Consider the following 133,672-nt stretch of genomic DNA (forward strand, 5'->3'; position numbering starts at 1 on the left):
CGTTCAAGGGATTCAAACCGCTAAGGAGTGAATGAACGATTAAAAGAGATGCTAGTCGTCATAAAGATTCGAATCCCAAGAAGATATTAGAATCACAAGTAAGGATTCGAATGCAAAGAGTGAGTAAAAGAGTTATTAGTCGCCACATAGAGTGGAATCTCAAATTGGGATTCGAATCAAAGTGGGCACGAACAATAAAGTATCAGCTGACTTCTTACGTTGTTTTCAAGATTGTTTGCTAGCTTAAAGACAGAGAGGCCGAGATCTTCTTGGGTCATTTTCCTCGAAGAACATATAATGCTACAAAGAACAACAAATTTTAGGAAAGGAAAAATGTAGGCCAAAAATATATCCATCAGTTTTAAATACTTACAAGCATAAACAATGCGCCCAGCAAGGTAGCCTTCACCCTGACATCGAGATCCCTCGGGAAAGTGATGCTGAATTCTTCCTTATCGTCATACTTTTTAGTTAACTTACCAATCTCCGTGCCGTCCATTCCGAAGATCTGCGGCGAGATTATATTCCGTATTTAGTGCGGTGCTGCAGAACGTACTGCGATCCCAACATCACTCACATAAAATATGGGACCATTCAGATTACAGGTGCCAAATGGGGTGGTGTGGCGGACCATCAGTACCGTCTGACCGTGCTGGTTCTTAATGTTAAACTCGGGATGAAACAGAGTCTTCCTCTGCTCGATAGTGCCGATCACCGTACCGGACGTTAATAATACCTCAAACTTCTGCAATTCACATGTGCAACAGCCCATGGAATCGCGTTGGAAGAGCAGCACTTCGTTCTGGGAGCTGTCCTGTACTCTGATATCGAGTTGACGAAAATTTTCTTCCCAACACCGAGTACATGAATCGAAGTTTTCCTCAGCATAGTAAACTAGATGGCCAAGTGTGTTCCTGATCTTGTACTTGTTTATGGACACGCCAAAACTGCCCTCCTCGAGTGTCACAACAAGCCTGTTTTCTCTGTACAGGTTTTCCAAGCCGGGAGGACAGTGAGGTATGGTTTGTGAAATAGGCACACGACCAGCTGTAGTTAGACGACGAGAAACTACCATTAGAATTACATATTGACAACAAAACAAATCTCTTTGCTGAATTAGTTTCTGACGGCCTCGCTTAAAGCCTGCGTTGTGGAAACGCTACTTAATACAATCACGTGCACATCTGTAGGGAAACTGAACAACTAAACCGAAATACTATAAAGCGCAAAGCGGTTGCGCAAAGCTGTGACCAGGGGTTTAGTATACCAATTCCATAGGTTCCATCGTGTAGTAATAAAAAGTAAGATTCAGTCTTTGGAATTTTGAACATCGTTATCACATAATCTGTATATTATTATTTGTATAAAATTATATAAATATAATTTGTATAAAAATCTGCCATATGAAAAAAAAATACTATTACTCAAGCGCGATAGGAAAAAATCCAAGAAAAAAAGCAATCACCAGGGGTTATCATGAAATCGTCGTTTCGTTTTAGCGGTCGCTAAAGGTGCTCATTTGTTCATTTTAGTCGCTAAAAGTTCATTATAATGAACAAATGAGCACCCTTAGCGACGAATGAGCGCCTTTAGCGACCGCTAAAACGAAACGACGATTTCATGATAACCCCTACCGTGCAATAAAAATATAACGCATGTACTTGAAATAAAAACACTACGGAGCTAAAATTCCACAAACAGGTTTTTTGAAAAGATGAGCTTTCAACGACTAACGGTTTCCTACAAGGATCACATTTTTAACACTGGCTCGAATTGCATATTTTATATTAAAGTGTTGAATGGAAGTGTGAAGGCCTAAGGCCCTTATCGAGCAAACATAATATCAATCCAAATTATGCACCATATCCGAGTTTTTCCTTAGAAACTGTTTACCAATTTTATATTGTTCTATTCTGGGATACTTTCGCATCCTTTTATTTATATTTTTGTGTGCAGAGATACAACATTCTGTTGTTGAATCGAACGCTTTGCACGTATTGACCATTTTGAATCGAAAAGGTGTTCCTGCACAAATGGAGACGGTATCTGTGCTATAACAAATGCACAGCATAGTAAACTGTGTGTGGTAACACGGTACGGCACATCAAAAAGTGTTACTTGAACCAACACTACTCTTCTTTCGTTCTTTTCAATTTAGGGACGAATGTCGCCCTTACGGCGCAAAGTCTTTCTAATAAATAAAAAAAAGAAAGAAAAATCTTCCGTTTTTCTCGCTTCATTCGTTCCGTGGAAGACTATATGAGCTGTAAATGCACGAATGTGACGAACTAATTTCAAAATAAAAAAGATGGTTTAGAATAAAATCGCCATCCAACTTAAACATTTACAAGGTGAATTTCAACATACCCATTTTTAGACTTCAAATGGTTATGGCATGCATCACGGTTTAGGTTTCTATTATGCTAAACAATTCACGGAACTGTTCCAATTGCCTTTTTACAACCATTCTCGGTTAGTAACGTCGTTCATGCGCTGCCTCATCTTTAGCACGCTAGAAGTTCTTCTTTAGCACCGATTGGCTCGTCTTGTTCGTTGACGAGTATGGTAACGCAACCAAGGATCGTATGCTTTTTCCACTATTGTTTTGTTGCTAAATCTTGCTACATTAGTCGTTGGTATTATAGCTAAACTTCTGGGTTCTAAGGGCGGTACTGAACGGAGGCGGCTGTTTAAACAAATCAACTGTGTTAACTGCTGAAAACAGCCGGCAACTATTGTAAATAATACTTTCTGAGATGCATGTCCCTACCCGGTTGCATTTGCGTGCCCGGCTGCGTCGTGATCGGCAAACTCATACCGTCCATCTGTAGAAAGCATCCAGGAATGATGAGTTTTTACTAAGACAAGAGATAATTTTTGCTTAAGAAAGGGGAAAAGCAGCTTACCACGGGTTCGGCCGATGGCGGAACCGGTAAGGTCGGTTGCGTCAATGGATCCACTTCGATCGAAGGATCTTGGTGAATGCCTTCTGGTGAGAGCTGCTTTTCGTCGAGGGCCATTTCTTTGGGGCTAGTCGACATGCTTGTAGCTTCCTTCCTGATCTGAAAGGACATGAGCAAAGAAAAGATGCGATGATAAATTTACACCAATTCAAATTAATTTGACTTCGTGAGACCGTACTAAACATATGCCAAACGGTATACAGTATATTATAGTCCGCAGCAAAAACTTAGTAACGCAAACAACATTTTATGCAAATTCTTTGCAATTCACCAGATTTGGCCAGGGACGAACAAGGGGAATATGTACATATGTAGTATCTCACAAACAAATCATATCTCTTATCCGGATGGATATTTCGACATGAAACATCCCGCAGAAGTCAAAAACACAACTATCAACACTAAAAAATAACAATCCATCAATTCCTTTAACGCGCGCAGTTTAACCCCTTACTTTTTAGACACAACGCCTTCGATCAAACCCAATTTCGATTCAATCTGATTAAAACAAACTGAAAGAGCCATAAAAAAAAAAGAAATTTTCGAAGACGAGGTACAAGGACGCTGAAAATGCTCCGATAATCGCAATGAGTCGGGCAGTTAATAGGTTCAGTAATGTAGTTGATTTTAACCGAGCCTCTGTTACTGTCAAAGACTCTTTAATACAATTTTGGCTTAATAACTAAGGTTATCTGTGTTTTAATCGATGGTTTGAATTGTACAGTGACCGGCAGGAAAAAGTGCCCACTTCGAATTTTGTTGATTTTCGCTCAATATTTTTTTCTCAATCCAACTAAATATTCTGCAAGTATTTTTCGTATATTGATTTACATATTTCATATAAGATCCACTAATGAGTAAGCGAAAACAAACATATTTTGATTTTGAGAAAAAAATAATAAAAAAAGTATCTAATAAAGTATAAGTAAAAAGTGACAAGAAAAAGTGCCCACTTTGAAATTTCGAGTTTTGCATAAAGTGAAGAGGCCCGAGTGGCCAAGGCTGAATGGCTTCTACCAATTTCCTTAAACTTTACTGATAGATACGTAGCGGACTTCCAAACGGCGGGAAACGGACGTTTAATCAAACGCAACAACGATCGGTTCTAGATCTCCCTGGCTCTTCCAGGTCAAAACTGCGGCTTTTATTACAATATTTTGATTCCTTATATACTATTTGGCTAACCCCGCTGGCCCGCTACCTTCCTTCCATTTCCCGCTTATCAGTGCTTATCAAACGTTCCCGAATTCGCCCAATCCGCCACCGCAGCGCTTCCCACGCTTCGAAAGGAAACGAGCTGACGCGGCATTCCTCGATTTGATTTCCATTGCTTATCAGAGCTTATCCAAAACGTTCCCGAATTCGCCCAATCCGCCACCGCAGCGTTTCCCACGCTTCGAAAGGAACGAGCTGACGCGGCATTCCTTGATTTGATTTCCATCGCTTATCAGTGCTTATCAAAACATGTTTCGACAGGAATCAACCTGTCCGGTCAAACTCCCAGTCGTAGCGATGCATTCCTCGATGTAACCCGAAACCCGGGTTCCGGACATTGGGTGCGTACATGCGCGTGTTGATGCATCGCGGAATCATGCGGCGGCCACGCAGGTTGGTGTTCGCGATCTTCAGTGTTCAGTGCGCACACGCTTGTAATCCGAACTCCGCGGCGTATTGGCATGTGCGACCTTCTGCGTTTGCTGACGCGTGGTCCGGCTTCCGTGATGACGATTCTGCCTTACGCACGCGGTTTGCTAGCTGCGTGCTGGTGGGGACACTTGCTGATTCCCAGGGTTGTGCTGACACGGTGTTTTGTGTTTTGGGTTTCGTCTGCCGATGTTTGTGCGGCGCGGGTGGGATTGGCGGTTGCACGGGTTCGGGGTTCGGGGTATTACGATGTACGTTGCGTTTCCCATATTGGTTGAACTGATCCGCGGGCACGGGAATAGCTGGTGTTTGTAGGGTTCGGGCGGGAAGGACTGGAGGCGGCAAGGTGGTGGACCAGCTGGGTCGCTTCAAAAGTTTTGCATTGAGGGCTAACCAATTTATTGCGTTTTAATATTTTTTAGGTTTGTTAGCACTATTTCTGACATTTATACACGTATGATTACGTTTTTATTTTATTCATGTTTGGTTGTAAATATACAATTTGTTTATATTAGGTTTAGGTATCTCATTAATTTGAGTGTTACGAGAAATTAAATAGCATAAAATATTTTTTATGGCACTTATCTACATTAAAGTAACTTATTCAAAGCATAAAATCCACAACACAGCGGTAGGAAAATTCATAGTTACATTTTAAACGCACCGATCGGTGGAGGATCGCCCTCGTAGAGGAGACAAGCGCAAAACAGATGCGCGCATGGACGCTAAAATAATTCGTGAGGTCAAGAAAAATTCAAAAGTAACTGTCAGGGAGATCATGGAAATACTTCAGCCATCAGTTTTTGAAAGAATTATCCGTCGCCGGCTTGTTGCATACGAGTTAAAGAGCAGATTTGATAGGAGGCACCCTTATATCAACAAGCCCAATAAGGCCAAGCGTCTTAAGCTCGCTGAGGAACATGCTGCTATGCCTCTAGAGTACTGGAAAACGGTTCTGTGGTCTAACGAATCAAAATTTGAACGTTTTAATCGAATATGGCATGAACGTATACAGTGCAGATCGAAGGAGGCAATGCTGCAGGTTCGCCACATCCAGGGCACAATATGCCATGAAGGAGGCAATATGGTGGTCTGGGGTTGTTTTTCGTCCAGTGGAGTTGGGAGCCTTGGGAACATTAACGGTGTTAAGACTGCAGATTACAACATAAACATAAACATCCTGTAACAAAATCTGGAGATTTCACTGATTCTGACGGGCCTTGAAGAGAAGTTAGTTCTCCCGGCGGGGGCAAGTTCGACGCAGCCCGGCGGGGCCAAGTTCGACGTCTTGTCGGACAAAACTGTTGAAATGGCCGCCTCAGAGCCCGGAAATTAATAATTTGTGGGCAATTCTCGATGCCAGGGTGGACAAAACTGATGTATCGAATAAAAACGACAATTTTGAAGCTCTAATGCGCGCTTGAGAAAAATAAAATCCCCAAAAATAAAAACCCTAGTAGAAAGTATGCCAAAACGCCTTCGGCAGGTTCTAAAAGCTAAAAGAGAACACATAAAATATCATAATGCATTTATTATTTCTTATTTTTATGCATAATAATGAATAACTGAAGTGGGCACTTTTTCTTGTCACTGTTTTTTAGATACTTTTTTTTTATTATTTTTTTCGCAAAATCAAAATATGTTTGTTTTCGCTTACTCATTAGTGGATCTTATATGAAATATGTAAATCAATATACGAAAAATACGTGCAGAATATTTAGTTGGATTGAGAAAAAAATATTGAGCGAAAATAAACAAAATTCGAAGTGGGCACTTTTTCCTGCCGGTCACTGTAAATTAAGGCTTAGTAATAATAATAATAATAATAATAATAATAATAATAATAATAATAATAATAATAATAATAATAATAATAATAATAATAATAATAATAATAATAATAATAATAATAATAATAATAATAATAATAATAATAATAATAATAATAATAATAATAATAATAATAATAATAACACTAATCATAATAAAGAAGTCCCATGCGATCACCTACCTGTTGCAAATATTTCTCCAAATATTTTACCAATTATTTGCAAGAATTCAAATACAAAATAGGCTGAGTGAGGGTATTTTGGCCCACGTATGTAATTTTGGCCCACTTAGAAAGTAGATCAATTATTTCAATGATTTCAAATAAAAATGCCCCCTAACATTTTTTTTAGTGTTGAGGTCAATTTATTCTTGTTTAATACCAAATCTGGAGGCGATTGCATCAATATTTTTCGAGAAAATCGCTTAAAACTACGAAGCTGTCTCTTTTTCAAAAAAACATGCCGTAGGCAGATAGTTCGCCCACCTTGAGATATAAGCAACCACTGCGTAGAAAATTCTGAAGTAATGTTTTTCTAAAGCTTTGAGTGTTTTTAGGAATTCTCAAAACATTACTTGAATTTTTAGAGCACGAGAAATAATTTTAATTTCGATGCAAAAGTGGGCCAAAATAGATGCAAGGAAATCTGGTTTCGATTGAAACGAAATTTGTATGCATTCTGACACTGACAGCTGGCTGTCAGAAATTGTCTAAACGAAAATCCGATGATCTTGGAAAAAAATGGAAATTAAAATATCGAATTAAACATTTTATCTTACTTATTTAACAAAAGTAAAAGTAAATAGCAGATTGTAAATTATTATAAAGATTATTAAAACCATAAAACACATAAAAAAGTCATTTTTCATGTGGGCCAAAACTGGTACACAGGTGGGCCAAAATAGAAGCAAAGCGGGCCAAAATAGCGACAAAAAGCGTGTTCGGAAATCGGTAATTTTTCAGTGAAAATATCAAATAAACTCTAAAATATGAATTTTAATGCATACTTAGATAGTTACTCTACATTATCATACCCAGTTTATCGAAATATGATCGGTACAATTTATGCAACGATTTATTTTGTGGTGACCCTTCCCTAAGTGGGCCAAAATGGGTACTTTTACCCTACAGAGATCTTTAAAGTTGGCCTGAAAAGTGTAGCTTGTGAAATTCGGCAAAAATCCACTAAAAAATAACTTATCCACTGATAACACGTGTAATGACCACCGGAAACCAAACTCCCTTCCTCTGACAGCTATTACTAGCGCTCTTGGTGAATGAAAATTCCCTGATTAAACCACTGACCAAACTTAGGACTGGATACACTGCCTTTCTCAACCGAGGTCTAACACACAACTAAAACGGCCGAAACCAGCTTGCTTTTCCTAACTCATCTAGAAGAGCTGGCGTCAAGCAGTCGCGGCGCGAAAAACGCCTATAAAACCATTTCCACTCCACAATTACCTCCTAGCCAACGTTAGACAAACTCACACAAACGTAATCCGTGCACTACCACCAATCCATGGACCAGGCACCCAACACTTGAACACGCGGTTTTTGGATACTAAATCGGGTACAACACGCGTGTTGTTCGTGAACTTGCATAATTCGTTTTACTACTCAATTTTCCGTACCCCGCGCATAATTTCCAGCGTCTACCTTCTTTCTCTTTTTATGCCTATTTTTGGCTACTCACACCTCACGCACTATGAAGTGACGTCTCTTAGCATTTGTTTACTGCGAAAATTTGCTATCATTCTCGACAAAAGAAAAAAAACCTTTGGTTGATTCGAAATGTATCAAAGCTATCCAGTTTTATTAAAACGATAAATTTGAATTTTGATTGTTCCACAATAGCTAAGAAAACTAGCAATATTAGTCGACGTGTTGCAAATTATTTGAAGTCTCATAAGCCATTTACGGGCATGCCTGCAGGAGCATTAATTTATGCGTCGTGCGACAAATCGCGTACATTAACATACAAAAGAAGAGCGTACATTTAGCGTCTATTAGAAGAGATACAAACGCCTTATTGTACGCTCTCGTAACGTTTCGACCTGGCGGTTGCCTACATGTAGGCGCTAAATTTAAACGGTTTTTTCGGTTTAAATATTGCAAATTCCAATTTACTGTTTAATTTTCGGTTTTATTAATTTTTTTTTGTTCATTTCATTACAACATCCATGTTTTTTCAAATTATGTCATCAAATGAACGGCATTTGTCCTGAACGTATTTACGTTGCTCTCATGATGGTTCTAGGTTGTGAAGTCTGTAAAAAAAATACCCTATTATTGCAAACGTTTCAAATATTTAAATGCATACTTACATTGTTTGTTAATTCAACTGCTGTTAATAAGCAAGCTGGTGGTTTCATCCATCTTTTAGTTGCTTCCCCTTAGCAGGTGCTGTCAGTGAAGATTATTTATTTACATTTATAAAACATGTGGAGAGCGGCAGAAATATTTGATTAGTGAAAAAATAAAAATTCCACTATTCATAAAATGCAACTTACACAAAAAGGAATGAAGGCTTGCGCTGTTTAATACACACAACGCATGTAGTCTATATACAACCAGCCGCATGTTCTACCGGAAGCCGGACGCCTGCGGCAACTTGTGCAGTAAGGAAATTTTCGATCCGGAAATTTCAGAGCCTCTCACACCACCTGAAGATCAATCAATGGGCATGAGAAAAGAAAGATAAAATTGGACAGCAATATGACCTCTACCATATATACCTGAGTTTCGCCGAACATTAAGTTTTTCCCGGGCAGCGACACGATTCCGTTCGGTATACGGGTGATGGTCAGCTAATACGGGTGATGGGGTGATCCTCACAATTTGATTCTTCTTCCAATTTACGTCACACTTACTTGTTTCCAACGCGCAAACACTGTCCGCGTCACTGGTCGAAACAGCGATAACTGGAACAGCAGGGTAACGGTGCTACCTTCTTTGATAAGCTCATCAAACCTGCAATAAGACTTTTATGGGTTTTATTGATTTCGCAGCATACCAACATCAAACTGCATCTAACTTACCAACTGCCTCCTTACTGCTGCCTCAGGATGTAAGAGTGGAGCCGTAATGCACAATGCAGTTTTAATTTGACTGAAATGTAAACAACTACATTCACCTTTAATTCTCGTGCAAGTTTACCATTCGATTTATATTTTCCGTGTAGAGAAATACCTTTACCGTCTTCATTTTTACACTATACATTCACTTTTCACGATGATTCTGCTGTAAAAGCAAAAATATTCTTTCGAATTGAGTCTTCTAAGCGCTGCGCACAAGTTTGTTTTGGTTCGAAGACGTCAAACAACAACAAGACCCAAGAAGAGTTAATACGGAGGTTACCTCATATAGCATCTGATTGAATTTGAATGTGGTACTGAACTTGAGTTTTGCCTACTGAGATGAGACGAAATCAATTTTTCACCATCACAACCAACAACAATTCGTAAGCAGACGACAATGAGTGCATAAAAATACGTTAAATGTTTTCTTTTTCAATCAACGCTTTTTGTTCTAGATGAACCAACCTCCTTTTCATGTGTGTGTATCGCGGAGCACACTAGCGCCCCTTTTGATTGTTCCTGTGCGACGCGGATGGTTTGAGAACCTTTGGGGTTATAGCCGTTATGCTGTGGTGTTATGTTGCCCATCGCATCGATTAACGAATCGTTACTATGGCTATCGTACGATCGCATTATTTAACGTAGCTGGGGATCGTACGATCGCATCATTTAACGTAGCTGGGGTGGGGCAGGCATGACCAAGAGGTCGTTACGCCAAGAAGAAGAAGAAGAAGGTATGATTTGCGATATATATATTGACAATTAATAACCGATCATCAAAGGCACTTAGTTTTATTCCGCTTTCTATTTGAAGGCACTCTCGTGGTTTCTTGCCAAACTATGGAGCGTTATTATAACCACGTGTTTGCAACATCATGGAACACCACGTGGTTTCGTTTACTGTTATAATTTATTCGTTTTCTAGTCGAGCTTCGCTTATGCACCTTTTTAAGATACCTTTTATTCAATAGAAAATGTTTGTGTTACACTTTGGTACCATAAATTCAGTATACATTTCATTTCATCAATCGCTGCATAATTGTTTGAAACGACGTGGACGATAGGCTCTGATAACAATTTTTTTGCTTTTTTCCAGTGTTGTTTACCATTTTTATGGGACAGCGTCGTGAAAAGTGACAGGTATCGTCGACAAATCGCGATACCCTCACTTAGTGGTAGGGATTTTCTGTTATCCTTTCTAAAACTATTATTAATAATTCTTACCTACTACCATGCCCATATCGGGTGGCATTTGCATGTATGACTGACTCGAGATTCTACCATTCGTCTGTCGAAAAACTCCAAGAATTTCCTCAGAGCGATAAGAAAAGTATTATCCCTTTAGCCTTGTGCTGTCGTCCGTGCCATTATCTTCGTCTGTTGACCCGGCGACTTGTTGTTAGAGCAAAATCACTCAGCTTTTACACCGATTGCTTCGTCTTGTTCGTAACTGGATAGTAACACTGAAATTTGTTTGATTAAACCGTTTTGCGTAATTTTCATAAAACAGATGATATTCTATTTTTTATTTTGCCATGCATATATTTCTACACATCACATCAAATTGACAGTACATTGGAAATACATGACGATTAAATCGGTCAGTACATTATGGCACAAATTCAGTTCGTTGATATTCAGTGTGTGCGTTTCGCATGATAAGACTTATCCTAAACGGTAAATTTTTTCTTAAGCTTAACAAAATATGAATAAGAGTTCTTAAATTCTATATCGGGCTCTCGCTTTTTACGAGAACATTACAATTTTATATTCGGATCTGGTCATCTAGTATAATGATCAATATGCGTAGAAACTCCCCATGTTGTATGGCACGAACTTGTCTGCTAGCTTACATGCAGAGAGGCCGGATTTGTCTCGGTTTGCCATGTTCCACCTCGGAGAGCATATAATGCTACAAAGAACACCAAATTGGAAAGGAAAAAAGTGAACTAAAACTCTTTCTATCGGTTAGGAATACTTACTAGCCAAAATAATGCACCCAGCAAAGTAGCCTTCACCATGACATCCAGATCCATCGGGAAGGTGATGCTGAAGCTATGGCATGCGTCATACTTTTTGGATAACTTACCAATCTCCGTGCCATCCATTCCGAAGATCTGTGGCGAGATTATATCCCATATTTAGTGTGGTGCTACAGAACCGACTGCGGTCCCAACATCACTTACATGAAATATGACATCCCCAGTCAGCTTACAGGTGCCAAATGGGGTGGTGTGGCGGACCATCAGTACCGTCTGACCGTGCTGGTTCTTAATGTTAAACTCGGGATGAAACAGAGTCTTCCTCTGCTCGATAGTGCCGATCACCGTACCGGACGTTAATAATACCTCAACCTTATGCAAGTCACACGTGCAGCAACAATTGCTGCAGTCGGAATCACGTTGGATGAGCAGCACTTCGTTCTGGAAGATGTCCTGTACTCTGATATCGAGTTGACGACCAGGTCCGCACCAATACCGAGCACATGAACTGGATTTTTCCTCCGCGCAGTAAACTACACCGCCGAGTGAGCTCTTGATCATATATTTGTTTACGACCATGTCGGAACGTCTCTTCTCGATGGTTTCAAGGTTTACAACAAGCTTACCAGCTCCATATAGGTTTTCCAAGCCTGAAGGACAGTGGGGTATGGATCCAGCTGTAATTAGAAGACGAAAATCTTCCTTTAGAATAACAGCTTTTCATCGAAACAAATCTCTTTGCTGAATTAGTTGAATTTCAGCATACCCATATTTGGGTTTAAAAATTATAGTTTGGGTTTCTATTATGCTACACAGTTCACTATTGTTTGTAGCTAAATCGTGCTAAATTAAGCATCGACATAGCCGAACTTCTGGACATTCAGGGCGGTACTGAACGGAGGAGCAAACAAATCAACTGTGTTTATCTGTTGAAAACAACCGACAACTATTGTATATAATACTTTCTGAGTTATATTTCCCTACCCAGTTGCGTTTGCGTGCCCGGCTGCGTAGTGATCGGCAAACTCATACCGTCCGTCTGTAGAAAGAATCCAGGAATGATGAGTTTTTACTAAGACAAGAGGTTATTTTTTTAGAGAAAGGGGAAAAGCAGCTTACCACGGGCGCCGATTGCGGAACCGGAGAGGTCGGTTGCGCCAGTGGATCCCCTTCGATCGAAGGATCTTGGTGAATGCCTCCTGGTGGGAGCTTGTTTTCTTCGAGGCTTACTTCTTTGGGGCTCGTCGACATGCTGGTAGCTTCCTAACGTTAACTGATCTGAAAGGGCATGATCAAAGAGAAGACGCGATGATAATTTGACACCAATCAGTCGGCGGTCGATGCTTAAAGGTGGAGTGTTTGTGAATAACAGTAATGAAACAATAAAAAACAATTATGTGAAGTGAAACAAGGGCAAAGGATCAATTGGTTGATCATACCTTGTCAAATGTGCTTTAAAATAAAGCAAAGCTTCTTACTTCTTATAGAAAATCAGAATAACGCAACACAACTTCTTACAAATCAAGTTATTACTATTCAACGATTAACAAAGAACAAACCGAAGAAAACGATGTGTTATTTGGGTTGAAAACATAACTGAATTTATGCATTTTAAAAAAATCGTTACTTCCATCAACATTTGCGGGTAGATATTCAAGCCTGATTTAACAAGATTGTGTCTGAATACCAATTGAGGGTCAACTCCACGGTTAATGGAGTTATTTACAGTACTTTTGACCATAGTCAACTCGTTCTGACAGTCAAACGCTGTATCTTTTAGTGGCATGTGTTGTTTACGATGCATGTTTGCCGCCTTGCACATTCAAACGGCGATGTGCTGCACTTCGGTGGATCGGGTTGCAATTACGGGTGGTGTTCGATGGTGAATTATCCTACATTGCATTCCGTTCGTCTTACACTAATCCCTTCAACTATCAACATATGTGTACTTTAAACGTTGGATAATACTTTCAAGAAAGTAAGTGAGAAAAGTGTTGCTGATAAACCAAAAAATCAGTAGCCAGAGTGGTTTAGTAATGATAAAACGAGGACGGTGTTGAAATTTGATACAAACCCGTTATCGTGGCTTTCATTCAGAAAAAATAATAATATTTATTAAATTTTGTTAGAATTGGAAATATTACAGAAACATTCGCGGATCTGACGTCCTGTAAAATATCGTACGAAAAAGCACTGACACCAGCCATACATGCGTATTGCGCATGTGTGTTGCATGTATTTCAACGACTGTCATTTTCAGGAGAAGTGTTTAATTTTATTTCATAGCAGTGAAATATTGCATCCATCTTCTAGCAACGTTTTAGGGGTAAAGTTCCAATTTCGGCCCACTTACAGGAGGCTCCCCACGAAAGAAATCGTTGCACTCATTGTATCGCCCATATAACGATAAACTTGGTATGGTAATGTAGAGTAGCTATCTAAGCATGCACTAGAATGCATTCTAAAGTGCTAAAATGATGTTTCCACTGAAAAATTAGCAATTCCCGAACACGCTTTTTGTCGCTTTTTTGGCCCGCTTTGTTTCTATTTTGGCCCATCTGTGTACCAGTTTTGACCCACTTAAAAAGAGCTCATTTTATGTTTTTAATTGATTTAAATGTTTTCTAGTTTTTTTTAGAAGCAGCTTTTTATTTTACCATTTTTAAATAGGTGACGAATAGGTGTTTTCAATAAATTTGGTATTTAACTAGAATAAATCGATATTACCACTATAAAAAAGGTTGGGCGGATTTTAATTTGCAATCAGTGTGATAATTGATCTGATTTCTAGTGGCCAACATGACATGCATGGGCCAAAAGTCCTGCACTACCCCTACATGTTAATTCCACGACAACAAGTTACGTTGAAAGTGGTCCGATACTCGCTATGAGTCGTGATGTTTATAGTATTAATAATTTTATTGGTTTTAACCGTGCCACTGTTATTGTAAAAGACTTGCTAATACAATGTTGGCGTAATATCTAAGCCGGCAATTCATTTGGCCGATACAACTGGTGAATTGTAGATACTAATAACAATAATAATAAACTAGCCCCATGCGATCACCTACCTGTTGCCCTGAATATTTTATCTATTGTTATTTGCAAGAATCTCGATACGAATACGAACAACAGATTGTATCTTTAAAGTTGACCTGAATAGAGAAGCTTGGGAAATCTTTCAAAAATCCACTAAGAGTGGAACTTATCCACCAGTCAACGAAAAACGAAACTCACATGCTCCTACAGCGGTTAATAGCACTCTTGCTGAATGAAAATTCCCTGATTAAACACTGACCAAACGTAGGACTGGACATACTACCTTTCCCAACTGACATCAAAGGCACAACTGAAACGGCCGAACTAGCGCTTTTCCTAAACCCCTGGTCACAGCTTTGCGCAACCGCATGCGGTTGCGTTTTTTCCCATGGGAGAGATAGGAGCTGTCATGGGCTGTCACCGCAGACGCAAGACCTTGCGGTTTCTGTACTAAAAAATCAAACGAGTTTGATTCTTGCCGCAGACTTTTGCGTTTTGATAAGTCAACAGTAAATTCAATGTTTGCTCTGACCACTTTGATTTCCATCACTCCATTTCTGCCTTCCGCTCTTTCCTTGCAGCACATGCACTTCCCTCCTAGAAGTTTTCCTTCCTTTATCCCCTCACCTCATTCACGCTCTGGCTGACTAGACATATCGAACCTGGCACCTTCCTGGCCACCTCCAATCTGCCTACGTCAATGTAGTTAAGTTTTATTATACTTTTGTTAATCTTAAGCGGCATTTGCATAGCCCTAGAGGCAAGCAATAAGTTGAACAAATAAACAAATAAACAAACAAATATTGTTCCTAGTAGACTTTAATGAGATTGTATGCTCATATAAGTGGTATATTCAAACAATAAAGTATTATTTTTGGCGAAAAGCTGTGCTCGTTTGACAGATCAAAAACGCAACCGCATGCGGTTGCGGAAAGCTGTGACCACAGGTTAACTCTCTGGTAGATGGCGTCAGGCCAGCACACAAACCCAATCGGGACTGTGAACACACTACCACCAATCAATGGACCTGGCAACCCAAGCACAGCACCCAAGATCCATTAAAAGATAGGTCGGGTCAAAGCTATTTTTTGGTCCGCCATTGTTGTGACAGTTAGATTCAAGTAGTATAAAGATGATCTTCGCAAAAATCTCTTAACACGTTGAATGCCAAGTGTTTAATACACTGCGTCCCAAAATGATAGCCTCACCCAGGTTTTTTCATTCATATGGTATTTTAATCTAAAAGAAATGTGTTTTAGTTCTAATTTATTAGAAAAATATTTTTTTATAACATTTTGGTCAAAAATTTAAAAAATTGAGTGTTCAACAATGATAGCCTAACTTCAAAAATCATACAAATTAACAAAGCAAACTTTTTCCTAGCCACGTCACCAGTTGCCAAAAGAAATTTATATGTTCTTTTCTTTTAATTTGTAATTTAATTTGAACATTCGAAGCGAAAAATAACTATAGGAACGAGAAAAAAGTCAAATTGATACTTATCGCTTCAATGGCAAGTCGAATCGTGAGATTGGTGTGCTAATACACCTTTTACCACTGTTTAGCGCGATGGCCAAGGCGTTTAGTGACACCGTCCAAAACATTACTACGATCGCCGTTTAGCAACTCCATCCAAAGCATTAAGAAGATGACAGACCCTTCTAAGATAATGGGAGCACCCTTTGCGCGTTGCCCGCACCTATTAGACCGTTCGCCGCACCTTTTAGCGGCAGTTATTTTTCCGAGCCTTTTGTGAGCGCTTTTGTTCAAAGAGTCGATTGTAGAGGTGGATGCTTCATTTCGTGGTTTGAATTTTCCGTTACGTATCAATATTTTCGAATATTTTTTGTTTAGCTGGAAAGTTCTTTAAAATGTCTTGGGAAATTCTTTCTGAAAATTGTAAATGAAAATATTAATTTCCATAAAGAGCTTTAATATTTATTTTCATAAAGATCGCCTTTTCAAAAACATTCTTATTTACATTTGTACATTGTGTTTGGTGCATATTTACTCCCTAATTGCTTCCTTTCTGAGGCTTTTTGTGTTATATGACCACATATTGCACACATAGCCTGCTCAATCAGATGGAGTAATTAACGAAGCTGCTCCTGCGATGGCGTTCATCAGCTCCGCTTCGTTCTGAGGATTGGACCGTCGAGTAATTTGCTTCCACTGACAAATTCTCAATCGGGTTGAGGAATGGCGAGTACGGACGAAGGAATAACAGCTCATGTCCGCCTTGCTCTACGGCATTCTGCACGGCTTCACCCTTGTGGAATCTTACGTTGTCCATAATGATCACACTGTGGTTCACGTTGTGACTGCTCAGCTTTTCGTTCAGCTCTTCGATGAATTCGAGAAACAATTCTCGATTGAAGGCTCTTGTTTTCGAAAGTCTAACTCGCCTAATTTGGGTGTAAATACAGCGTCTCTTTAGGAAAAAGTGTCATTCAATTGCAGTATTCCATTGATGATGAAGCAAATTACTCGACGGTTCAATCCACAGAACGAAGCGGAGCTGATGATGGCGCAGGGGCAGCTTCGTTAATTACTCCATCTGATTGTGCAGACTATATGTGCAATATGTGGTCATATATCACAAAACGCCTCAGAAAGGAAGCAATTAGGGAGTAAATATGCACCAAACCCAATGTACAAATGTAAATAAGAATGTTTTTGAAAAGGCGACCTTTATGAAAATAAATATTAAAGCTCATTATGGAAATTAATATTTTCATTTACAATTTTCAGAAAGAATTTCCCAAGACATTTTAAAGAACTTTCCAGCTAAACAAAAAATATTCGAAAATATTGATACGTAACGGAAAATTCAAACCACAAAATGAAGCGTCCACCTCTACAATCGACTCTTTGAACAAAAGCGCTCACAAAAGGCTCGGAAAAATGACTGCCGCTAAAAGGTGCGGCGAACGGTCTAATAGGTGCGGTCAACGCGCAAAGGGTGCTCCCATTATCTTAGAAGGGACTGTCATCTTCTTAATGCTTTGGATGGAGTTGCTAAACGGCGCTCGCGCTGTCTTAATAGCTCCGGCGATCGTAGTAATGTTTTGGACGGTGTCACTAAACGCCTTGGCCATCTCGCTAAACAGTGGTAAAAGGTGTAAATAGATCCACAAATGTCATTAACGATTTTGTAAAAGATCCCAGCTTTTATGGGCTTTAGAAGTCTCCTAGTCGTCTTCAAAAACTTTCCTCGCGTGATAAATGGAGAATTTTTTAAGTTGCTTTCAATTCTGCCAAAAGTTGCGCAGGACAAAAAACGATTTGTATATAATATTGTAAGAGAGTCCATGAAGAAAATTTCTGCCCTCAAACTACACCAAAAAGTCGCTAGATTGTAGTTGCTACAGAACATATGACATGGAAGAATGTGTGGACAAACGTTAGTTGTCCGTTTGCAGTCTTGTTCAGATTTTAAATTATTATTTTATGTTAGGTGGATTATATTGATGAAAAAAAGTTCAATATTACACCTTTTACCACTGTTTAGCGCGATGGCCAAGGCCTGTAGTGACACCGTCCAAAACATTAATACGATCGCCGGAGCTATTAAGACAGCGCGAGCGCCGTTTAGCGACTCCGTCCAAACCGTAACGAAGATGGCAGACCCTTCTAAGATAATGGGAGCACCCTTTGCGCGTTGCCCGCACCTATTAGACCGTTCGCCGCACCTTTTAGCGGCAGTCATTTTTCCGAGCCTTTTGTGAGCGCTTTTGTTCAAAGAGTCGATTGTAGAGGTGGACGCTTCATTTTGTGGTTTGAATTTTCCGTTACGTATCAATATTTTCGAATATTTTTTGTTTAGCTGGAAAGTTCTTTAAAATGTCTCGGAAAATTTTTTCTATAAATTGGAAATGAAAATATTAATTTCCATAAAGAGCTTTAATATTTATTTTCATAAAGGGCGCCTTTTCAAAAACATTCTTATTTACATTTGTATTGTGTTTGGTGCATATTTACTCCACAATTGCTTCCTTTCTGATTCTTTTTGTGATATATGACCACATATTGCACATATAGCCTGCACAATCAGATGGAGTAATTAACGAAGCTGCTCCTGCGATGGCGTTCATCAGCTCCGCTTCGTTCTGTGGATTGGACCGTCGAGTAATTTGCTTCCACTGACTGAACAAATTCTCAATCGGGTTGAGGAATGGCGGGTACGGAGAAAGGAATAACAGCTCATGTCCGCCTTGCTCTACGGCATTCTGCACGGCTTCACTCTTGTGAAATCTTACGTTGTCCATAATGCTCACACTGTGGTTCACGTTGTGGCTGCTCAGCTTTTCGTTCAGTTCTTCGATGAATTCGAGAAACAATTCTCGATTGAAGGCTCTTGTTTTCATCGAGTAATGAATGATACTATTACGGTTCATAGCGCAGGCTATCGAGATGTTTCTTGATCTCAAGTGAGGCACTACTTTCCTTTAGGAAAAAGTGTCATTCAAGTGAGTATTCGATTGATGTTGAAGCAAATTACTCGACGGTCCAATCCACAGAACGAAGCGGAGCTGATGAACGCCATCGCAGGAGCAGCTTCGTTAATTACTCCATCTGATTGTGCAGGCTATATGTGCAATATGTGGTCATATATCACAAAATGCCTCAGAAAGGAAGCAATTGTGGAGTAAATATGCACCAAACACAATACAAATGTAAATAAGAATGTTTTTGAAACGACGCCCTTTATGAAAATAAATATTAAAGCTCATTATGGAAATTAATATTTTCATTTCCAATTTATAGAAAAAATTTCCCGAGACATTTTAAAGAACTTTCCAGCTAAACAAAAAATATTCGAAAATATTGATACGTAACGGAAAATTCAAACCACAAAATGAAGCGTCCACCTCTACAATCGACTCTTTGAACAAAAGCGCTCACAAAAGGCTCGGAAAAATGACTGCCGCTAAAAGGTGCGGCGAACGGTCTAATAGGTGCGGGCAACGCGCAAAGGGTGCTCCCATTATCTTAGAAGGGTCTGCCATCTTCGTTACGGTTTGGACGGAGTCGCTAAACGGCGCTCGCGCTGTCTTAATAGCTCCGGCGATCGTATTAATGTTTTGGACGGTGTCACTATAGGCCTTGGCCATCGCGCTAAACAGTGGTAAAAGGTGTAACACGTTGACTGCCAAGCGTTTTTAGCACCCTTTTTTAGAACAATTTTTTTAAATAAAATTTGCTTAAAACATTTATTAAACCAACGATTTTTGAAGGCTAAGCAAAAACTTAGCTTCTCAAAGAATTGACATAAAATATTACTATAATTTTTATGTTGCAGTTTCGTTTATTTATGGATAAAAAACTTGTTAGAACTTTTTAGAACTATCACCCACTTTTGGGTGATCCCACGCATTTTTTAGTACAGTATTTTTAATTAATTTTTTTTTATAATATTTGTTAATGTAAACCGATTGTTTTCGAAGGCCAAGCAAAAACTTAGCTTCCCAAATAACTTATTTTTAATATAACTATGATTCTTGTTGCTGCACCAACGATGTGCTCAACGGAAAAGACTCAAAAACAAAATAAAAACGGCCAGTTTGAACCCGAACGGAACTGCACCATAAAACCCAAGAACCTTATAGCGCTGCCCCCTTGAGTCGAACCACAACATAGGAAAAAACCCACCATAAACTGTAACATCTCAGTACCCGGTATGATCGTTGGTCCAAATAAAACCTTTCGAAAAGGACACGACGTACCGGAAACGAGATGCCTAGAATAATAGATAACAAACGCATAGGACAATTTCGCATCAGTTTAGGGTAGATCAGAAACAATAATTATCGATCGGCGCCACGAAACGAACCCGACATGTAAATTCTCGTTACCTCTCGCGATCCGGAACCCAAATAAACAAGAAAGCAGGCAAAGGGCACGGCGCGCCGGTAACAGAATGTTTTAGGCGATACAACGCATAAAAAAGTGGGTAGAATATTCAGGGAAAAACCGATCGGTAAAAAACCCAAAAAAGGATCACCGATCCTTTTCACCACGCACATACATTTAAGTAATCCGAACTTTGTACATACACAAATACCATGAAGAAATTCTGGTATATAAACAGAAACAAATCATAGAATAAATCAGTGTTAAGTTGAAACTCAGACGATTCACTTCGTAGGTTATTTTGACCGCTACACTCGCTGGTATTCTGCCACTGAAAGAAAGTTCGAAACGATCAACTCTCCCCATCTGTTGCATAGGCCTCCGTCATAAGCTTGAGGCAACTAGCTTGATGGTAATAGAGAGTCAGAGACTTCGACAATTTTGTCCCGGCAGATATCAGTAATCCTTCCCCCTACTTTTCTTTAAAAACCGTTACCACGCGGGATAGCAAGCTAGGAGGTCTACCTTCGCGGGGCCTGTTTGCTAGAACGCGCCGTAACATTGGTGGCTCCAGAGAGGATCATTCACGAAATTTTCCTCAAAACGATTAGATTCTTGCTTGGGTAACCCGGACCAAGAAGAATAACATCAGCAAAAAACTCCGTCGAACATAAAAAGAGTGAAGCTAAGGCATCGGGAAAAAACCCAGTAGCTTGACTACGCCGTTACAAAAGCCACTCAAGTAAAATGTCGGTAGACCCCAAGATGGCACGACGATCAACGAAGTATTTTGTGGATAATAAGAACGGGAATTGTCGGCTTTGCGACAAACCCGATTCAACCAATACGCACATGGTCCAGTGCGACGAGTGCGACCGTTGGTTTCATTTGACTTGCGCAAAGTTAACGAAGTTGCCTACAGCAGAAGAAGAATTTATGTGCATCAAGTGCAACGCCGACCGAGCCAAAGCGGTACCCTTACCACAAGATGAAGCAGGACCGTCCAAAGAAACTAAACCTAAACCCGCTGAACCGCCAATTACCACAATAGCCGACCTGGTAGCAGCATTGAACGTTGGTAATACGGTCACCACCAACCACTTGCTTCGAATGTCGCTCAACGACCTGCCCCATTTCGATGGCAATCCGAGAGATTGGCCGGCATTTGACAAGGCCTTCAAGGAAACCATAGAGGCAGCTGGATTCAACGACTTAGAAAATATGAATCGACTACAGAAATGCCTGAAAGGGGACGCCCTGAGAAACGTCAAGGCTCTTTTCTTCGATCCGGGGAATGTCAACATCATAATCGAACGCTTAAGAACTCTCTTTGGTAGATCAGAGCAAGTCTATCAAGAACTCTTAAGAGAAGTTCAAAGGAAGGCGGATCCGAACCGGATACCAGACTTGAGCCTCGCACTGGAGAATCTAGTGGCCAACATACAAACACTTAACAAACCATCCTACCTTAGCGACCACCGGCTCATCAACGAGCTGGCCAGCAAATTGCCACAAGACAAGCAGCTCCAGTGGCTTAGAAGGACGGACGAACTAGAAACACAGGGAGAGATGCCGACACTACTACACTTTAGCGCCTGGCTGGCAAACATCGCAAGTAACCTTCGTCGACTACCCAAGGCAGTCGAAAAAAGACCATTGAATTTGCACGAATCAACAAAGCCAGAAAGGAAAGCATGTACAAAACAAGAACGCAGCATTAAACAGAAAAAGGAACGAAAAACATGCTCAAACTGCAACGGTGGTCACAACATTCTAAATTGTGACCAATTTAAATGCAAGACACCTTCAGAAAGATATGAAATAATAAAAAGAGAGAAACTCTGCTCAGGCTGTCTCCGATCCAACGGGCACGACGAAGAAACCTGTTGGTACGCCAGGGAATGCGGCATCAACGGATGTACCGAGAAACATCACCGTATGATACACCTCACGACCGTGCAGAATGTACCAACAAACTACCACGACATCAGCCAGAGTCCAACAAACGTATACGTTGGCGTTCATGTTGAAGTAGAACCAGAGCTTCAGAGAAAACAACCTACGTTCAAAAGGCGAGAAAGTGAAAAGTCAGAGAAGACCGCTATGCCTCAAGAAATCATTATGAGTAAAAACTTCAGAAAAAGGGAAGCATGCAACGCAACAGCAGAACGTCTCCAAGAGAATCAAACTAAGGACGACCCACGTATTAATGAAAAGAAAAAGAAACAAAAAGATTATGAAAGTCATGCAACACGATTCGAGGACTTCATCAAAACATCTGTCTCGAGATTCAAAATGGATAGTGCCGAAATGTTAGATGCAATGGACAAGTTCTTGCTCACTTATCGAACTACGCCGAATCGACCACATGAATTCTCATCGGTAGCAGACAACCAGATAAAGAGCATACAGCATTCACCGCAGGCTATCCCATCAAGTATAGCATCTAGCAGAGCTTCAGTATGTACAACTAGGCACAATGTTCAGCGAAAAGACTTTTCGACTGCGCAACTCAACAATCTGCACTGCGCAGCCCAACTGAAGGATGAACCCGCCAACGCCACAAGACAACCAAGCAGTGGAGACAAATGCAAGACGACCATCAAATGTCTTGATGAACCATCCAGCAACGTATCAATTATCAAAACACACGTCGCTCCGGGTGGACAAGTACAATCGGTGGAGGTTAAAACAGCCAGCACCACCCTCAAAAGCCCAGCCGTCGAAGTAGCAGTTGTGGATTTAGAACAAAAAGAGCACATACTTCTACACTCTATACCTACCCCGACACCTCTGTGTGAAGAATCGTCAGCCAAGAAGAAAGTAGAACGAATCGCACCATGCAACTGGGCCCAAAAATTGCTCCTGACACTACTAGTACTCAGCGTCGGGATCACGGCAGCCGTCAACATCAAGCCGGCGAACGAAGGCGGAATCCTGTTTAATCATCTAGGCAGCTGTTTAGTTCAACGAGGAATTATACAAAGACGCATCCCTTTGGACATCTCGCCCAGAATCGACATAGGCCACATACACCAACTCCGCTTCGATCTGCGATCAGTGTACTCAAAATTCGCCAGCAAGAACCAACTACCGGACGACACACTGAAGGAGGCCGTCGCGATGGTAAGTGTACAAAGCAGAGCTGCAGAAAGAGAAATACGCTTTACATCGCGAGTAAAAAGAGTCGGAGGCATCCTAGGGTTTCTAAAAGATTTGTTGGTAGGTGGAAATGACGTGGAAAAAGAAATTGATGAAATGCAATCGGCAGAAGAAATCAAATACAAAAGAATATTAAGCACTATCACAACGGTGAATGAAAAATCTAAAGAATTAGAACAGAAATTCAAAGACAAAAGCGATAATTTGTTATCAAACATAATGCAAGCTAATTCAGAACAACAAGATATCTCCACAAAGTTACACATTGTAGAGTTAATCTTGCTAGCTCATCAAGTAATCGATAATATTTCTGAAAAATACAGGATGCTTAGAACCAGTCCAATTCAAGAAGAAGAACTAAAAAGACTATACAACCAAATAGAGAAAGAATTACCAGAAACCGTTCGGATAATTCGAACACATCCTTCATTCTCCATTGAAGAAAGAGAGCAATCACTGGCTATCATATTAAAGACAATTTTGGTGGAAACGATTCCCTTCGAGGTATTCCAAGCCTATCCCGTTCCAGACAGGGCAAGCAATTCGATCATAGAGATAGAAAAAACGAAAATAGCAGTGAATGATAATTGGGATCATTTCTATCCAACCCACCTAAGCGAATTGAATCAAACTCATTTCATTGTAAACCATCCAATAATTGAAAGGCGTATAGATTGCCTAGCAGAAAAATTACTTTCCGTAAACGAGTCAACGCAGTGTACAACAAAAAAGTTAGAAACACCATATGCGAAATTAATTCATATGAAAGAGGCCAACTCCGTGCTTTACTACACGGACAACATTGAAAGCATTAGATTACATTGCGGTAATACGAATATAACACTTGACAACTATGCAGCAACTGTGGAATTGGATGATAATTGCATAATAGAAACCACTAATGAGACTGTAAAAGCCGATATGTCATTCAAGAAAACAACAAAAACCTACTTTAAGAAGCATAAAGAAATTCAAGAACCGGAAGTTGTCGAAAACACGGAAACAAAAGCCGTAATTGAAAACACGGAAATAAGTTTCACGATGCTCCACGTCACCGTGATCGGAATAATTGCAATAATCCTAGTTATAGTTAGCATCACGATAATAATGTACACGCAAAGAAAATGTACCGTTAGAAAAATAGAAGCGATTGAAGCAAAACAAGAAGAAAATGCAGAAACAGAAATGACCGAGTTCATTAACAAACCTCGATTCGGGCCAAAACTTAGAGGTAATTCACCGAGTTGAATTACGAGGGGGAGAATGTTGCTGCACCAACGAGGTGCTCAACGGAAAAGACTCAAAAACAAAATAAAAACGGCCAGTTTGAACCCGAACGGAACTGCACCATAAAACCCAAGAACCTTATAGCGCTGCCCCCTTGAGTCGAACCACAACATAGGAAAAAACCCACCATAAACTGTAACATCTCAGTACCCGGTATGATCGTTGGTCCAAATAAAACCTTTCGAAAAGGACACGACGTACCGGAAACGAGATGCCTAGAATAATAGATAACAAACGCATAGGACAATTTCGCATCAGTTTAGGGTAGATCAGAAACAATAATTATCGATCGGCGCCACGAAACGAACCCGACATGTAAATTCTCGTTACCTCTCGCGATCCGGAACCCAAATAAACAAGAAAGCAGGCAAAGGGCACGGCGCGCCGGTAACAGAATGTTTTAGGCGATACAACGCATAAAAAAGTGGGTAGAATATTCAGGGAAAAACCGATCGGTAAAAAACCCAAAAAAGGATCACCGATCCTTTTCACCACGCACATACATTTAAGTAATCCGAACTTTGTACATACACAAATACCATGAAGAAATTCTGGTATATAAACAGAAACAAATCATAGAATAAATCAGTGTTAAGTTGAAACTCAGACGATTCACTTCGTAGGTTATTTTGACCGCTACACTCGCTGGTATTCTGCCACTGAAAGAAAGTTCGAAACGATCAACTCTCCCCATCTGTTGCATAGGCCTCCGTCATAAGCTTGAGGCAACTAGCTTGATGGTAATAGAGAGTCAGAGACTTCGACAATTTTGTCCCGGCAGATATCAGTAATCCTTCCCCCTACTTTTCTTTAAAAACCGTTACCACGCGGGATAGCAAGCTAGGAGGTCTACCTTCGCGGGGCCTGTTTGCTAGAACGCGCCGTAACAATTCTTATGTTGCATTTTCGTTTATTTATGGGTGGAAAACTTTTTAGAACCAGTTACTGCTCTTACCCATATTTGGGTGACGCGGTACGGAACGTGTTAATTAAAATGTGTTTATAATATTTGTTGAATCGATTGTTTTCAAAGGGCAAGCAAAAACTTAGCTTCCCAAATAACTTATTTTTAATTGAACTATAATTTTTATGTTGCATTTGCATTTATTTATGGGTCAAAAACTATTTAGAACTAGTTACTGCTGTCACCCATATTTGGGTGACGCGGTACGGAACGTGCTAATGGACCGGATGGTTACATCCATTACTGGCGAGATTTGAGACGTTAGCACGATTTTTCTCTAGCTGCAATTTTGAAGGTGATTCCGTCATGATTTGGGCTGCGTTCAGTGGTCTTAGTAGAAGTGAATTGGCGGTTATACCAACACGTAAGTCAAGACAACGCCAGTGCATACATCGTGAGTCAGCATTATGCATGTCAGCATTCGTCGATCATCGCGACGCGGCCTCCGGATCATCGCGACGCGAACCACCACATTATGCTGCGTTGCAGCTTCCCATAGCGACGCGGACCACCCGCATTATGCAGAGTCGCAGTTTTGACAACAAGCAATGATACAGACCGTGAACCGATCACCAGTTGACCTGTGGTCACAGCTTTGCGCAACCCCATGCGTTTTTGATCTGTCAAACGAGCACAGCTTTTTGCCAAAAATAATACTTTAATGTTTGAATATACCTCTTGCCTGAATTACTCGACGGTCCAATCCACAGAACGAAGCGGAGCTGATGAACGCCATCGCAGGAGCAGCTTCGTTAATTACTCCATCTGATTGCCCAGGCTATATGTGCAATATGTGGTCATATATCACAAAATGCATCAGAAAGGAAGCAATTAGGGAGTAAATATGCACCAAACACAATGTACAAATGTAAATAAGAATGTTTTTGAAAAGGCGATCTTTATGAAAATAAATATTAAAGCTCTTTATGGAAATTAATATTTTCATTTACAATTTTCAGAAAGAATTTCCCAAGACATTTTAAAGAACTTTCCAGCTAAACAAAAAATATTCGAAAATATTGATACGTAACGGAAAATTCAAACCACGAAATGAAGCATCCACCTCTACAATCGACTCTTTGAACAAAAGCGCTCACAAAAGGCTCGGAAAAATGACTGCCGCTAAAAGGTGCGGCGAACGGTCTAATAGGTGCGGTCAACGCGCAAAGGGTGCTCCCATTATCTTAGAAGGGTCTGTCATCTTCTTAATGCTTTGGCTGGAGTCGCTAAACGACGCTTGCGTTATCTTAATCCGGCGATCGTATTAATGTTTTGGACGGTGTCACTAAACGCTTTGGCCATCGCGCTAAACAGTGGTAAAAGGTGTAAAACGCTCAAGAAGAACCTGTGATAGCTATCCTAGGGTGCAGTGTAGTTTTACTTTCATACTCTCATATTTTCAATTCACATGGTAATTATGTCGCGACACTTTTGTTATGAGTTTTGTGATGAATAGTGCAGTAGTAGTTGTTGTGAACTCCTTATCGGTGTATGCTTGCTCTCCACTTTCTTTTTTGGAAATTGCTACTGCCTCCTGGCACTAAATGACTGCTGAAACTTCTTTGTTGCATGGAATGAAGAGCATCAGTTGGAAACAACTTACGCTTTAGTTTACAACCAGAAAGGGCGAGGTCTCGTCTTGCCATATTTCCTCTCAAAATGCAAATAATGCTAAAAAATCGGAAATAAAAGGATATGAGTCATGGGAGTCGAACAATTTATCAACCTTTCAAAAAAACTTACTAGCAAAAATAATGAACCCAGTAAGGTAGCCTTAACTCTGACATCTAGATCCGTTGGGAAGGTGATGCTGAAGTATTTCTCTCCAACACACTTCTTGGTCAATTTACCGATCTCAGTGCCATCCATTCCAAACACCTGCGGCGTAATTATAGCTCGATTTTAGTTCGTCGCTCTAGAGCCCACTTAAATGCCAACTTCACTTACGAAATATATTACATCCGCAGTCAAAGAAAAGCGGCCAAACGGGGTTGTGTTGCGGACGGTCAGCACCGTCTGGCCATACTGATCCATTATGTTAAACTCGACATTCCAGAGCGTCTGCTTCTGCTGGATGGTGCCGATCATAGCACCGGACTGTAATGATACATCCACCTTCTGCAAGCTACGTGGGAAGCAGTAACATGCGCAGCATTTAAAATCGCGCTGGAAGTGTAGCACCTCATTGTGGAAGTTGTCCAGAACCTTGATGTCGAATGCCCGGAGGGGACCATGTAGCTGTCGAATAGTAACTTTGGCCTGTTCCTCCGCATAGTACACTAAGTTTCCGAGTGTGTTCTTTATGTTGTACTTGTTCATAAGCTCGTTGGGACTGATCCTCGTCAGCGGTGTTTCAAGGTGCACGACCAACCCAGCAGCTCCATACAGGTTTTCCAAACCTGGAGGACAATGGGGTATGACTTGTGGCACAGTCATTAATCCAGCTGCAAATAGAAGATGATAAATCGGTAGTACACCATATTTATACAAAAACAAACATATTCTACCTAAAGACTTTTCCCCTCACATCAGATCTTTTCAACTCGAGCTTCTGTCCCTAAAGTTTATCAAATTTGCCATCACTGTTGTATCTTCATTTTCTCTGCGAAATTGATATCTTATCGGTCGAATATTATTATTGTATAGTCAAACACTTTGTTAAGGAGCTACTTTTTAATTTCTGCAACAAGAGTAACCACAACATATAAAGTCCACAACTTGAAATATATTTTTGTTCCTAATCTAATCCGTGATTTATTTTTGCAATCCCTTTATTTTCTCGACAAAACTTGGAGAGGATAAAAAACCCATGTTATGTTTTACCGATTATTTAAGTCATCATTATGAATTGAAATTATTTCATGATGAACTGAAATGATATTATGTTGCGTTTATAAGCATTTGTTTCTATAATGACAGTAACCTATTCATTGACAAATGTTCACTGTACCAATACTACTAAAATCTCACGGTTCTGTAGTGGTAAATAATATGTGAATAATAATAAAGAACTGTTTTATTCAACAGTAAGTTCAGAATTAAAAACTTGGAGTGCATTTATACGAATTTCTCGCACTGCATGTGGAAATTATTGCTATTGACTTGTGAGAAATATTGTTAATCATACTTAGAAACTAGCTTGTCCATACCCGGTTGCATCTCCGTGCTTGGTTGTGTCGTAATCGGCGGACTCATTCCGATCGGCTTTAGAACGAATGCAGGAAAGAATTCATTATTTTAGAATTTTACTTGATTAAAGAAAACAGCTTACCGATGGCTGAAGTACCACATTCGGTTGCAATAGTGGATTGTTCGGTTCCTGTTCGACCGACGAATCTTGCTGATTGCCTACCGGTTGAGACGGATTTTCTTCGTGAACTATTTCATTCGGGCTAACCGACATGTTGGAAGATGTTCAATATCCTCTGATCTGAAGTTATACGAACAAAAGGTAAATGCGTAAGATAACACTATTCTGCCGTTGGTTTTCTTTGGCTTATTAGAGTACGGCTCATACAGTAATATCTCCAGAACACAATATGTTTTGTTTTTCTGCTACAAGGTATGAAAAATGAAAAGAAGCAGGTAAAAGAGTAAATCAGGCCCCGGCCGCCATGTTTTCCATCGTGGCTACACCTCTTGTGGACGTTTAAACTGAATGTATGCAATAGGTGGTACATAAATTCGTTAATTTCGATCAACGAGTATTTAAACTGTTGTGTGTACCGTTAATTTAGGCTGCCCAATTAACCTAGGGGTGCGGTATGCGGGGGCCCACGGGCCCCTCTTATTTCACAAATTTATAACAAACTCCCTTTTTTGGTAGACCTAGGTACGGGCGGGCGCGGCGCCATTTCAAACTCATTTCTTCAGTCCAACTCATTGGTTTATGATGTCCATCATGCTCAGTTTAACCGATTAATTCAAATCATTACAGCTTCTAACGGAAATTCAACGATTCAAATATTCAAACTGAATTGATGTGCCACCTATTGCATTACTTTCAGGCGCAACCGTGGAAAAAAAAAGTTGTCGATGTTAGGATGTGATGGGGAGGACGGGGGGTGGGGGGTAGCTTCATTTGGGATTTTACCGAAAATTCTTGTTCGCATGTCACTGATGATGCAGACATGCAAGGCATGCATGTTAGGTAGCCCAGAAGCACACGAGCCAACACTACTTATAGCTCATCCAAAGGTAATCGTTGACTCGAACGCAAATGCGAGACGATTGCAATTCACTTTTATTTTTCGTGTAGAGAGTTTAGACAAAATAATGCGCATAATTTTGCTCGGGTTCTTATTTCATTTGGAATGCCAATACGCCGTCACGATATTGAGTGGCTATTTCATGACGATCTTGATGCAAAGAGTTTAACACATTCAAGTGCAGGATAATATATGCCAAATCGCAAGTATCAGTGATTCATCTTACAGTTTGCTAAAACCCGTTCGTTCAGTTGCTTGCTAGTATGAAATAACCATCTACACCATTACATTCATAACCACTACACAACTATGACTCTTGGTGTGATGCAACGGAAACATACAGAGCTCTATTCCACATTGATTTGTTTTTAAAACTCGACTGCTACACCAGCCCTTTTCCGTTGCCGAACTGCCTCCAAATATCACATATCGGCACTACGCATTAGGATTACCTTCAAATTGTATTTCAATAATATCAAGTGAGGCTGCAACAAACAATAAATTGTTTTTCTTAAATCGTTAATTGGACGACACGATCATTTGGTTCATAAAAACACGTTGTACCACCGAACTTTTTGATTAACTGATGGTATCCATTACTTGCTTATTTTCTTGGCAAACGCAACCGTTTGTTGGATCCGAACAACCGAGTATATCTTCCAAATCAAGCAGTAAGCTTGCAATGCGCTGAACAAAGTCCGTCAAAACTCACTTCCCTTTTGGATGCAGCCCGTGACTCCTAAAATGAACCACCAATCCAAACTCTACGCCACAGACGCCCCACAGGTACACTGTACGCACTCTTGGTGAATGAAAATTCCCTGATGTTCGGACTGAGAAAAATCAAAACTGTATTTACCTACGTTACCGCGGACGTCAATGGCACAACTAAAACGGCGCAAAACTTGCCAGCTTATCGCGGCTCAATGGGTTGGCGACGTCCGGTAAGATCGTGACCGGGAGAACAGCACAAGTGCATCTTATCTTATTTAGAAATACAGTAGACTTTCGATTGTCCGCGATCATTCCAGAATTGTTTATTACATTTTTTCCGTCTATCACAAACTTATTCAATGACTCGGTTACGAAAAAAATTATACACAGAAAAAAGAAATTCGATCAACTGTGCCGGGTGTAAAATAGTTCATTTACATAATGTGGAAAATTGAGTTTTTTGTTTAAATAAACAAAAAAATAATTTCCTTTTCAAATATTAATTTGAACCAATTGGTGAATGGTTGTCCCATTTGATTGATTATCCACAAATTTGGCTTACCTTTGGTAACTGCGATACTCATTGCCGCGAATGGTCGGGAGTCTACTGTACAAACAATAGTGCAAGTGTATGCTTTCTGATCTTTACGATGTGTGTATATGCACGCCATTCGCGGTTCCTAGAAATGTTGGTACATTCAGATTGAGATTGTGAGACCATTCACAAATGATCAACCAGTTGGAATCGTAAGCTGTTTACACGCATACTTACGATACACACCGTGACGATCCACGCGAGCACGATCGTAATAAGTTTCAGTTTATTCAGCATATTAAATTTGCGCGATGCAGTTTTATGTCTATGTGTGTCCCTGCATGTGCATGAAGAAACAACCGATGCTGTATGAAAAATTATTCAATTATCTAGAACAGGGGTCGGCATACATTGCCTAAAAAGGGCCAGATGATTAAAAGGAAACTGAAATCGCGTGCCAGAGGCCTTAAACACTGACTTAATGCTTTCAAAGTAGTACCCTTTTTAATAGAGTATCATCTTTCTAAAAAGTACAGTTACTTAAAAAATGGTATAACGGGAGGGTTCTCGTTGAACAATGTTAATCTTCGTTTTTGGCAAGAAATAAGCGTGACATCGTGAACAAATCCGATAAATGTGTTTTTTTGTATGTATGTTGTCTAATTTTCTTATGGCCCGGATGAAATCAGTTGGCAGGCCGGATTTAGCCCGCGGGCCATACTTTGCTTCCTAAAAAAATAAATAAATATTACTTAGTTTAATACTTAACTAATAATACTCACCCAATACCATGTCCGTTTGTATGCACGGCTGAGTCGTGATCGGCAAGGTTTGGTAATGCACAGGAAAAGTCCATCAAACATCCCTTCACTTTCGATGGGTGCTTATTTTCTAACAGTGACACCCACAATTGTTACGAATAAGCCAAAATAATACTATTTACACTAAATACTAAAAATACTAACCAAAATCAGGACTGAATTCCTTTGCGCAACTGCCGGATATCAAAGGCACAACTAAAATAGCCCACAACTCACCGCGTATCGCGTCTCAAGGGGTTTTGATGATTATGATTTGCGTATAAACGTCACCCATCGATCTTATAGGGTGCCTAGGAAAATTCTTAGTGCACCAGCTTAAAATTATCAATATGGTCATAATGCTGCTGTTGAAAAAACAAAAAAGTAGCTGACATTTCCACGTGTTATACACACTGACTGCACGATCATGTAAGTTTCTACTGGTACTGTAAACGGATCCTGTTCATTGAATACCTGTAATCAAAGACGAATTTTGAATCGTAAATCATGTGTATGAATTAAATTGAACATCTTGTTCAGTCATAGCTGGCACAAATGATGCAAATAAACACGAAATACGAAACTTTACCATATGAAAGACCTTAATGATGAATGAGTTTTAATAGTTTAATTGATAATACGACAGGAAAAGTAACAAGTGAAGTCAATATGAAACTTATCTGTCAAAAATATGTACCTCTGTTTGCTTAAAAACATATTCAATGTTTATTTTCATATATTTTCAAACAGTACATCAATTTATCAGTATAATGGCATGACCATGATATTCAAATTAGTGGCATATTTAAGAGTAAATGGATATTCGATTTGAGTTTTTCCCATTACACTTGAAGACGCCTTCAAGTTCGGGCGTTACCGGGCAAGTTAGAAATAAAACCAAATACTAAAAAATTATCATGGCATCTACAACACCCTAAAAGATCATGTGGCTGGTTCTAAACCATCATAGTGGCTTAGGATAGGTAAAACTGCAGGAGATTAAGGTTTTAAAAGTAATGCACAATTAATAATCATAATGTAAATGTATGTTGCTGCACTTTCGATTTGAGCCACTTGTGTGTCCAGACAGTTTGTTTCCGATGGTCTCTTTGCGATGCTTTATTAATTGGAAAAATTCGTATGTGCTGCTTCTTAAGCTATCCTTAAACTTTTCTGATAGCTTACAGACATAGTGGGCGGGGTCTTTGCTTTTTATCGTACATCTCGAAGAACATGTAATGCTTTAATGGCAGAAACATAAGTATGTAAGAACTGTGGGTTAAACATTTCTCCTCCGATCGGTACCACTTACCAGCAAAAACAATGTTCCCAGCAAGGTAGCCTTAACCGTGACGTCCAGATCCATGGGGAAGGTGATGCTGAAGTATTTCTCTCCGACAAACTTCTTGGTCAACTTACCAATCTCTGTGCCATCCATGGAGAAAACCTGCAGATAAATTAGAGTCAGTTTTTAGTGCGATGCTCAACAACGCAATTAGATCCCAAGTTGACTTACATAAAATATGACATCCGCACTTTCGGAACAGCGGCCAAATGGGGTACAGTTTCGAACGACCAGCACCGTCTGTCCGTGTTGATCTTTAATGTCGAACACGGGATGCCATAGAGTCCACTTTTGCTCGATGGTGCCGAGCACCGTCCCGGAAGGTAATAATATCTCCACCTTCTGCAGGCAGCACGGGAAGCAGCAACATGGGCAACATACGAAATTGCGTCGGAAGTGCAGCACATTGTTCTGGCAGCTATCCGTCACCTTTATGTCGAATGCGCGAGTGGGTCCCTGGCAACACCGAGTACATCGACTGGCTTTCTCCTCCGCGCAGTAGACTACGTTGCCGAGTGTGTTCCAGATCTTGTACTTGTTCACTAACTCGGTGGAACTGACAAACTCCGGCGGTATTTCGAGGTTCATGACCAGCCTAGCTGCACCATACAGGTTTTCCAAGCCGGGTGGACAGTGGGGAATGGCTGTCGGTGTAGGCATCACACCAGCTAAATGTAGAAAACAAGAAGAAAATCATAAATTGGTTCTTAAAAATAAAACAAAAAGGATTTCTTCACGAATTGGACCTTCTTGAATTACTTCAACTTCTGTCCCATATCCCTATGAAGAGTGCTATTCAAATTATGCATTTCTACGATATGGCTTTTTGATAAACAATTAAATTATTGATGGTTGAGATAAAATCAAGATCCCTGAGCATCAGTGGTTTCGACACCATGAAAAAGTAGAACGCGAAAAATCAAATCTGAGGCAAACTTGTTAAGTTCGCTTTGTGACCCCCTAACTTACGACATAATGTGGAATTCACTTCACTTCACTTAGAAATTTTATCCGAATTTAGCTGGTTAGATTCATCTATATATTCTTGTTTTTTGGGTACAGAGATGGCACAAACAGGTCAATGAGAGTTATTCTTGGCTGCAGTCGGTATATTTATTTGCTGGTGATGCCGAATATCGGGCATTGTCAGTGGTCTCACCGGGTGGTTTACTAGACTATGGTTTTTGTCTATGTGAAATACTAACTGATTGTTTTAAGTAATTAGTCAATAGCTTGATAATATTGTTTTGGTTTTGAGATTTGTATTAGTTGTAAAATAAACTATGATAAATAAGGTTAATTGATTTCAGACTTGCGCACATAAATTGGATCTTCGAAACTGGATCATGAGACTGATTAAAAGAGAATGATAGTTGATTTCATATGGCATGCAACCTGTTTTCTGTGTCTTTACTGGCCGGTCTACTAGCGTTATCGCAAATTTGACCTTATTTTTCATGGCTTTCAATTATAAACACGAGAAAAGCCATGACTATTTTTTCATCACTCTCAATTCTACCTACGACCTAAAAATATATTCATGAATGCCAATCAATCGAAAAGGTTTGTTTGTTTTTTCACTACGGCTATGCACGCAATGTAAAATTGTTGTCTCATAAGGCAACAATTGATTGATTAATTATCAAAAGTATTATATACGTTACACGTTACACATCAAGTACGTTAACTAGTTGAGACCAAGTCACGAATATTGATAGATACTGGTTTGAGAAAAATATTATTTGTAATACTTACTATTTTGCATGTCCACCCCCGGTTGCATCCGAATGCCCGGTTGCGTCGTGATCGGTGGACTCATTTTTTATTCGGATAAGAAAAACAATTCTCCGAGATGGTGCACTGTTGTAGTAGTGGATATCTTGCCCGACAAAAAAATCTTGCTTATTGCCTCCCAGGTGTTTGCTTTTCTTCGGGGCTAGCCAACAAGGAGGTAGAATTTCTTATTTGGTTTCAGAACTGGTTGAAGAAAACGCTTTTGAAGTTGTAAGAATCGTAAAACCGGTTTACCGTTACTCTATTTCACGCAAAAGGATGTATTTCAGATTTAGCCACCTAAGAACCTCGGTACGCACCAATTCCATGTGGATGATAGGCAATGCACCGCGTAAAGCAAGCCGAAACGTTGAATATGAGGTACTCAAAGGTACTCAGTAGAAAAATAAGTGTACTTTTATCTGCTCTTATCTATTCTTATCTGCCCATATCAGCTTCTCCTGCCGAATTGGCTCAACCATACGCTTTGCTTGATACATAATGCAGCTCGAATAAAAGAATGTTGAACATCGTACAAATTTCAGGTTCGGTTCTAATGATAAATGGCTACACTTTCGGGAACACCCACAATGTCCTCTGGAAAATTAAACTTCCAATACCGGACGGGTAAAGTTAGCACTAAACACACGCTCGAAGAAGTTACAAACAAAAACTGAGGCTAGATTCGCTTGCTTGATGTGATCGGCGGACGTCGAAAAATCAACTAAAATAGCAAAAATGCTAGCTGTTATCCTTACCCTACCAAACGAGGCACCTGATAGCCACGAGGCTAACCAACCTCATGTACCTTCTTCCTCCACATAAAAAAATCTTCATACACACACGTACAAATTCCCCTTTTTGTAAGTACATCGTCTCATGAAGTGTAAATGGCAGTACTTCAATAAAAATTCAAACCGAAGTTACCTACTTACCCCGTTGAAATTTTATTCACTTATGCCAATTAAAAACCATCAATCAAAAACAATTAAATAAAAATGGAAAGTCACTTGTATCTGTAAAAATATATAATAATTGTTCCGGAACGATAGTAAGCCCCCAATAACCATTTATGTCTTCAAATTTGTGTCTTGCTTATTTTTTACCGGGTACGTCTGTAATTGCATCAGCAACAAAATACCACTATACACATTGAAATTTAAACATTACCGGCAAAATGGAGACTACGTACAATTTACGCACGATTCCGACAGACATCCACGGAACAACTGAAACGGTCTAAACAAGCCGGCTAATTACGTTGGAAGTTGGTAGATCCATCGCAAAACAACTTTTGCTACGTTAATATTGTACACAATGGATTATTCCTCCGGGTTAAGCTGCCGACGATGAACAGCATTCGCAAAATGTTAACTTGAGTGTGCGATACTCATTTTTCCGGTAGTGCTGTTCGTTCGATTTATTCGCTACGGACAAACCCTTATTACAATTTTATTTTTTTTTTTTTTCATATTAACTAAGTCGTTAATGCGCTTTATCCTCAGTAGTTTACTCTTCGAATTATTTGCGTCGGATTTTTTATTAAAAATATAGCGTTTTCAACACCGCGTTGTCCAATGTTTCTGTAGTCTTTGTTATATTTACCTTGGCACAATCGATGGTGCTGTACGATAGTATACTTTTAGGAGACTGAATGCTTACAACATTTCACTTGTCCGTAAAAATTATTGCACATTTAAAATTCATGTCCCATCAATCTCCGTTTTATGCAAACACGTGGCGGAGTGATTTTTAAAGATACTAAATGGTTCAAAAGCAAAACGAAAAAAAAACTGAAAGTTAATATTATGAAATATATATTTCTCTTTATTCGTTTTCAAGCAGATGAAATACAATTTTGTTTTTTAACGTGATTTATATATTTTCAAAAAATACGGCAGCTTAGCGATACAATGTTTTCTGCGTGACATTGAAATCGGTCAATATTTTGTGGCGTATTTCCGGTAGGTAGATAACCGTTCTTCTTCTTTCTTATTAAATCATTTTGGCAGTTTCCAGATTTTTGTTCCATTGTAAATATTTCTTGCAAATTTCAATTTCTATTTGTTTATCACTATAGTTTATCTGTAAAATTTTGAATTAAAACCAAGTTCGAAGCTTTTCGTATGGCAACCTAAACATTGATTGAGTATTCCACGTCTTCTCCGCTCACTTACGCTAACAAAAATAGATGTGTATGCATCTTTGAAATAGATCGAGTGAATGGTTTTTAACCATCATAGACGTACATCTTAACTAATAGTGCACAAGGTTAGCGTTTCAAAAGTAATTATAAATCAAAATATGCCCTCAGAGTAAACAAAGTTTGAATATAGTTTCATGCACTTTAAATCCGAATTTCTCGACCTCCTAAACATCAATAGTAGCTAGTAGAAGCACTTGTAAACTTGTCCAAAGCTGAAACATTCGTCATAGTTTAAATTCACAATTTGTAAATTTGTTGCGGCACTTGTATCCTGAGTAGTAAATGCAACTCCGTTTCGTCACTTGTTTGTCCTGACAATTCACTTCCGCGACGTTTGACGATCCCTTATTAATTGGAGAAACTTTAAGATTCTGAACTGGTCATCGAGTATGATAATCGACATATATAGAAACTCCCATGTGGTATGGTATGAACGACAAAGCATCAGCTGATAGCGTCTTCTCAAGCTGCTCTCAAGCGTGTCCGTCTGCTTACAGAAGGCCACGGCGGGGCAATTTCTTCTTATCGTTGCTCTCGAAGAACATGTAATCCTGTAAAGAGCCAAACGACAGGGTTTGGAGTTAAGGCGGGTCAACTTTTTACCAGCCGATGAGACTTACAATTAAAAACAGCGCGCCCAACATGGTAGCCTTCACTCTGACGTCCAGATCCATCGGGAAGTTGATACCGAAGTTGTCCGCATCGGTAAAGTGTTCCTGCACGAATCCGGTCCACTGCTTGGTCACTTTACCGACCTCCGTGCCATCCTTGGAGAGCACCTGGGGGGAACATGGAAGTCGGAGTAGTTAGTGTGACGCTCTACCACCGACTGCGGATCAAATGTTCACTTACAACAAATTTGACATCCCCACACAGGGAACACTGGCAGCACGGACCGCGAATGATCAGCACCGTCTGACCGTGCTGATCCTTAATGTTGAACTCCGGGCGCAGCAGAGTCCACTTCTGCTCGACCGTACCGATGACCGTACCGGGCGGCGCCGATACCTCCAGCTTCTGCAGGCAGCACGGGAAGCAGCAGGACTGACAGCGGAGATCGCGCCGGAAGTGCAGCACCTCGTTCTGGAAGTTATCCAGCACCTTAATGTCGAAGGCGCGGGCCGTACCACAGCACATCCGGTTGCAGCAGCCGGTGTCCTCCAAGGCCCAGTACACCTTCTGGCCGAGTGTGTTCTTGATCTCGTACTTGTTCGCCGTCTCGAAGCCGGTGAACGCCTCCAGCAGCTCCACCTGCTGGTGCACGAGCAGCTGATCAACAGCAGTCAGGTATTCCAAGCCGGGCGGACAGTTGGGTATGCCTTGCGGAATAGGCATCCATCCAGCTGCAAGCGGAAAACGATAAACCATTAGGCGAACCATTCCCAAGCACCGACTTTCAGCTTAAAAACAAATCTTATTCTACACCACACAGCCACAGAGTGCCGGACCTTTTCTCCTCGTCCGTGATTAATTTCTCGAAGTTCTTTCCCCTATCCTCGGGTGCCTCCAGGACACATTCCCTCGATCCATCCGGCGAGCGCTTCCCGAAACGCACTCTTCGAAGGTACCGTCCACAGGTGGCCATTTTCTTCTCCAGCACGTGCCACACTACGATCGCCATCCGTCGGGCGACATAATCCTTTCGCTTCCCCGGTCGCTGCTGTCGGGTATTACCCGAGCACTCTTCCTCGTCCCTCACACACAACTGATCAACCGAAACGCAGCTGACGAAATATTGCTGGGCACATTTCTTCCCCGATCCCGGAGCCATCCTGCGCGGGCGAGTTTCACGCGTCCACTGACTGTCTTCAGCGGCCGACCGGGCGGGTTTGTATTCGCCGTTGGATGGAATCTATCAATTATTATCGGAAGTTTCACATTTAAAACACCCCTCGAAACAGCGCACGTACACCTTATCTTGGTACACCAGCAAAAGTGGTCCCGCGTGTGGAACGGACGAGATGGCCTGTCTTGCGAGTCGTTGAGGGATTGTGTGTTATCATTGCCGATTTTTTCCCCCACACGGCCGTATCGAGTGCATTGAGAAACAATACAAGCCATTTGACGGACGATTGTGCACGGTAGCTTGGTGTTTTAGATGTTTCGATCCCGGATTAGTTGTATAATGGTTGGCAAATGATTTTATAATTTGCGAAAGTACAGCTACTTTTTAAATTATCGTAAGAAAACATTTACAACCACATATGTAAATGATTTGTTACGAAATGAGACCATTTAATAGAATAAAAAGAACTGTTACATTTCTTTTGTATTCTCTTTTGTGTAAAGTACTAACTCTTAACTAAGCAATAAAAGTGAATCGATATGAAGTTGCCCTTCAAAAAAATGCATTTGAGGAGAAACCATAAGCTACTCGATAAATCCTTCGAATAGGAGCTGGCTCAGTTGAAATTTTAATCTACCTCATGTTATAAAAAGATCACCATAGAGTTTAAAACTAAAAGTAGAGTAATGGAGTTGTATAGAAACGCTCATTCATGATAAACAATAATGAATATATGAAGATTCAATAAATGGAACAAATATACTAAGGTTTATGAAGCAATGAATTCAACATTTTACATACTAATGTAGTTCAAAAACCGACGTATTTTTATTTGCACCTAATTCTATTCCTATTTCTATTTAGGACATGTCAAATGTAATATTGTTTGATACAAACAAAAGACGAAAGGGTATCAAACAATTTAGGAAAAATTTAAAACACAAAGATTAGAGGCTTTGTAGGATGAGAACTGACTAAGGATTTGAAAAATAATTCTAACATCACTAAACAGTGGTGAAGAGCGTAACCGCAGCATAAACGTCGGTTGAGCAGCTAGCAATGATTTAGAACCGTTCTTCAAATCATCAATATATGTCGTGGATTAGTCTATGAAATAAATTTAAAAAAAAGTTATAAAGAAAATTTTTTCGACAAAACGAGTTTAAACTACAAGGGTAGTGTATAAACAAGGATGATGTTATACACATGTCACTATGGTATTTGAGTAAAATTTATGAATACTTTTTAATTAATCTGCTTAACCATTAGCTTTATCTTTTTAGAAAAGAACGATACTTACTGACTTGCTGCTGGCCAAGCACCGGTTGCATGACCATGCCGGGCTGCATCACCATGCCCGGTTGCATCTGCATCTGCATGCCCGGCTGCATCTGCATCTGCACTCCCGGCTGCATCATGATCGGAGGACTCATACCGTTCGTCTGCGGCACCGCCATGTATCCGGGCGGTGCTGGAGGTCCTGCGTTCTGTAAAAGCAATCCACGCGAAAGGAGTTTCAACTGGTGTAAGAGGAAAATGCGCGCTACACCCTTACCGCTGGTGCCGATGGATACCCCGGTGAACCCGGTGGCAGCAGCGGATTGTTCGCATCCTGTCCGACCGACGGATACAGCTGATTACCGCCCGCTTGCTGTTGCTTCTCTTCGAGGGGGATTTTTTCCGGAGTAGCCGACATGCTGCTGGATTTTTAATGTCCGCCGATGAACTGAAATGGGGCGAATAAAGAGAGAATGGCGCAAATTAACACTAATCTGCCATTGACCGATGCACTACGGTGTGGTATTTTGAAACACTGGTGAAGAAACATTTCCAAACAAAGATTGCAATGGGAAGCGACACCGTACACCCGATACTGCAATCAATGTTTTCCTTTTGGATGATTTGTAGGTTTTGTCTGTCTTTTGTGATAGGTTTTTATTGTGCAACAATAGTACTACGATCACATATCAATGTTGTGACTATTTAGCAATTGCAGCGGCAGCCCAGGCTTACGAGAGGAATTATTTCTCCAGCTCACTTCAGCTTAGTCGCGTTAATCGTCGCACGTGTCTCAAGTTTGCTCAATGATTCAGCAGATGATACTAACGACCGGCCGGTGAACGTTAGTAGCTTCACGTGCTGTTGATTATACAATCGAGCCGATTAAGTTGAATATGCGTAATCGTGGAGACTCTTCACACGACACGTTGTTGAAGTGCATTCACAACGGAATGTTCTTATCGTTTAGTTTTTAAGGGCATAGAAAAATAATAAAATACAGGTATGTAAATTTAACAATATAATCCAATCCATTCATAAGTTTGTTGGCTTCTTCACAAATGTCATTAGTAAAATGAACAATCAATATTTATTAACTGTTTATTTTGTATTCAAATGGTACCCGATGATTCGCGTTTGATTTATTCATTTTATATTTTATAGACAAACAATTTCTGATTATCATAAGATAACGACGCGATCTGTCAGTGTCTTGTCAAACACACACAAGAAGTAACCAAGAACTCAGACCGCGTCGTCATGTATCCGCGAAGACCCTTGACGGATCGCTAGCGCCGTTTTAAACGTCGATGAAGTTCTCGAAGCGGCTGGAACTCTTTTTCCTTTTTCCCATATAAGGTTTACATGCAATTTTTTTTATAAAATGTTATATTTGGGTAAAATAAAATATTTAAAAAAAATGTGCATGTAAACCTTATACCAGAAAATTATTTGGAAAATGTTGGATACCACAATGCCCAGAACGTCCAATCGATTTGATCACTACAACTTTTCCCCCACCGGTTGAATGATCACCTCATGCACCTGCACGTGCGAGGGAGTGCCCAGAGCGTACAGGATCGCCCCAACAACGTCCTCCGGCTCAAGCATGGGGAATTCATTGACTGGGAACCCATCCGGGATCATCTCCGTCCGAACGATACCCGGGCTGATGCTCTGCAAGGATGCGGAAAACATATAGTACTGCTTTTGCTTTAATATCCCAGCCTCCGTTCCGCTATGCCAAGACATACCGTGACCTTCACCTTGCTGCTGTCATGCCGCAGCTCGTTGCGCAGCGTTTCCGTTATCGCCGTCACGGCGTACTTGGACGCACCGTATACGTTGAGGTTCGGCAGATCGATGTACTTGTGGCCGGCGATGCTGTTCACGTTCACGATGTGGCCCGCAACCGAGCGAGCCTTCATCGAGCGGTGCGCCTCGCGGGTGCACAGGACCAACCCCAGCACGTTGGTGTCCAGCACGGTGCGCAGCTCGGCCGTATTGCCGGGTGTCAGCAGAGTGACCGTCGGTTTCGACACGCCGGCATTGTTGATCAGCACATCGACACCGCCGAACTGGCGCGTCACGAACTCGAACGCACCAAGAATCGATCGCTCGTCCGTTACGTCGCACGGGTGCGCGTGAATCCGGTGGCCCACTTCCGCCGGTAGACCGGTTCGGAGTGCTTCGATGCGTTCCGCGCGTCTCGCCAGTCCCACCGTGATTAGGCCGGCACGGGCCAACGCCTGCACTGTGGCCGCACCAATGCCCGAGCTTGCGCCGGTAACAATAGCAACTTTTCCAACCCAACGCTCCATCTTGGACGGACGTTACACAGACTTTAACGCCACTTCGCACAAATCGAAGGGTTTTTATATGTAAACGAAGCAATACATATATATCTAGCAACTATCAAGTGCTCGTCAAACAGGGAACATGACGGACGAAGGTCCAGCGATGGGAAAACAACGCAGTAAACTTGGCCTTGAAAAACATTCCCTAGTCATTAAACATTAGCTCACATTAGCTTTAGCACTAGAATACATTACTCGAGCTTTTTTGCTCTACACCGACCTAGCAGAGTGATTGAGAGGTGCATCAACAGTTAACTAATATTGTTGTGAAAGCAACGGCCCGTTCGGGCGGTTCAAAAGAAACCGGTTGGAGCTATCAGGAAAAGGCTTAAGAGTTGTGGTGAGATGCTGCGTCCGTTAGCTGGTCAAGGATATACTCTAGGACCTAGAAAGGAAATAAAAGGGACTCCAGCCATCAAGAAAACACGTGTAAATTTTTTAACACTCGAGTCACTTGAATCGGAGAATAAAAAAGGACAAGTGTTTAGAAAGTAGAAAGTAGAAAAGGACAAGTGTTTAGAGAATAGAAAGAAACTCGAAACGAAAACTGTTGCAGGACGCAACAAATATACTAAAAAGTAGCCGTTCAAGACGTCGAAAAAATTTTTAAAAGTGCGGTCAAAAATACCGCTAAAAAGCATTCGGAACTGGTCAAGTTAATTCGTAGAAATTGTTTTCTTTTAAAAAACCTTTGATTTTAAGAAAAGCCTTGTTTTTGGGGAAATATTTAGTCTTTTTCGAAATATTGAAAACGAAAATTTCGATCAAAATGACCGCTATTTGGATTCTGGTGTTAAGTAAAAAAAGCCAGTTGAAAATGATTGCTCAATTACGTTTTATTAAAACCAGCTTTCTAATAGAGCGTTGATGATTTTGTTCGGATGGCCACGATCAACGATACCGAATGGCAATGGCTATCTTTTCTAAGTTATTCTTAATTATGTGGCCAGTTGAATCAACCTTCTGGTCGAAAAACTGAAATAATTAAGGCAATTTGCCTTCTTCTGCTTCTGTCGTATTTTGAAGTCCCGCAGTACGGTCCGTGACCAGCCTTCCAATCAAATGTTTAACCTTTCTCCATGGATGACAGAATACTAAAATATCCACATCAGTTGAATTCGTCGAACACTAGGTATCTCACAACATCCAACATGTTTGCTCCAGAATAATGGCTGTGCAAACAAACCGTCAAACATAGGCCCTTTACGGTTTTGGCCATAACAAATTCACTTTTAATAAAACAAATGATTGCTTATTTTATTTCATACTTGGTCAATAAACATAATAGCTAAACCCAACTCCCTTACAAGTATCCAAGCGTTTAAACAAGCATCTCGATTTAAAACGGATAACGATTTATTACATCTTTGAAACTGTACTGTATCACAACATTTGAAATTCAAACTTGATGCTACTTTTGGAGGAGTATGGTTTTGTTCTTCTTCCTTTCCATTAAAAAATAATGCTGTTATATGTTTCGTCTCTTGTTTGGTGTAGTAAATATTATTCCACCAATTTGAAAGGTATTGAGGGTCTCAGTGATCATATTTAGGATGATCTTTTAATTATTTCAATGTTGATCGATTTCATTCATTCGATTTTCATAGGATACAGCAAAATTATCCACAAGACTTTGTGACTGCTTTGCACATATTTCTTTCCTGTATTAAACTTTAGCAGCCACCAAATTGCAGCAATATTATATGTATGTTGTGTTTCAATCCGATACCTATGTAAACCCAATGTAATAGAAATATTTTGAAAATAAACGAAAGAAATAAACAAACTGTAACTGTAACTGTAACTGCTTGGCAAACGATACGAGAACAGCACTTATCCTTAGTTGTTTGACCTGGACCAGCCAAATTTTCGGTTAAAAGAATGTACATGTATTATAGGAATTATTTGCTCATGTCCACAGCGAGTTCGAGGCCCCCCCTGCGGTCGGTTAGTCCGCGCCGCGTAAAACCAGCCACAATGGAAACACCCGGCGCAGAGTAGGTTTATTTCGTTTGCTACTATTTAGCATAAACACTTTCGAACCATGTAATTGTTTACACAAGCACCGCTCGACCGTTAGACGCCGAAGTAAACATAAAAAAAGGAAGCATGATTCTCAATAATAGAAGAAAAAAACTATTTTCCTCTCCAAACAGTTACCCTGGAAGCATCAGAGCATACATTCGGGGCAAGCTACGGTATGTATGGATACATGCTGGTAATTAAAACATGATGGCCCACTGACAACGACCGATGGTTTTAAATTTGTTGCCGTTGTGTGCGTTGCGCTTCAAGCTCGACAAACGTGTGAATCTATAAAAGGGCGTTGAAAGGTTTAAACATTTACGATCACGGACCCTGGCAGTTCTCAATTGGAGAGTGTTTTTGAAAAAATTTTTTATTCTGGGGCCTTCGTAATGTGATTCCAAATCCATTTAATTTTATTTTAATTTTCAATGTTGACATGATCTTACTTTCTTTAAAATAGTAATATTTTATTAATATGGTTTACAAACCTAAAATATGTTACTTGAAATGTTGTTCAAATCCAAAACAAAGAGATTTTTTATTATTAAACCCATGTGTCGTATCAAAACGTATGTGTCACCCCCTTCTGGTAGTCTCCTTTCTCTTTCTTTCCAGCGTTACTTCAAATCACATGCATATTCAAGCGAATATATGCATATATTTTCAAATTGCCAATCTTGCCCCAACCATACTTGGCATAACTCCCCATGGGGCCTTTATCGCTTTCACCCGGGACATAAACTAAACACGACTGTAACTCACACTAGCAGATGCGTAGCAGCGAGTAAGCGGCTAGATAAGGTTTCGAGTTCACATACGGTTCTTTGATTTTGTTTTTTTTTTTCCTGTACAAATCGTTCCGAGCATCTCGGAGCCAGTCGTAAATCGATCGTCGAGCTGATCGGGCGCAAACGGCAAGTTTAACATCTACACACGCTTTAGCGGAAATATTATACCAGAACGATGGACCGTTGGGTAGGAAAAGTGGCCATAGTGACCGGTGCTAGTTCCGGCATCGGTGCAGCGACCGTGAAAGCCCTTGCCAACGCCGGGATGATCACGATCGGGCTGGCAAGGCGAGTGGAACGAGTGGATGAGTTAAAAAAGGAACTCCCGGCCGAGGCGGCCAGTAGAGTCCATGGATTCCACTGTGACGTCACCAAGGAGGAGGACATTCTGGCAGCTTTCGCCCACGTCGAGAAGGTTTTCGGTGGTGTGGATGTGCTGATCAATAATGCCGGAATAGCGAAGGGAAAGATCGGCGTCCTGCAGGCGGATAATACCGCAACGCTGCGCCAAGTGGTCGATACGAATCTGATGGGCTTGGCCCTCTGTAGCCGGGAAGCGTTCCAGTCGATGAAACGACGCTCGGTCGATGGACACATTGTGCACATCAACAGCATCCTCGGCCACAACGTTCCAGAGAACAACCTCAACATATACGCCGCCACCAAGTACGGCGTGACGGCACTTACCGAAACCATGCGCCACGAGCTCCGATTGGCCGGCACTAAAATCAAAGTCACGGTAAGTAACACAGTTGTTGGTGTGTGTTGAAGTTACGATCCTCTCTTATCTTAACCAGCTGGCGGGCAGGTGCGTGATAAGATTGTTGTATTGTTATACTTATCAAGAACATTTTGTGTAGTTTTTAGGGCAGACTCTAGTGATAACAAAATCATATCAAAGAGCTCCTCAGGATTACCTGTTTGATCGTCAAGTTGGTTGCTGTCAGACGAAACATAATGAACCGATACAAACATGGATCTTTGGGTAGGAGAAGTGGTCCTAGTTCTGGAATCGGTGTAGCGACCGTAAAAACCCTTGTCATCGCAGAAATGATTACAATCAGGTTGGCAAGAAGAGTGAAACAAATTGAAGAGCTTGAGATAGTATCTCCCGGTTGAGGCAGCCGGTAGAGTCCATGGATTCCGCAGTGATGTCACGATATTCTGGCAGATTTTGTCCACGTCACAGGTTTACGGGGGAGTGGACGTGCTGGTTAATAATGCCGGAATGGCAAGAAACAATGACGGTATACTATAGGCGAATAAATCGACAGTGCTTCGATCGATCGATAAGAATCTGATGGATTTGGCCCTCTGCAGCCGGTAGGCGCTCCCATCGATGAAACGTCGCTCTGTCGACGGACATGTCGTGTATTTAAATAGTATACTCGGTCACATGGTATTGGCGTTCAAGAGCTAGCATATAATCGTCAACCATGTATGATGTGACGATACTGACAGAAACAGTGAGCCACGAACTGCCATTAGCAGGAACTAAGATCACAGTCACGGTGAGCACGAGTGTTGGGACGAATGTTTGTCAGTTGCTGAATGTTATTTGCAAAATAAATAAGTACGATATCTTAAAGATTTCAGGTACTCTCTCTATGACGGAGAACATTTTCTCAAGTTCCATCTGTTTGTATTTTCTCATTTGCAGAGCATCAGCCCGGGTCTGGTTAGGACGGAGATCATTTCCGATCCCAGCTCAGTCGTAGGGTGGCCCATCCTAGAGCCGGAAGACATTTCGGACGCAATCCTATACGCCCTGGGAACACCGCCCCGCGTGCAGATTCACGAGCTGACCATAAAACCGGTTGGTGAACGTGTGTAAGGTGACGAACGGTGCTAGTCACGAATGTGTAGTATTGTTGGTCAAGTTTAAAAATGTAGATTTACCAAATTTTTAGAAGAATTTAAAGTAAATAAATAGAAGAAAAATGCCGCGCTATACTACAGACTATTATTTTGCTTCGACTATTGTAAAGGAAATCAACACTACTACTACTCCAATAAGACTCTCTGATTACATCTGATAGAAAACTCATCTAGACCATAAAAACCTGAACAGTGAAATCATGCAGGTGCCTGCAATGCAAACCGACGTTTGCCTCCCTTCTACACCCAGGAATGACGAACGCAACTCACCGTGACGTGCGTTGCACGTTGCTCACAACCCCAAAGTGTTATCGATAACGCACACTGAGATTAGATAGTGCAGAGATGTAATTTGCTTGTCTAAGTTTTACAGTCCATTGCTTAGATGAAGACGCCACTATTTAGGCTAGTCATCAATCGTCCGTCGTGGAAGAGTGATCGCGTCTCACAAGCGGTGTGCCTCATTTCAAGAAAGCACAACAAACATTCCCCAACACCACAAACATGGACCGCTGGGTAGGAAAGGTAGCAATAGTAACCGGTGCTAGTTCCGGAATCGGTGCAGCGACCGTAATAGCCCTTGCCAACGCCGGGATGATCACGATCGGGCTTGCGAGGCGAGTGGATCGCATTAAAGAGCTGAAGAAGCAGCTCACGGCCGAGGCGGCCGGTAGACTCCACGCGTTCCGCTGTGACGTCACCAAGGAGGACGATATTCTGGTGGCGTTCAAGCACGTCGAGCAAGTGTACGGCGGTGTGGATGTGCTGGTCAACAATGCCGGTGTTGCCCGAAGCACGATCGGTGTGTTGAGCGCGAATAATACACAGGCTCTGCGCGACGTTATCGATACGAATCTGATGGGTTTGGCCCTCTGCAGCCGGGAAGCGTTCCAGTCGATGAAGAAACGTTCGGCCGATGGACATATCCTGCATATCAACAGCATCCTCGGCCACACGGTACTACCGATGGGCACGCTGAATGTCTATCCGGCGTCCAAGTACGGCGTGACGGCACTCACGGAAACGATGCGCCATGAACTTCGGTTAGCGGAAACCAAAATCAAAGTCACGGTGAGTGTCAATATGTGTCTTATCTTATCTGACGCTTACCGAAGCACAATTGAACTATTTGAGTGATTCTTCAAAAACCATCATATTCAAAGCATTCGTGTGAAGGCTCTCAATTAATTCTTATTCAAGCATAATATTCAGTTCTTATGTCGTTCAAATGGGACATTAATTTATTTCATTGCTAGTGTTTTGTCTATCCTTCGTAATATGTATTGAATGATCCTCAAAAATCGACATACTTCAAAGATAAAAAAGCTTCCATTTGCCAAATAATGTCCGTATAACGCACCCATTTCCGCCGTTGCATAATACAATATCTGCGGTGTCATTTACAGAGCATCAGCCCGGGTCTGGTGCGAACGGAGATTATCGGCGACTTCGCGGTCGACACAGTGCCGATTCTCGAGCCGGAAGACATTGCGGACGCGATCCTGTACGCGCTCGGCACGCCGCCCCGTGTGCAGATTCACGAGCTGACCATAAAACCGGTTGGCGAAAGTATGTAAGGCGGTATCGGCGAACACCGCCAGCATCCACAATCGTCCACGCACGGTTACCCGGTTTCGCGTGTACGTGTATGGGTGTTGCATATTTTGGGAATTCGAAAAAAGAAAATGAGAAAAACTCAAGCCTCAAAAATGAAAGAATAAATAAAAACGCGAGAAAAAAAACCCCTGAGTGGTGAATTTATATGCAACGAGAAGGGAAGATTCTGCTGAAGTCGGTGCGACTTTCTATAGACGTTTCTTCACAACTCTGCGCCATCCGATGAAGGTATTCTTTTCTCACAACGCATCCACTTTCGGCTGATAGCATATTTCATTTTTTATACTAAGTAGGTGCTTAAGACTTAAACAACTTTTAGACGATTTTTCTAAATTGTGTGATTCATCCAAAATGCGTAGGCGACCAGGTTAATAAAAGCGCTAATGTATCCCAATCCTGTTCTACGTCAGGTTCTTTTCATTTATACATGTAGTTTGTATAAATTAATTAAATTCCTCAAAATAATTGAATCGAAAAAGAAGCTTGAAATCACTCAGGTCTCGTGTTGAATCGGAATAAACTTAAATAATGCCCAGGGTAACAGTATACAATCTCACCTATCTCCGATAAAGTTTAACGAGTTTGATGTTTAATCTTCGACTGGATTTTTCGATAAGTGGATCGTTTACTAGTTGCATGCATAACAGAGCCGTTATCAAAATCTCCTTCATCGGAGATAAGATAACTGTCATCAGAAGGTTAGGGTTCTATGCGAAAGTTTATACAGTTTAGTGTAATTTGGATAACGTCGGTCGGAAGTCTTTGCGGAAACGATGGATCGTTGGGTAGGAAAAGTGGCCGTAGTGACCGGTGCTAGTTCCGGAATTGGTGCAGCGATCGTGAAAGCCCTTGCCAACGCCGGGATGATCACGATCGGGCTGGCAAGGCGAGTGGAACGAGTGGATGAGTTAAAGAAGGAACTCCCGTCCGAAGCGGCTGGTAGACTCCATGGATTTCACTGTGACGTCACCAAGGAGGAGGACATTCTGGCAGCGTTTAAACACGTCGAGAAGGTTTTCGGTGGTGTGGACGTGCTGGTCAACAATGCGGGTGTTGCCCGTGCTTCAGTTCAGCTTTTCACGCCCAATAACACGGCGGAACTGCGCCAGGTGGTCGATACGAATCTGATGGGCTTGGCCCTCTGCAGCCGGGAAGCATTCCAATCGATGAAAGCACGCTCGGTTGACGGACACATCGTGAACATTAACAGTGTCCTCGGTCACACGGTTCCGCCATTAGCAAGCTTCAACATCTACGCACCGACCAAGTTCGGTGTGACGGCACTCACGGAAACGATGCGCCACGAGCTACGCCTGGCTGGAACTAAAATCAAAGTTACGGTAAGTGGAGGTCTTAGACGCTGGTATTGACTCTCCAGTACTTTCCAGTACTGTTTAAACGAATCAAAACACCCTGTCCACTCGATTGTAGAGCATCAGCCCAGGGCTCGTGAAGACGGAAGCCGTTCCGAGCGCACTTCTGAACGATGACACGCCCATCCTGGAGCCGGAGGATATTGCCGACGCTCTTCTGTACGTGCTCGGTACCCCGCCGAGGGTGCAGGTCCACGAGCTCATGTTGAGACCGGTTGGTGAGATGTTGTAATGCAGTGGTCGCCAACCTCACCACATACACACACGATTGTGCGCAGGGACGGAGTAAAGTGAAATTTGCAGCAAGAAAAATATTGTTCAACTAAAATACACCACACTTCAACTAATCGGATTAATTTCCAACTGTAGTAGTCGAATCTTTTATCAAACAGTAATTAATTTTATGTTTGGGGAGCTCTTTTTTGGTTTGTACTTTTACGCAACCCAACTAATATAGCCAGTTGAAAAAAATAGTAGCAATGATCGAACCATTTTTTATCATAACCTTAAAATATCAAAATACTTTCTAACAAAAACGATTAATTTGAATCATCTCATATGAAATGTGTGACTTTACCGTTCAATCATACCAAAACACACTAGAAAAGAATTGAAAATATGTTACAACAATATTGTTACAGAGTATGATATAAGAATTGAAAATATGCTACGAAAATATGTGAAAACAAAATTTACTTAATATTAATCAAGTTAAAGTGCATTATCATTCGCATGGTAAAAAAGGTGCAACCTTCCCCATCCCCTATCGCTACTTGCTTCCGATTAAGAACCGCATTCTGGCGCTGATAATAAAGTTACACGGCATATGTCGTGTTGTTCGGTTTCATTTGCAACTAACTGGCTCGTCTGGCGGATCGAAGATAACAGCAAATCTGGTCCCAGGCAAAAGACGCCAAATCATGTTTGTGCATTCCAAAAACAAAACACCGCCTAGCAGCCCGATGCTGTACCAGTAATGATTCTTGACTTCTGGCCAGCAGCATTTTTTTTGCAGATGGTTTATGAAAAAAACCTACAAAAAAACGATGGTTTTTGAGGCGATAGAAAGTGAATGTAAATGCTTAACCTTTCGCTAGAAGTTCCCCGCAGGCAATAAAGATAACCTCCGCATCGCACCGCAAGTGGATGAAAGTGAAGCATAGCAAGAACAAGAAACCTTCCATTACTCAAACGCAACAAACAAAACACTGCCTAATATTTTCCCGCCGCTCGCGAAAAAGGGGGCCGTTTGGGATCTAAATTATGAGCAGCACATTTTGCTTTGGCACATTTTTAAACTACGCGCGCAGCAAATTCGGCGCAAAAGCACATCCGCAAAGGCGTCAGCGTGGCCGCCGGGTGCAAGGCCGTGTCGCTTTAATTAAACCGAAAAATTCCTGCACAAAGAGAGGAAAAGTGTTGCTGAGTGGGAACCATATGGGTGCGTATGGGTGTATGGTTGTGTTTTTCTTTTCTTCATCCCCCTACCACGCCTCGCCCCAGGGAGGCACAGGCATCGTTTTCCAACCAAACCCCCAGCCCGACCGGGCGGAAGCATAACAGCATGTAACCTTCAAATGTGCACGAATATCCGAACATGTGCCGGTTCTCAACGGGCGCCACAGGGTTGGTTGCGGTGGCCAAAAACGATAGATGTGCCGATTACCGATTGGAACTGCCATAGTGGTTTGCATAGTTGTCTGTATGGACGGTCTGTGCCTGAAGTGTGCAACTATAAGCTGGACTCCATTTCGGCTGTGTGGTATTTGTTGCTTTTTTTTCTTTTTCATTCGGCAATTCGATTCCCATCGCGTGGAATATAGGGTGTGGTCCATTCGCTACTGGATTCGCTACGCGCGCCATCGGTCGAATCAAGCTGTCCATCACCGTTTGGGACATGTCCACGAAATAGTGGAAAACTAGAATAGAAAAACAACCCGACCGAGGAGCTGTCGTAGAGGAGTTGTTATCCATTTTGATAGTTCACGGACGTCGGCGGGACAGTTTGATGGAAAATCAACACCATTTTCACAAGGTAGGGCAGCAGTGGGAAGAAGGAGAAAATCGTAGCGTCCAAAAATCAAGAATGACGCATAGTCGTAGTAAATACAACTTCCTAGTTTATACTGGATTCATCTATAAATCTTGCTGGACACTATCGACCCTCACCAGAGTAAATAAGCAATAAACTAACCAGTATGTTGATGCGTAATTAACAATGATTGGGTCAATGTTATAATGTGTCTTATTTGGTAGTTCGCTAAATATATGATAAAACATGTTTATAAACATTAACTTCTTAAGAGTATCAGAATATGACAGAGTGTATTGATTAAAACACGTAATAATTATGTTATTCACTAGCATCGTCGACTTTCGCCAACGTAAATAACCTATGTTAATCAGCGTATTGATGCGTAATTAACATTGATTGACGCATTGTACCAACATTTATTTTGTGGCAGTACTGTTAAACTAAAAATATTGACAAACCATAATTTCCAAAGAGTTGCAAAAAAAGAAAACATGACAGAGTGCATTGAGTAATATATATTAAAATATAATTATGGCATTCGATCACTCGTATTTGCTTTGTTTTTAACTGATCGAAGTAATCCAATTTAATTGTTATAACCAACTTGCTGATGCTTTTTTCTTTGTCGTTTTTTTTACCAGAAAATATTCAAATCTTCCTGCCTGCTTGTTCAAAATCCCCCACCAAAAACGAACCCAGTCCTACATGGTTGAAAAGACGGAGTTAGGAAGCAAAAAATTGGTCGCTTTGCACAAGACAGAATGATTTATGCACAGGCCACCCTAGTCCTGCCTGCGCCTTTTGAGTGAATGTAAGAAACACCCGTCCGTCGAGTGTTTTATTTTTTGTTGAAAAATTTGGTAGTTTGAATATGCGTGCGGGAGAAAAAAAAAACAAAACATATATGCACTCACTGGTTGGCCATGTGGCCATTTATGGTGGATGTTTTTTTTTATTTTAAATTGTTATTTGCATTTAAACAACGTTAGTCAAAACAGTTGGCACAATAATATTGGAAAATTACACGACCACCTACCTGTTGCGAATGTTCCACCAACTGGTTACGTTTTGCTCGTGATAGATGTTTTTTGTGAATAGTTTGCAACTAACTCGCCAAAGTGTCACTTGGAAAAGTTCGCCAAAAATCACTGCACTTTGGGGGAAACTTTATTCCCACCGGCAACGCCCACGAAGATCGTACACCCGAAAAACCGTGGGATAAGCAAACTTAAAGTCACCGACCAGAGCACAAGAACACTGCACACACTCCCGGCGAGTATAAAAATTCCTCAGGAAAAGTATAAGAGGGAAAAAAAGCAGTAAAACCTTAGCCCGGGCGCACCGAAGGAGAACTGGATTCGCTTGCGTTACCGACGGACGTCGAAGGCACTACTGAAACGGCCCGAAACTCGCCGGCTTGTCGCGACCCAAAACGGGGACCCGGCGTCTCGGCCGGCCGGGCAAAAGAATCGCGGCGCGCAAAACAAGCCGAAGCCGGAGATGGAAACGCGGCGAAAGAAGAACAACACACATTAAATGTACGCCAACGAGACGCACTTTGCGGCGGATGCCACACGGACGCACTACTACCACCACCCGACGGCGCAGGCCAAGATGTGTATGCTCGCTGATGTGTGGGGCCCATCGACGGGAGCATAATCCATGGCAGCATCAACATGGAGCTCGCCTGATTGGAGCAAGCGCCATTTAATGGATGATTTGTTTGTTTTTGCTTCGTACTTGTAATAGATAATGTTTACAAAATTTCATTTAGATTTTTCTACAAATAAGACAGTTTCGTAAAAACCACAAAATACAAAATTTGTTCGTTTGTTTGTGGAAATTTTGGAAGTAATCGTATGTTTAGTTTAAACCTCGTTTTACTAGTTGTATGCAATAACTTCTTCCACATGTCCTTTACCAGAAAGAGTAAAAGGACCAATCGATGCAAACGAACACCGATTTACATCGAAGGGTTCATTATTGGCAAACAAGATCTACTTAGGCGCGATCCCCAAAACTTATGCTCCCCCGAAACGCTGCATCTGCGTGGCCGATGGTGTTGGTGTGACCGGACCGAGCAAGTCCCACACCCGCTGGACCAGTATCAGTGTGTGTTGTTCCTATTCCAGTAACAATTTTTTTGTGTTTTCCAAATTTTTTTCCCCCCGAATTCGCGATGTGCGATTCCCCAAAATAAAATTCACGCTTCGCGCACACAAAAGCCACAGCTGAACGTGCGGGTTACGTTAAAAACGCGGAAGTAAGAGGAAGAAACATCACGGACAGCACGTTAGTAGTTAGGGAAGGAGCGATAGAGCGAATAGCATTTCCACCTTCACCCACAACGATCCCCAAACCAAGCGTCATAATCATCTTCATCTGGCGGCAGGTCCGTCCACCCACAGCCAGCGCCATCACGGCCACAACAACCACGACGGGCCTACCTACCAACCCAGCTAAGGTCACATTCGCGAATATCAGGAAGGCAACGCGGTACGTTCTTTGGTAACGGGGCCGCGATGGGAAAGCGGTACGATCCGTATCGTTGCAGTATTGATATCAACTGAGAGATTGCAGTTTAAACATTTTCGCTTACCAATTATAAGTTTTTCTTTTATAAATTACGTCGTCGTACCTTAATGTACAGTTAAACAACAAACCCAGCACAAGATAAAACTTAAAAAGTTATCCATTAAAAGTACCATTGAATGTAACAAAGAGAACCATTTTGTTGAACTTCAATTGTACCAATTTTTATTTCTATGATAACTAAGGCAGCCTTTTGTCGAATACACAATTATTGTAAAAATAACAAAATAGAACTAGAATTCAATGCAATTAAAAAAGCTTACCTAGATTGCACATGGCAACGGATTATTTTCTTAATTCCATCCAGCGAGGTCGGAATAGCACCACCGCAAACAAGGACTGTAGTTTTGAGCTACATTGTTGAACTATTCGAAGTCTCTGATATGGCTGTGACATAGTGAAAATATAAGAACCGGATTGTAATGTATAAGTGCATAATATTATGAACTGTAATATACCTTCTAGTGCTGGAGAACTATTTTTAAAGATCTGTTACCCTTTACGTCCAATTAATCATTCAATTTGAAAAATACTTCTATTACCAACGTGACAAAAGCAACAATTTATTGTAGGAGGTATTTTCTTACAAGGATTTACTTTGTCCTCTCTTGGTGGCTTCTTCTTAGCAACGAAATCTTTCTAAATTTCTACTAAATAATTTTCATAAACTTCGTTAATGAAATTAGAGCCTTCTTTGATCGCTCGCAGCGACGCTAGGCTAGGCCTCGTATGCATACCATGGTTTGTCGCTAACGCGCTAGCGCTAACAACTTCATTTAAATGTTCTAATTTCTGAAAAAATTCCCGTGGTACGATCACACTCGATCGTTAGGTGGATGCAATCGTCGATTTCGTTAGCTTCTCCACCATTTCGGGACGGGACCGTCGTACACGATCGCGCGCTGGTCGCCGAAAAGGTTTGCAATTTTGTATGGTCTCGCGTCCATTGCGAACCGTCGTTTTTTGCTGTGTTTTAAATTTTCTTGTCCACACCGTTTGACGATGTTGCACAGTCGATTTTTTTTTTAAGGGAACCGATCGGCGACGATAAAACATAAAAAAAAAACTGAAAACAAAATTAAACCCATCGAGAGCGTCCCTACTGATGAATTTCGAACAAATGGAAGAAGTTTCACGCTGCAGCGTGTGCCGAACGGATTCCTACGCGCTGCCCTTTTCTGATCGAAAACCAGTATTTTTGGCAACCAAACCAGAAGGAAGGAAGGGGCACACAAAATGTAACTCAAATAAATAATAATGAAAGCATCGGGTCCTGGCTCCGACTCGTTAAAGTTGTTTTACCTTCGCGTTTATGTATGTGCACGAAGGAAATACACGCTCCGAAAAGCATAACCGGCTCTTCCGCTGGTACGGAGGAGCATGGTAGAAGTTTTATTTTTTTGTGCCAAGAAACATTAACGTTGTCGGGCAACCCTTTTTAGAAAGGGATTCTCCTTTTGATTTCGATGCATCTACTGCGAAACATATATGTATCGTCCCACTTTCAACGGTTGGGATAATTCGAGAATTGCGTTTCTCGTTTGTATGTTATCTGGGGGTTGGAGGCTGATTAAAACTTCATTCCTCACATGGTCTGGATCCGGTTTAAGCCCGCTCTCTGACATCTTGATGCAAACCAATTGGAAAGATTGTGGCGTAGGCAAGAGGATACGAAACCAAAATCTACCATTCGAATAAACTATTCAAAACCATTGTATTAAATTTTTCTAAACACAAAAGGCTTCCACTGCTTTATAACATCTGGGATGCGCTCGTGAACCTGGTAAGGGAAGCGTTACCAAAAAGCATAAAATAAAAAATAAAAACTTGTGCTTTATCTTTCATGTGTTAGTGAAGGAAACTCAACTCCGAACAAACAAACCCCTCGCAAAATGCAACCGACCACATTCAATTTAAACAACTTGCCTCCCAAAAATGGCATGTTCGCATTTGTTCGCACACAAAAAGAAGCGTGTTTCCTCTTTTTGCTCAAGATCCCACAACACATTGACACTCTATCGTAAGATGCAGATATGCATACATAATGAGGGAAGCCGACGAAACGAATACACAAAATATATAAAAGAATCAAATATCATTATTTTGTATGGGGTTGTCAAAGGAATTGTGCCAGTGTTTGCCCGTTAAGTGGCCTCCCTAACTGTACGCCGAAGGTACAATGCGGCAATGCGGAGTAATAATAAGATTGTGAATCAACAAGTGAAGTGGAAACGCATTGAATGATTGAAAAAAAAACTAAAGGAACTTTAAAATATAAATACATGAAAAAGTATGTTACATTAACTTATGAGAAAATTTTCTTTTATTTATATACTTCACATTTCGTGATCGATACATTCAGCTTAGATTTTCGATAAGCAACATTTATTTCACCACCACAATAATTCATAAAGATCCTAACAAATATGCTAGCGAAAATCGAACCTTGCTCCGCAATAAAAGTTACTGAATGTTTTCTGCATTGATTGTGTCCTAGTGATTTGGTTTGGCTTTAAGATCCTGTGCGTTTATTGTAAGTAAACGCATGAAAAATGGAGATGAGCGGTAAGCGCACAATTCCTTACAGTACAGACTACCGTACCTGGGGTTTATAAAAAAAAAACAACAGTAACAAACATTAGGCAGCGATTGCTATAGATTTACATGTAATGTATTTGTAGGACTGTGTACTGTGCGACAGTGTTTCGTTGTACGATAAATACGATTAATATGAATAAATGTTCATAGCTTGTAGTTCTGCAAAAAGTTTTTAGAATCTTAGGATCCTCGTTGGCCCTACTGTTTTGAAGAATTTAAGATTATTTTAGTAACTTGTTGTTATATCTGATCCTGGTACCGTTGAGTTTTAGGCAAAGTTTGGAGTTCAAAAGGCAATATGTTCCTCCTTTGTAATATAATAATGGAAAATTGTTACATAGTTTCAGAAAACATACCCGCGTTTACGGGAACCTTTAGTATGTGTAAATCGCTCCAAATTACTTTGAGTCCTCACGCACATGGTAAGCCTTGTTGCCAATGTGGAAAACAACCCCTATCCCCCCAACATTTCCTTTGCAACTCTTTAAACAACACTAATAAACAAAACCATGTGATCCAGAGCCAAAAAGAAATTGAATCAACTTTGATATTGAGAGATTCGATTCTTTTTACGCTTGTCGATAAAATCATGTAAAAGTTCTTTGGTGCCGGACTTAAGAACGTTTTCGTTAAACTCACCACTACCTCTCTTTTTCTGGTTGTGCATTTGGTACGTGCGTGTGTGGTTCGGTCTTTCGATGATGGCTCTCGTCGTAAAAACGTACATCTGGAATCACAGGATGGACGAACTCGGGTAATGGTGGGCAGACTTAAGTTTGTTAAGTATGTATGGTAACAATACGACTGGGAAGGATGAACGATGATGCGTGATCATCGTTGAATAATTCTGCCTTGGAACAGAAAAATGGCTCTTGTACGGGGCGGCTCAATTCCAGTTTTAGGAAGCACCGCATGAAAAGTAGTAAACATACACACCACGGATTCAACAGATCTAGAACATTCCCGGCCTGTCCTGTTCCTTGTTGCCGGACTTCTCGAAGAACATATAATCCTACGGAGAAAAAGAGAAAATCATGTACGTCATTTACCAGAATTCTTCTTATCGCATGGGAATGAGCTTATGCTTACGATCAAAAATAGTGCTCCAAGCAGGGTTGCCTTTACCCTGACGTCCAAATCCATCGGGAAGTTGATGCCGAAATGATCCGCATCAGTGAACAATTCGCGCCCTAGCCCGGACCACTGCTTGCTGATCTTACCCACCTGTGCACCATTGGTGGAGAGCACCTGTTTGTACGGAAGAGAGATTTCATTAGGATTGCACCAATGACGTACTAAACTACATGAGACGCATACCTCAAACTCTACATCACCACAAATGCTGAACGTGCAGAACGGTCCGGAAATTTTGAGTACCGTTTCGCCGTTCTGATCCTTGATGCTGAACTGCGGCGTGAGAATGGACCAGTCCTGCTCGACGTATCCGATCACGTTACCGGGCGGTGCGGTCACCTCCATGGTCTGCAGGCAGCACGGGAACCAGCAGGAGCTGCAGCGCAGCGGTCGGTTGAAGTGCAGCACCTCGTTCTGGAACGTGTCCATGATCTTCATGTCGAAGGCGCGAGCCGCCCCACAGCACATACGGTTGCAGCAGCCAGTGTCCTCCGCCGCCCAGTACACCTTCTGGCCGAGTGTGTTCTTAATCGTGTACTTGTTCGCCGTCTCGAAGCCGGTGAACGCCTCCAGCAGCTCCACCTTCTGGTGCACGAGCAGCTGGTCAATGGCAGTAAGGTATTCCAATCCGGGCGGACAGTTCGGTATCCCTTGCGGAATAGGCATCCAACCACCTGTTATTAAAGTAGATCAAAGAAGTACACAAAATATTAGATGAGTTCACATAAAATCTGGCTTTAAATAAATTGTATCTATTTGTACGTAGCACAACTTCATACATAATACTTTTTAATAACTAAACTTGTCGGTACACAGTATGAGGGGAGCTTTCAATTGCATCAAGCGTCTCCAAGCAAGAAACTGATAGTTCACACTTTTTCCTTGAAAAATTAGTCCAACCAAACTTGATAACCTAAATAAGTCAACTGCAACATAAAGCTACAAAAAACTGTAATCCCAAGCATATCGATGGGATGGATGGAGCCGATCACCGAAAGAACCAAAGAAGAAGAAAAAACAACATATACAGAAATCGTTACTGACTTAGCCGTGAGGTTCAAATTTACAGTGACCGGCACGGAAAAGTGCCCACCTCGATTTTTTTTCATTTTCGCTCAATATCTTTTTCGTAATCCAACTAAATACACTGCAAATATTTTTTGTATCTCATGTTCTTTATGAGATTCACCTATGAGCTAGCGACAATAAACATATGTTAATTTTGAGAAAAAAATTATTAAAAACTTGTACCCAAAAAAGCAGTGACAAGAAAAAGTGCCCATTTCAGTTATTCATTAGTATACACAAAAATAAGTAAAAATAAATGTATTTTGATATATTTTAGTGTTCTCTTTTAACTTTTAGAACCAGCTGAAGGCGCTTTGGCATGCTTTCTACTAGGATTTTTAGTTTTTGGGGATTTTATTCTTCTCAAGCGCGCATCAGAGCTTCAAAATTGTCGTTTTTATTCGATACATCAGTTTTGTCCACCATCGGCATCGAGAATTGCCCACAAATTCTTAACCTCCGGGCTCTGAGGAGGTCATTTCAACAGTTTTGTCCGACAAGACGGGAAGAAAGACTTCGTCTTCTTGGCAGTATGTCGAACTTGGCCCCGCCGGGCTGCGTGAAACTTGCCCCCGCCGGGAGAACGAACTTCTCTTCAAGGCCCGTCAGGATCAGTGAAATCTCCAGATTTTGTTGCAGGATGTTTATGTTTATGTTGTAATCTGCAGTTTTAACACCGTTAATGTTCCCAAGGCTCCCAACTCCACTAGACGAAAAACAACACCAGACCACCATATTGCTCCCTTCATGGCATACTGTGCCCTGTATGAGGCGAACCTGCAGCATTGCCTCCTGAACCGTTTTCCAGTACTCTAGAGGCATAGCAGCATGTTCCTCAGCAAGCTTAAGACGCTTGGCCTTATTGGTCATGTCCATATAAAGAAGCCTCCTAGCAAGTCTGCTCTGTAACCCGTATGCAACAAGCCGACGACGGATAGTTCTTTCGAAAACTGATGAGTGAAGTGTTTCCATGACCTCTCTGGCAGTAACTTTTGTATTTTTTTGATTTCACGAATGATCTTAGTGTCCATGCGTGCATCTGTTTTGCACATGTCTCCCCTACCAGGGCGATCCGCCTACGTTTAAAATTTCATTGTGATTTTTCCTACCGCTGCCTTGTGGATTTCGTGCTTTGAATGAATTACTTTAATGTAAATGAATGTCATAAAACATATTTTATGGAATGTAATTTATTGTAACACTCAAATTAATGAGACACCAAAACCTGATATTAACAAATTGTATATCTACAACCAAACATGAATTAAACACGTGATCATACATGTATAAACATCAGAAATGGTGCTAACAAACCTAAAAAATATTAAAACGCAATAAATTGGTTAGCCCTCAATGGAAAAGTTTATGCCAAACTCGAAATTTCGAAGTGGGCACTTTTTCTTGTCACTGCTTTTTTGGGTACAAGTTTTTAATAATTTTTTTCTCAAAATTAACATATGTTTATTGTCGCTAGCTCATAGGTGAATCTCATAAAGAACATATAAAACGAGTTACAAAAAATATTTGCAGTGTATTTAGTTGGATAAAGAAAAAAAAAATTGAACGAAAATCAAAAAATTTCGAGGTGGGCACTTTTCCGTGCCGGTCACTGTATGGCTTAGTTCAGTTGGCAGGTAATAGAATAAAAAAAACATAGAAATCCCAATCCCAAGAATGAGTAAAAGAGTTATTAGTTGCCAGAAAGATTTGAAACCTTATCGAGGAATCGCATCCTAAAGACGGATTGGAGTCACAACCAGATACAAAAACATCATAAACACACTTTCTCTCTAGTTTATTTACGTTCTTTATTCCCTTTATGGGATTTGGGTCACTGTTTGAGATTCGAATACCTGATTAGGTTTTGCAACCCTAATTGGGATTCGATTTGTTAGCTGAATAAAAATCACTGTAGCCACTAGTGACTCTTTTTCTCACTTTTGGGTTTCGAATTCCTACTTCGGATACGGATCCTTCCTTGGGATTCGAATCGCTATGGCGACGAGAAATCTTCTTTTCTGATTCTCTAGGTTGGGTTTCAAATCCCAATCCGTGAGGATCCGTCAGAATCAAGCAATTCAATAGCTCTTACTCATAACGCACATCACTAGTCTGAATACCGTGACCCTTTCTCCTGAAAAAAAACCAAATTTAAAGTAAATCCACAACCGAGGGATGAGGGATATTGATTAGTATTGTAAGATTGCAGCAACGACCTAACAAGTCTAAATCATGCAACCCTGTCAGACAAAATTCGAGTGACGATATGCGTACGATATTGAAAGTACGTGCCATCAAACATGTTTGTTTAGGTGCTCAGGACAGACAGTGCAGTTGTTTGGATGTTTCCTTTTTCCACAAATCAAACCATCCTCAAACCATGACACGACGATTTCTGGGTTTTTTTATGAAAACGTTTTTAACTATCCTTTCACAGGCAACTCGTGTTTACGGTCAAACACATTCCCATTTGCGTGATGATCTCACGTCCCACATCAAGGGAAAGATAAGATAACTAGCACGCTAAACCAACAGTTCCTTCCAACGCGGATCACAAACCTGCGCTCCTCGTCCGTGATCAGATGCTCGTAACCCTTCGCTTTGGCCGACTTTCGAACGCCCGGAATAAACCGTAGTATCCGGCGGATCGATGCCTTGCCCTGGCGGACGTGCAGCTGCCGGCCGAGATCGAACATCTTTTCTTCCAGGTAGCGCAGCAGAAAACGTGCCCGGTGTTGCGCCGAACTGCCACTCCTAGGAATCCTTTCCTGCGCCACACTTTCCGCCACACTCACTACTGAACCGAACTCTGGCACCGGCGTGGTCAACACAGGGTTTCGATCGAAAGACTCATCCATTTGACGAACCATAGTGTATGTCGAACTGAAGCACTAAATCACTGAACTGCAATGGGTCTACAACTAATCCTCTCGAGCTCTCGCACAGGAATGAAACAAGGTTCACACCTCCCTGGTGGATGCTGTAATGTCTGAGACTAACCAGAGTCACTCCATACGAGCAATTGGATTTAATTTGACCTTATCATTGCCTATTAGCCTGCACTACAATAATCTCCCGTCCGTTCGGTTATGTTTGGATGCCCTGCTTGCAGCAACACAACCGTTCGCCCGGTCGATCTCCACGCTACTCGGCATGATCGTATGCAGGAAGATTCCCAGATCTGGTCGGTTCCGCCAAACGAGGTGATTTTATTGTACCCAACAGGGAACGTCTTGATAAGAGCGCACTGAAGAAGGAGAGCTTGATATCATAATTTAAATAAGGCTGGATGGCATTGTAAGTGCCCTCCGCGACACAGAAAATCTTCTACCCCGTGATCCTGCAGTGCGCCATGCAGAGTAAAAAGGCAAACATTCTTGTTATTGTGAGATTTATTTAAAATCTTCGATCCATTCCACTGGCTCTAATCAGCGACCCGACAGACGATGGACGTCCACTTGCAGTAGAGAACATAGATAGTGAGTCCCGCGGGAGTTTACCCGTACGATGCAAGAGGGCATGCATGCGTGCATTTTCCCCTGACCTAAAGGGTCGACGAAGTCCATGAGTGGAACGAAACCGTTGGTAAAGGGTTATTGAACCAATTCTCAGTGGTTACCTTATCGGGCGATGTTCGTTAGCAAAGATTCCTCTTTTTACACCGGTTGATGAAGAGCAGGGGTGTCAAACGGAAATTATATTCAACGTCAAAGGCGACACGACACGTACATTTATAAACAATCAAAGGTTGCTACTCATGCTACATATAAGTCCAGTATGACGCTCTGTTGAAAATCATATTTTTTAGGCGTCAAAAAATAATATCAATAGCTCCGGAACATGACGCAAGGTACCACAAAGACTTTAGGTGGAGCCTGAACTGTGCCATTCACTGAAAATGTTTGTTTGTATACTAACAAGTAGACTTATCCATTGTTTTGATAATCTACTCAATCCAAATAACCATCCGTTTGAGTAAGATAATGTCCCAAGAGCAAAACTATTTCGAGTGATAAATAACTATTTAAAATCTAAGTAAAAACATATTGCTCCTATCAACAGATCAAAGGTTAAAACATGTTTACAAAAGTTTAAAAGAGAATATATAATATGAAAAATTGTAAGACAAATAATTCTAAGTTATAAACACATGGGAGGCAAGATATCTGACGACATTCTGAGAAAATAATGCCTTTTTCGACGGGAATCCATACTAAAGTAGCCAACATATTGAATGAAGTGAATAATTTACGACTGGAGTTGTGTAATTTAGATTCAGATGCATGAATCTGAATGATTCTTGACCTCGTAAGAGATTCATGAATCTTTCAATGCAAGATTAATCAATTGATGAAAAGTGATAAGCCAAAAATGGGTGGAGGGAGCCGTTTTTTTTTTTGCTCGCATGATCGACGCCAATGAAAGTATCGTGGCGATTCGCGAAAGATCCATGAAAGATTCATGAAGATTCATTAAGGTTTCGAAAGATTCATAAACGTTTGAAGATTCGAATCCCAAAAGATTAATGAATCCATCGCAATGAATCCTAGGTGGAAGATTCATATGCATGAATCTCGTCAAAAGATTCATATGAATGAATCTCGCCAGAAGACTCATAAGGCACAACACTATTAACAACCCCAGGATACCAAATGGCGCGGTTCAGATCCTTTACATCTTCGAATGACGTTTTGAGCAACCGCGTTGTGAAAGCTTTCGTTTACTTTATTATACGTTTAAATATGTTGATGTACTTTTCTGTTTCAAAGGTCTTCACACATCTACATTTCGGGGGCTGTTAAAATTCTCCCTAATGCATTAACAGATCCTTATGGGATCGTGTATGAAAACATAACAATATTGGAAGTAAATAAACATAACGATTCTCTAACCTAATGTGTAATTCTGATATTATGCTGACTAGACATGACCTGCACCACCGATCTATCAACTGTTTCAACATGGTGTTGACTCTAACATACGCTCCATACATTGCTACACAAGCTTTATCAATTTTCTGTAAGTGCACACATGCTCTAAGCGGTCACAACAGTTAAGGTCCGCCCTTGTGTCCGTACATTTGACTCATTGAAACTAGCTATTGTGCCACGTCTGTCCCCCTAAGCCATTTGACCTTATCTGTTACGTTTCCGGTTCCCCTTCGGAGGAAATTATGTCACACTGTAGTTGATTAATCGGTTACGTTTGGCTACGCTAGGCAACGATGCAACGAAACATTTCGTTTAGGAAAATAAATATCATTCACCCATTGTATTTTATATGGCTTTGCGAAAGCTTTGCTTCGTGAGAGGCAGATACCCGGACGCAGAAGTTATGCTTCTAGCTTAATTTATACAATCGTCTCACCTGGTGGCGCTTGGATCATCATTGGCTGCGGATGTCCGGGCATTCCCGGTTGCACGATGACCGGCTGGTAACCTCCTCCGTATGGCTGATTCGGTGCGTACATCTGTGGTGCCTGTGCGTATCCCTGTTGCTCATATCCTGGCATCGGTTGCCCATATCCGGGCTGTGCCGGTGGATACGGGGATCCCTGCAAGATCGGAAGCGAATTAACATCTTTCTTTCAATTGCTTCGTTTCGGGAGGCAGGGAAGGAAAAAAGAGACCGAGAGGGAAAGGAAGATGCAACGCAAGAAAACATGTAATTACCCAATAACCTCCTTGCTAATGGAAGCAAACAATTGCGAAATGAAGTACATCCACGACATCGAAGAAACGTCCAACACCGATAAGAAATGGATAAGACATTGTAAATGATAACAGAAAATACTTAAAATGAAAAGAAAAGCACGTGCTAATCGAAGCTCACAAACAAAATACAATCCTCATACAAATACAATAATCCTCAACAATGAAGACATTGCAATACAAACGTAGTTATCGTTATCGCAACGGATAACGGAAACCGATCGGTTGCATAACTGAGCGTGATAAGGTGTGTTAGATAAGCATCTAATTGATTTGAAGCGAAACTAGAAGATTGAGATGCAACAATAAGTTAATACCCACAAATTAGACCCAAAGCGGACATCAAACAAAAACCTTAGCAATAAGTATGACAGCAGGGTTAGGCACAATCTATCAAACCATCACGCATGTTGTTAAGAACATTGTAAATTATCTTGGTTTACTTAAAGCAACTAAATAATATATAACAATATAAAAATCTACCGTCAAATGTGAACCTCACACACAAACCATTCTATAAAACAAGCACTAACCGCAACTTAGTCATAGAACGGATTTGATCTTATTTTTCACACCTCACCTCTTCTTTTTTGTGTTCCATGGGCTCCTCTTAACACGATCGCGCTAAAAACGGTTCGAAAATGCACCAAACCGTACCGATGTGGGGTGATTAAAGTAATAAATACTTCCGGTCAAAGTGGGAGAGCTAGCAAAAATTGAACCAATCGCAAAGCGATGAAAAACTCAACTGAACATATCCCTCATCGTTCGAAAGCTATGCAACCACCATCACCACACCCGAGGCAGCCGATACGAGACAATGTTATCAAACATTCATACACCCCAGCGTTGTTGACAAACTCTGTATTTTTTCGTGTAGCGCACTTCCCGGCGAGCACGAAATGGTGCGTTGGGCAGTACATATACCATTTGTATAGATAATATCCCCTCTATAGGATGTCGATGGTGTGGTGTTTTAGCCAGTGAATCATCGGATGAATAAGTTTTCCGAGGATCGTTGTGAAATACTGTTCCGTTTGCGTCAATCTAATGCCGCATCCAATCATACAACTTATCTGAGAGACTTATAGGAACGCATATGAACTACTACAAAAATCGTCTTCTTTTCTGCACCTCATCATCAATCTGATCAATCAAGCATACGGTGATATTCATCACACAGGTGAAGATCGCGTGCAAAAGCCCCACTTGCTGATATCACTGAATTATTATCTATCCATCAGCCAATGTTCTGGCAATCCACTCGCTATGCTCGAATCGCTGTGTAGGTGCACCATTCAGCGTGAATCAACGATCATCAAAGCAGTTTTTGCTTCGAGATTTGAGTTTGTTTAATTTACGGATCATGGTACATCAGCGGCTACACACACACAAGCGTCTCTGCAATGCGCAAATGTATGCAAATAAAATGCACTCCGGTAGTAAGAGGAATTTTAAGTAGTCAAGCAAATCGACTATTTCTTTTTTATTTCCTTTTAAATGCTGTAAAATATTACAATCGTCTTCTTGGCTTAACGACCGCCTTGGTCATGCCTTCCCCCGTTAAAAAGTTAACCACGCTAATTGAATGAAGTAAATTTTCTTGTAAAGTTACATCTTTTAAGTATTTCAAACAATATTGCGACGGCCAGTCAGCCGGCCTTACGGTCCTTGGCCGAAACTTCAGCCATAGCCAGCAAAATCAATCGTGTAAGGATATTTTTCAGTTGTTGTGAGGCATTCATGACCAATAAAATGTTGGAATAGGTCCTACCTTTAGGTGTAGTAAATGTGTTTTCGATTGGTTGTAGTCGAGAGGCATAAGGAAGGTTAGCAGTGCGGAGTATATCAATTATATTTGACCCGTTCAACTTCTCCGATTCTCTTTGCGCAGGATTTACTGTGGCCAGGTATGTCCAAACCACTGACTAAATTTAAAAGAAATGCTGTATTTTCAACAGAAAGTTGTAAGCGTTTTCCGTTTTTACATGAAAAGTCGATGAAATTTGTCTATTTTTTTAATGCAAACCTTCGTCAGTCCTGTCGTACAGGGGAGGGTCTGATTACGGTTGGGATTCAAATCTACGCCATCGAGGTGGTGAGCCGCAGCGCTTTTTAACCGCTACATATATAAATATACTTTTCGGCGTTACATATATAAATTACCTTACATACATCATAAATTACCCGAACTACTTGACAAACATTGGAGCAGAATTTCATTAACACATTCCAACACCATTTGCATACTAATGGTATACAATAACATTAAAACGGAAAAAATAAATGTTCAACTCAACTGTTAGGTGTAACTAAATAACTAACAAGCAAAATTAAAAGAATGCATGAAACCAATAAAAAGATCACCGGTGAGCATCGAAACGAAACAAACATAGCGTTATTGAACATGGAAACGAATTGGCTCAAACTTACCGTGCCCGGTGGGGGATATTGTGCCGGTGGATAACCACCTCCTTGTGGCGGGGGATATCCTGCACCCTGGTCATAGCCCTGGTACTGTGGGGCGTACGGAGCGTACGGGGCCTGCGGCTGTTGCTGCATATCGTTGCTCGTACACGGTTAGTCGGTTGACAACCGAGAAGAAGGTGGCTCAAATTCCGCACAATCAGTACACGAATGGAAAAATCAACGGGGTATTCTCACCCCTGACCGGAAGACGCACGTGCGCTGTGGAAGATACAGGAAAGTAAAAAGAGTGAGAGGGTAAGATAAGAGGGTGAATTGTCAAATAGCGAGTAGCAATCAGGTTATTTTTAGGATGTTGGGAAAACCATGTGATAACAAATGCATTTTTTTCGATCTTCGTACAGTGCAAAAGTAAGCAAAACGAAGAATATTGTACTAAATCCATCGGGAGGTAGGATTTTAAACTCAACTGTTTGCTAGTGTTTGCAACAAAAATATGGTAACTAATCTTCAACAATCTTATCGCCTCTGTATATCGTACGAACAATGCCAAATCGCATGAAACGCCCAAGTCATCTCTGAATATTTGGTAAAAAATGAAATAAATAATTCGTTCAATAATGTCAAATTAATGTGGTGCGAACCTTTCCAAACATGTTACAGTTAAAATAAGACAAGAAGCCTATCAGTATGAAAAACAAAGGAATTTTATGGTTTTGTATAAAAAAGTTATGTTTCGAAAAGTTGGGGTTGGGTATTATCCCGTTTAAAGTATCTTTTTTTAACGTGAAACATTCTTCAAGGCAACTAGCATAAGTTAGGAAGATAAATATCGTTTTTCAAATTCGGTAAATTAATCTGTACACTATATATAAAATATCATATAAAACAAAAATTAATTGAAAAAAAAACAAGTTTATAGCAAAACGGGTAAAAATTGCTAGACTTTTGAAAAAAAAAGTTATACAAACCAGATTTTGTATACGTTAAAAAATGTTAAATGAATTGGTTGTAGCCAAAAATTTCAGAAAAAATGTATAACAAAAAACTTATTTGGTTGAGGTCCTGGCGTATTTAATTAGGTTCATTTAGAAAAAAGTATACCTATTAATGGTACCTATCGCGAACCAAGTTAACAACCGGTCGATAAACATATCGACCGATATAATGACAGTAATGGCGGAATGGTATCGCAACGCATCAAATTTATCAACCCGTAAAAACGCGTGTACAATTGCCATGGCTACCGTACAAATCGTGGGGAAAAAATCGAGCAGTTGTTAAAAAAGTCTTTAATTTGCATCGCGAACGAAACATTTTTTTTATATCGACCGATATATTTAACTACTGCCTCAACCCATCCGATATACTGAAAAGAGCTGTTGACCGTGGAAAGATTTATTTTAAAAAATGTAAAAATGTTATTCTGTGTTAATTTTTTGCTCTCTTATTATTTTTTAACCACTTTAGTCCATCAAAAAATTTATTTTTCTGGTGAAATTTTTTTTTGTTTTAAAATTTGTTTTTTTATTTAACCGCCTACACGGGTAGTTATTGTAGTTTTATATTCAAAAAACAATTGATTGGATTGTCGTATCGGCGTGAAACTTTTAGAATGCCTAGAAATAGTAATTTTCTATCGTTTTGCTAAAAAAAACGTTTTTAAACAAATTTAAGTAATTTTTATTTGCCGTTGTCGGTCGATACCCCTCAAACGTTCCGTATTTCTCGTACTTCGGACCAATTTTAATTTTATAGAGATGTCGGATCGATTTTATAATTTCAAAAATTCATTAAGTATATTAATTTGAGGTTCCAAAAAATTTCAACGGTATAAAAAAATGAGTATTTTTCTTTTGTACAGTTATGCATTGTGTTCCCTGTTCTTATAGATTCACGTATTTTGTTTTTTGGTTCCTGCATTAGCACCCGTATCGTGGAAGGAGACACCGTTTTCGCAATTTCCGTTCACTTCCTGCTTGCCAAGAACATCTCTAACTGTTACACCACTTCGCCTAAGACAAAGTTTTGTGATTGCCCAGTATTTTTCATTGGGGCGAAGCTGTGGCAAATTTGGTTTTGGTATAAAATGAATCTTATTGACCCTGTACCACTCTAAGACAACCTTAGAATTATGGCAGGTCAAAAACTTGATAGAAAAAAGTACGTGAATGTATAAGAAAGAAATAGAAAAATAGAAATATTCGTTGCTTAATCATCCATGGTTTTAAAGGATAAGCAGAGTCCCCTAAACAACAATAAAAAAATCATAAATATTGGGTACAAGAATATCATATGTAAATAGACAAACCCAACAGCTTCATCGTTCGGTCACCACTGTTTCATTTTTCTTCTAAGTATAAAGATATTGGGCTTGTATTGTATTATCTACAAATAGGATCATTTGCCTGTGGTCACATATCTAGAAGATCATTATCAACAAGCATTTTATAAAGAAGTGTTAAATTTAATATTTACCATTAAAGCGTTTAAACTGTAAAACCCTTTTCTATTCAAATATTGAATTGGGTTGTCGTAAAGTGCGACAATTCTGATGTGAGTTCCATCGGTGCACATAACTACACAAGGACAGGTAATTTTTTACAAAAAAATCTCCTGGCGTCTGCTTTTTCGTCGGCAGTCATATCCATGGTTATGAAATCCGCTAGTTCACGTTCCAACGCGGCTAGAGTTTGATCTAGCGTTTCAGAAAAAGTAGATTGGGCAATTGCCATAGTAAAATCGATACCAACACTTAGTTAGTACGACCCTTGAGCAAAAAATCTTTGTTCCACAATTTTTCTTCCGCCGATAACCCACGCTTATGCTTATGCTAGTTCCACTTTGGCAAGGATTTCTTCAAACACCCTCTTCGGAACTCGGTAATTGTTAATGAAGCTGAAAAAGGAACATGTTAAAACAGTGGCAACGATTGTTGAGCCAATACGCTTACGTTTTATCCGATAATTCAAGCGGATCAAAATGCTTCTTCAATCGCCTACGGTATGCTGCTAGATTTATCTCCTCTTCATTCTCCGCATCATTTAAAAAGAATAATGAATTTATCATTCAAATCTTTTGGATGCTTCACGAACTAAAATGCTTCTCGATACGATAGAAGTCGCACTAATTGTAGCGTTGTTAAAAGTAAACAAACTCTAGGTTTCCATGGTAATTTGACAGACGGCGAAACTACTCGATAGGTATTTTTATGGGTTGTTATAATTTTACCGACTGCTCAGTTGAATACATTCGCGATACCAATTCGAGTAGATAAATTTATCGGTCGATATAATCAAACGGGTTGGTAAATTTTACCGACTGCTTTCGCGATAGGTACCAATGTTCGAACATAAAAGCAACGAGAATGAAAAAAGGGTTTGCTTTATTCTGCGTTATTTATGTCCTACTATTTAACATATATTGAATTAAAGTAAGAAAGTTAAATATTGCAAATGTAGTAAGTATATCATGAACAATTGATCCCAAAATTAAATTCATTTAAATGGATTCAATTAAAAATCTATTTAGGTTCAAACGGACACAATACTTTGTTCAATAAATAATCGTGATAGCAAACCTATTGGCCACGTTTAGGAGTTACAAATGGTGTTAATGACATTATTTGCCTTGAGTATTTTCCTACCCCAGAAGCCCAAGCGATTGAAAAGAAAACTTGATTACATTCGCTAGCCCTACCGGGCCGTAAAGACCTTGTCCCACGAACGATTTCCACGTTGTTCCACTTCTATTCTCACGCACTTCAGATCTTCCATAACTTGAAGCCAGTCGAGGGGGTTCTCCGGCTTCCAAACCCTCGGCCAAATAGTATATTGATCCAAACTATGTTGGCTACCCACTACATCACGCAAGGTTCCCAGCTCGGTCGCCGTGTAGCTGTCGGCAGAAAGCCGGCTCGCTTCCATTACAGCGAAAGTGAACATAAACTGACACTGGCCGCCAAACTGGCGCGCCATTACGTCATTCAGCCCTCCTCCACCCCGGGGCCCAACTGCGCGCGCGTGGCCATATCTAATCGGTGCACCACCACTAACGCTAGCCAAGAAACGACCGTCAAACACAACGGGACCACCACAACACAACTGCCAATGCAAGTCGTCGTATTAAGCGTTATTTGTTTTTTTTTTGTATCTTTTTTGGCGGATTTGTCCGCGTACGAGATGGTTGAAAGCCGCACAGAACCCTCAACAACGGTTCCCCATTTAATTTTGACCTTCGAAACGCGGGTTAGTGTTCGTGTTCGAAGCCACATCGCTCCCACTTTGCGTTGCATTTGCCAACCGGAGGCGCCTCCCTTAGCGCCGGTTATTCCGACAATCTGCCATCCTACACATTGTTTGGCAGCAAGCGAAAATTAGAACAACACAAGGGTGAAAGGTGAAAGTGGGATAGATTACGGGGCACACACCTCATTGAGGCTTGGTGCCGGTGAAAGTAATGACGCCGGGGAGCGTAACAATCAACCGGTAGGACTTATGTTTCGTGCGTGACCAACCGATGGTCCAATTGGAAGAGGTTCGTTTGCCGTACTTTCTATCGGATTTGGAACAACGTTGTCACACACCGAAAGGACGTCTCTCCGCGATCGATGGAAAAAGTGAAAGTAAGGGTAGTTTGGCCGGTCAGTCCACCCGATTTGATCAATTACCGCCAGCCATGACGTGGAACATTTGCATGCGGAAATGGTTGGTTAGGTTGACAGACTGTAATTTTTCAAAATAGTTTTTTTTTCCTTTTACACGAATTCTGAATTCATCCCTTGATATTCGGTGTTGATAACTGTTACTCGTGTAACGTTTCCCAGAACCTACAATAATAAAAATATTAGCTTCAAATTTGAATCAGTTTATGCAATCATAGACATTTATGGCATATTTAATTTTGTCTTATTAATACCAAGCTGGTCCTACAATATTTTATCGCCGTTTAAAAGGCAGATGAAGTACCGAATGAATATTAAGATCTTTATAATCATACATTGTATGAAAAGCATAACAAACCAAAGCATATGAACCAGCATTAAAAAAAGACGGCGCGTTTCCTCGCCAGAAAGAGTGGGCTGCCACAAGTGGTCGTTTGCTTAGCTCTTTCCAGCCATAACGAATACTTGCATCAACATTCTTCCATCGCAGCAATGTTTGTTTTTGAAAGATAATTTGTAAATACGATAGCGGAGGGGTGAAATAACGCGTCTGAAGCAAAAACCGACGGCATAGCGCATCTTGTGTTGGTCGTCTGGTTAGAAACTCATCTCCTCTTACAACCACGGCTGCCAATTTTTTATTTTACTTTTCACAGAAACAGAAACCGAATGCGATGCGATGCAATGTTGCAGAAAAAACATGCCAATGCAATTTCAAATGCAAACAAAAGGTAAACTATTGCACTTAGCGTAAGCAGTATCCTTATAAAGGTAGGTGAGTCATTAGGCCTTGTTTCCTTTGCAAGCCAAGTAGCACGGAGGCAAATTCTTCGAATCTAAAATAATCACTTTAACGAAAGGGGAACCCTATTTTACGCCGTATTTTTAGCTCCGGAAAGGAAGCACCGGCCTGGCAGCTGCTCCCGCAATGGTACATAACCTACCGTAAAATTTAAATAAAGGAGGATCATTTCAATCAATTGTTTCACAGTACCTTAAAAATGATGTTGTGTTTGATGTACTACCCGGTAATAACCAGCATCGAAGCGATCCATCCAAGCTCAATTAAGTATCTTCAATTCACAGCGACAAACAATTCCCAACAAACTCACAAACTTTCGGCAGATTCAACATACACAAATAAACACACCACTGATCCACCTTACTTCTTCTGATTTACTTTCATGCGTTTTGTGGCGCAAGGCCTCAATATTTTGCAATTTTCTATTGCAAATGATCATAAACACTAACCACGACTTTTTTTTACATCCACCACGAATGCTTCGTCTGCTTCAACTGGTTGCACTTAATGTGCTGTTGACACTTCGCCGTTTTGTTCCGAAACTGACAGCAGACCTGAAAGACCAAAATATTTACCTTATGACCAAGGTTAGACGAACAAGCTTCTTTGCACAACATGGTCACAATTTAAAATGATAGTTGAAATAATTTTAAATTGAATTTTAGTAAATAGGCCAATTTTTAAAATAGCTGATGTTTCAAATACTTGCTTCGTTCTAGTATCCTTGTGGCATGCTCTCGTGAACACAACAAAATGCCTTTTCTAAGCAGATGATATTCAAAAACAGTAGGAAATTTAAAATTTGTGTAATTCATTAAAGTTGAAGCTGATACACTTTCTCTTATGGTAAAAGGTACAGCAAACGAAGCATAATCGCTTGTGTAATCATGATCTTTGTTCGTTTACCGCGATCCTAATAAACAATCTTCATATCTAGAGTCTGGATTTAATAGTCACAACTTACCATCATGAAGAACTTTTCAACAGAAAATACGTTTCTCAACTGATAAAACAAACTTAAAAAGTCATACGTAAACTCCTTATATTAAATGGTAAATATTGGCAAATGTTTATTTGAAAGTCGACGACATCTTCAGGGAACGAATAATTACCATCCTCTGGCAACTGTTCGCTGAGAATTGTATGAAGTGATGATGACAACTTAAAATGGTAAATTTGCGATGTGGCTAGCGTAGAAGATATAAGTGAAAAAAAGTAGCGAAGTAGGACTATCCTGTTGTCTCTCGACATGAAGGGTAGGAGGAGGAGGGGGAAGGATCTTTCCTTCTTAGGTGTGATTGGAAAGGGGGTAAAGCTGTAGAAGATAGCGTAGATTGATATTCATTTGTTCGATTGCCCACTATTTAGCGCAGCACTGCACGCATTACCCTGTAGAGAGGCCGACCGTAGCTTAGAAACCTACACGACATACTTAGTTATCAAAAATATAGTAATTTCAGCACGCTCGCAACATATTCCTTATAACCTATGGTACAAAGATTGATGATTGATTGAAGCAAATTAATTAGCTTAAGCCTGGTGGAGCAACATATAGGATGCTGAAATCGAAAATTCCATTTCGGGATCATATGTATGTTTTTTTTAAACAAGCAAAAAGAATTGGCATGAAAGGTTTAGGTAAAAAGACTGAGCACACACACTTTGCGATTCATGTCGAATGAATCCATATTTGTGAATCTAAACTGCAATGGATTTTTTTAGCTTTTACAAAATTGTCTTTCTATCGAGGAAAACAATCAATACACCTTAATGAATAAACTAGTACGCGATACACGAAATCTCGAGCGAAACGACAAAAATCTAAAACTAGAATGTTTTTCCGACAGCTATAACTAAAAACTAAAACGACACAAGAAGGAGGGCGTCAAGACCGGTCGCGAATTCTTTGTGCATATGGACAATTTGCAGAAATGGGAGGCAACACGAAGATTCGATTATGTAAAACAATCCAATTAATAACAGAGTGCTGTACACATAGATTACAAAAAAGTCGTCTACAAAACGTATCCGACACGTTAGGGTGCAAAACGAAACAATCGACATCGACATGAAAGAGGAAAAAAATGAACAATCTAACGGCGTGTACCGTTTACATCTCGCACAATTATTTGGCAAAAACGCAATCGTGGCTCTATCTCCTTAACAATAATCGCTCCCAATTAATTTACAATTTGCATCAATAAATTTTAATTTTTGTTGCTGCTCTACCCGTTGATCACTCCTTCCCGTAATAATCTCGATTGTAGTATGCTCAGTAATGTTGTAGAAAGAAAAAATAATTTAGCTCTGGAAAGCAATAGACATATTACAGCAAGGTAAACAAGTACATAATACACACGCTAGAAAATTAAACAGAGATAATAAATTGTGCCTATTGTTTTTGTCATGTTGCAGGTCCATCATGCTTCATGTACGATCGAACGATCTCTTATCCTAGTCTTCAGTAGTACGGAAATTATTGCCATCGTCTACCAGCGTCTACCGCTGGTATCTATCGTTTTCTGTCGTGGAACTGCCCCATTCGTCCAAACGTTGGATGCGCTACCTTCTAACGCACGTTGTCCTATAGTCTCTCCCTGACACGCGTTATTGTATCAAGTGTTGTGTGTCGTTCTCGCTTGCAAATTTCGTATTTCTATCTGGTGTCACCGGAACGAGCTCGCCGATACGCTGAGAATAGTAGTATTTTTTTTTCCTCGATACTTCTTCCGTCGGTATCGGCCTGTTTCTGTTGTATTTTACTACTTGTTTGCTCGTACCCGTTACGTTTCGTATTTTTGTAGAGAACATACTAATCCACCGGTTAAATTGCATGAGTTAAGAATCAAAACTCTAGTTACATATGATCCCAAATCTATATCCCTCATTTTCGGTACAAGACTTCGTTACGTAATATCTGATAATCAGCAAACCTTTTCAATAAACAAGATATAAGGGGGATGTGACGTGATGATAGAATGTGACGTGATAATCGGTTTGCCTTCAACAACAATTCCCAATCGCAATTCCCCGTCTGGTTCGTACTTTCAACACGTGGCGTCGTCCCGTGCGTGTGGTGTCCAGGTGGGGTCCAAGTTGCGGTCCAATGTGAAACGTCCGGAAAGGTCCTAGTCCGGCAGAGTGGGGTTCAAGATCAAGTAGTAGTAGTGGGTCGGAGAGAACAGGAAGGCACAGAAGCACCCGCGCGCGCTTGGCCGATCGATCCGTCCGAGTTCTGGTAATGTTGCTACTACAAGTTTTCTTCGTCAGGGTTTTCTTTTATGCATGTGTACTGAGAAGGGAGTCACCTTTTTTTTGTTCCGCTGGTGGTTGTTTGGTGTCCTTTTTTTGTTTTTACTAGGTGTAGTTTTCTCTGTGTGGGTCCACTGTTGGGTTCTGGTAGTGTGGTCCGGGCGAAGCTTGCTGGCGTGAGTATTCTGCACGTTCCCTTCTGTTCTCAATTTATCTGTCCACTCTCGTACGCTCGTTCGCTTTTGGGATTGTTCAGTTCTAGTAGTAATAGTTTTAGTAACAGTAGAAGTGATAGTAGAAGTGCTCAACTCGTGGACAGTACTTCTTGAAGTATCGAATATTGTTCTAGTAGTACGTTCTTGTAGTAGGTAGGTACGTTACAGTAGCAGTAACACTAGTATTCCTCTCGTTTCATAATCTCTGTTTTCTGGCTTTTGTTTCTGTTCATTGCGTCTCTTGCGTTTAAAAAGAAGTGTATGAATTCTGTGGAAAACAAATTAGGTTACTGTGTTAAGAAGATCAACTTTAAGGAAATGCATATGTGAAGAAAGGTTATGTGCAGTTACGTACAACATAAAACGACATAAAACACAAGAAAGGCGGAAACGAAATCTTGTCGGTTGACCAACCGGACATGAATGCCGAGTTTTGTTAGAAATTGAATTTGTTTTATGAATGTTAAGAGACCACAAAATGAATGAAGTAGTAACTAAAAACAATGCAACTATTTATTTGAAGACATAACATTTGTTGTGTGTAAGTATAATACTCTAAAGTTAATAAATAAAGAAAACCAAGTAAATTTGAGTTTAATATTGAGTTTTTCAGAACACAAAAATAAGGAAATGTTTGAGATATACGACAAAAACATGGTATGAAGGTACGGACGAAACTACGGGTGGCAATACTCTCTCTGATGAAGATTTATAGAAGGACCGATTAACTAGACAGCTAAAAGTTAAAATGGTGTTAAAGAAATAATAAATTTATTTTTGAACACAAAATCAAGACGCCGAAAGGTATTCACATCTTCAAACCAAATTATTCATAATGAAAATGAACATTATTTTATATACACTATTTGATATCCTTCCAGTGCTCTGAACATAAGAGTTTCATACAATGCTAATATATTTCACAGCCAGATGGCAAACTAGCTTCAATTGAAGGTATAGTCTGTCAGTCTTAAGCAAACGGATCAGAAGGATTTTAAATCTGTTTATGTCTATTTGTCGCGTACAAGTACATGAACCAAAAATGTTGTGCTTCCAAGCAGGTTATCCATTCGAAACACAATGTTACTAAATATGTTGATAAGGAGAAGTAATATTTACCAGAATCCTGAAAAGCACGCACGCGTTGGTGTCAGTGTGTATGTTTTCTTTTCTTTTACACGCAGTTACAGAGAGGCCGCCTTCAGCTTCTACTCGTTTTCCATACGCTCATCGTGGCGCATCCGTTTCCGCCGATCATTGCTGGGCTCCTCGGCTTCCAATACCTGAAAATTAAAGCAGTGCAGTTTAGGAAAAGCTCCAGTGGAATGCGCGCTGGTTTTGTGATATGATGGGCACCTTCAAACGAACGCTCAGAATCTCAGCTCCGTGCAGTTGCTTGATCGCCTTCTTGGCCGACTCTTCCGAGGCGTACTTGGCGTAGCCGCAATTTTTGTTCGGCAGCAGATAAACATCGATCAGTTCGCCGAAGCGACAGAATGTCTGCTTTAGCACGCTCGTCGGCAGCGCCTTCGGAATGCACACGATGAAGCAGCGCTGAGCGACCTCGGCGTTCGGGTTGGCCATCGGTTGCGGTGGCGGTAGGGGTACGCTGCAGAATGCCGCCTCTCTGTCCGCGGCAATGGAACAGGAAGTTACCGGCGCAGCTAGAGGACCACCGCCACCGCCACCCGTTCGCGCCGAAGCATCTACGACGACGCCGCCCCGGTTGGCAACCATGCCACCTCCATTGAACGGATCGATCGTGCACATTGTACCGACCGTTTCGTGCCCGAGTCGAATGATCAATCGTTCGCCCGGTGGATACTCGAGCCCGTGGATCTTGTCTCGTGCGTACATCGCAGACTGACCGTTGTTGTACACGACGGTGGCCGTCACGTTTCGATTGTCTACAAAGGAAAGTAAAAAGAATCACGTTATATAAAACTATTCAAATAGTTGGAACCGTTTTCTATGGAACTTACTGAAATCATTATTGATTTGACAGTAGTCGAGCCCGGGAATGATATCGAACAGACGCCACAGCTGATCCTGGTTCAGTACCGGGCTGCACAGGACGGTGAGGGCCGTCTCGTTCCCGTTCGAGACCATCGCATTGTTGTTCGAACCGCCGTATCCACTGAACGCTCCGAACTCGGCCCCACCACCCCGACGGTCACCGCCACCGGTTCGTCGATCATTCGCACCACCCGCTCCCATCGCGGCGAATCCCATCATCGCCCCCGCGCCACCACCACCACCACCGCCGCCACCAACACCCGGACCGCCCGTTCGACGGTCGTCGGAGAATCCGTTTGCATTGTTCGAACCGCCACCGTAACCGCCGGTGCCTCCGCCAGTGCCGCCTCCACCGCCAGTACCACCACCGCCGCCGCCACCTCCTCCCACGAACCCGCCAAAGTTTTCGTTGGACGATACGGACGCATTACGCGGTGGCTTCGGTTCGGCAAACACCGCCTTATACTTTGGATCGCAACCCTCGAACGCTTGGGCCGCGTGCAGAAACCGGCCAAACTTGACGTACGCGAATCCCTTCCCTTCCTTCGTCACCTTGTCACGTATGATGGTGACTAGATCAACGGTGCCGTACTTGCCGAACTCCTCCCGGAGTGCATCCTCCGTCATGTCCTTCGGGATGATGACAAACAGCCGCAGGTACTTTTCCTCCTCGTTTTCGGTTTGCTTGCGTGAACCCTGCTGCCGATTGGCCGCCACCAGGACCTTGATCGGGCGTGTATTGTCGCCGACACACTTGCCGTTCATCTCCTCGAGGGCTCGGGCCGCGTCGGATGTTTTGGCGTACTTTATGTAGGCAACACCTTGCGGGGGACGAAACAACAGTACACAGATGGTGAGTGAGATGAATAGAGAAGGAAAGCGGATACGTTTCCGTTTAAATTGTTTTTTTAGACGCCGATGAATGTCAAACGCAGTTCCGTCCTTTCGGTCCCAACAGAGACCGAAAACGGCAGAGAGATCGAAACCAAAGAGAGAAGGAGCGAGTGCGCAAAAGAAATTGACAAAACCAATGAAAGTCCGCCAGACATAACATCTTTTCGATGCGAGACGTTTCGGTTTCGTTCGTCTCTCCGTCTTCGTCTTGTCTTGAAGAATTACAAATTCCTTACCGTGCCCGACAGTATCTCCTTTCTCCCACCCTTACAACTACGAGCAATTTTCCTATTTAACTTGATTTTGCGTTGCACCGAAACGGTGCCACAATTAGAGCGGTAGGCAAAGTAGGCGCAATGCGATTTCCATTTTTCAGATATCGTTCCGTGTACCGAGTGTGGCGGAAAACATGAACCAGATAGGTACAAGTAAACGCATCCCCCCACCTTCCCAATCGATTGGTCCATTATCTTACCTTTGCCTTCGCCCGTCGAGCGGTCCTTGACGATCCAAATTTCCTCAATATCGCCAAACTTGTCGAAATGTTCGCGCAGGTTTTCCTCCGTAACGCTTTTGCTGCAGATGATAAACAAGCGCGACATAGGCGGTATATCGGCGGGGCTCTTCTCGTCGGCGAAATTGTTACGGCTCGATCCGCCAGATCGTCGGTCAGCCATGATTGTCTGTTTTCGGTGCGTCGCTGCTTACTGGTCGGTCGGTGGACCGCGATTGTTACGGGGTTGACTTTGCTTCGATTGTGACCTCGCTCTGATTTAAGATGAGCTTCGATCAAAACCTACTTGGATAGGACTGCCGTTCTGCATACACGAGCTAGGTAAATAGTTGGCGTATGAAATAACACGCCAGGAAGTAGAAGAAAAGCGCACATAAAGCACGGGCGCAACCACCACGGGGCACTGCAATTCGTTTGTTATTCTTTGCCAACACACAACACAGCACGGCTCAACTGACAACAACGAACACTGATATTGTTTACCATACACAATTACTGGACAGAACAAACGAAAACATTTGTTAATCGTACGGAAAATACTGCACTTTGTGACTGCTGCATTCGTTTTCAGTCGCGGGCACAAAATGCTATGACAACCGAGGGATCTCTTTTTCACGACTGCGTGACGCTTTGCAATCACTGTCAACAGTGTTCAAAGTGAATATTGAGAGCCAGGTTAGCTAATACCATTGACGTGGCATCCATGTGCAAGTGAATATTTGACAATCTATACGTACGTTGAATCGTAAATACAAGCCGACCCAAGTTTTTCGTCGCAAAATGGGACTTATGGCCTCGACGAAGGCCTCGGCCAGTGCCCAAAATTGTTTTTTTTCGCGTTTATAAAACCAATTTCAAAGTTTTCAGACGCAAACAAAACCGAAAAAATGGCAGAGTCGACGCGGCGCGTTGAACGTTGAGAAAACTGACAGTTTTCGTCTCAGTAATCATGATGACCTCACTTGCTGGTTGGGAGGTATTCAGTGCTAACAACCTCTACCATATTCGAATAATTTTCCATACATTTCCATTCTTCATCCGGGTGTCGCCGTAAATCGGGGCCAGCCTGTACTTGACAAATATTCTTGTGAGACTCATTGCATTACTTCAGGTGTAAATAAGGAAAAATAGTGCAGCCATGATTTGAAAACGGATCTCATTTGGAATTGTATCTAAAACTGAATAAGCAGCTGACAGAGCCAACGATTGTGTTCCCGGTTGACAGAAATTGACATTGTTGCTGGTACTATGTAGTTCCAGCAAGAGTCCCAGCAATCTGCCATGGAAAAACTTGCTGGTACTACATGACAGCTGCAAAAAATTTGAATTTTTGTCAACCGGGTTGCTATCATGACGTCCAAGATGGCGCTATGTTGGTCTGTCAAGTTGCGCCTACGTGAACTAACCTTGACAAATATTGCTTCGTTCTGGTTACCTTGCCTTCGACTTTAGTCACAGTCGAGTCGAGCAATCGGTAGGAGTGAGCTTCGTTTTCCATCGTGTCTTCTGCGACCTGTTCGATCTGATTAGTGAAAATTTTGTGTAGAAGTTTCTCTATCATCATCACCGATTTGCTGACGAGAGGGTAAATAGCTGGGCTTAACTTTAATCAAAAGTGGTGTGAAACACGAACAAAACAGGTGATCAATGGACGGACGGTCAGTGCGAAGGGAAAATTTCAAAAAAACAATACTTTCGTGACTTCGTTCCTGTTGAACTTTTTTTTTCTTATGCACCTTACGGTGCCCCGATAGTGTTTAGTGCACTTCTTTACAGTCAGTTTAATTCGGACCTCGAACACCTCTGCTCAAACCTTTGTCCCGTTTTATGGTGAACAGTGTTAAGTATTTTGCGTTTTTTCTCTAATAGCTAACCAACCAGATGAAGAGCAGCTTTGGTGGCGATGCACTTCATCTTCCCGAACACAGGTGTCATCCATCGGAGTAAAAGCACAAAGCTTTTCAGCTGCTGCAGAAAACGTCGGTATCCCCACCGAAGGAATGTTGTACGATTTTAAAAGACTTTTTGTGCACGGTTCGGTCTGAAATTTATGCGATTTAATTCGCTCTTGTCATTCGGGACCTTTTCACCCTCCCCCATCTACATACACGCAGGCTGTTGTGTTTCTCTATTTTAAAATGTTTCCATTTTCTTTGATACGTTGCGAAAAAAAACGCACGCACGCACGCACTTGCACATGAAGACGAGCATGTACACCCGTCTCGCTTCGTTTGCCTATTTGACCGATAGCTTTCTCAATCGTTGCTTCTCTCTCGCTCTCTATATTTTCCCTTGGTTTCCTCTCTCTCTCTTCTCTGGCGTATCTCTCTTTGGGTTTTAAATTTGATCTAAGCACAGGGACGACGAGAGGGCAAAAAGCAATTCAGCTGGTTCCGAAAGGAATAACAGAATAGAAAAATATGTTGTTTCAACGAAAAAAGGATTTTGTCAGCAATTACCTAAACTATTGAAACTGTTTTCTTAAAACAATTTGCTCACAACAAACAAACAAGGTCAGAAGAGTTATTTTAAAATTTGTTAAAACCAGTTTACTATATACTTTCCCAACATACTTGATCTGATCAGGACGTTTCTATTACTTTGAATGACGGGATGATTATACAAAACATGTTTTCTTTTTACCAATATTCCGTTTCATAGCGAGTGTGGTGCTTGGTATCGTCAGTGTTTTACTTCGTGAAGAATCTCGTGTTATTACGTTTTCCGTCTTTCCGCTTCCGATCTGCACGGAGCCTCTTTCCGTCAAGGGTTCAACGCATCGATCCTGTTGGCGCCTGTGTGAGTGTGTGTTCGTGTACGTGTGTTTGTGTGAAACTGTGCCAGATAGTGTTCTCGTACAACAAATCTCCTAAAATCTTCAACAGATCCGGCCCGCATCGTGTGTGGTTCATTTAATTGTCTGTTGACAACGGAAAATTATTTAAAAAACGGTGCTTTTCCACGTGGCATTCCGAGCTGCTGCGCTTGAGACGAGTGAGTATATTATCCAGAAAACCCTTCCTATTATTTGTGAATAATGTTTATCCTTCAGGGGCAACAAGAACACCTTCGCAATTTGTGTCCAAACCGCCACCAAATTTTCGTTTAACCCAAGATAATATTCTGCTTTCCCAATAACCATCATGATCACGTGTATCGTAAAAAAAGTAATTTAATCAAAATGTTCGAGAGGTTATTGAATACCTTAGAAGTCGTTTGATGGCATCGATTAGAGAAACTGCTTTTGGGGGCATAATGGAAAACGATTTTCCTAATCTCACACTCTCACGTCGGCATGCAGTAAAAAGCTGCACTTGAGGTGGAAACCTGGTGAAAAACAAGAAAATCCTCCACCCAACACCCAAACCAACAACTCTTCCGGAAGATGTTTACCTTCATTAACCCTTCCACCGGTGCGGCCGCCTCAAGGAAACCCGCTGGAAAATGGTGCATCATGGTGTGCCTGGTTGTTCTTTCTCCAGCCTTCCCGCGCTTGCCCGCCTTTCTGCGCGCTTCAACTTCCGGTTTATTTGTTCGGCATTTGTTTGCCAGGACCTGGCGTTCGTCCGGGGCAACTTTTACTCCATGGCATGTCCTTGCCCATCCGTACCGCTGCCTTCTGCCGCACCACTTTTCAAGGTGGTTTGTTTTCCGATGGTGGTGGTCGACAAAACAGGGGGCCACGGCTTGGAAGCATGTAAATATCCTTGCACAGCCTTTCCACTGGGTGCGATTTGGGAAGCAGGTTTTGTGCAAACGAAGATCTTAAAACTGTTGTTGTTTCTTTAGCCTTACCTCGCCCGTTGCCCGTCTCCCGTCGAAGGTCCTTCGAGAGGTTTCGAGGCTGCCAAAATGAATTTTCTTAGCTGTCACACACATTCGCACACATGCATACGGTCAAATGCAGATCGACGAGGGACTTTTCGCACGCTCGCCACACGGAATGCACCCGAAAAGCGTCATAATGCATTGGAATGTGATTATGCCGAAGGGATGCTTCGGGGATACTGGGCAGCAGCAAAGCGGAATGGAAACAAATTATTATGTTTTGATCCTTGGGCATTCCCTGGTGCCCTCGCGGAGACGCACCTTTTGCGGCCCCTTGGTTTTGCACAACGGATACAAATAGTCCCTTTAGGGGCATGGGAAGGCATCCATGAGAAACGTATTGAGCGGCGCAGGAAATCATTCACACAGTTTTGTCCGATTTGCGAAAACAAGGGATACTAATTGGCTTTCAATTGCTCGCATTATAAGCAGCACAGCAGGAAGAAGCTGTTTTTTATTCAATCACATATGTTTTCCACACTTGCAATAGGTGCAAATATAAATAAGGTATAAAAAATTACTCAAAATTATAGTTTATTTGTAAAAAAATAAAGAATTACTTACATTCATCGTCTATTTGCATAAAAATGAAATTTTTGAAAATTTATTTTGTGCTTTTCGAACATTCAGGTGTAACATAGAAAAGGGACTCGACATCCTGTTTTCTATAGTTTATTTATGTCGTTAGACATTTTCCCCCAAAAACAATCGTGGTTCTAACAATCCGTGTTTTGTATCCTCCATTTCAACACTTTGTTTTCAAGCAAACATGTTCGTGTGGATGTGCTTCACACGCAATGAAACCTTGCTTTTAATGCTTCCGATTCGTACCCGTCCCATTAATGTCGAAACATCAAATAAACACGAGCCGTTTGCCATTAGTTGTTAAACGCTATTCGCTTCCTTCACTGATTTTGTGTTTTGTTCTCATCGTTTTTTTTTTCAACACATTTAATCGGTTGGAAGGATGTTCGTTCTTGGACAAAAGATGTCTAATTTGTCTCATCAACAATGTGCTTGCTCTTGTGCAATTGATGGTTCTTTCCAATTAAGCACTCATTTAAGAAAGCGATTTTGGTGTAATGATGTTTATGGTAAATGGTTTACAAGATTACATAACGAGATAGCATGTGACGAATGAAGCAATAGAACTACTTTTGATTAAAGTGCTTCTTTTAGAATTTACATTTTTTTATTCATTTATTTATTTATTTATTTATTCATTTATTTATAATGTTTTTTTAGAATGTACATTTATGTTGATTTTTTGATTCTTGATTACTGGCATCTGATACTAAAAGTAATCAAAGTGCAGGATTCTTCCTGTTTCATCGATTTTGTTTTACCGTAAATATTGAAATGAGTCAAATCGCTGCTTCGCTAATGGATATTACAAAATTGATTACCGCTTTTCCTAGCGAGGCGACCTAGTTTTCCACTCCCTTGTCGTAGAACAGATACCGAGACGGGCATTCAATGAAAATAGTCTCCACGTGGAGCAATGCGAAAAGGGTTTCATTTTTGCTGAGTATGGTTTTCCATCCGTAGCATTTACAATCATCCAGCAATGGAGAAAATTTCCTTCAATAAACATAAAAAATCGTAATCTATGGTGTTTATTTGCAGGAATGAGCTGGACGAGAGTGTAAGTTCTCGTTTTCGGTTGGTCTTATGTCCCCCCGTTTTCCCTCAACAACTCCATTCCATTCGTTGCTCCTTTGGTTCTGGAACGAAATGAATTGCATAATGCTAATTCCTTCACAAAACCTCCGAACCGGGTCAATTAGCATCGGAGTTCGGGGATGCGTGGCCTGTGTTTTCCAACATTTATGTTCAATGACTTTTAGTCTTCACCGCCACTGCTCGCCCAGGAAGAATCGGCGGTGGTGGTGCCCGTTGTTCGTGCCACGATTCTTTCGCTGCTATCATTCACTATGCTTGTCACGAGAGCGGTCTGTGTTCCACGGGAAGTATTCGTGGGCAGCCCCTGTGTCGCAGTGAGCCGTGAGCAAAAGTTACATACACCGTGAGCGCTGGGAGAAAGCGCGTGACACATTTTCGCGATCCGGTTAAGAGATCATATTAGATTCGCGCACTATAATATATAGCTCGCAGCTTCCGAAGTGGAGAGCGAGAGAGAAAGAGAAGGAGATGGAGAGAGAGAGCATTTTTGTGCCGAGAGTGTGCATCGTGCTCTGCGAAAGAAGGGCCAACGGCAGCCCAGCTTTAGTCGGATCTTCTCAGTACTCAGCGTGCCATTGTATCGACCGTATTGTTGACCGTCCGTCGAGTCGCGTTGTGTGTCCACTATTGTCCACTGGGAAGCGTTGGGTTTTTCGTTTTTGAATTCATCTCCCCCGGGGGTGCTGTTCGAGGCCAGAGTCTTGGCGGGTATACGCTTCCTTGTGTGTGCGCGTGTGTGCGACAAACTAGTGCGGTTTCGAGCTACTACTACCACGCAGTCCACGAAGAAGTAGTGCTAGGCTCTAGCCGAGTGTTTCCGTCGCTTTGCCTGTAGTTGTACGTGCGTTGTACGTGTGCGCCCAAGGGTGGTATCCCTTCGCTGTGAAGTAGGTGTGTGTGTGTGTGTGTTTGCGTGTGTGTCTGTTTTTGTTTTTAAAAAATATAAAAAAATGTATATTTTTCCCTCCTCCCCCACACTTTACCGAAGGCGTTCGCGAGCTGTGCGTGGGGTTTCAGTCGCTTAAGGTTGTGCGTTATTAATGCTTGATCGGTGTGTGACGGTTGCCTTATATGTGCCGGCCCCGCTCTAGGGAGGCGTGAATTCCATTGTATGCGCTTGCAGTCCGCCAAGTGTCGCTTATGTCAGAGGAAACCATTGACAAATGCACCTAAAAGAGAACAAAGCTAAACTAATCATTCGAACGAAAAATAAGAGGACTGGGTGTAATACCACAGATGAAAACAACCGAAGAAACATATGATCGAGCAAACAAGAGGGAAGCAATAAGTATCGAACGACAGCGACAAAATGAATTACCCCGCGGCGTAAACTTCTCACAAACGGAGCACCGACGGAGTGTTCCATGTGTTAACCCCTGGGTGATGTACTTCCCTCTTAGTTGTGCCTATTTCGGATCGATTGCGGAAGCGACTTGTCACCATCGTTCTTCCTTCGAGGAAGGAGCGAAAACATTAATTCACCCATTAGTAGCATCCGTAGTTTTGTTGATTCTGATCTCGAGCGCTGGCAGGAACGAAAAGGCGAATGAAAAGCAACCAGCTGAGAAATCGCTTATGTTTTCGGAAATAAACTCTTAACCCTTTTTTTTGTTTTTTCGGTCGCTTATAATTTTCTTCGCGGTGAAAGTAGCGAAGAGCATCACGCAAACGAGAAGACAAAGAGAACAAAACAACCAGCTAAACCAGCGCGTGTGTGTGTGTGCGTTTCTAGGCAACCTGTCACTGGCAGCGTGCACCTGTGTGCTCCGTGCACGGAAGGTGGTGAGAGTTTTCTTTTCCGCCGACTTGCTCGCGCTTTTGCCGACCGATTTCGGCGGTTTATTTCATCCGTGTGCATTTCCCTTTCCTTTGCTTCGGTGGTTTTTGATTTGCTGGAAGCTTGCTGTCCTGCACTCGGCAAGTCTGCGAAATGAAGCACTACTATTGGAAAAATCTTCCAACGTCTTACGCCTACTACGTTCTAGCATCCGGGTACTATGTCCTGGCTTTGTCTCCCCAGAAAGGCAAGGACTACTCCGTGCAGTCACTGATGGTCTACCGAGGTAACCATTTCTTGTTGGCCTGTGAGTGCAAGTTGGGTGACGTGTGTGTATGTATGCATGCGATGGTACGTGTATGTGCGCACACACTCCGGTGATCGGAAATGGCCCGGTATATAAGTGCGCCATGTGCATTTTACTGCCGCCGACCATTGCCGCCTGCTTCGTGGGGACGCAACGCAAAAACACATCTCTCTGCGGCGGAGAAGAAAATCGTCATTAGTTTCGATCCAATGTTTTTGCCCCTCAAGCAGCAAAATGAATTTTCTTGCTGCCGGTTGGCGAACGCGGAGCGAAGGGGTGTGACGCTAGGGTGGAATGGTCTGCCGACCGGGAAGTGGTTCCTCGGTTAAAATGAAGCAAAATAGTGCTTGCGTTACCAGACGAAAACGAGCAAACGTAAATCAGAAAGCAGCGGCAGCTCGCGAACCCGCGAAGCCCAAGCAAAAAGTCGTTGTTTTGCGTGTACCGCCTGCCGGACGAATGGTTGGGGTTTCGTTTTCTAACGATAGGTAAACCCTTCGGTGCCAGGAGGACATTCTAAATGATTTGCCTTTACTTTATTTTGTTTCTCGCGTCAATACCTTTGCTCTGTTTGAACCATACAGTTGGCAACAAAGTTCCGCACCCTTAGGTTGATTGCGTAGCCGAAATTAACGGTACACACTACGGTTCAAATACTCGTAGGTTGAATTTAACGAATTAATGTATCACCAATTGCATACATTCAGTTTAAACGTCCACAAGAGGTGTAGCCACGATCGAAAACATGGCGGCCGGGGCCTCATTTACTCTTTTACCCAAAGTATATATTTTCAAATTTGAGCAATAGACAATATGTTCAAGTTATGACAGTTCATTCAAAAAAGCCCTTTCCGGACAACAACGTTTTAATTTTTTGCGTTTCAAAGCCGATAATATTGGAGGTTTCTTCCTGAACAGTTAACTTTTATTTTTTCTGCCTAAAGGACCCACGTCTCAAGTATCACAGTCCTTCCATCACACTCTGCACAACTTCAATTATATCCTTGAAATAAATATGCTCAAAGCGGTAACGCGATGATATACTACGGAAGAAAATTTGGGTACTAATCTCCAGTTTGACACTTTTCGATTTAAAATATGATTTCAATATAACTTTAAGGGGATTATAGAAGTTTTAAAAAATCTTGCTTTTGTATGAATGAGTTTAAAAGTCAAATTATTTAAATGCTAAAAAAAGCTGTGCCTACGATAAAAATTGAACCCTTTAGGGTGTAATCTAGCAAATTTCGAGATGGGCACCGCCCGGTGCCCGATGGGACCTGGTCATGTCATGCGAATGCCACCGGACGACCTAGCCCGTAAAGTCCTTTTAGGCTGTCCCCAAGGACAGAGGAGGCTTGGTAGGCCTAAAATGAGGCGGAGGGATGGCGTAGGTGAAGCCGCCAATAAAGCCGGGATACGGAATTGAACCAGTTTGACGAGCGACCGTGAGCGGAGGCCAAGTCTGCCATGAGCCTCCTCAATAAGTCAGTAAGTAAAGATGGCAAACTTCCTGGAAGGTGCGCATTCCACTTCTTTCTACTTACTCAGCAACTAGAATTGTTCCGTTTGTGCCGGCGGATATTCAGTCTTCTCATACATCGGAGGGTCTAGTCTTGGTTGAGATTCGAACCCACACCGGCCAGGGAACGCCTTTTCTAAGTGGCGAAATCGCTCGGTTGTCCCGGACCCGCTGGTAAATCCCAAATTCATGTGGTGTGAATAAATTTAGATTACAAACGACACACCTTCTGAAAATTGCCAAATAGTTGCTGCTGAAGCTGAAAGCTGAAAACCTGCCTTCAGGATGGGATGGTTTGCCTGTTGATTTCTTTAGTTTTAAGTTCGTTTTTAAAAAACAAAACAATTTTTGTATCCAAGAAACGAAGATTTTTGTAACAAGACCAGCGTTTTTACGTTGACCCACAATGCTAAGGGTTAATTTGTTCACTTCCTGAGTCCCAAACCGACCGGGCGTGTGCTATGTTTCTTGTTTCTTCTCGTCGCGGCAAATTTTTGGGTGCGATCTTGATGTGATGTCTTATTATCGTGTGACGACTTGTTCGCTTTTTTGTCACCTCACCCAGGCGCAATCCATCTTGCTGATGATGCAGCGCGCACGGCGTCCACTACCCTGTGCAGTTCTTTTTGTCATCCTTCTCCTTAGCCATTTTGTCAACCGAACACAAGCGAGAATCGCCAGCACCTATTTTTAAAAATGAAATTAGCCATAAAGTAGAGGAAGAAAAGCGACCAACAACCGCAACAACACACCATCGACCCGACTACGACGATACACACAATCCGGCGGATGAGAGAGATTCGATGCAAAAACAAGAGCAGAAAAAACAACATCAAAACAAGAGAAAAAACATTGCCGCTACGGATGATGAGACAATCGGTTGATGATGTTTGCTGGCGCTGCTGCTGCGTTGCTTCCGTCGGGACTCCAAGGGGACGGAAAAAACGGGAGGTGCGTTTTGGGGACACTTTGCGAGACTCGACAGAGAGTTAGCATTCGTGCTGGTGGTTTTGTTGGGGCTGTAGAGTGTCAGGTTCGATGTTATTTTCTGTTTTAGCTTTGCCTATCGTGATCAGGAAGGCTTCCATACACAGTGAGAGTAGGCAAGTAAAGGCCAGAGAATTTGACCATTGTTCCCGTCTCTCGGGCAATCTCTATTGCGGATTGCTATTAGACGGCGACGATAGAAAGAAAGACGCACTGTGTCGGTACGAGAGAATGAATCCCGGAAAGAAAATCTATGGTGAGATTTTCGAAACAGTCCTCCTTTTCACACGCACGTTTTACTCGCTTTCTAGTCGTAAGAGATGCAAGGGAAAATGATGATGCGTTTGTTTTTTGCTCACTAATTTAATGGTTGCTCAAGGTACGGGGGAGTATCAAGCGAGAGGTTGTCTCACTTTTGACAATTCACAACATCTCACGTCGAGCTGGCGACACGCCGGGAAGGGAAGTGGATGCAAGTGCACGTTTCTTGACACACTGCTGGCGACAAAACGATGTAAGCGAAGCGCAGAAAGCCTGGGGCACGCTTTCCGGGGCTTTTTTGTTTTCCTTTACCACTGCCCTGATGAGAGCAACTTCCCTCGCTCTGGTGGTGGTCGGGAAAGATAGGTAGAAAGAAAAACTTTCCTCTCACCGAACCAACCCGGAGATCCTTTCGGGTACACGAATCGGGATACACCTCCCGTCGCCCGTGACGTTGACCTGTGTGTGTGTGTATGTGCGCGTATGGCCCGGAAAATTTAATTTCGTTGGCCCATTGTTCTCTGGTTCCTTGTGGTGCACGAAAACCGACCGCGACCGGCAACAAGGTATGTTAATCACCGGGAGGGCGATCGCATACTGCTATCGTTAGATTTCGGTTAGCACACAACGATACCGTACCTGACATTCACCGCAAGGACCAACTTTTTGGGCGCCATTTTTTGTTGCTGTTGTTTTTATTATAATTTCCACGAAACTATGCGAAACGTGCTGCTTCGCCGAGTCTGTCTCTTCTCCTCCGGGGTACCCTGCGCTTCGCAACTATGTCGACTTTTCCGGGCGGCCGGAGTCGGAATCGAATATTGAAATTCCGAGCTCCAAGGAGAGAGCGCTTCCTCTTGTGGCGGGATATAGATGGCTAGCTTTCCCCGCAATCTACGTACGACCAGAATTTTCCACTTTGAGCGAAATGGAAACGGCAGCAAGTGCTTCAACAGTGATTGCACTGGAAGAATGGTTGTAGCAAGTTTCCACAGTTTCTGTTGGTGACATGCAGCGAGAAGCGTGTGGTGCTAGTAGATGAGAAATTGTGTAAAATTAAGCATTTAATATCATTTACATCATATCACCATCACAAGCTCCATAGATCCATATAGTAATTTAGAAATTTTCAACATCTATGTTTAATCACAAACGATGTTTTGTTTTTCATAACAGGAAACAATTTTAAGGAAGGGTTACATGAAGCTATCAAAACGTGTTTGGCTCGACAAGCTTTTGCAAACCCGTTATTCGGTCATTTATGATATTTTAGCTATAAATATATCGAAGTAAAATGGCTTCGCCTGAGTGACGTAAAATATGCATGCGAATGTGAAAAAATCATTGTTTACAAAGATGTTTTAAATTTTTTAATGAATTTGCGCAGCGAGTGAATCGTGCGATTTTGTTGTTCGGATTTTGCAAATTATACAACTTCTTTCTATTTTCACACAAACATTACCTCAAATCTGAATATTTGAGTTCGTTTTCGTTGTTTTTCTTAGCAAATTTGAAAGTAAATTGTTTGCACAGGAAGAAAGAGCGTCTTTTCTGATTGAGTTTTTTTTTCGAAAAATTGAATTCCTTTCGTCATTGCAGATGGTAGAGAATTTATCCGGTGCCTCATTGCCGAAGTTTAATTCCGAATAATGATCTTAATTTCCCCGCCAGAACCCCGTTTCGCTTCGTCTCGAGTCGCGCCGAAGCCGACACGGGGCCAGAAGAAAATCGTTCCGCCGAAGATAATCAGAAGAAAATGGAGTGTCTCATTAGGCTCTCCGCTATTGTGTAACGGCTTCATAATCGGTGTCCCGTACCAGGTCTCTCGGTATCGGGTACCGCTGGCTACCGGAACATCACATAACCTGCCCGAAACATATAACCTACATTTCTCGCCGCCACCTGAAACACACACACACCCCTCGTCTGCCCTTTCAGGCCAAGAGGAAACGTTGGAAGCTTTCATACTCTTTCCAGCCGTTGTTGTGCTCGCTCACTCGCTCGCGTACTCGGTTTCTGCTCGGTATCTCAGTTCCACTTTCAGATCAAGCATCGTTCTGGGCTTTCCTGATACCAGCTGGGTCGACGGTGACCAATCGATATTTTCTCGATGGGTATGATACCGAACGGCTGGGTCTCTGCAACTTCCACTCAGCAGCATTGTGGCCATTGCGAAAAAGCTGGTCCCGCGCCTCCGACTGGCAGTGACGCATGGCTTTCTAGCTGGAAAAACGAACTAAACCATCCTTTTAAGGTCGAATAAATGTTTGCGGATCTTGCCGACTCAACCTCAAATTGATTGTTTGAACAAAATGAGGTGCAGGAGTGTAGAGATTTTAAATTGCTAAAGTCATCCCAAAAGGTCCCGCAAAAGTACATGATCATTGTGCGTACATTTTAACAAATTGACTGTCGAACGTTTTTAGAACACTTTTTTAGTACAATAATGTTTAATAAAATTTGTCTTTAATATTTATTAAAGATAATTTTTAACTTTTTTAGTACAATAATTTTTAATAAAACTAGTCTTTAATATTTATTAAACCGACGGTTTTTGAAGGCAAAGTAAAGACTTAGCTTCCCAAAGAATTGATATTAAATATTACTATAATTATGTTGCATTTTCATTTATTTTTGGGATCAAAAACTTTTTAGAACTGATGACGGCTGGCTTTCAAAAATGATAAAATTAGCTGCAACTTGAAGCATGGCAGTCAACGTGTTAATCGAATGAAAGATTTAAACATTTTGCAAGTTCACTATTAACTCGATGACTGCAACGTCCCCCGTTTTGCGGGCATAGTAATATTGTAGTTCACTGATATAGAACTAACCTACAGAAATAACAAACATATATTCTTTGGGGTCCGCGACAGCCGACAAAAGAAAAAAATCTACTAATCCCTTAACAGACAGGCATGACCAATATGATCGTTTCGCCAAGAAGAAGAAGCTTATTCTTTGCATGGTTTCCTAAAAACTTTGGCTTGAAGCATTTTATAACCAAATTTTGTCAATACGAACTGTACTAAAAATGTACTAAAAAGGTGGGACAGTCAACGTGTTAATCCGGGCGTGGGTTAAAAATATCCAGACCTACTGCCGATTTGTCTAAGCGGTTAAATATGCGCATGAAGATAATACTTCTTTCTAGTGTTGTGCTTAATGAATCTTTTGGCGAGATTCATTAATATGAATCTTTTACCTAAGATTCATTCAGATGGATTCATGAATCTTTGCGGATTCGAATATTCAAAGCTTAATGAATTTTTCGAAACCTTAATGAATCTTCATGAATCTTTCATGGTTCTGTCATGAATCTCCCCGATTCTGTCATAGGCGTGGACAATGAGACCAAAAAAAAAAAAAAAAAAGGTGGTCCCTCAACCGACTTTTGGTTGGTGACTTTACATCATTTGGTGTGTCTTTGGGATTCATGAATCTCGCGGCGAAAGATTCATGAATCCCTTATAAGGCAGAGATTCATTCAGATTCATGAATCTGAATCCGATTTACACAACTCTACTTCTTTCACAACTCTTCAACCTTGTCGCATTTGATAACAATTTGTTTTTTACCTAAATATATTCTCAAATATCTGAAATCTTCATAATTTATGCACAAACGGCTATCCTCCCATTAACAACATTAATTCATGACCAAAAACCTAGTGCCCCGTTCTTTTAATTTCGTTTAAATTTGTTATCTCAAAGATTGTCGAAAACAAAAAGTGGCCTAATATTTGAAAACAAAAGTGGCCTGTCGCTTATCGCACGCTGCAGTCACAAATGACACCCATTAGGCTCGCGTCGAAAAGACCTCCCATGCCCCATGTAGGGAGCATTTTCCCCCCGTGAAGCATATCTTATCGTGTGCGGTAGCGATAAGGGTTTAATCTTGCCTGTTTTAATAAAGTCGCACACAGAACCCGAATCAGTTATCCGTGGCGGGATGCCGTTGACGTTGATAAATTTCCCCATACGCTGGTATCTGCGCTTTTTTTTTCGAGCGTTAGATGACGGCTCCTTGGCGGTTGTTCCCTCCATCGTTCGACGGTCGTACAGCGTGTTTCTTGCTCGCGTTGTACCATGTCGGTTAGGTTTATTGCCCGGTACTTACCCTTGGTACGGATGATTGGTGCGTAAGGATTAACCAAAGCTCTTTACATGATGTAATTTACAAGGTTTCCTGCATGGCAGTTAATTTTGTGCTTTACTCTACGCGGTTTTTAATGCTGTTCCCTCTCCGGGAGATAATTGCTATTAATTGTAAGGAATTATCTAACCTTAGTATGTGTTTCTTCATTGGTAAACAATATAAATAGGCTGTATACTGTTCTGGAGTAAATTAAAATAAATAAACATAAGGCACACTGTTGAGCATTGTCTCGCTTGCGGAAGTCGATTTGCAAACTTGTTCTAGCACCCTCTATTTTTTTGAATCTTCACACAAGTTGCAGTTAATTTATAACACATCAGTGTCCCGTGAAGAACACCCGTGTGTGGCGGTTGGAAACAACCCATAGCCTGCATTTTCTGTACGCTGACACTTGATGTGCAATTGATGAGCGTTTGCAAAACAAAGTTTTACCGGTTCAAGAAAACGGAGAGACATCAGGACGACGGCTGCAGAAGGAAGGAATGCCAAGCGCCTTGCGCAAGCATCAACCGGACCGAATCGAATAGGTTTATGTTTCATTTAGTTCCTTCCTACAACCGACCGCCCGCTCCTCGGTTTCGCACGTGTGCACGCCATTGCTTCGACGGCGGTTGGTGGCCGGCGAGGGGAAAATGATAAACACTTTTTGGTTGATTTTTGCCCGAAACACAATTAAAAATAGCCTCTCGCCAAAACGGTGGACCACAGGCGGCGCACTCGTCGGCGCAGTGAGAATGCAAAAGCGGCTGGCACTTTGCCGCGGATGATGGGGATGTTGTTGCTTTCGATTGTGTTGAACGGGGCGACATCTTACGTCGGGAGTGTATTTTCTTTTTCTTGTGTTTCCCGCGTGGTGGGGGCGGGAAGCGAAAGACAAGTAGAATGTCGACTGGGGCCGGGTGCTGGGTGGGCAATAAAGGTGATGAAAAGATAAAGGACTTAAGACGACGACGGCCTGAACGAACGATACCGAGAATTGTGATGGGGATGATGAGAGAAGATAAAAAAATAATTTGAAGAGAAATGCAAACGCAAAAACGATGAGGGTGGTTTTCCTTAAAAACGACAGCCTGTAAAAATAAACAATGGAGAAGAATCGAACGTGAAGAAATGTGAAGCGTTGAGGAGTACAACGCGGAGTTACTTTGCAAATGATCGAAGTCAATCTTGAGATTGTGAAGACTGTGAACCTAAAATGTTTAAATATAATGTTCATTTTCTAAAACGAAGTTGTATTTTTTTAATGTTGCCAATATCATGAACAAGTATAGCTGGATGAAATATTCCTCGACTAGGGCAATAGCATTTGAAAACATCCTATGTAGGGCTATGTATATGATAAAAGGCTTTTCTTATTTGTATTGAGTGTTTTCTTCGACGATATAGTCGTTGCTTTGCTACCTATCTTTGCCTATAAACCACCCATGATTGCAGTAGCGCATCAATACTTCTCTCTTTGATGCATCTCACTTTGTCTCCAACTCATCAGCTTTTGTCTCATGTTCATCGGGTTTTTTTTTATTTCTGATATTTATCTGATATTCTTTTATTTTTATAAAGAATGATGTTTGTACTATTAACTATTTTATGAAGTTGCATTGAAAAGGATAATAATTATTATTTTGTATTAAATTTAAAAAAATATTAGTAATTAAGCAGTACTGACCAAACAAAACAAGTGACATTTATCAGCTATGCAAATAAGTTGAGTTCTTCGCTTCTCCGAAAATCGGAAAAATATGCATGATAATAGGCACATGTTTGTTTTAGACCATAATTTATTTTTGTTGATTGTTATTTGTAATTATCGTGGAAAAACAAATTATCCTGTTTATTTTTATGTTTTCGGCAAGAGACAAAAGCTAATGAGTTAGAGACAAACTCAGATGCGTTAGAAACAGAAGCTGATGAGCTATTTCATTACTTGGTGCATTGGAGACAACAGTTTCTGATGTCGAGATAAAACTTAGTGGCATCAGCAGTAATTGTTGATGAGTGCCAAAAATAAAGAAATGATTGTTATTGGTGTGATTAATTTTCCTCGTATTCCCTTTGTTAATGTCAGTTTTTTTTTTAATTTATGCTAGGTTTAGTAATTAGGTCCGGAACTTTCTTTCCGCTGTTAATACATTGAATCAAGCGAGTTTATTTTAGGTGAAACAAGTCGTAACGTTTTTCCAAGGCTTGTGAAGAGTGTGTTGTAAATAATTGAGTGTACCAATTATTTATTTGTAAAATCTAAACCCCTTGCTGGGTTCGCTACGTTTGACCGTGGGCAAACTTGTCCGCGAACAAGCCACATTTTTTCATGCAGAAAACACAAAAGCCCGAAAGTGCACTTGGGCACTTGTAAGCACCGGGATCGGAAGCGCCCGCGAACGGGAAGGAAACATCGTTATTTAACGAACCTATTCGTTATAACTTTCCCCATTCGTCTAGGACGGATTCTTGTGTGATTTTTTTTTAGTTTGTCTGTCCGGTTTTGGTCCTTGGTTATCGTTTCGTTTCGACCGATTCGCGTGTTTTTGTTCGGACCGAACCGCTTGCGACGCTGAGTTATGCTAAAAAAGGTTATCTTGCACAATTTCTGCCATAAATTGCCCGGCAATTAGATTGGACAGCAAGAAAAGAAAATTGAAGGATAAAAGTTGGGCACAAATTTGAAACTGTGATTTTGGTTGAAGAAAGCAGTCCGAAAGTTGTTTTTGGTCATGTTTGCCTGTTTCAATTATTTCTACTTGTTTTTAAAAATGATTTATATCAACATTTTTCACTCGATAACTTATATCTTGATAATCCACTTTTCTTAGATCATGAACTTGTAAAGTTTGCACCCTTATGCTGCACCTGCTGCAAGTAAAATGAACACGTTCATCTGGTGCATTCGAACAGGATCGGATGAAGCACACCTGATTGCGCGCTCAGCTGACGGCTCAGCTGTGTTGTTGTGGCCACGGAGAGAGCATAAAGTGGTCGGCGTAGCGAACCACTCATCTCTTCGCCGATCAACAACCTGCGCACCCGCGGTTTGCTGAAACTCGCTCGAAAGCCCCCCAGGCGGTCCCTCGAAAGTTTCTCTCCTCCCGAAGACCTCGACCGGGTCCGGGTTCGTCCGCAGTGCTGCCCGCGATCCGGTTTAACGTTTTTGGGTCGCCGGTGGTTGTTGAACGGAAGAGGCAAACGGAACGAAGTGGCTCAAAGGGTTTTGATAAATGAAGGCTGGCGGGCGCCGCGAACGATTAGAGAGACTGTTTTATGGTAGCAGATTTTATCCGTACCGCGTGTAACATTTTCCAGCTCCAGGGTAGCTCGGTTCGTTGTCTATCTTATCGCTAACCATTTTCGTTACATTTTTTTCTTAAACGCAATACTTTTTCAAGCTCGTTTTTGTTTGGAGTGAATGATTACAGTAATAAATTTAAAATGTTCTGTTTGCGTTTTTTTTCTGCTAACTTCCACGGTCCTTGTTAGAATTTCAAACTGTTTTGGAAGTTTGAAACATGACACTTACATGGGCCCGATTTATGTTATTAATTGTTTTATTTTATTAAGCTATTTATCGTATGTCGTTAACTCTATTTTTTTTATAAAATCGTGTAATGAAAATAATCGAACTAAGGGAAGTTATTAGCTAACTTGGTTTTCTTCGATTTCGGGTACTTTTTCAAAACCACACTGTTTGGAAAACTCATTAACTCCAAAGATATATAAAAATAAGAGCCCAGTTCAGCGGGAAAACCGATTCTTGCGGTCGGCGTGTTGATCTCTGGAATGTGCATCGACATGCCCGCCGGCCAATATGCGTGTGTGCGTGAGTGCATGTGGCCGCTGCGGCGGGGTTTCCACGTCCCTCTTTCCCCCCGGGGGCCTCTTTGAGCTTATTCACCTCCATCCAGCATCAGGCATGCGCAAGAAAGTTGCAAGTCCTAGGTTATAAATGCTTTTTTTTTCCTCTTCTCTTCTCTCTCTCCTCTGCCCGTCCATTCAATCTCCGTTCCAGCCCCGCAAAGGCACGCACAGCATAACACGTGTCTTCGAGTGTTTTGCTCTCTGGCGTTTGCTGCTGCGCCTTTCACTTTTCATCGGTCGATCGAGTACACACGACGCGATCGTCTCGTGATCGCATACCAGGATCGGTGTGTTGCGATGTTGCGGGCGTAGGAGGAGGGAGGGCGAAGGGAAAAAAGGCAGCAGGCGAAACCCGATGGCGCGATTGATGGGAGCGATTGTGGGATGCAGTATTTTAATCATCGCGGGGTTTGGTTTCGATTTGTGTGTGTCTCTTTTCGACAATATTGCGCGCCCCGTGATTAAATCATTAGCTGATTCATCGTTCGATGTTATCAAGTGTTTTTTTGTATTTGCTTCCTTCCTTTCGACTGTTGTTTTCTTCTATTGGAATGCGTAAATCAAACGGAAGTATTCCAAAGCGCTACGCCAGCAACTGTGAGACAAATTCAGTTTCTATCATCCCTATCTACTAGATAATCCAAGGCGATCTTCTTTAAAATATTATACCGTGAGAATTATGTTTTGTTTTTAATTTTGTAGGATTGAAAAAATGCCAAAAATGTAGCTTAAAATTGCAGACTTGAAAACATATAAAAGAAATATATTAGAAATATATAATTTTACATTTAAAGTGGTTTATCAAAAAATAAAAAAAACCCGTTTTGGTTTAAATACTATTTCTAAATAGCAGCATTGATTTAACCTAAAGTGGTACAACAAAAAATGCCTTTGAGGAAAATATCAAATTGAAAGGAAAAAATAACAACAAAGATCACTTTGCATTTAATTTGAATATGCTGTTTTTGAATAATGATTCATTTTCTAGCTGAGCGGGAAACATATTCGAAAAGACCCCTCGGCTATAAAAGGCTTCTTTAAACCTCAATTAATTCCTTAATCGAATGAGAAATTTTTAATGTTCTCCCGTCGAACGCCGAATTGCTGCAAAAATACTGTCACTTTCCTTCGGCTTCCATTAGAATAAGAAAGCCCCAACCATCGTCTTGCTTGATGGATGAAGCGAATTTCAGCTTAGCTCACTGTTACCTTTGGCCATCAGCGAAACCCAACCATGGGGGTGGGGTAGGGGCGAAAAAAGGTTTTCGTTTCGGTTTTTTCCCCCGTTTATTCTATCGTGTACAAGCGAGGAAGTTTGCTGCTGCCGGGACCGGAAAAGATGGGACCGAAATGGGACAATTAAATTTTCATATTTTCCCCCATCCCTTTCGCCACCTTTTTGGGGAAAGGTGAGGTTACGCTGTGGATGGATTTTGTGTTTTATTATCATCATTAAACGGCAGTACGTACTCGAGGCAGCCGGGTCGGGTGAAAAGCTGCCGCTCGCGAAGTGTTCCTTTCGTCAGACCGGCCGTTTTTGCACGCCTTGCTCTGCTTCGGGAATAGCGTGGTCTCTCGGGCAGGTCCTGTTTGTGACTGGCTCCAACCTGGTCATCACGCCGAAGATGGACCGCCTGAGATTTGTCCGGCCTTCTAATTTTATTATCGTGGGGGAGGTAGAGTTTGCTTAGTGTTTCCCTTTTTCCGTACTTTTTAATGCGAAGGGGAGGCGGGCATACGATGAAAGTAAAATGGCGAATGAGGCGAACCTTAAATTCCCACCGGGGACTAGGGAATAACCATCATGCGGCTGTGGAAGAGCCTTTTGTGATGGCGATGATCATGATGATGATGATGATGATGGTGATGCGAATGTTTGACGTTGGGGCCGTAGCAGAAGAAGGACGAACAGAAGGTAGTGATCATCACCAGGGAAAAGGGATCGAAATTCTATTTACATTTCCTGTTTTTCCTCGGTTCCTGATGGGGGGGAGGTGGAGTTGGTGAATTATCCTGGCGTTGCAATTATTTTTCCACTTTTCACAGTGTTTACTTGGGCCCCTTCCTTGGTGCTTAACTTACCCGCATAGTCAGTTTTGTGTACGTTTGTGCTTTTTTGTTTAATCTTTACGGGTTGGTGGATTACAGTTTGTTTGTTGTGCAACATTTGTGGAACTGTGCAGAAGAGTGGTGGTGTACAGCGGACACGGACCAATGATAGGTTCATTGGTTGTCGCTTTTTCCCTCGGGCACTCCACTACAAGCCGAATGGTATTATAAACTTCTTATGCAACGAACATCTTAACCTACTTTAAAGGTGTGTAAGGTAATGTGGGGCAATATAACCTGTGGAAATCTTTTTTTTCATTTAGTTCATTCAGCAAAAATAATCTAACTCTTTACGAATCGATGCTGTTCTACTAGCAAACAATTTTAAAACGACGTTAAAACTATCATATTGTTATAAAGTTACGAAATAAAGTTTTAAAAGTACTTTTTACAACTTGTACTTTACAATTGTTTGGCAAACCAAACCAACACCAAATACTAGTGTAGAACACACGCCGTTACTTTTTATCTAATAAGAGTTATTTATTAGGACTTGAAAGTTTTTTAGTATCTACAATTTCAATATGAGGTAGACTTTGTCTAGAAACCTAGTTAAATGTGATTCCACCTCCAAACAAATACGAAATATCGATAATGAATCATGTGTGCGTTGTGAATATAGAACCTTGAACGTACAACCTTAAGCTAATTTAGTTTATTATTTATAACACCGTAACAGTGTTATATTGAATACGTTTCAGATCTTTAGTGTTTTACTTAACGTTTACAGCAGTGCTTTCTACTCCACATAAGCTGGTGCATATTGCCCACTGATGAGGATGTATTCATTCTTGTCTTCATAACCAGAACTTAAGAATTATGTATCCAATTCTTTTCAGTACTCGTTAAGTAACATGCACTTTATGAATTGTTATTGCAATATTTTAGGTCAACACTTGTTCTAGCTTAAACTATCGTAGGGAAATTCCTCATGATTTCTGGCATAATTAGCTTTATGTTGTTTTCTTTGTAAAATCTTAATGTAGAGCCCTGAAATTTACATAGGATGTATTAGACACGCCGGTGAACATATTCTTTTGCTTTATTTTGTGCTAAATGGCTTAATTCAGTTAAAGAAGTGCCGATGCATTTTATTCCATCGGTGCATCATGCCACACTTTCCCCTATTTTATTTACTTCGCGTGTGTTTAACGACTGGATTGCTTCTGTTTATCATTGCTTTCTGACGGCATGATGCAAGTACAATTTCGTCGATATCGTCTTATAATGTGGTGCGATGTTATGTTTGGCAAATGTTGTTTTACTCGTAATTTACAAAATAAATGGACTCAATGGACAATACATTTCTTAGATTTAAAACAAATTCGTTTTCAACTTATTTAAAAATGAAAAATAATACTTCTGCGAAGATCCTTCTATAAATCGTACTGCAAATGTAACGATTGTTAATCTTGAACTCACCGTTAACACGTCATATTTGTATTTTCGCTTCGTTATATAGTTCAATGCAGATATCTATAAACGAATCTTGTTTGCCTGTTACATTGGTCCATTTACAGAGCAGCCATAGATTAATGTTACAAAGAAAAGGTTCTATCCTTGATAAAAACCTTCCTTGAGCTGTTAATGGAAGTGCTTGTTGAAAAAAATTAACGCCTCACATTACCGACAGTTATCACCCTTTAATGCTGTTAGTTCGGCCAACGCTTCAGTCCACGTGGTCGAATGTTGTTCACGAAACGCCTTGAGTGCCCGCCCATCTGGGCCCGGGTGGTTCTTCTTTTTATTATTTCTATCATGTGCTCGTGTTTTGTTGTTCGTTGAAAACTTTCATCCTCTTACGATGAGTTTCACTGCTTCTCTTTTTCGCTCGCGTCAAAGCCGTCCGTTTTACGCGGCTTCATTGGATAACTTTTACTTTCCACACTTAATCCACTTGCCGCAGAAGATGCTAGGCGCGAGCGGTTCGAAGCTCTTATTTTTATCGTGCGGACCCATCCGCACATTGATTCGAAGGGGCATCGCGTAAACCTTTTCCCTGACACGCTGTGTTGACGCGTCCTAGCAAGACACACACAGACACCTGCGCCATCGATTAGGGTGGTAAACTGGATTGCCCTGCCAGAAAAGGGGTAAGTTCCACCAAGCAGAGCGGAAGGGTCGAAGGTGGGCGCGAAAGTGAACCGTCAAGCGACCGGAGCCAGAGCTTTCGGAAACTCCCTTAAAGCAATCAACTTCGAGCGCTTGTTATGTACACCCTGCGTAGGTTTAGTAATCTTTTTGCTTTTCCGTTTGCCCTCCCGAACGTGCCTTGTCCTACTTTGTTGTTAGATATCCGTTTTTTCCAATTTTTCCGCCATTCATTCCTTAACCTTGTAAACTTCCCTTTATTCCTTTAAACGAGAGTTTCCGGGGAACAAACCTCGCACGCTGCCAATGGTGTTTTTCTTCATCTCTTCCCGCTCGATTAGTATTCCTTTACCAACCACCCCCGAATCAGCCGGGGTACTTCCGGTTTTCCGTTTGCGCTGGCAGGGCTCGATTCCGTGTTTGTCCTTGCACGCCACGCAGCATTTACGTGCCGTATCTTCGCGTTCTATCTTCGACAGCATTACTGTGATGTTCTGCGCGGCGGAGAACGGTCGGCATTCCGTCGGGAAAAGGGGGGAAAACCAAATGCTTGTCATGATTTTGCTGTTGTTTTGGTTTACTCTTTGCCGTCCACGACGCTGTAAGTACACGCACCGGTTATTGTCGAACAGGAATCTTCCTGTTTGTACGCGTTTGCGGGATGGAAAAATTGAAAAGAAAATTACCATTCGCATTATCATCGGCGGCGGCGGCGGTCCTTTCAAAACTCAAGATCGTGCTCTCCTGATAAAGGGGGGATTCCGATTTGCGTGCGGAAAAATTGATCGGGAGAAAAACAAACACCCAAAAAGGAGAAACCCTACTGGATAGGCACATTTATGCGTTCGAGAATTCAAGCTGATTTTCACGTGAAGGACAAGCGCACATGATTTGGAATATTACAAGCCCCCGAATGCACGAATTAAGTAAAAACAAACTAAACAAACAACATTCACCATCAAAGAGGATTTGGGTAGAGAAAGAAAAAAAGGAAACGCGTATCAAAATGAAGCCTGTGAGGAAATTCATGTGCGGAAAAAAGGAAATCAAAATTACGCTAAACATTGGCTCAATAATGTTCGGCAGTACTGTTCATGTGGTGGCTCCCCGGGCTACCCGGAAAAAAGGGTTTCCACTACGGGAAACGAGAGACTTCCATCTTCAGTTGAAGGCCCTCGGTTGCGGGAAGGGAAGGAAAGGGAAGGAAAAGGGGGGGCCCGCAGTTAAGAGAGAATGCTTTTCCGGCGACGTGGCGGCACCGACAAATTTTCCCCTGAAATTACAGCACCATCGAGGGCCAACACACGCACACTGGGCTCGGTGAGGTGGGATGAAGGCGAAAGGGACGAGTTTAGAATGTTCCGAAAAAATGTCATTCTTAGAGATTTAAGTCGTATCTACATTAAGATTGAATTCAATTTAAATTGCCGTAAACCACTTTTCTTGATTGCTTTATCCAAGTTTGCACTATGAATTTTATCAAAAAGGTATTTTAGTAATTTTTGCTATTTTGCTTATTTTCTTTCTATCATTTATCCTACATACAATAAATATGTTATAAAATTTTGCAAATTTACAATAAATATGTAAATTTTGTTAAGGTATCAGGTATGAAGTGGCATGAAGTGCTATCGGAATAAAATGTTCTGGAATAATTTTTTTTTTATACTTTTTAATCAAAACAAGACTATCATTGTCTCCTATTTTTTCCTGTTATACATATTTATCCTGTTTTCGGAATTATTTGTGTTTTATCCCGGCTTTTGCCCGAGCGAAGCCTAGTGTGCACTGTGAAGAAGAACCGTACGGGAAAAGGAGTACAACCCTTGAGCTCCTCTAGTACACACAGCAGACGAGAACGAACACTTTCGGCCGACTCCATCGGCAGCATAACTTTCTACGTCTGTGGTTTTTCACGCCGCAAAGCGAGATGGAGCTACAGAGCCCCCCTCCCCCACCCTTTTTGAGGCCATTTGTTCTCGAACGGACGATTTAACGCTTTGGTGTAATTTTCCGACTGGCTCTTTGCCCAGCGCCCAGCGGTTCCCGGGGTGGCATTTTCCGGAGGAGCTACCAAGAGATCGTACCAGTCGATAGTGGTGGCGACGGGCATGCCATGTCCCCCCGGATTCCGCCCCGCCGAATGCCGAAAAACTAACCTTCGCCACCTTCCTGCTGCTGCACGCCCAGCTCTCCAAGGCTGCTGTGGGAGCACCATTTTACGACCACCATCCGTTTAGGGGGTCGGCGCATGTGAGCACAAAAGGGAGGGCAGGCTAGAGCACGAGGAAAAGTATGTGTATGCGTGTGTATGTGTGGGTGAACGTGGGAGGAAAATGAAGGTCTCGGGATACAAAGAACAACAGGGAAAAGGCCTGCTTGCCGCGGCTGGTGTTTTGCACCATACAAAGATGTGTGTGAGTGTGTGTGTGTGCGTTTGTGGGGTGGATTCTACCCGTGTCGATGTGTGTGGCAGGGAAAGTTACATCTCCGAACTTCCCACGGCTAGTATGGGAAAGCTTTTTTTAGCGCAGAAGGGACTTTTCCTCTAACGCGACGCCGAAAAGAGATAGATGCGTGCACGAAATCTATAAGGAAAAGTGAGTGAACAAAAGAGGATAAAGATAAGGACGAGATAGAATGGAAACTAGAATGCACTGGATACAATAAAGAGTATTCTTCCCTCTACACCCAAAGAGCCCGTCTTGGTAGGGCTGATGGGGGTTTAAATTATCGATTTTTCGTACGCCCGGAACGGCGCTTGTAACACACTTTTACAGCGCGACGCGAATCTTCCAAACGGATCGATTCCGGTCGCGGTCGGACGCACGCGTTCGTGCCATAATCGAACCGGAGGCAAGGGCCGTTTATGGCTAAACGATTATGGCACCCGCGGTACGGGGAAGGCAGAAGGGTGCGAACGGTGTTCTTCCTGCATGAAAATCCCGATCCGCTTTCCGCAATTCGCCCGGGAGTTGCTATTTTTCCACTACGAAAAGTTGTCCCCGACGAAGCCACTTTCCAGAACGTCACCCTTCCCGCCCCATTTTATGTCCTTTCTCTTTCGCCTTCCTGTCATTCATGGTTTCCCCGTCCTGTTACGATGATTTATTACCTACTAAGGATTACATCAACAAGCATTAGGCGACGGGTAATGCTAAACCACAGCCCCCTTTTCCTAGGGGTGACGGCCAACTCGCGGGAATAGTGTTGGCGGCGTTACCTTCCGTTACCAAGCGTTACGCTCCGGCTCCGGGAGTGCGCCGGAATTGGGGATGGAATTTATTACACCGGAAGGTCCTTGAACAAAAAAAAAAAGAAGAACCGGAGAAATGTTTCTTTGTTCGGGCCAAAAATGTATGTCTTTTTTTCGGGATGAAATTATTTGTGGCTGCTCGCTAAAAGAGTACGATCTTCGGTGTTTGATAAGGCGTGTCGTGTTCTTCAGCGGAAAACACGGAAAGGGAAGGATTAATTTACGGGAAATGATATCCGATACGAACCCGGAGTTTAATTTTTCACCAGCCCAAAACCGAAGACAGCACGACCCGGAAAACGGTGAAAATATTAAAAGCTCTCCGCGTCAGGATGAATTATCAACGCCGTGATGTCCCGGGCGATCGCTTTCGTGACGGGGTTTCCGTGTCTTTCGGGGGAGAGGGAAAGAAAGAAAAATGTTCCTTTTTGCTGTGTCCTTTCTCGCCATATTCCACCGCCACCGGCCTTCGACCATGTACTCCCTTAATTGCGTTCACTTTGTTAACACGCTGGAGGATAAGGAAAATTCGATTTTCATTACCGGGCCGGTCATTTTAACACACCATTTCCCGACCACCATTTGCCGGCGACTGGTGTAGAGCAAACAGCATCGTCGCTTTTCCGGTCGCCCGCCCCCCACCCCGTTTGGGCCAGGTGATAATTGCTGCTGTTACCGCAATCTGGTGCCGTGCTGTGATCAAGGGTGCGAAGATGGGTCGATTCATTTGGGCCTGAGCGTCGTTGTTCGTGCTCCGTTTTTCGCCACTTTTCACCATTCAGTGTAGAACGACAGTTAACGCCACGTGAAAATGGTCCATTAATAATTACGTTAGGTAACCTTCGCCGTCCATTACGCGCGTTCAGGTGTACAATTTTTAATTCGGGCTCACTTTTGTAATTTCATTTAAAAAATGTTAAGGTATATTAATTAATGTTTATTATAAACATGTAATAATTATAGATAGAGCTCTTTGTTTGATGTGGTTGATGTGAAAAATGGCGTTAGTTTTCATAGATAAGGAAACGCTAAAAATGTTTGATTTATTTAGTGTTATTACTTATGAATCTCTTAGGGAGATCCATTCATATAAATCTTTCACTCAAGTTTCATTCAATACGAGTTATTCCTTTGCATTTTTCGGCTCCATGAAGCTGTTCTTCGAAGCTTCATAAATCTTTGGGAGCCGTGAATTTCTTCTTCAACGATTCATTAATCTCAAAATTAAAGTAAAGAGTCAATGCATCTCTATCTCAAACAACTCACTTTAGTTGTATTGTATCCAACTTTCCTAGTTTAAATGTTTGTCTAGACAAATAATTTCATTTTCGTTTTTACTTAATATCTGTCATTTGTTCTATATTTTTTTTTTATTTAGGGAAACTCCCTGTTTCCTCTGCAACACTCATTGTCGATTTAACCAAGTTTGACTTGGTACAACCCGAAAGCAAATAACTTTGTTATGTACCTTTAGATTAAGGTTTGATATATTATTGAATAAAAAATAATAAAACAAGATGAATAGTTCGGTTTCAGGTGTTAAGGTATTTCTATCAATCAATTTTAAGTGAGTTATAACGTTTAAAATTGATTAGGGCAGCACTTGTTGCAAGGAAATAAATATTTAATCCTCATTTTAAGCAACATTTCCCAATGGCGACCACGTCCTTCTCCTCGTTGTAGATTCTAAAAGATACCATTTTCTGTTTCGATTTGCAGTGAAAGTTGTTTCGAGTATCGTTTACGCTTAAATCTTCTGATCTAGCCATTTCGCTTGATTTCGCACAGGCTCGGAGGAATCCGATCCGAACGACATCCCCGCCGATCCTTCCCACCGAATCCCTCCCCAGCGAACCGAAAACGGAGAAGTTAATTTGATTTGATTTTGCCACGATGGAAAAGTTTGGAATTACGGTAGCTTCCCCTTCCCCCCAGACCACTTGGCGTGGAAAGTTAAGTGGAAACTACAAATGATAACAACGGTCTGCCAAAAACTGGTGGGATAAAACCCCACGACCAGGATAAACTTAGGCCGGTTTTTTTTCTCTTTCTCTCTATCCGTTCTTTCCCTTCGGGCGTCGACGGAAGGCTAATTCCATGAATAAATAATCCTTATCCCCGTACTTTTCGGCAACACCGGAGCGTGGGGTGCTGGGATTAGACGGGCCAATCTTACGATATCATGTTTCGGGCGAAACGGGCTCGCGCGCGGCCGCGTGTGTGTGTGAATTTTGGTACCGACCGCCGGATGATGTCACTTTCGCCCGGAAAAGCCCACTCGCCAGCGGCTTGCACTTTGCCTGAACGATGAAACCGAACGTGGCAGGGAGATTAATTTTTCAAATATTCATATGTGCAATTTTCCCCATCGAGCGGAGTGTTTCTGTGTCGTGCGCTGTGTGTGTCAAATGCATATATTTTTCATAATTCATTTTCCTTTCCCCCCAAAGTGGTGAGGGGTGGACAAGAGGTTGGCCTTTCAAAATAATTCTATAAATGAGATAAGCATAAAGGCGATCCGACAGCAGGACAATGGTGATAAGATCTGCTGTGTGTGAAAATCTTCGCCCCGAATCCCCGCAAAGGAACATCGGAAACGGATTCTTGGTCCGTTACACATTTCACGTGTCAATCAGGGGCCGAACCGGGGCTGGTTTCTTCCGCCGATCCGTTCTTTTACGGTCACTAATTTCTGGGCCGGTTTCGATTCCTTTGCTGGCTCCCAAAAGTCCAGGCTCTAGCCAGCCGGAACCGGACGGAAAGAGCATCTCGTTTCCGGCGCAAATCGATCGCGTTCGTTTCGGTGGCGAACGGTTGCTCGTTCGCAATCGTTCTGGAAATTATGGCACATATATAGTATGAATAATTCAATACGCCCCCTGCTAGCCGTTTGGTGGATGCTGCCGGCGCTAGGCGTCGATGGTCATGGTTATATAAATTTATAGCCCCATACACACACACACACACACACACAGACCGAGCTCCATTTATGTCGTGCAAATGCACGTTCGCACAAAATCACCCACCCAATGGTTACCGGAATGGGAAAAATTCAAATGATCCATTTTCAATCTGCTATCGCGAGACGAGAGTGCGCCGCGGATTGGAGTGGATTTCTTTTATTTCCACGGCGATTGGAAGCTCAGGGTCGTCCCCGCCGATACCAGTGTTTCGTAATAACAATTTGATCTTGGGCCATCGATAGCGGAGGGCTTTTCCTTATGCCAATGTAAAGTATCGATTGGATTCAGCGGGTGCTGCAATTGCAATTTTCAATGGATTTTCCCCTTACCCGACTGTTTTCCACCTCGGCTGGACTCCTCCTGTGGTACAGCGACAGAAGGCAGAAAAAGCCGAGGGATCCTTTATGGAGCTCTGGAGCCGATCTATTCCAAGAAGGACCTCTATTCCACGACCTTCTTGATTTCCTGGACCGGTTTGAATCATATTTTCTGTAGTGTCTATTCATAGTTCAATAGTAATCCAATCGGTCTGAAAACCGATCCTGAAAAGAAAGGATTTTGCCGGAAAAACTATGATTTTTAATATTGATTTCAAGATAAAGTACCAATATCTAAAACTTTAAATAAAAATGTTCAAAACCGTCACGAAATTGAAACCTTCCGGTGTCCGGGGCGATAATTTACAGACTCACAAAAGGGTCCCAAAATGGAAAATTCAAATGTTGTCTTCTTTTCGGAAGTGGGTCGTTTTGTTCACCACATTAGAAACTTCGTTCTGGTTATCACTGAAAGTATCCAATTTGATTGTAGAGCTCTTCTAAACATAACACTAATTGAAAGAGGCCATGTAAAACAAGATCCTGATGAACCGATAGTCAATTATGTTCATGTAATCAATATGGTCTTGATAAGTTGTTTGTTTGCTGCTGCTCATAAGCCTATTTAAACATTTAATGCTTCCCCGTCCCTGTGACACGAAGTTCTTAAGCATTTTTCGAGAAGCGGTCTGACGATGTAAAGCATCCTTCCTTTTGCCTCTACCGGTAGACACACTCCCCGCATACATACACACACATAACGAGCAAATGGTTGTAATAACAATTCAATGAGCGTATCAAAAACAGAAAACTCATTAAAAGGTTCCATTTCCACTTCGCTGCTTCCGCAGTGCGACCGATCTCCGCCGGATAGGGTATGTCCTAGTATGTTTGTGTTTGTGTCGATTGTGACAATAGTTTTCCCACAGCTGAGTCCGTCCTTCCCACGAAAGCCAGCAAGTTGCCGGACGGTTTTTTTTTCTTCGACTTTTCCGCCGAGAGTTTCGGTCGCGTCATGGTCCTTTTACTTGCGGAAGACAGCATCGTCACCCACGCGGTATCGAATACCTTGATTTTCTATTTCTGGTAGGCAAACATTTCACAGACGGCTAGCGGCCGTCTTGTCTGACGTTGGCAAACCTCTTTCCAGCATCCGTTGGGGTGACAGCAAAACCAGAAATGAAATAAAAATGCACACTACCGGGTGCGCATGTTAGTTTGGAAGACTTTTGCCTTCCGTTCCAGCGCGGACACAAATCTTTCCGAAGCCTTCTGGGTCGAAAGAGAGCAGAGCTAAATGCAAAACGTGGCCACATTGTTTGCGCTCGCTCCATGGGAAAGTTCTAGCAAGTATTCCACCACGAACGGAGTACATAAGACATCCCTCGGCCGGCATCCTCGAGTGGCGGAAGGACTCGATCCGTAGCAAGTGTTCGCCCGAGCGTGACATGACGGTAGGCCGGGCGCTGAAGGTGACAGTATTCAATGCAAAGGCGAAAGGACTACGGCATGGTGTTGTAGACGCTGGTCGCGGCCTAAATTAGAAAATTTGTGGAAAATCTATTTGCACAGCAGCAGGGAACAGATGGCAAATGTGACACCGTAGGAGCCCCGAAGCAGCTAGTTTATGTGCCTAGGATGGTACATTGGAACACACACACAAGTACACCGGCAGACATGCAGCTCAGGTTATTAAATTATGTCCGCTTTGGCACCGAGCCTTCTCTCTAGACCTTTGCTTCTCAAGTATTGAACATACGGGAGTCGATTCTATGATACACACATTAATTAATTGTTTGGTCATGATAATGCATCATTTGTGGCCTTTAGTATTTGTATGTTTCATGAGGTTTGGTGACTCGTTTTGGTAATGAACTACTTCTGACACTTAAGACGAATTTTTGAACCACTGAATCGGTTAATTTGCTAACCGATTTTGGTACAAATGATTTTTTGAAGTCAATATTTGATATCCATTTGTTTTATTATTTTGCGTTTACTATATCTAAATATGTTTATCAAGCGATCCGTCTAACTCGTTCGTGGTTCGAAATCACGAAATCACGTTTTGTGGCAAAACATTTTTTTTAATATCAAGAAATACGTAAATTATTTATAGAACAGTCTTAAAGTAGTTGCGGTCAATTTCTGGCTATTTTACTAATTCGTAAATTGACAAAAGTTGGCACACATCGATGTTTGAAGTGTAAATCTATTTGTTTAATTATTTTACTTTGGTAATATTTAGCAATCGATCCATTCGTTCGTGTTTCAAAATCACCACATTCTTTGGTAAGAAAAGCTAGTTTCTTATAGACTTTTGATAGGAAATTTGTAAATTTACTGACAATTCGTGGCTATTTTAATAATCTCACAATTTTGACTCACTCCCCAACTAATCTGAGTTGAAAGTTGCTAGGCAAATTAGCCGAAACAACGAATCAAACAACGTTCCGGTGGACATTAAACACCTGAATGGGTAAAGTTGGGTGAAAATCGATGCCTGGATCAGCTCTCTGGCTCAGTGACATCTTTATGGACGACACCAGTGGATGGTTGTTGGCCAGAAACCAGACTACCCCCTTCTAATAACACCTCGCCAAAGTATCCCCAACAGCTATTCGCAATGAAGCAAGTATGTTTGCGAGAAAACATGTGATCGAAACAATAAAGCCGAATTTCAAAAAGGGTGTGAACTTGTAACCAAAAACCAAAACACGTACACCCAGATCAGGCAAGTGTGTGTGTGTTCGTGCCGTGAGCCAAAAATGGTAGCAGCATTGTTCTCGTCGTTCAGATTTGGCAGAATCGATCGTTTGCTGGAGGGATTTTAGTGCTTCGAACAGGGATTTCGAATCAAATTTCCAATTGAAATATTTCGGAGCTTTTTTTTAAAGGTCCCTCTTATGTGCTTTCGATCTCATTTTGTGCACTTCATTCTATTCTGTTAATACGTATCACTTTTCGAACCGGTCCGTGCCTACCGGATCGCCTGTTGGGGAAGGTTATTGAGGCATCAGGGTTTCGACATACACACAAGCTGTTCCTCGTCAAATCTGGACTCTGGGCTTAGCTGCGGTGGATCACTTTCTGAAAAAAAGGATTTCGATTTCTACTGCTATCCTACTCTTTCTGCATTCGGCACGCATCTACCGGAATGACAATACGGTGCGGGGGCGAAAGTTGCCATCTTTTGCTGCTGTTCTGTTGCTGACGCCGATGCTGCACTGATGCATCCGGCGAAGAGAACTCAGATAGATGCACCAGCATCGGTATGACCTAGTTCTCATCATCAGCCGATTGTTTGCTGAGAGGAGGAAACACCGTGCTGCTTGCGCCGGGCCAGGGGATGACGGACGAAACACCGAGCGCCAAGAACTTGTCGCAGTGTTTTCCCGGCCAATGCTTCTACCATTTTCCACCACCACCGGCGGCGTTATGTACCCGCGTGATTGTTAAACGCAATTAGTGTGCCATTTTGTGGCGCTGGCACAATAAATAACGCCAAAGGTGACTGCAGACTGTGGGTTGTGGGGGAAGGTGGTTTTTTGTGACCGGGGGTCCAGAGAGAGCGTTCTGTCCCGGGAACAACGCGCCCGGAATGCATTCATATAATGTCTGTGTGTGGAAAGGTTCTAAATTCAGCAGCAACATCCTCACGAAGAGAGGCGACAAACACTCCTGTGATTAGCTGAAGTTTGCCATTCACACGCATTCGGTAGTAGTGTTGCTTCGAGTAAGAGTCGCTAGGGTCCGGTGGTAATTAGTTTATCGACAAAAACGAAGCTACACGCACCGGGAGAAGAGCTGATGCCATAGTGATTAGCTGTTGCAAAAGGAAGACGAATCGAAAGTATATTGAATTAATGAAAGGAGAAAACATGTCACCAATTTAAGAGAAGCAATTGATTTTTTTGTTGTGTGAGCCAAAGGACTGCATTGATTTCTAACTTTGCTTTGGGCTTTGTGTAGAAACACCGTTAAGATTCGTTTCTTATTGTAGCAAAAGTAGAACAATCCCAGAACAAAGTTTCATGTTTTTGAGAGATGAATCGAATGAAATATTGTTGAAAAGCAGCTGCAATAAATCGGGAAACACAAATACCCGAATATTGGAACAAGATATTAATCAATTTCGAAAACCCAAAAATTTTCGGCGTAACATAATAATTATGAAACAAAATATAACTTATAATTTTGCTAGTTTTTACGCACTACCTTCTAATAGTGACCGTTTGTAACAAAACTCAAAATATCGCAACGATGTAGCTTGACTTTGGCATACATTCTGGCGCATTACACAGTTTCAAGTCATATAATGGAACCCTCGAATCAGTTGGTGGAATTTTTCAAATCGATACAAGAATAATTCAAGCCCATCCTGGAAGTTTGGAATAATGTTATGTTATCTAGGGTTCTGTAGAACCGTACAAGTGTCATGCTGTTGGTTTTCATTGCGTCAGCTTCGGGTCATACACTTTCAAATACGGGAGAAAAAAGCTAATGAAACTGAATTTTTACATTCTATTTACCTTTGATACTATCTTTTTAATAATTTTTAATCGACCGGATGAATGGATGATAATGTTTAACTGACCAGATATTTAAAAAAATTAGGGTTTTTAGGGTTCAATAGAACCACATTATGGGGGTCCACGACAGGGCCGGGGCTCACCATCTCGACGACGTGGGTTCGAATCCCAATCGAAACCGAATCCTCCCCTGTACGAGAGAAGAACTACAGTATGATTGCAAACTTCCAGAGTCAGCTTGTATTATTCCTTTACCAATTTGAAATATTCTCTCAACTGATTCAAGTATTCCATTGTATGAAGCAAAACGCTGTACATGTAACGCAAGGGCAAGCTATTCTCTTTCATTATGAAACGTAATATTCGACTGTTTTCAACTAAACAAAAAAACAAATCTCTCTCGGTTTTGCGTTCTTATGTTGCAAGACAAAACATTTAAACTACTATTCAAACTTTCAATTACTTACCGGGATCGGAATCAACATTTCTTTACGTCTAACTGGAAACGAAATATTGATTTTTGTTTTGCATATTATGTGTAGACAGGTAAACTTCAAGCCCGAGATGATTAAAACTTTAATCACCACGACCCAATTGTTGTGTTTTGCATTGTTCTCAAATCTTACCCAGCGTGGAAATGATTCCGTAAGGAATTGGTGTTCGGTTTGGATGCCTTAAACAATCATTCACCATCTTACGTTATTGCCAGTGTGTGTATGTGTCTGTATGATTATGCTACATTCGACCCATCCTTATTTTCGAAATGAAAGAAGACCATGAGAGTAAAATGGATTTTCGCAGTCAGGCCAGAAAAGGGCCCAGCCTTGCGACTGTGACTGATGGGCATTCCACAAAAGACTCCTTGGCTGACTCTGCCTTGGTCGACAAGAAAACCGGCTTTTTAGTCCTTTTTTCTCTTTTTATGCGTCCTGCGTGTGTGTGGACTGCGGAATGAGTGATCCATTTCCCCGACCGGCATGACAGGACGGCATAGCCCGGCCTGGCCCTTTGGGGCTCGGAAATGCTCACCCCCCTTATTTCGTCCGTGACTTTGTCCACAGTAAATAAGGTGTCCTCACTTTGCCGCCATCATGTGTCCGTTTGAAGGAAACGTTCGTCACCCACAAGCGTATAAGCGTATAGATTTTCTCGTGATTTCCTTTCGTGTCGTTTGCATACTCCCCGTCTCGCAGTTGGAAGATGGGAGGTGGGGGAGGCACCCTGGGGATGGAATGATTTCCTTGTAAACATGTTGTTTTACTTTAGTTTTGTTTTCCTGTTATTAACATGACCCGCTCCCATAGTCGCTCCGTTTTCATTGGCTTTTCCCTTCCAGTCACGCATCCTTTTCCATTTCCCTTCGTTCCCCCATGCACCTGGTAGTCGCGTTTACTTACGGTGTCCTTGTTTTATTCACTTTTCCTACCGTTCGTGTTCAATTGTTGCAAATTGTTGCCGCTGTTGTTGTTGTTCTTGTTGTTCTTGTTGCTGTTCTCGTTGATGTTACTCGTTGCTGTTACTGTTGTTGTTATTTTACTATTGTGTTCTTTTTTTCTTCTTCCTTTTTTCTTACCCCTTCCCTACCTCTTTCTCTCTCTCGTCCCGAACATCTTACACCACCTTGATCATCCCACCCGAATCGATTTGTGGGCTCTTTATCTTCCTGTTTTTTCCACCAAATTATCTACGTATAGACTACACCTACACAGCCTAGATCTCGTATTTACGCATCGCCATAAGAGGAAGCAAAAGAATCAAATCAAACAGTTCTGTCGAGTGACGTGACGCCATAGGCAATAGGAGAACATAAGCAAAAATAAAAACCATTCTCGAGGTTCGGAACTCCACCCATCGATCCGCAGTTTGCGCAAAAAAAAAAGTGGCTAGCTGAGAACATTCCACACAAACTCTATCCACAATTCTTCTATTTCTTGCTCTCCCCGAACCTGAACAACAGATCCATCGAAGGCAAAAGGAGCAAACCAAAACGCAAGCAGTGACAAAGTGAAGAATCCCGAGAATGCAACAAGGACTGTAAAAGACCAACTGAACTTGGACGAAGCTGTTGACGGTGAATGTGTTACTGTTATATTGTTGTTGTTACTTGAAATACCGGAAAAGGAAACCATCGGACACAGCGTGGGCCAAAGGCTACGAAACGAACTCGCACACCCCAAAACCAACCCAAACCAACGGAGAGAGCCCGAAAGACTCACGGCGACAAAGCGGGGATACACAATCACAAACGGTGGTGCCAGCTGGTGACGTTAGGACAAGTGATCTAAACTTCCGACGAGAAGTTACCGCACAGAAGCGTCTAAATATTGTCTGCAAGACAACCGAGACTTCACGAGAGAGTGAAGGCGCTCCCGGGCTGGTTGACTGAAGGTTGACTTTAAGATGAACACATTGAATCTGACATAATAACGCAAGCAATAGGCGAGATACGCACGAGAGCCAATCCACTGAAAGCTTCAACGAAAGCTCCCTGTGAAGTACCGAGGCAGTTTTTCTTTCCTGTGGAAACATTCAAACTCGGACGGAGAGGAAAGAAAAGATACAACGATCTTGGCTAGGTTCAGCAAAATCCTCTTCATTGATTTGCTCGCAGAAAAAGCAATAAGGCTTATTATTAAGCATCTTTAGTGCTATCTGGTGGATTCTTTTTTACGCGAGAGCAGAAAAACCACCTCCCACACGCTCCCGTTTCTCGTCCCGTCCTAGTCCCCCCTTCCCCCGCCCAAAGACTCGCAAGCATAGGACAGCCCGTCGCTGATTGTGCGGCCACACACTTTTCTCCGGCGCGAAGGTAAAAACCCCCCCGGCCTCAAGACGGATCCGTATCCGGCAGCGCTGCACAAAATGTCCATACCGAATCCGGCTGGACAGCTCGACGGGGCCCTGGCGGCTCCGAAGTACGGCACCCTCATACCGAACCGGGTGTTCGTCGGTGGCATCAGGTAAGTGTTGTTGTTTTTCTTTTTGTTCTGTTTCTGTTTTCCCACGGCTGTTGCCGGTGTTCCGGTGTTCCGGTTCCGGTGCGTCCGTGTTTCCTTTCGCCTTTCGCGTTCGGTTTTTATTTCTTTCTATTGTTTTGTTCACTGGTTGAATTCGTTACTGCGTGTAACCCCGGTGTTCCTTACCCATTGACACACCAGAGGGGGATACACCTTACATTTATTTTGTGTTCAGTTCGTCTTTGTACATTCGAGTTCATTGCAGTTTTGCAGGTTTTTATTCAATTTTTAAACATCCAAACGGAGCGAAACCTTTAACTCCGATTGCTTTCGCATAACGCTGTTTGTTTCCGTTCTCATTTCGCGATAGTTGCGTGTATTAAGGCACCATTAGTTACAAAATTGTTGCATTTTAAATAGACCTTGTAAACCCAACACTGGCATCATTAATAAAGACGCTCCGGCATTTTATCCCGCTGTTGCGGCGATAAGCATTGTCTTGGGCAAGAAAATGGAAGAAATATATAACCTTTTTGCCAGGTTATTTCATCTGTATTGCATATAATTTTATCAACTTCATATCGATGAAAATTGGGAAAAGGAACGAGTTGTGGATTGTGTGTGTGTGTGTGTGTATCGTACTGTGATAGAAAAGAAATACTGCAACACAATCGTTCTTCTCTCGGTATTTCTTCAATCCACAGTGGCGACACGACGGAGGCGGAACTGTGCCGTCTATTTTCATCGTACGGTAACGTCAAGTCGACGAAGATCATCGTGGATCGGGCCGGTGTCAGCAAAGGCTACGGGTTCGTGACGTTCGAGACGGAGCACGAAGCACAGAAGCTACAGAACGATGTGAGTGAGGTTGAAAAATTGTTTGTTGCTTTTTCGCTACAATAATTTATACGATTTTCTTCCACAATTCCACCGATCGCTGCGTTGGGTTTTGCTCCGACCGCTTCCCGCCTACTAGTGTGACTGCATCGTCCTGCGGGACCGGAAGCTCAACATTGCGCCGGCCATCAAGAAGCAGACGATCTGCGCCACGAACGGCGCCGTTTACTATGCCGCCACCCCGCCAACACCCGCCATCAACAATATTCCGATCGAGCAGTTCGCCACGGTCTACCCGCCAGGTGTGCCAACCATGTACCCTCCGACGTTGCCGTATCAGCCGTTCTATCAGTACTACAGTGTGCCAATGGTAAGTAAGCTGACCCGTGCTGGCAGGAGGAGCATCCTCTTGCGAGATATGCTCGTTTTTTGTGGAAGCAAATTTATCTTATTCGCCGTTCTTTTTCCTTCCTATTGGTCCCCAATGCTTTCCCCCCACAGAACGTGCCCACCATCTGGCCTCAGAATTACCAAGGTGAGTAAAGTGCACGGAGAGAGCCGTCTTACCTGTAAACACCATGTTACTTTACAACAACAGAACCCGTTTGAATAATTTCAATCAAATTTCAACTCATTGTGTACCATCGTGGTCAATTTAACCGCTCAGATTCAAAACGCACTTCGTCATTTTGAAAAGCTTTTTCTGATCTTTAACCGGCCGATGTTATAGTAAACATATTGATTAGCTTTTAGCTTTTTTACTTTTTTGATGCACCATGCCACCACTCGGTTCTTCGCTCAGTGTAATGGAAAAACGATCCGTCCAAAGGAAATCCCAAAAAATTGATCGCCCCGACGAATCGGTCTCGTTGTAACTTCGATGTGCTGTATTTTAACATTTAAAAAAATGGCTCAAGAAGTCTTTTTGAATTCTAACAAAACCATATGCTCTGGATTTTTATTAGTCAAACGCAGTGTTTGTAATATTCATCTATTTTCTAAATATAACAAAAAACATATGGTATAATCTTCAATTTGACCGCTTTCGGACGATCGGTATTCAAATTATTGGATATCTTCAAATGATAGTAAACAAAGTCATATCTCTACGACTTCGCTGGTTTCAATCATATTTTACAGTTAATAGTCAAATATTTTCTTTCTCAATGTTTAGCTATTTGTGTACGAATTCTAACACAATTTTCGATTTCCCACAGGTATCTACCCTTGTTAAGCGACGGTGGAAGGACGTGGACGTTCAATCAAACCGTGAAATCGTTAGCGAAAGATGCAGCGGAGGTGGAGCAACAACAAAAAAAACTAAGATAAGACTATAAGCGACATGTTGAACGTGAAAATCAAGCTGTTAAGTAAGCAGACGCGCAGCAGAACGGGCGTTGGACAGCTGGGAAAGAAGAAAACAAATCTTTATTTATTATCATGAGTAATATTTATACAAACCACGAAACGAGCAGACAGGAGGACGGGCATGTAGCGAAAGGAAACATCACAATCTATATAAGTATAAATTTGGTACTCTCCGAGGACCCGATAATAGGGGGAAACTTATAAAAAAAAAACTAGCAAAAACTGGCAAAGTTACGGCACGACGATAATGTGACCAGACGGCTAGGAAAGGACGATGGGGGTGGCGTACAACGAACACGACGTACGTATGCAATAATCCATTGATGGAGTTGATGTGCGGATGATGGGTCTCCGTTACCGAGCAATAATGAAACACCGAAGGAACTTCTTTCCTGAGAAATTTGTTATTTTGTTTTCATCAGCTGGATTAATTTGAGATATACAACCAAAACGCACACGGAAACCGAAACTACTGTTACCTTTACATCGTGTAGATCGCCCGAATAACAGTCTTAAAAACTAATCCCGTCGCCGGAGGGGTTACCGTGTTGGAAACGATACCAAAAGGGCGACAAGGTATCCGGTAGTGACACTGTAGCATCATCGGATTAGGATACCGTGGACGCACGCAAATGTCACGAGTCATCTTTACCAACACCGGTGTCGGAAGGAAGCGAAAGCCAAGCCGTCAACCAACCATCTTCTCCGAGCGAATGGCGGGCATCCTATCCGAGCAGCAACTCGTCGTCGTTAATGGCCGGCCTAAGAGGATGCTGCCCGACGTCGATGGAAGCAGATGGTTGGTGCGTTGATGCTGGCGATGATCAGGAGTTTGCTGCTACCGGTGATGATGATGATGATGATGTGTGGAAAAGTTTTGATAATGTCCCCTCTCCATTTCCCATAGGGGATATGAGCAAAAATAATGCAACCGTAACGCAACGGTGGCGCAGAGATTGTATATAAAGGCGCGAAGAGCTTAGTTGTAACCGATGTAGGCATTCCCTCTCGTCCACTTGTTAACATCGTCTACGTGTCCGGCGCGTAGTTTCTTGCAGCCCAGACCGTGCTGGAAGTCCTTCGGGTCGGATAGTAACAGGGCAACGGTGAGTCGGCAAAAAGCAATGGCATCGAATGAGTTGACTGGATGGAAGGTACGCGCATGGATGGACGGCGGAACCATCCGTTCGCGATGCGAAAAGTATGCCGAACATACCGCCGTAAGGCTTTTAAAAACAAGGAAAACAGTAGAATAAGAACAAACGCTCTCCCTCTCTTCCGTTCACATTAGAAAACTCACGTCAATGACAGCGAACGTAGTGGATGGGCTTGCACAGACTTTCCACGGCCCCCGAAACGATGATAGTCGCACTCCATCAACATTGTTTGCCGACGTGCAAAGTAATTCAAAAGCGTGAGCCTTCAGAAAAAAAGTGTGAGCGAACAAAAGGAGAAGGGGGAGTTAACATAGAAACACATATTTCCTCGCACAAAAGCAGATCCGACCCGTTCAGGAAAGGATGTTAATGGCATAGGAACCGGAAAGTTAAGGAAAAAAGTAACGATAGTCCAGAGCAAGAAAAGAACAACAGCGAAAATAAAGGCTCGAAAAAAAAACAATACGGAGAGAGGGAAAAATGTGACACAAAAATCGTTAAACTTTGTAATGCTACCGAAAAAAGCACGAACACATCATCAACGGAAACGAAATACTCGGTGAGGAACCGGCAACTGCATCCTCCTCCCTCCCACGACAACCTGCGACCAGTTTACACTGATGTAGGTGAATGAATAAAGGGAAACATTTCTCATTCTCGGGCAATCTTTCACGATAACAATTATTATTGTTGCCGTTGTTCCTTTGCCAGCTTCCGTGTGCGTTACGGTTACCGTTTGAGTTTGGAAGTTGAATCGTATGGAAAAAAGGGTGCGCACGCAACAACATTTTTCGTGAGGATAGAACTATTCGTTTAATTTGCCACGTCGACTGTGAATTCAACAAAGCCGAAAGAGCAACTGTGCTTGAAGAATGATATAGTAATTCGCTCGGAAAAACTTATTGCATTATCGGTCATGCCTGGAAGTTATTCTAAATTCTATAGAATGCAATGCAGTAGCAATTCGAAATTCTTCGAAACTCTTCGAAACTTGTGAAGACATATTTGAAAGGGGGTTCATGAAGTGTGGCTTTGTTTACCGAACGCTCCTCTAAGATAAGGCGATAATAAAAATTAATATGAGTGAGAGTAGAATGCGAAACGCATAACATTTACCCGATGTCTCGCCTTTCGCACACGCTCGATTCGAGAGACATTGTTATTGTTCGTGATGCGGTAGAAAAATAAAACCACAAACATACGGCGGGGCATCAGCAATACAAATGTATCACCGTTTTGGGGTGAATTTTGAAAATAGATTTGCTTTCCAGTTGTTTAATGGAAGAAAATGGTTATAAATCTGCATGCATCGTTCATGCGATGTGTGTTGTGTACGCCGCCAGACAGCTTCCGTTCCGTTTGCGTCATTCTCAAAATACATCAACACGGTGGTCGCGCCGCAATTTTTAGAGTATTCACAAATACTTAAAAGCAATCAGAACTATACTAGATGTATACTGATTAGATTTGGCACAAGATACTTTTACTGGAACGGTACTTTAAATCAATAATTATAGAAGGCCTGGAGGGTAACACAAACAAACTACACAAAGCAACAACTCAATTTCTTCAATTATACAAGAGCAATAGTAGCGACTACATAAACATTAGTGATATCCACAAGCGTAGACTGGTAGCACGAAGAAGTACTGTTCAAATCTAATAACAATTAACAGGTCTACACAGGGTAGCAGGCGAAATATGTAGGCAAATTTTTCGTTGGGAATAGAGTTATTTTTATCGATACTGTGCGAATGATACATGTGAGTTCGTTTTTTTCAGGCGGTTAAACCTATTTGATATGCATTAGAATGGCGTTTATCCCGATGCTTTTGCCGGCAGCGGAAAGAAGAAAAGAATCGATCAATCTTGTCGGTATGAAACTCTTGGGAAAAAAGGCTTCCTCTAAATGAATCCGTGTTTCACATCGGTGATTCTGTGTCCACTCGGCGGTCTAGTAGGCTACGTGGATGGTGATATTCTGATAGCGACGAGATTGTTTTCTTGTTTGTGTGTTGTTTCTGTTCCAAAACCAAACGTGCATTGCCACCAACTCCCACTTTTTACACGCTTTAATGTCGTGTCGCAGATATTGATTGTCGGGAAGTGTTAATATAGCGTGCACCGAAGTCCGAGTGCGTACTTAGAAGCCAAATAGCTAACATAGGAACCCCCAGCCCAAAGTCCCAGAGTCTTGCCATTCTGTCCGTTTTCGTTGCCCATCCTGAGTTTTTTTTTAAGTTTTAGAGCATGTGCGTGCGTCGATCGATTGCTGACGATTTTTACTTTTCAGCCAATCGTGCAGAGCTGATGCTTTTTTCGATGTCACAGTATAGTAGGCCGGTGTAAAAGAGTTAGTTAAGGAGCAATCGAGCGCTCAATGAGACATCGTCGACATACATGTGTGCGTATTAGAAAGTAGTGAAGATCGCAGACAGCCGGGAAAGCGATTCGCAACAGTTCTTTCTTGCGTTGGGAATTGCTGTTTTAGACTGAAGCCTGATTGTAGAGAATGACGGCGGTAAGACACACCACGACAGGCGCCTATTGTTGGTTGTTTTCTTCGCGTGAAATAATTCTTGCGGCCATGCCATACCGATAATAGGGTTTCATCAGTTTACGCATATCGTATTTTGGTTTGTTTTCGTTTCTCATCTTAGTATTTATTGAATGTCATCCATTTTGTTCACTCATCGTTGATTAATGTTTACGAACAGCGTTGTCTGTTGTGGAGCATACCCTTGTTAAACATGCGCCTCCAAAGACACAAGCGTTGAGCTGTCGGTGATCGAAAGCTTTGTAGATTACATGATGTTAGCGACAAACTGTTATCTGTTAAAACTTGTCCATTTTTGTTGTTTTCGGTAATGTTTTTCGTATTTGGTCAACCCTGTTAAGTTTTTCATTTTGAAGTCCATTCGGTTTTCGAATTTTCATCTTAGGATCCAATATAATTTGATTTGTTGATATCTTTTCACGAACGAACAGAACATCTGAAAGTGGCGGCTCAATTGAATAAAAGATACAGCGGGGCAATAGCAGCATTTTATTTGCCTTACGATCGTTTTCATGGGCAAAGATATGAAACCTCTGTGCTTCGAAAGTCATAAAGCAACACAAGCGAAGCGTACTAAAACCGAAGATTGTTTTTCTGGTGTAAAACATTCAAGTGGCCACCAAAAAAGTGTAGCAAAATTATGAATAAAAGAGTTAGTGCATGAAAGACTGTAGAAGAAATAGAAAACCGACACTGGCGAAGGACACACACACACGAAGTTGGATAATGTTAAACCATGCAGCGATATGCAGAGTGCATCAGATAAAAAATAACTCTTTATTATTTTAAGAGAAAACCTATACGGGAAAATAAACATACTAAGAATGAAAGTAAATGTAAGCAAGAGAAAAATGAAATAACAATAATAACTTAGTAAATAAAAACAATATCGTAGAGTATCATAACAAACACAATCTAAACAAAAAGTGTAGCGATAAAAACGCCATGCAGGCAGTAAAAACCCATGATAGGTAAATGGCAATGATATTACGAAGAGAATATGTATAAAAAGAGTAAGATTATTCGATCGGAAATGTATTCCTAAATACGGGAAGACACACTTTTCTTAACCGTTGGTCATGTCGATGGAACGATTAATATTTTTTAAATGTCCTGTAAAAGTATGGCGTCTACTGAAAGTGGAAAAATGGGGGTAATTGTAAAGAAAGCATCATAAAATCATTCAATACACATCACCAATAATATGATACATCGAAAGAAGTAGCTAAGCATCTAAGCCCCACACTGTAGCAGAGTGCAAAAGAAAAGTTTGTGAGCGCGTAATGATGAGATCGAACCTCCCACACACATATACACACACACACAACATAAGCAGCATTGTTTGGAAGAGCACACAAAGTGAAGCAAACATGACATCATGCATGCAAAGACTGGAGCGAAAACGCATCGACGTGGTTAGGCAGCAGCTCCATCGGAATCCGGATGTGGTCAGGCTCGTCTGGTGGGTTGGCGCCAGCTCGGTACAACCCCGTTAACATCCCAAAACGCACACATACACAATTCGTACACCTCCTCATCAACACATGCGCGTTAATTGCATTGAAGGAAAAGAATCAAAGGTTTCAAAACATGCAAAAAGCAAGAAATGTTTTGATAAAAAATTTATTGTTATTGTTGAATCAGAAGGAAGCTAACATGCAAGAACGATTTAGAATACCCGACAACAGCGTGCGGTGGTAGAAGGACGAAAGAAAGCAGTAAGAAAAATAAACTACCAAATCAACCCACTGAGTGAAGACCTTTTCGAGGAAAACTGGTGTCAGAGAGAGAAAAAGATAGAGAGGATAATATCGGGATGGGTATATCGTGTCGCAAAGCTGTTGAATCGTTCAATTGAAAATGAAAAGCAGTTGCAATAGAAGCTCTACGCTCCTGGAGGTTGTTGATAATTCGTTGTTAACGATATTCTTGACATCGTTTTTCGATTTTGTTTTGCGAATGAGCAACACATTTGCAACCCTTACCTTTTGCATTTGCAGAGAGCAGAGAGGCAGTGAAAAAAAAGAAATAAACAATAAAAAATGCGACCTATAATTGCTTAGAAGCAACGGTAGATAAATCCAAAATCCTTGTGATATATGTAGTTGCCAAATGAAAAGACACACCTATCGTTCGAGAAGTACCCGGCTGTCGAAGGATTGCAAAAATCCAGCATCTTGCTTTTTTTGGCTCGTTTTATCTTCATTGTGTTTTGTTCATGCATTTGACTATTTTCGTCCATCGTGTTCTTTTAATGTTTCTTTTTTCAATTATTCTTCTAGTGCCATTTGTTAGAGCAGATGGAGGAGATACCACTTCTGTGGTTTGGTAAATCGAATAGCTTCCACGATTGTTATCGTTTATTCTTGTATATGAATGACTTTTGCGTTGAGCAAGTAAAAGACAAATGGTTGAACAAGGTCTGAAAGATTCAACTTTATTGTAGTTTTGAAAAACATCGATGTTCAATCAATATGGTTTTCAACGCCTTTCAATGATTTATTCCGCATTCACCGCAAAAAAGTACCGAATACAGATGGTTGTAGTTCATCCGGGCACTCATTTTAAGCACATTCAAAAAGCAATACCAATCGTTCAGAGATCATGCATAACAGCAAAAATTCCTTGGCACAATAACAATCGCAAAACTAAATTTAGTGCTACTGCAAGAACTGCATAAATGAGTGTCAATTTGGAAGTTGTAGTCAAAATTAAAGAAAAACAAAAATAGCACATACAGTTGTGATTACTTCCAAGATCACTACAGCATCTCTTCCTGATCTTTGAGTGGTATATGAGCAGTCTTGCAGTGATTTTTACAAGAGATATAAAATGAACGATAAATCTTTCGATCACGCCAACATAATATACGCCAGTAGATCGTTCAACGGAACAAATAGTGACTCTGAAGAGCTTTCGTTTTCCTTCTACTGAAGCTTGCCACTTCACATCGGATGCCCTCAATATAATGGCCGAAAATTATGTTCATACACAATTAACTATTCAGTTTAGTGCGTAGTGTGCCTATGGCGTGAATCATAGATCTGTGGAGTGAATCTGATCTGAGACGGATTGCACTGGCTGTCCCGTATTACTCCGGCTGCCTGCTACTAATGCAAACGCTTCTTCTCTTTCTGCTATCGTATCGCGAAAGTGGACCGAATAAAAGGCAAACATCATAAGCACACGAGGAACGGGTGTTGCGATATTTTCATCTCAAGTCATTCATACGTCGCGCGAATTGAACGGTGTTAAAACGAAATGCTCTCGTGTGTAGTCCTTGTGTGTGGATTATACAGAACCGGTGGAAAGGGTGAACGAATAAAAAACAAAACTTTAAGAAAACATTTGAAAAGACAACTCAATAAACCTTCATCAAGTAGTGGGTTCTTCCGTAGAGGCGTCATTGACGAATACTGAAAACGAAGAGAAATTTTAAAAACGAATATATTATGTGCTCTATTAAAAAATAATAGAAAAAAAACTAAGAAAACTTAGCCAACAAAAAACATTAATAATATTATCTCTATTGAGATATAAAAAAATATATTATTTATTTAAAAAGGTGAGAGTTATGAAATGTGACTAAACACAGTACCGCGTGGTGGGTTGCAGCAACAGTGCAACACTATAAGGGATAAATGTAGCCAGAGAAGATGGTAAAGAAAAGAATGAACTAAAGTCTAATTTATTTATATAATATATTATATACAGATAAAAGTAAGCAATAAAACAAAAGCAGACAACCGAAAAGTCGTAGGGCACGAAGAATGAATCCGACAGTAAATGAGAGTAATGAAAAATGAAAAAAAACCACGCAGACAAACGTGAAGATGCATTATAAAATAATTAGCATAATCAATATATACCAACACTTATATATATACAAATAAACGATGCTAGACAGTAAGACAAAAAACAAAATAAAGCACCTTTAATCCTCACAAGAAGCGAAAACCATTCACTACGTCAACCCCCACAAGCCCACAAAACACAATACAATGGTCGAAGACTTACTGTAACCACTTCACTTCATACATGAACAAACTTAAACCAAACATAACTACTAGATGGAACTAAGGTATAATGAAAATATACACACACATAGACACATACACAAATGAAAACGAACGTATTGCATACAGCTTACTGGGCGTTTCTTGAAAAAAACACGATGTGCGAGCGGTTAAACGCTAAACCGAAACGATGATATTTTTTAAAATATATAAAACATATATACATAGATATATATACCACATACTAGATTGGAAAGGAAACGGTTGCTAGGAGTGGAAAAAGCTAACGAAGCGGGGGGATGATTTCAATCCAAGGAAATTGGTAGTAAACCATGGACGCCTAACACAATTTAAATTCTACCCCGGATGAATGAATGACTAACACATAGAGCAAAATAAAAAAAACAGGATAGTCAACGGATGACGATAGCGTATGAAGTAGCAATGCTATGAAACGATAACGAATAAGTAGTGACTAAAAAAAGAGTAACATACATTTATACAATAAACGATGGAAAAGAAGAAAACATTTGGAGTGAAACTTAAAAAGTAGCAATCGAAAGCAAAAGCATATAAGATATATACACTATATATATATGAGAGAGAACATTCGGAGGCAAACCAGAAACCATACACTAACATGTACAGAGCGTACTAGCGAGGAGCAAAACTAATGGATGAAATATATTCAAAACTGTCGGTGATATTTTTAGATTATTGATAGCATGAAAGAGTAGTAGCAACAGGGCAAGTGGCTCATAGAAAAAATCAAGAAGACGGTGAAACGAATAACTTAATAATAAAACAAAAATATTGATAGTAATAGACACAGAAATGGCTAGAAGGAAGCAACTCTAACATATATGTTATATATATACACACAAATCTGAAATTTGTACGGAAGCGGGTGGTACCGAAGAAGCGTTGAATGTTGAACAAATGGTAAGCCAGGGAAAAGCGCATACCCGATAGCCAGATTGAGAATGCGTTTTAGCGAATGAAAATAAAGCAATTGAGTGTGACTTTCAGCATTGTTCGGTTATTTGAAAGGTGCTCTGCTAGGTCAGAATGTGACTGGAACACAAACACACACACAATTATACAGGGCGAAAATGTCCAAATTCATCTGATCAAATGATTCGTTGCATTTTTCTTCGAACAGCACGGCTACTTACTATTTTTATTTCTCATCGGTTAATGTTGTTTAAAGTAGAAGAAATCTTTTTTTACAAAATTTTCCAATATCATTTTCATCTCTCTCCTTTGGTACACGAGGACAAGGATTTTGGCTGCCTTTCTTTTGCTGGCTTCTCTTGCGCTTTTATTTTGTTTTTATTTCCCTCATAACTAAATCAAGCCCCAGTAGCTTTTACTGTACGCTTTGTTTCTTCCTTCGTTGTCATCGTTTTTTTGTTCATCTAGAAACTCCGTAGTTATCAACGTATGGACAATAAGATTGCGAAAATTAAACTAGATAAACGAAACGGGAAACAATGTGAATCAACTTTAGTATCTAGCAATTGGAAAAACGAGAAAAGTCATCCGGAAGAGTATGTATTATATTACCTTCTGTTTTTTTAGGGTGAAACATAACCAGTTTGGAAGAGCAACGGTAAAGTTGGATGAGAAAGCGTAAGATCAAATAGTGTGCGAAGATCAAACATGAGTACCATACGAAGGCCACCTATACATTACACATCGATACATTATGTACACTTATATGTATACAAAAGACAAGAAAATCACGAGATACTTACATTGGGACACTCACACAGTTAGTCAGAGTTATACAGATTTAGTGGGAATATATTTGGGTGCAATTTTCAAATGGTTGAGCTTATATGGCAGCGTCCCAAAACGGCAGTGCGCAGTATAATCATCACATTTTGTCTCAGCTCGATCCACCCACGTGGTCAGTCTGGGTTCAACCCGTTTCGTTGAGAATCTACAGTCTGCGTAATCAGACAAAATGGATGGGTTCGGCGAATTACGTTCAAAAAGCGTTAGACCGGAAGAAACTGATCCGGGTGGAGCATTTCCGGAAACGGTGTGTATTTTTCTTGCTAGTGACCTTTTTGCAAAATCATGCATCATCACCAATGATGCACAACACAAAACAAACATAAGCAAATCGGAATTCGGAAAATTCTCTTATCGGATCGTTGCGAGCGAAAGGACGCAACGATTCCACCCGAAAGGTGTTACACGAGTCTTAGAGATAGTTGGTTAAGGATGGCTTGAGAGAAATAGAAACGTCAAACGATGGGGAAGGGATAGTGAAATTTTAGTGGCAATTCTACACTATGTAACTTACTAGACAATTTAGGTAAAGACGGTAAGAAGTTATGAGAGCTCTTGAATTATGCAGGAAGTTTGTAAAGTAAACTGTTATTTATTTGCTCTCTGTTTCCTGTATTTGTTCCATCATCTTATGAGCTTATCGAACAAGACACAATTAATTATGTACGCAGAGAGAGAAAGGGAGAGAAAAAGAGAAATTAAAGAAATAACCTAAACTACAATATGAAAACCTACTTTTTGTTATGATTTAATTTTAATTATTTATTTATTTATTTATTTATTTATTTATTTGTTTATTTATTTATTTATTTATTTGTTTATTTATTTATTTTATTTTATTTATTTATTTATTTATTTATTTATTTATTTATTTATTTATTTATTTATTTATTTATTTATTTACTTATTTATTTATTTATTTATTTTTCACTCTTCCGAAATTTGAAACGTAAAGTATCCAAGATAGGTTTTATAGCACATCCTTTTAGACTAGCAGGACTCAGATTGGCTGTTCCGCAAGCTTTTTCGAAGTATGTCTTTTAGTTTGAGTTTTTTTATATTGATTTAATTTAGTTTTGTTTTTTTGTTTTTTAGATACCAAATCAATCTCGACTCAGCGAGCACTAAGTCAATCGAAAAGCAATCCAAACTCCTCGTCCTCGTAATATATTATTATTATACAACTATTATTGGTGTCCGGTTGAGGCAGATGAAAGCGCTGAAGTGAGCACGTGGTTGAAAAACGCGATCGGACCGCTGTACCGTGATGATCGAATGGGTATGTTACAGTGTGTTCAGTGGTGTATGATGAATCTAGTAATAAGAAACCTCAACCCTCATACTATACTTGTGCCGGAAGGATGAATGGGTGTAGCGTGGTATGAGGAAGGGGAACATTAAAATATATCCGTATGACACACCTCGTCGTCGACGAACATACGGCAAAGACAGGGGATAAACCCCACGCGAAAGGGAAGGAAAGGAACTTCATTTGGAATATTTTAACACATAAGTACATATGGTTGTGTCAAAATATAAAAAAGTAGTTGTAAATGCTCGAACTGTAGCAAAACAAAGTGAGATCTAATAGGAAGAAATGAAAATAAAAATGAGCAAAACCAAAACGTTAATGTTCGGTCGAAGTGCCACTGGATTGTCCCGTTTCACCATAACGGTGAAAACTTATCAATCAATTTCATTCATCGATTTCACTCATCGATTACGTGTAGATTCATTCAAAAATCTAACACAGACAAATTAAATAAAAGTGTTTTACAGTCCACCAGAAATTTACAATTTCATTTGAAAACATTACCATTCGAAGGTTTAATGTAAGTGAATGATTTGTTTCTGTGAAGTAATCAGAGCAATATTTGTTGTTATTGTTTCTTCTGCCAACAAATTAATACTACTTTAGAGAATCATGGGACGTTTTGTTGACTACGTTTAAGTGGACGCTTCTTATGTTAGTTGAAGAAATACATTTCCAATAAAATTGAAGTACACCATGCAAGCAATATTTTGAAAATCTGTTGTATCATTTGAAACCCCATAGCTATACAAATAAAGACGAACAAGCCTTCCATACCTGTTGGCCGAGTAGGAATATCGAATAACGTAGTGTTCGCTACGACACTCACTGCATGTATTGCCAGCGAAAGGAACCCTTCATGCGTAATGCCATGGTCGTGCCGAACATGGCTCTGGCTTTCTCTTGATTTTACTGTGTCTTCGTAGAACGGACAGCAGAGGGGTTAGGGAGCGAGAACTGGCGGCGCAGCTGATGGGGCCGTTATTATTACAATTATTATAATGATGACTACTATTATGAGCAAGTAAAACAGAAGAGAAGAATAATGTGATAGATTTAAAATATATATAAAAATATATACATACCTACTGTACTGTACACTAGCATTAAGAACATATGGAAAATGAAGCACTAAAAAAAGAAAAAAATACAAACAAAACCTAAAAAAACAAACAAAAACTGGTATATATACAAAAAAACTATATATTGATAACGGTATCGCAACAAAAATCACAGCAAAAGAAACAAACAGAATCTAGTGAAAAAAATAACGAACGACAAAACAGAAACATAAAAAAAAAACAAACTAGCTATATGTCGGTCGGTGAAAATTTTACTCTCCTTATATGAAACATATGCAACAGAACATTATACACGTAACACACTCACACTATGTCGACAAAATGCTCTTGATACTTATTATTATGATGATTATTATATATATATACATATAGATATATACACATACACGAAATCTTACACATATGTAAAAGATCAGAGGAAATGTATCTTAGCGTCAATACCTTTAAAACAAATGGAAGGTACACGACAAAGCATTATAAAAGGTATGGCAGCACTATAGGACGTAGTCAGGATAAGATACAGATGAAAACCCAGAATGAACGGAGGCGACGAATGCGCCTACAAAACACAAGACACATAATAATTCAAAAAGATTTTGTAAATGATTTTGATTTCTATCTCGTATCATAAAAAGCAATACGCCTATTACAATATGTTAGTTTTTTTTAAATATTTTCTACATTATTTTTAGTTGCTATTAAATGGAATGTATTGCCATCACTGAACAATTTCTTCATGAAGTGTCAATTTTAATCTCAAGGCAGAAAGCCAACTCTACGAGTGCCGAATGAAGTATGATGGTGCTTCTCAAAGTCCGAAAAAAGATCTTTTTAAGAGCTACAAATCTGGGTCGTTATGTGGGCTATATTTTTTACATGTAAACCTCGGTCATGTTGTGTTAAGTGCAAAAAACAACAAAGCACAACATCGTAAATCATGAACATAACCGAAACATCGGTAAATGGTGGGCATAAAAATCACAGGAATTATCGAAACCAAATTATAATTAGAGAAAAGTAAAGTAAACAATAGAGGAAATGAAGCATTTAGCAAAGAGGGTAAAGAAATTTTAACGAGAGCAATTAATTCAATGCAATTACTATTACCTTTGTGGCTCCGAGTATTCCTGCGACTATAAAATTTAAGAAATATAAAACTATTCCCAACTGTCATCACGAAATAGAATGAAACGGAAAACAAACTGTAGCAACTCGTCTCTATCATTGAGGAAGTAAACTCTGGTAAACAAAACACAATTAAGGAAACTTTTCAGCTAAATAGTAAACAGCGATTACTTATGCTACAATCAAATAAAATCTTAGTTTAAACAGCCTAGCCAATTTTTCACGACTTAGGTCAAGATTCTTAGCTCTAATTTCATATCAATGCTACTCAGCAAATATTAAACCTTGAACAAATAAATCAACAACCACAAGAAAACATTAAGCCTAATACTACAAGCCGTGGTACGTCTCTATATAAAAATTAGAACAGAAATAGCTGTAATCTTTCTGTTACTTAAGCATGATTTATTTTTTCATAAGAGTAGTTTTTACTTTTTCTTAAAATTTTGCTTATTTTAGGGCTATGTTCCGGTCAAGGCGTATGAAGAAAATTAAGAAATATATTCGATATTAACTTCATTGAAAAAACAATCGTTTGCTGCTTTCAATTATTTAGCAAACCACAGTTCCTTTCTGAAGATTATGATGAACTACTTATTCTGAAGAGATGAAGCGAAAACATCAACCATCACATAACCCCAAAGACAATTTATCTTAAACGATACATCCACAATTACGAAAACAAAAGATAAAAAAACAAAATAGTAACGAATACTCTTTCACTCTGCACTGTCGGGCTCTTTTAATCTAAACTTTTTAAAAGATACAACAAACATAGCAAATACAAATAAAGTAAAGAAGTACGTAAGAAAATTACTACGCTAAACACAACACAAGAAGACAAGTAAGTTATGAAAAATCAATGCAACCAATCACGAACAACAAAATCAAAACTATTTTCCTCTATGTCAACTGAAAATTTTAACACGTGTGCGGGGACGAAGAAGTTAAGCGATGACGTGACAGTAGCAATGAATGAACACAATGGAAAACAAACGTCAATGCTTTTCATGCATTTAGTTGCATTTATCAGTTGGCTTGGAATTTAAAAAATGTGCAGGACAATTATGAGCATCAGCAGAAAGGCTACTATGAGCATTCCAAAGTATTGAATCGCGCTCGGAAACATATTTAAATTAATCGTTATACTAGCGATTAAGTTCACGAATGAAAGAAAATTGGCATGATAAGCGTGAAAGAAGAGTGTAATGAAATTACCTTATTATGATTTGCCAAAATTACATGGTCTGGAAGCATCTTGCGCTTATGTGCAAATTTCCTTTTTTCTGGACACATTGGAAAGAATATAAAATAATAAAGGACGAACACTAGAAGGAAACATTTAAAAAATTTAACAGGAGATGGGATTTTGCAAGTGTGCATGATGTCGAAGTATTGAAAAATAGGAAATC

The 133,672-nt window shown here is 41.2% G+C and overlaps 12 protein-coding genes and 1 pseudogene across 24 annotated transcripts in view; 4 read left to right on the top strand and 9 right to left on the bottom strand.

Annotated features, from left to right (window-relative positions):
* Window positions 1-25,788, bottom strand: part of LOC131262128 (uncharacterized) — a 207,733-nt gene extending 181,945 nt beyond the window's left edge. Inside the window, exon 1 of the mRNA XM_058264055.1 lies at window positions 25,778-25,788. The gene's annotated coding sequence lies outside the window, so the exon portion shown is untranslated. The remainder of the gene's footprint in view (window positions 1-25,777) is intronic.
* Window positions 11,044-12,748, bottom strand: LOC131264778 (phospholipid scramblase 1-like). The gene is made up of 5 exons (XM_058267046.1): window positions 12,617-12,748; window positions 12,482-12,536; window positions 11,702-12,147; window positions 11,498-11,632; window positions 11,044-11,427 (listed from the first exon to the last, which is right to left on the bottom strand). Exons 1-5 carry the CDS (start codon window positions 12,746-12,748, stop codon window positions 11,365-11,367), a joined length of 831 nt encoding a protein of 276 aa, XP_058123029.1. The 3' UTR covers window positions 11,044-11,364.
* A 151-nt stretch (window positions 25,789-25,939) lies between the features above and the next one.
* Window positions 25,940-30,981, bottom strand: LOC131263840 (phospholipid scramblase 4-like). Of its 2 annotated transcripts, none has more exons than XM_058266104.1 (6): window positions 30,870-30,981; window positions 29,074-29,232; window positions 28,952-29,006; window positions 27,750-28,246; window positions 27,546-27,680; window positions 25,940-27,473 (listed from the first exon to the last, which is right to left on the bottom strand). In XM_058266104.1, exons 2-6 carry the CDS (start codon window positions 29,203-29,205, stop codon window positions 27,414-27,416), a joined length of 879 nt encoding a protein of 292 aa, XP_058122087.1. In that variant the 5' UTR covers window positions 29,206-29,232; window positions 30,870-30,981; the 3' UTR covers window positions 25,940-27,413. The 2 variants fall into 2 exon arrangements, with proteins under 2 accessions (XP_058122087.1, XP_058122088.1); XM_058266105.1 differs by lacking the exon at window positions 30,870-30,981 and adding an exon at window positions 30,723-30,756.
* A 2,259-nt stretch (window positions 30,982-33,240) lies between these two features.
* LOC131264779 (phospholipid scramblase 2-like) lies at window positions 33,241-35,223 on the bottom strand. The gene is made up of 4 exons (XM_058267047.1): window positions 35,160-35,223; window positions 33,576-34,072; window positions 33,372-33,506; window positions 33,241-33,300 (listed from the first exon to the last, which is right to left on the bottom strand). Exons 1-4 carry the CDS (start codon window positions 35,221-35,223, stop codon window positions 33,241-33,243), a joined length of 756 nt encoding a protein of 251 aa, XP_058123030.1.
* A 1,828-nt stretch (window positions 35,224-37,051) lies between these two features.
* Window positions 37,052-40,865, bottom strand: LOC131266281 (phospholipid scramblase 2-like). Its single transcript, XM_058268726.1, has 6 exons — window positions 40,725-40,865; window positions 40,573-40,656; window positions 40,470-40,512; window positions 38,236-38,726; window positions 38,004-38,162; window positions 37,052-37,934 (listed from the first exon to the last, which is right to left on the bottom strand). The coding sequence occupies exons 1-6, from the start codon at window positions 40,863-40,865 to the stop codon at window positions 37,875-37,877; spliced, it is 978 nt and encodes a 325-aa protein (XP_058124709.1). The 3' UTR covers window positions 37,052-37,874.
* Window positions 40,866-41,502: 637 nt separating this feature from the next.
* Window positions 41,503-42,768, bottom strand: LOC131266282 (farnesol dehydrogenase-like). Its single transcript, XM_058268727.1, has 2 exons — window positions 42,202-42,768; window positions 41,503-42,124 (listed from the first exon to the last, which is right to left on the bottom strand). Exons 1-2 carry the CDS (start codon window positions 42,766-42,768, stop codon window positions 41,951-41,953), a joined length of 741 nt encoding a protein of 246 aa, XP_058124710.1. The 3' UTR covers window positions 41,503-41,950.
* Window positions 42,769-45,721: 2,953 nt separating this feature from the next.
* LOC131266283 (farnesol dehydrogenase-like) lies at window positions 45,722-47,563 on the top strand. The gene is made up of 2 exons (XM_058268728.1): window positions 45,722-46,359; window positions 47,281-47,563. Exons 1-2 carry the CDS (start codon window positions 45,796-45,798, stop codon window positions 47,452-47,454), a joined length of 738 nt encoding a protein of 245 aa, XP_058124711.1. The 5' UTR covers window positions 45,722-45,795; the 3' UTR covers window positions 47,455-47,563.
* Window positions 47,564-47,932: 369 nt separating this feature from the next.
* LOC131266284 (farnesol dehydrogenase-like) lies at window positions 47,933-49,320 on the top strand. The gene is made up of 2 exons (XM_058268730.1): window positions 47,933-48,569; window positions 48,905-49,320. The coding sequence occupies exons 1-2, from the start codon at window positions 48,003-48,005 to the stop codon at window positions 49,073-49,075; spliced, it is 738 nt and encodes a 245-aa protein (XP_058124713.1). The 5' UTR covers window positions 47,933-48,002; the 3' UTR covers window positions 49,076-49,320.
* Window positions 49,321-49,888: 568 nt separating this feature from the next.
* LOC131266285 (farnesol dehydrogenase-like) lies at window positions 49,889-50,720 on the top strand. The gene is made up of 2 exons (XM_058268731.1): window positions 49,889-50,455; window positions 50,547-50,720. Exons 1-2 carry the CDS (start codon window positions 49,889-49,891, stop codon window positions 50,718-50,720), a joined length of 741 nt encoding a protein of 246 aa, XP_058124714.1.
* Window positions 50,721-57,428: 6,708 nt separating this feature from the next.
* On the bottom strand, window positions 57,429-73,997 carry LOC131267579 (phospholipid scramblase 2). The gene is made up of 6 exons (XM_058270486.1): window positions 73,711-73,997; window positions 68,060-68,314; window positions 65,283-65,469; window positions 59,031-59,521; window positions 58,803-58,961; window positions 57,429-58,725 (listed from the first exon to the last, which is right to left on the bottom strand). The coding sequence occupies exons 2-6, from the start codon at window positions 68,186-68,188 to the stop codon at window positions 58,666-58,668; spliced, it is 1,026 nt and encodes a 341-aa protein (XP_058126469.1). The 5' UTR covers window positions 68,189-68,314; window positions 73,711-73,997; the 3' UTR covers window positions 57,429-58,665.
* On the bottom strand, window positions 70,502-71,122 carry LOC131264780 (putative nuclease HARBI1; annotated as a pseudogene).
* Window positions 73,998-75,824: 1,827 nt separating the features above from the next.
* Window positions 75,825-81,019, bottom strand: LOC131263591 (RNA-binding protein 45). Of its 6 annotated transcripts, none has more exons than XM_058265820.1 (7): window positions 80,941-80,997; window positions 80,371-80,812; window positions 78,968-79,822; window positions 78,342-78,892; window positions 78,105-78,268; window positions 76,827-77,253; window positions 75,825-76,768 (listed from the first exon to the last, which is right to left on the bottom strand). In XM_058265820.1, exons 2-5 carry the CDS (start codon window positions 80,570-80,572, stop codon window positions 78,194-78,196), a joined length of 1,683 nt encoding a protein of 560 aa, XP_058121803.1. In that variant the 5' UTR covers window positions 80,573-80,812; window positions 80,941-80,997; the 3' UTR covers window positions 75,825-76,768; window positions 76,827-77,253; window positions 78,105-78,193. The 6 variants fall into 6 exon arrangements, with proteins under 6 accessions (XP_058121803.1, XP_058121802.1, XP_058121801.1 ...); XM_058265819.1 differs by having other exon boundaries at window positions 75,825-76,451; window positions 76,486-77,253; XM_058265818.1 differs by having other exon boundaries at window positions 75,825-77,253; window positions 80,371-80,726; window positions 80,941-81,019.
* Window positions 81,020-81,871: 852 nt separating this feature from the next.
* On the top strand, window positions 81,872-119,223 carry LOC131262032 (protein boule). 7 transcript variants are annotated; one of them, XM_058263934.1, is made up of 9 exons: window positions 81,872-81,994; window positions 83,071-83,224; window positions 83,295-83,403; window positions 115,759-115,883; window positions 116,007-117,009; window positions 117,711-117,864; window positions 117,983-118,211; window positions 118,319-118,378; window positions 119,061-119,223. In XM_058263934.1, exons 5-9 carry the CDS (start codon window positions 116,912-116,914, stop codon window positions 119,075-119,077), a joined length of 558 nt encoding a protein of 185 aa, XP_058119917.1. In that variant the 5' UTR covers window positions 81,872-81,994; window positions 83,071-83,224; window positions 83,295-83,403; window positions 115,759-115,883; window positions 116,007-116,911; the 3' UTR covers window positions 119,078-119,223. The 7 variants fall into 7 exon arrangements, with proteins under 7 accessions (XP_058119917.1, XP_058119922.1, XP_058119915.1 ...); XM_058263939.1 differs by having other exon boundaries at window positions 83,071-83,208; window positions 117,711-117,873; window positions 117,983-118,213; window positions 118,345-118,378; XM_058263932.1 differs by having other exon boundaries at window positions 83,071-83,208.
* The last annotated feature ends 14,449 nt before the right edge of the window (window positions 119,224-133,672 follow it).

This window comes from Anopheles coustani, chromosome 2 (genome assembly GCF_943734705.1).
Source record: "Anopheles coustani chromosome 2, idAnoCousDA_361_x.2, whole genome shotgun sequence".
Classification (NCBI taxonomy): Eukaryota; Metazoa; Arthropoda; class Insecta; order Diptera; family Culicidae; genus Anopheles; species Anopheles coustani.

Excerpts from the sequence above, each read along its gene's own strand:
- LOC131266282 (XM_058268727.1), bottom strand. The coding sequence starts at position 42,768 with ATGGAGCGTTGGGTTGGAAAAGTTGCTATTGTTACCGGCGCAAGCTCG. Across the intron at positions 42,125-42,201 it reads GCAGCAAGGTGAAGGTCACG|AGCATCAGCCCGGGTATCGT; the intron begins GTATGTCTTGGC and ends GCATCCTTGCAG.
- LOC131264778 (XM_058267046.1), bottom strand. The coding sequence starts at position 12,748 with ATGTCGACGAGCCCCAAAGAAGTAAGCCTCGAAGAAAACAAGCTCCCA. Across the intron at positions 12,537-12,616 it reads TTCCGCAATCGGCGCCCGTG|ACGGACGGTATGAGTTTGCC; the intron begins GTAAGCTGCTTT and ends TTCTTTCTACAG. Across the intron at positions 11,633-11,701 it reads CTGGGGATGTCATATTTCAT|ATCTTCGGAATGGATGGCAC; the intron begins GTAAGTGATGTT and ends ATCTCGCCACAG.
- LOC131266285 (XM_058268731.1), top strand. The coding sequence starts at position 49,889 with ATGGATCGTTGGGTAGGAAAAGTGGCCGTAGTGACCGGTGCTAGTTCC. Across the intron at positions 50,456-50,546 it reads GAACTAAAATCAAAGTTACG|AGCATCAGCCCAGGGCTCGT; the intron begins GTAAGTGGAGGT and ends ACTCGATTGTAG.
- LOC131262032 (XM_058263934.1), top strand. The coding sequence starts at position 116,912 with ATGTCCATACCGAATCCGGCTGGACAGCTCGACGGGGCCCTGGCGGCT. Across the intron at positions 117,010-117,710 it reads GTGTTCGTCGGTGGCATCAG|TGGCGACACGACGGAGGCGG; the intron begins GTAAGTGTTGTT and ends TTCAATCCACAG. Across the intron at positions 118,212-118,318 it reads TCAGTACTACAGTGTGCCAA|TGGTCCCCAATGCTTTCCCC; the intron begins TGGTAAGTAAGC and ends TTTCCTTCCTAT.
- LOC131267579 (XM_058270486.1), bottom strand. The coding sequence starts at position 68,188 with ATGCAGCAACAGCCGCAGGCCCCGTACGCTCCGTACGCCCCACAGTAC. Across the intron at positions 59,522-65,282 it reads GATGATCCAAGCGCCACCAG|GTGGTTGGATGCCTATTCCG; the intron begins GTGAGACGATTG and ends CTTTAATAACAG. Across the intron at positions 58,962-59,030 it reads GTGGTGATGTAGAGTTTGAG|GTGCTCTCCACCAATGGTGC; the intron begins GTATGCGTCTCA and ends CCGTACAAACAG.
- LOC131266283 (XM_058268728.1), top strand. The coding sequence starts at position 45,796 with ATGGACCGTTGGGTAGGAAAAGTGGCCATAGTGACCGGTGCTAGTTCC. Across the intron at positions 46,360-47,280 it reads GCACTAAAATCAAAGTCACG|AGCATCAGCCCGGGTCTGGT; the intron begins GTAAGTAACACA and ends TCTCATTTGCAG.
- LOC131263591 (XM_058265818.1), bottom strand. The coding sequence starts at position 80,572 with ATGGCTGACCGACGATCTGGCGGATCGAGCCGTAACAATTTCGCCGAC. Across the intron at positions 78,893-78,967 it reads TCAAATCAATAATGATTTCA|ACAATCGAAACGTGACGGCC; the intron begins GTAAGTTCCATA and ends TTTCCTTTGTAG. Across the intron at positions 78,269-78,341 it reads TTCTGAGCGTTCGTTTGAAG|GTATTGGAAGCCGAGGAGCC; the intron begins GTGCCCATCATA and ends TTTAATTTTCAG.
- LOC131266281 (XM_058268726.1), bottom strand. The coding sequence starts at position 40,865 with ATGTCGGCTACTCCGGAAAAAATCCCCCTCGAAGAGAAGCAACAGCAA. Across the intron at positions 40,657-40,724 it reads GGTATCCATCGGCACCAGCG|AACGCAGGACCTCCAGCACC; the intron begins GTAAGGGTGTAG and ends TTGCTTTTACAG. Across the intron at positions 37,935-38,003 it reads TGGGCGCGCTGTTTTTAATT|GATTACATGTTCTTCGAGAG; the intron begins GTAAGTCTCATC and ends GGCTCTTTACAG.
- LOC131264779 (XM_058267047.1), bottom strand. The coding sequence starts at position 35,223 with ATGAGTCCACCGATCACGACGCAACCGGGCATTCGGATGCAACCGGGG. Across the intron at positions 33,507-33,575 it reads GTGCGGATGTCATATTTTAT|GTTTTCTCCATGGATGGCAC; the intron begins GTAAGTCAACTT and ends ATTTATCTGCAG. Across the intron at positions 33,301-33,371 it reads TGGGAACATTGTTTTTGCTG|CATTACATGTTCTTCGAGAT; the intron begins GTAAGTGGTACC and ends CTGCCATTAAAG.
- LOC131263840 (XM_058266104.1), bottom strand. The coding sequence starts at position 29,205 with ATGTCGGTTAGCCCGAATGAAATAGTTCACGAAGAAAATCCGTCTCAA. Across the intron at positions 29,007-29,073 it reads ATGTGGTACTTCAGCCATCG|CCGATCGGAATGAGTCCGCC; the intron begins GTAAGCTGTTTT and ends TTCGTTCTAAAG. Across the intron at positions 27,681-27,749 it reads CTGCGGATGTAATATATTTC|GTGTTTGGAATGGATGGCAC; the intron begins GTAAGTGAAGTT and ends ATTACGCCGCAG.
- LOC131266284 (XM_058268730.1), top strand. The coding sequence starts at position 48,003 with ATGGACCGCTGGGTAGGAAAGGTAGCAATAGTAACCGGTGCTAGTTCC. Across the intron at positions 48,570-48,904 it reads AAACCAAAATCAAAGTCACG|AGCATCAGCCCGGGTCTGGT; the intron begins GTGAGTGTCAAT and ends TGTCATTTACAG.